A 117,624-nucleotide genomic window follows, 5' to 3' on the forward strand; every position below is an offset into this window, starting at 1 on the left:
ACAACATACCACCTTTTTGTACTCCTTTCCCAATTTGGAAAGAGTCTGTTATTCCATATCTGGTTCTATTACTTCTTGTCCTGCACCCAGGTTTCTCAAGAGATGGATAAGGGGGTCCGGTACTCCCATCTCTAAGAATTTTCCACATTTTGTTGTGAGCCACATAGTCAAAGGCTTTAGCATAGTCAATGAAGCAGATGTGTTTTTGTGTGTGTGTGTGTGGGGGGGCATTCCCTTTGCTATTTCTATGATCCAATGGATATTACCAATTTGATCTCTGGTTCATCTGCTTTCTCTAAATCCAGCTTGGACATCTGGAAGTTCTTGGTTCACATACTGATGAAGCCTGCTGCTGCTGCTGCTGCTAAGTCACTTCAGTCGTTTCTGACTCTGTGTGACCCCATAGACAGCAGCCCACCAGGCTCCCCCGTCCCTGGGATTCTCCAGGCAAGAACACTGGAGTGGGTTGCCATTTCCTTCTCCAATGCATGACAGTGAAAGGTGAAAGTGAAGTCGCTCAGTCGTGTCCAACCCTCAGGGACCCCATGGACTGCAGCCTTCCAGGCTCCTCCGTCCATGGGATTTTCCAGGCAAGAGTACTGGAGTGGGTTGTGTTGAAGCCTAGCTTGAAGTATTTTGAGCATTATCTTGCTAGCATGTGAAATGAGTGAAGTTGTGCCATAGTTTGAACATTCTTTGGCATTGCCTTTCTTTGGAATTGGAATGAAAACTGACATTTTCCAGTCCTGTGGCCACTGCTGAGTTTTCCAAATTTGCTGAAATATTGGAATCTCTTTAAAAAACTAATAATAGAGTTGCCATATTATTCAGCAACTCCACTCCTGGGCATATATCTGAAAAAAACTCTAATTTGAAAAGATACATGCACCCCAATATTCATAACAGCACTTTTTACAGTAGCCAAGACTTGGAAGTAACCTAAATGTCCATCAGCAGATGAATGGATAAAGAGGATATATATAATATTCCTATATATAGATAGGAATATTATTTGGCCATAAAAAAGAATAAAATTAATGCCATTTGCAGCAGCACAGGTGAACCTAGAGATTATCCTACTAAGCAAAGTAAGTCAGAAAGAGAAAGGCAAATATCATGTGCTATCACTTATATGTGGAATCTAAAATATACAAGTGAATTTATTTACAAAACAGATACAGACTCACAGACATAGAAAACAGTCTTACGGTTACCAATGGGGGAAAGGGGAGCAGGGAGGGACAAATTAGGAGTTGGGAATTAGCAGATACACACTAACATCTATACAACAAGGTCCTACTGTATAACACAGGGAACTATATTCAATATCTTATAGTAAATCATAATGAAAAAGAATATTAAAAAGGATATATGTATATATATGTATAACTGAATCACTTTGCTCTATACTAGAAACTAACACATTGTAAATCAACTATACTTCAATTAAAAAGCAAAATCAGTTCAGTCCCTCAGTCGTGTCTGACTCTTTGCAACCCTGTGAATCACAGCACGCCAGGCCTCCCTGTCCATCACCAACTCCCGGAGTTCACTCAAACTCATGTCCAATCCGGAGAAGGCGATGGCACCCCACTCCAGTCCTCTTGCCTGGAGAATTCCAGGGACGGCGGAGCCTGGTAGGCTGCAGTCCATGGGGTCGCACAGAGTCAGACACGACTGAAGCGACTTAGCAGCAGCAGCAGCAGCAGCATGTCCAATCAAGCAATAATTTGGGCAGCACTGAATGCCAATATTCAGCGAGATTAGAGCGTTTAGAGCCCTGGTATCTTCAGGATATAATGGGAAAAGTTTGGGGGTTATTTCAAGTTTAAGTACTGTGCAGGCATTCAAGGCAGTTTCCCTGGTTTACTTCACCTCTCCTAACTCCTTACCCTTATCTGAAGTATAGGATTAAACAGGTAACCGAATAAGTGTTAAGTTTAAAGGAAATACAATTTAGAGTACCACTTGTCTACATTAATTTTATAAATATTAATTTTCTTTACCCTCCATATCATGTTTCATAGGGGAAACATCTGTTATTAATTCACATAATCCCCATACTCAATTCTCTTGACCCTAGGGGTAGGATTTCATTGCTTTAATCATCACCATCATCATTACCATCAGCATCAGCATCACCAAGAGCAGTTGTCCTATGGGGAATTTTAAATGACCTGTCCTTTGATAACCCTGTATGCGAGACAGCAAAAGAGACACAGATGTATAGAACAGTCTTTTGGACTCCATGGAATAGGGCGAGGGTGGGATGGTTTGGGAGAATGGCATTGAAACTTGTATATTATCATATGTGAAACAGATCGCCAGTCCAGGTTCGATGCATGATACAGGGTGCTCGGGGCTGGTGCACTGGGATGACCCAGAGGGATGGGATGGGGAGGGAAGTGAGAGGGGGGTTCAGGATGGGGAACACGTGTACACCCGTGGTGGATTCATGTCAATGTATGGCAAAACCAATACAAGTTGTATAGTAATAAGCCTCCAAAAAAATAAATAAAGTGAAAAAAAATGACCTGTCCTTAACTCCTGGTGGTCTATCACCTACATAAGCGGTCACTGTGTATATGCAGTGTTTGTCAATTTTCTTTCATTATCAGGAGCCTTTTTTTTGCCTAATCACCTCTAACCCGACTCCCCAGCAGAATGTGAAATTTTTAATACTCCAGATGTAGTTGATCTGTTTGTGTACTGTGGCCGTGGTCCTTTGGAGGTTCACAGACCATTGTGGGTTTTGTTTTGTTTTATGGTCTGCACCACATGGTTTGTGGGATTTTAGTTCCCTGACTAGGGATGAAACCCAGGCCCTCATCAGTAAGAGTGCAAAGTCCTAACCACTGGACTTCCAAGGAATCCCCTCACAAGTCATTGCAATATCTAGGAAATCTGACCCTCAAGAACCCATCTTTGATCCCTTGGGCATGGTGTCATCTGTTGAGAATGCATGGTATATTGTGATTAAGGCAAAAGCTGGAATCCCATTCCTCCTACATCCATCCCACAATCCACATTCAAAAAATGTCATGATCAGATACCAGGCCTCGATGGACCATCCATGGATCCACTCAAAGCATTGATATGGAGCCATGCTCAAGTCCCTACACTTGGAGGGACCTGTAGACCTCCAACCTCATCCCTCTCTGGGAGAAATCTCACTTCCTTCTCTATTACCTGAGATGTCCATTCTCCCAACTAGGTAGCCTGCCAGACTCCTCCATCAAAGGGATTATTCAAGCAAGAATACTGGAGTGGGTTGCCATGGCCTCCTCCAGGGGATCTTCCTGACCCAGGGATCAAACCTGCATCTCCTGTGTCTCTTGCAGTGAAGTTGGATTCATTACTGGCTGAGTCACCGGGGAAGCCCAGTCATTTCCATAAGTTTTCACAAAGGACAGAAGAAACACTGGCTTCAGACAACTTCTGCTTCCTGCTCTGTTAGAAATCTCCCATGTAGCAGGGGGCAGGAGCCCAAGGCCTGGTTTCCTGCTGCAGGGAGGGTAAACACAGGGAGAGCAAAGATTAACCAATTCGGAAGTACATGTCCTGATACCTTTGCTAAAGCTCTGCCGCCAGCAACCAAAGGTGCCCAGGCTGCCAGGTCCCAATCCTGGCTCTGGCAATTTGCATGGGGAGCAACTTCTTTTTTTGGGGGGAGCAACTTCTTGTCCATTTTTCTCTGTGCTCAGGAGCACATGCTTGGGAGTCACACACACCCACAAAGAGATGATAATGACACCTCACTAGTGAGGATGTTGTGATATGAAACCCATTCACTAACATGAAGAAGCTAGATCTGGGCCCCTCTAAACAATCTGCCGCATAAATAGGAGTAGCTCTTTCCTTTGTTGATTAGAGAACTTATGTGGTCCTGACCTGCCCCTTCAGTCAGGGTCCCTTACCCAGACTGCAGGTCAGAATCATCTTGGGGATCTTTTTCTAAACCCTCATATTAATTTCCCTTGTTGGTGGAAATAGGGCTTCATTCAGCTTATTCAGGCATAATGACATGGGCCTTAAGAAATACATATGCCCATTTGGCACCAATAGTGTATGGCATGGAGAAGGCAATGGCACCCCACTCCAGTACTCCTGCCTGGAAAATTCCATGGAGGAGGAGCCTGGTAGGCTGCAGTCCATGGGGTCACTAAGAGTCGAACACGACTGAGCAACTTCACTTTCACTTTTCACTTGCATGCATTGGAGAAGGAAATGGCAACCCACTCCAGTGTTCTTGCCTGGAGAATCCCAGGGACGGGGGAGCCTGATGGGCTGCCGTCTATGGGGTCGCACAGAGTCGGACTCGACTGAAGTGACTTAGCAGCAGCAGCAGTGTATGGCATTGTCCATTTCCCCTTCATTCTACCAGCATCAGTCATTAGCAGCTTTTGTCTTTACTCCCATATAGGATCTCTTCATTTTCCCCAGACAAATCCCAGTGGAAGAGTCACCTCAGAAGGTGTGTCCTTAAACTTACAGATTCACACGCTCCTTCGCTAGGGTTGCCAGATTTAGCAAGTAAACACACAGGATGCCCAGTTGTACTTGAACTTCAGATGAACAAAGAAATATTTCATGCAAAAAATCTACACTAAAAATATTTGTTGTTTATTTCGAATTCAAATTTAAATGGTTTAAGTATAATCCAGTAACCCTACAAATGGAGTGATCAGGAGGAGAACCAAGATGCTCTTGTCAACAGCACCAGCTGAGTCCCCAGCAGAAGCCAGCACCAATGCTCATCCACGTGAATGAGCTTTCTTGGATGTACTAGCCTAGTGGAGCCTCCAGCTGACAACAGCCGCAGATGAGACTCCACATGGAGCAGAAAACCACCCACAGTATCCTGAGAGATTAAAATATGGCTATTGTTTTGGTGGTGTTTGTCAAACAGAAATGGATATCTGAACCATATGGTTTTGGTGATTTCTCTTTTTCTCCAGTCTGTAACCATTGAATAAGACAGGGATTTGCTGATCTTTGAAGGTTTGGTAGGATTTCATAATTTTGGCTATAGCCTGTGTGTGGGTTTATATGTGGGGATAGGTTTTGAACATTTCCTCAATTCCTTTTTGGATGCCCACTATAAATTTTCATGATGTATGATTTTCATCATACTCTTGGAAGTTTAGAAATTCTTTTCAACCCCGTTGCCCAGACAAGTCTTTGCTGTTTGTGAAAGGAAGAAGAGGGTATTGCTACAAACTGCTCCCTGAGATGCATAGAAAGCCATATCCTCAGAAGACGGCATTGTGAGTACACAGTCAGAACAAGCAGTGTTTACCCATTTTGAGAAGAGTTTCCCAAAGACAGTGTCCTGAAACACTTTCTCCTGCTACCAGGATAGACTTGCAAGGAAGCCACTCTTCTCGAGTACACATAGGATGCCTTCACTAGAACACAGAGAGACATGCATTGCAGTCCTGGTCCTTTAGGACTGTTCTGGTATATCAGTGCAGGGTAGATAAGTCTGTGCAGTTCTGGGGTTCATGAATATGAAGCCCACTTGCCTTGTGTGAAATCTAAGGCACATTCGACACTATCAGCTTTATAAGGAACAAAGTTGATGTATTTTTCATATTTCCTAATTGGTTTAGAGTCAAGACGTGAAAGAGTGTATTTTCAGGGCCTCTTAACTCAACCATTTTGGAGCAAAATTGTAGGAATAGTTTGGGAGTCAGTGAGACAGAAAAGAGGAGAAGAGCTGTGGATTTGTTTGTAGATGGAGAAGGCGATGCCACCCCACTCCAGTACTCTTGCTTGGAAAATCTCAGGGATGGAGGAGCCTGGTTGGCTGCAGTCCATGGGGTCACGAAGAGTCGGACACGACTGAGCAACTTCACTTTGACTTTTTACTTTCATGCATTGGAGAAGGAAATGGCAACCCACTCCAGTGTTCTTGCCTGGAGAATCCCAGGGACGGGGGAGCCTGGTGGGCTGCCGTCTATGGGGTCACACAGAGTCGGACACGACCGAAGTGACTTAGCAGCCACTCCTGAGGGCAGAGCAAACATGTACTCTATAAGGGCAGCTTGCTTCAAGAGCTTTGATGGGAGAGGGCCTCCGCTGTGCAACTTGTTTGTTCATACAACCTCACTAATCAGGGAAATGATTCTGTAGGTAGAGGAGTGAATGTATGGAGAGGTCACATGGGTTTGGTCCCGCCTGTTCCTCTATGGTGAAAGAAAATATCAGGAATGGAGGATAAAAATTCCCCTAGAAAAACCAATGTGTGGTTTAAATGACTTAGTTTTCTGCCTAGTAAATGTTCCAGGTTTGCTTGCCTGAAATCGCTTTGAGATTTCCTCATTGACATTTTTCTGTATGTATCTACATCATTCAGTCACATGACCAGAGACAGGTTATTTCTTTGCAGATGGCTAACTGCTTAGCATGGACTGTGATAGTACACGTTCACCCTCAGAGGGAGGGTAACTAATCTCCCAGATCCCTAGGGTATTTCCCTGGGTCTCTCTGTTCTGATAATACGTCCCTGGTGGTGGTTTAGTCACTAAGTCATATCCGACTCTTGCGACCCCATTGTCTGTAGCCTGCCTTTGTCCATGGATTTATCCAAAGGCTCCTTTGTCCATGGATTTCCCATGCTAGAATACTGGAGTAGATTTCCATCTCCAGGGGATCTTCCTGACACAGGAATCGAGACCCTCCACCCCTCCCCTACATTGCAGGGTTACGCTGAAGCCCTGTACTGTCTCTTTAAGAAAGCGAAATAGAAGTCGCTCCGTCTTTTCCGATTCTTTGCGACCCCATGGACTGTAGCCTGCCAGGTTCCTCTGTCCATGGATTTCCCAGGCAAGAATACTGGAGTGGGTTGCTGTTTCCTTCTCCGGAGGATCTTCCCAACCTAGGGATCGAACCCAGGTCTCTCGCATTGCAGGCCGACTCTTTACCGTCTGAGCCACCAGGGAATCCCCTACCGCCTCTTCAGTTCAGTTAAGTCGCTCAGTCTTGTCCGACTGTTTGTGATCCCATGGGCCGCAGCATGCCAGGCCTCCCTGTCCAACACTATCTCCCGGAACTTGCTCAAACTCATGTCCATTGAGTCGGTGATGCCATCCAACCATCTCATTCTCTGTCCTCCCCTTCTCCTCCCGCCTCCAATCTTTCCCAGCATCAGGGTCTTTTCAAATGAGTCAGTTCTTCGCATCAGGTGGCCAAAGAATTGGAGCTTCAGCTTCAGCCTCAGTCCTTCCAATGAATATTCAGGAATGATTTCCTTTAGGATGGACTGGTTGGATCTCCTTGCAGTCCAAGGGACTCTCAAGAGTCTTCTCCAACACCACAGCTCAAAAGCATCAATTCTTCGGCGCTCAGTTTTTTTTATAGTCCAACTCTCACATACATACATGACTACTGAAAAAACCGTAACTAGACGGACAACCGCAACAGTCTCTTTAAAGCAAACGCAATTTCTAACCACAGGCACATATTTTGTCCCTCCAAACTGGACAGATTTTTGCTAGTTGCCGGGGTCCCAGTCTAGTGACTCTAATGAGTATGTTTTCTCGGTTGCAGCCTGAAGAGCTGAGGTGTTTTACTTTAAGCTAAAGACAAGAGGGTGCAGGGGCGTAGGAGGGTATTGGTATTTAAGGTGGTGGAGGATCTCCCTGCCCCTGGCGGTTACCATAGAAACGTGACGTCAGCAAGGCGACCTTGACGACTTTTTAATGGAGACAGAAGCGCCTGGCGAGGAGAGCAGGTTCGCCTTCAGTTGTTTGGAACTGAGTTGGGAGAGTGAGTTTCTGTGGTGGGCGCTGGACCGCCCTGGGGTATGGGGAAACAAAGGGATTCACACTCAAGTGGCCACTTTCCCACTTTGGGTCTCGCGGCCCCGCTGTCTCGTAGGTAAAGCACTGGGGTCCCGCCCGGCCCCAGTGAGTGCGGTGTCCTGCGCCAGGGGTGTCCTGGAGCCACTTTCCTCCTAAATGCAGGAGCGCGGGAGGTGAGACAGGTAGCAACTCTCTCTGAGCCTCAGCTTTCCGCTCTGTAACATGGGGATAAGAATGTTTTCCCCACAGGATCGCTGAGAGCGTTCAGTGATAACACATGAGTTATCCGATGGCCCTCTGGTTATTGTGGGATCATGGACGTCTTTATGAATTCTGGCCACTTTTTATTCCGTTTTCACTTTGTTGTCAAGGGATAGATGAGAAAAGGAGAAGAAAAAGTCCGTGGTGGGAAACTCGTTGTAACATCTGGTTGTTACGATCACTACCCGATGGTTTCAGTGCCATTGTCATAACCTAGCACGGTGCCTAGCACGTGCCCAGCATGGTGAGGGGCACACAGTTACACCAGTAAACCATGGTGACTGCTGGATGTGTCTCTCCCTGTGCAGCCCTCATGCTGAGCACCTTGCTCATATTAGGTGTCTGAAGGAGACAGCTTCTGAAGATCAGTTTCCTGGTGGCTGATGAAACTTCTACTGCAGGTTAAAGGCCAGCGGTCCTCCAGAGACCCCAGCATTTCACATCTTCAGTTGGTTATGACGCCTGACTCAAATGAGTTCATCCCTATGAAAAGTATGTTGTGGGATATCTCTGTAAGTTTCACAAACTAGCCTAAAAGTAGCTACTTTGATCTCATGAGAAAGAGTTGGAAAGTGGGAATACATTCCATCAGCTGCTACATGCTTTTCAGTCACCCTTGAGGCCCATCTGAGAGAATCCTTTTTTTCTTTTTTGTGCTTTAAAGCAATTGTTTGTCCAACCGGGAAGGCAGTTGGTCTTTAGCATTCATTTGTAGTAAATAGAGTTAAATAAATAAATATACATTATAAATAACAATAATCAGTGATTCCCTGTGTCTCTCATATCGGTATGCAAATATGCAGTAGTTAGGACTTTCTAACAATTTGACATTGAAATGTAGATTGTTCTCTGCTGCAAATAAGTTTTTTTCCTTTTTATAATGAAATGTTTTTTAAAAAAACAGACAATTTCCAAGTGCTAGTTTAAAATGTCAGCCATAGAATTTATTATTTAGAAACAAGCACTTTTACTTTAGAGTTTGTCCTAACACAATAATACTCAGCCACATTCCCTGAAATAACCAATTCCTGTTAAATATCATTATGATTTCCCTGGGATGTAATATTTTTATTTCTGTACTTCAGAAAGAAATGAACATTTAGTTTACCCTAATATTTGGGTATATTTTATTGCACATGATTATTTTGGTTATATGGAGCATGACCAATTTGATAAGATATAATGTGGATCTGTTAATACTACAAGAGCCTAATTGTAAGAATTTTTCACCTGATTTATTTAATTGCATCAGAATTATGAATATATAATATATTTCAAATATTTTATTGAGGTATGGTCAACATGCAATATACTGTGCATATTTAAAGTATATGGTCTAAGTTTTGATATATCTATGTACCTGTGAATCTAATACTACAGTCAAGATAATAAACATATCTATCATCTCAAAAAGCTTCCTTGTGCTCTTAGGTAACTGGCCCACCAAGCTCTCCTCTGCCTCTCTCCCTACTTCAACCTATCTCATTCATAGGCTTCCACTGACTTTTGTCACTATAGATTAGCTTTCCTTTCCTATAATGTGGAACTATCCCATTATTTGGATATATAACAATTTGTTCTGTCCATTCACCTGTTAGTGGATATTTAGGTTGTTTCCAATTTGGGGCTCTTGGAAATAAACCTTCTATGAACATTTGTATATAATTCTTTCCCAGGACATATATTTTCTCTTTCTATGTAAAAACTTATAAGAACAATGGCTGGGTCATATGGTAGTTGTAAAATTAAATATGTAAGAAACTGCTAAACTTTTTTCCTGAGTAGTCAGAGCATTTTTCATTGCCACCAGCAGTGTATGAGATATGAGAGTTCCATCCTCCACAACCTTGCCAGTATTTGGTATGGTCATTTTTAATTTTGGATTGGACTTTCACAGAAGGGTGGAGTGATTTCTCATAGTTTACATTTATATTTTCCTAATGACTAATGATGATGAGCATCTTTTCACGTGCTTGTTTGACAGGTGTAATCTTAGGTGAAGTATCTGTTCAAATATTTTGTCCACTTATTTATTGAAGTGTCTGTTTTTTACTGACTTCTGTGAGATTTTTAATTATGAATAACAGATCTGTGAATTACAAATATTTTCTCTCATTCACTCAAAGGCTTGTCTTTTTATTCTCTCAACAGTGTTCTTAGAAGAACATAAGTTTTAATTTTGTGGAAATTCAGTGCATTGATTTGTTCATTTATGGTTTTGAACTTGCTTTTGATGTCATATATAAGAAATCTTTACAAAACCTAAGGTCACAAGAATTTTCTACTGTAATTTTTCTAGAGTTTTAAAATAGTTTTAGCTTTAATGTTTACATCAGTCATTCTTTTTGAGTTAACTTTTGTATGTAGTGCATTATATGGATCAAAGTTCACACTCAAATGCCCAGTCATGTCCATCTCTTTGTGACCCCAGTGGACCATAGCCTGCCAGGCTCCTCTGTTCATGGGATTTCCCAGGCAAGAATACGGAGTGGGGTGCCAATTTCTCTCTCAGGGAATCTTCCCTACACAGGGATCTATCCCGCGTCTCTTGCATCTCCTGCATTGGCAGGTGGATTCTTCACCACTACTGCCACCTGGGAAGCCCCGTCGATCACAGTTTATGGTGCATATGGCTATCTACTTGTCCCAGTACCATTTGTTGAAAAGACTCCTTTTTCTGCTGAATTGCCTTTGTAGCTTTGTTGAAAATCAGTTGCCCATATATATGTGGGTCTATTTCTAGAATTTTAATTTTATTCCTTTGATATACATTCCTACCTTCATCCCAATACCACATTGCCTTGATGACTCTAGATTTATAAGTTTTGAAATAAGATAGTGCTTATACTCCAGCCTTTTGTTTTCAAAGTTGCTTTTTGTAGACTAAGCCCTTTGCATTTCAATTACTTTTTAGAATAATCTTGTCAATTTCTTTTTTAAAAAAATGAACACTTTGATTTTTATTGGGGTTGCAAGGAATCTATAGATCAGTTTCAGAAGAATAGACATCTTCACAATACTGAGTCCTCTGACCCAGGAGGATGATATATCCCTTGATTTATTTAGGTCCGCTTTAATTTTCTCAGCAATGTTTTATAGTGTTCAGAGTTTAGGCCTTGCACATTTGTGGACACAGATGTACAATATAGGTTATCTTTATGTAGATAATACTTTTTGATGATATTGTCATGGGAATATATTTTATTATAATTTCCAGGTATTATATTTTCACTGAATGTGTCAGTAGCTGACTATTGCTGGGACATCTTTTTGGTTGAAAGCACAAGTTACACTAGGATGGAAAAGATACTTGAGTTTTAATACCTGTATTAGTCAGAGTTCTCAAAGATAACCAATAGGATGTATATATAGAGAGATTTATTTTAAGGAGACATTAGTTTGTGGAGTCTGATGGGGGAAACTCAGGAAAGAGTTTTAGTTGAAGTCTGGAGGTAGTCTGCTGGTAAGTCAGGAGGAGCTGATGTTGTAGATGGAGTCCAAAGGAGGGAATTCCCTTGCAGTCCAGGGTTAGGACTCTGCACTTTCACTGCTGAGGGCCTACGTTCAATCCCTGGTCAGGGAACTAAAATCTCATGAGTCACGTGGCAGCATGGCCAAAAAGAAGAAGAAAAAAATCCAAAGGAACTTAATTGTGAACCCATGTGGGAAAGCAGTCTGTGGTTGCAGGTGGGAAGGGAGGACCAGTGTATTTTTTGAGTAATTACATTAACAGAGACACACCAGCTATGAGAGACCTCTGTATGAAGTGAAGTCACTCAGTCGTGTCCGACTCTTTGCGACCCTGTGGACTGTAGCTCACCAGGCTCCTCTGTCCATGGGATTCTCCAGACAAGAATACTGGAGTGGGTTGCCATTTCCTTCTCCAGGGGATCTTCCCAACCCAGGGATCGAACCCGGGTCTCCTGCATTGCAGGCAGATGCTTTATCCTCTGAGCCACCAGGGAATAGTACACTAATGTCAGATGTATAGGTCAGGATTTTTCCAAGGGTGGTCCACAGACAACTTCATCAAAACTGTTCAGGGGTGCCTGTTGAAACAGCCAATTTCTGGGCTCACCTTGGGTCTGCTGTATCTAAAACAGGGAGGTGGATTGGGAGGGTGTGTATGTGTTGAATAATTTCTCCTGTTGGTTGTGATATCATCCAAGTTGGCAAAGCACTGCTGTGGCTTTGCAAGAAGGTGGTTTTACAGTTTTTAATCCTTTAATGTATAATTTTGGTGTCAACTTCTCCCTCCTACAACTCAAATTTAAATATCTGCATTTGATCCTGGTAGGTAGAAAAGTCCGACAAAGGTCCATGTATTCCGATAGTCATGTATGGATGTGAGATGGCTGAGTGCTGAAGAATTGATGCTTTCGAACTGTGGTGCTGGATAAGACTCTTGAGAGTCCCTTGGACAGCAAAGAGATCAAACCAGTCAATCCTAAAGGAAAGTAACCCTGAATATTTATTGGAAAGACTGATGCTGAAGTTGAAGCTCCAATACTCTGGCCACCTGGTGCAAAGAGCTGATTCATTGAAAAAGACCCTGATGCTGGGAAAGACTGAGGTCAGGAGGAGAAAGAGGCGGCAGAGGATGAAAATGGTTGGATGGCATCGTCGACTCAATGGACATGAGTTTGAGCAAACTCTGGAGATGGTGAAGGACAAGGAAGCCTGGTGTGCTGCAGTCCGTGGGGTCGCAAAGAGTCAGACATGACGGAGCGACTGAACAACAACAACAAAGGTAAAAAAGGGAACAATTCTTTCTTTTCAGTAATACTTATTCAGCATTTTGTATGGGAGGGACTGCAGTTGTTTCCCAAGGCTGCCATGACAAAGTACCACAAGCTGGGTGGCTTAAACAATAGAAATATATCGTCTCACAGTTCTGGAGGCGAGAAGCCTGAAATCAATGTGTTAAAAGGGCCATGCACCCTCAGAAACCAGTTGGGGAATCTGTCTAAGCTTCTTCCTAGCTTCTGATGGCAATCTTTGCATTTCTTGGCTTGGCGCTGTATAACTCCAACCTCTGCTTGCATCATCATATGGTGTTATCCCTGTTCTTCTGTCTTCATGGGGCTGTCTTATAAGGACACTACTCACATTGTTTTAGGGACCACCCTACTCCAGTATGACCTCATCTTAACTAACTACATCTGCAGCAGCCATAGTTCCAGGTAAGGTTATGTTCACGGGCACTGGGAATTAAGACTTCAACATATCTTTTTGGGTTGACATTTCAACTCATCACATTCACTGAAACTAGTTTCTGGGGATGCGACACAGTGAATAAGAAAGGGCAGTATCCCTAGAGCTTTTACTCTAGTTTGAGAAACTGGCAATAAGCAAGGAAACAAATCAATAAGCTAGACTAATTTGTATGGGAATAAATGCTTGCAACAAAATAAAATCCATTAGTAGAAAATTACAAAGACAGGGATCGTTGTAGACACAGTTGTCAGTGAAGCTCTTTCTTAGGATGTGATATTCGAGTTGAGTCCAAATGACAAGCTTGATTACAGACAAATGGAAACTTTTTGTAAAAATATCAAAACTTGCATGTCCTTATGAAAATTGTACCATTTACTGAGCTGATATTGTGTGCCTCATGCCATTCTAAGTATTTGCATGTATTAATTAATTCTCAAAGCAACAACCCATGAGGTAAAGACAGTTCTTCTTAAAGGAGAAAACTGAGGCCCAGAGAGGTTCTTTCATTCTCCTGTAGTACAGAGAGAGCCAGCTATCCCAAGGTTTTTGCAGTTGAATTTTTAAAATTATGTAATTCCTCACCATTTATCCTTGTAGAAACCAAAACACAAGGCAATATTTTTTACTTTGAACTTCTTTCTTCTATGATCAGTTCTGTATAATTGCTGTTTTGCAGATGAGGCACTTGAGTGACTATGAGGTGAAGTAAAAAAGTGTTCAAATTCATACCATTTTATAAGTGGTAGAATGATGGCTTGGACGTGGTCTGTCTCTGGAGCCCACACTCCTCGCCATTATACTTAGGAAGAAGAAAGAGACATTTGTTGAACTATGTCAACCCCTGTTAGTTGTTGTTAGGTGAAAACTATATTTTGGTAGGCATTTTTGCATATACAGAGTGTATTTATTTAACAAAAATCTGAAGATAATGATTGTAAAAATTAGAAGATAATATTCATCACAGTTTCTATGCATTAGACAATGTGGTATTTTCCATCTTTCTCCTTTTGTTGTTCTTACAGATACGTGGTAGCAGCTCATGGTGGTTTTAAGCTTAATTTCTCTGAAATCTTGATCTCTTTTCAGCCAAATGTCCTTTTTAAAATCTCTATTTATTTACTTATCAAGCTGGATCTTTTTCCTGTGGAGTCTGCATTCTGGATTACACTTATTATGTCTCTATTGTGCTGTTGGTTCTATTCTTCTGGCTCATCCTATTTCCTTTAAATTGGTGATTACTATACATATAGAGGCTTGCTCAGATTCAGATTTGTGGAAAGAGTACCTGAGATGTGGTGGTATACTTATAGCCCTATATCAGGAGCCTCTTCCTTTCTGTCTTTCCTCCTCTGTCCTTGAGACTGATCACTGGGTCCAGGTGTTGTCTGATCCATCTATTATGACATTTCCCACCTGCCTTTTAACTCATGTTTTCTTAGCCTCTTAAGAAGACCTCGATCTATATTTCTTTAATGGTTGCAAATGGTAATATTTTAATTCTATAATTTCTTTTCCATTTATTAACTGGAATTCTTCTATAAGACAAACTTCCTCTCATCAACTATGAGGTTACACTGATGTCTGGTTGACACAGAAGAGAGGAATTAATGCTTAATTCTTTTGCAGTATTTCTACTTTCCCATATGGTGAGTTTTTTCTGTGGGATCCTCCAAAGGTGAAAATGGAGTTGTTGTTTTTTTTTCCTTTTAGAGTGTCATCATATGCTCTAGATGTTTATCATCATATGCTCTAGATGTTTATATACTTGATGTTTAATCCATTGCAGGTATTAACATTTTTGGTGTTCAAATTGTTCTATTTTTGGACTGTGAGAGCCTTTTGGTTGGCTTCTGAGTCTTTAGGGTGACTGTTGTCTCCTTGACATGTGTTCTAGTATGAGAGTTTGGTTCAGACTCATCTGCTACAATCCCCACTTAGTCCCGGAATCAGCCTTTTCTCCAAAGAATGCCAGTTCCTTTTAGTGTGAAATGTTTCTAATTCAATCTGAGCAAGTAGAGTTGCTCTTTACTACTGTGTTGGTCATTGTTTCTTGTCCTTTTTAGTACCTGGAGTCAGTAATTATGTATTGTATTTTTAATGAGAATATATATCATCTTCCATCCTGAGCTGCTGCTCTGTCATCTTATAGGTAATCACTTTTATGAATTTGAGTTTTAACTTTCAATTTTAAAAAATATAGTCAATTACAATACATATATTTATTTCTCCCCACATTGCAAGGTGGGTTCTTAACCACTGGACCACCAGAGAAGTCCATAACTCACAGTTAATAAAGAAATGTGATGTAGATTCAGGAGTAAGCAGGAAATGAAAACTACCGATATGTCCTTTCTTTCTCTTTATACACGTGTGATGGAGAAGGAAATGGCAGTCCGCTCCAGTTTTCTTGCCTGGAGCATTCCATGGACAAAGGAGCCAGCAGACTATAGTCCACGGGGTTGCAAAGAGTCAGACATGACTAAGCAACTATCACTCACACACTCACATACACACTACGAATTCTTTAAAGGGCACTGGGATCATACAATAGTTAATTTTTATAATCTTCTTTAAAGGAAACTTTGTTTCTATTTCTAAAAATTGTCTCTTCATTGGAAAAAATAACCCATGGAAAACAAGGAGAGATGCCTCTAAGTAGATGTGTGGGACTATATAGTGAGTCATCTAGGAAATGGCAAATTGACACCTGCCTCACAGATCTGTTGTGAGGAATAATGAACAAACCAATAGAAGATACCAGTTTTTCAATATTGTAAAAGTTCAACAAATATATGTATCATTTCTCCTGTGTTCTCCCCCAAGAAAAGAGATGACTTGAATAAGATGAGCTCATAGAGATCATTTGGATTTGAAGGAGCAGAAAGGAAATGTATATGTTATGAATGTTATGCCATGTATCTTCTCTTTCAAAGCTTCTATAGCTTCTGAAATGGACACACCCATTTTCTCAGTTTCTGTGCTGTAGGAGGCACTAAGGGAATCAGCAGATACTATTTTTAGTCACTTTTTATCCGTCATGTTCAAAGTCTTAAGAGTTGCCAGGTCTCACCTAGCTCTAAACAGTGTCTCAGTACCTTCTGAATATGAAACTTCTTCTCTTTGCCCAGGCCTAGTTTTCTATCCTTCATTCACACTGTTGCTCAGCTAGACTTGTACATCCAGAACCTAGGTAAAAGGTGACATGATTAGAGGTAGTCCCTGGTGGCTCAGAGGTTAAAGCGTCTGCCTGCAATGCAGGAGACCCGGGTTTGATCTCTGGATCGGAAAGATCCCCTGGAGAAGGAAATGGTAACCCACTCCAGTATTCTTGCCTGGAGAATCCCATGGACGGAGGAGCCTGGTAGGCTATAGTCCACGGGGTCGAAAGAGTCGGACACGACTGAGCAACTTCGCCTCACCTCACCTCCTGTGTTCAGACTAACATTCAGATCCCTCAGTTGGCTTGAGCATGTATCCCATTTTGAATTTTTTTTGAAATGCTGGGCTTTTGTATATTTTCCTTTTCTTTTATTATTTTTAGTTGCATAAGGAAGGTACATTTTTCTTTTCCTTTCCTTTTCTTCTCTTTTCCTTTTTTCTAGCGATGAGGTTGCGATTTTATTTTTAATATTTATGTATTTATTTATTTGGCTGTGTTGGGTCTCAGATGTGGCATGTGGGATCTTTATTATGACATGTGGGCTCTTCATTGCGGCTTCTCTCTAGTTGTGGCATGCAGGCTTAGTTGCCCCCACGGCATGTGGGATCTTAGTTTCCTGACCACGGATTAGACCCATGTCCTCTGCATTAGAAGGTGGATTCTTAACCACTGGGTCATCAGGGACATCCCAGGAAGGTACTTTAAAGTGTATTTCATTCTCACATGTTGATTGTGCCTGGGGACTTTGATTGAAACTGTGACTAAACTTTCCCCCTGAATCCTGCTGTTTAAGCATTCTCCCCTCGGTTTGCTGTGGGCCTGGGCAATATCATGCAGACCCTCACTTTTTCCTTTCCCTTGGAGCTCACTCCTTGGCTAACTGGTAGTTAAAACCATGGCTTGCTCTTAGCTCAAGGGGCTTTAACTGTGAGAGTACAGAAGGAAGCATCTTGTGAAGCTGCTTTCATCTCAAAACCTTTACTAAAATCCTGGGAAGTGTAGATGTCATTGGACTGCTGAATGTAAGCTTTATTTGAGAGACATGATTGCCATTCCTTTAGTCATTTCTAATTCTCTTGACATTGCCCAACTGGGAATGTCATGTGGTAGATTCAAAAATTAGTTCTGAGACCACCTGTTACCTAATTCCTATGGCTTAGGGATTCCCCATTTTGACACTGACCCACTTTCCTATGGGAAGGGCTAGGGATATTTATTCTTACTATATTTTGCACTTCCAAAACCAAGCACTTGTGTTGTAGATAAAACTGGGTAGACAACTCACGAAGGGAAAGAAAGTGATGAAAATTCTTAAAGATCTATTTCTTATGGATAAGAACTGTCTATATTTTTTTTTTCAGAAATTGTACTATGCCAGTATAATTATGCATTTTTAAGAATAGCAATGATGTAAAATTCTTCTTACGGTTTTATAAGCTACTTTTTAATGATAAACACCATATGTCAATTCAAGCCAATCAGTATAAGCTCACAGAATAATAAAAATGATCCTGTAATTTCTAATGATCCATTTCAGTAAGATGATAAGAATCATTCATATTTATTCCTGACCTCTTCACTACCTAACGCTGTTGTGCATGTTCAACCTACACTTAGTCTTTTCCTCCTCACCACAGCCTAGGAGGAGGAGATACTGTTGCCTGACTTTATGCTTTCTCTTTTTTTTTGGCTGCACCATGGGGCATGCGGATCCTTAGTTCCCAGACCAGGGATGAAACCTGCAAAATATGGAGTCTTAACCACTGGACCACTAGGGAAGCCCGTGTTGCTGGACTTCAACCATCAGGGGAGTGAGGCAGTGAGGGCAGGGCTAGCCAGTCACAAGACTAAGATGTCCCAGATTCTGTGTGGTCTCTGAGCCACACATGTAACCAGTATACACTACTGCTTCTCACCTGATAAGACCCTCAGCCTCACTGTTCATCAGGGCACAGCAAAACTATTCAAACTGAGGTATAACACCTTTTCCCCAGCTAAATATGTAGGAATTTAAAATATTGATAGTAAGTAGTATGGTTTGGAATTTGGGGAATTGTGTCCTGTTATCCTGTGGAATGGGCTCCCCACCATCTTATTCGCCCTTCCTGTGCCTCAGGGATGGTCCTGTTCTAAATTTATGGCTCTCTTGTAAGCAGAGCAGAGATTGCTTGTGTTTCTCAGTGATTTTTATTATTTTCTGTATTTACAAGAGTAACACAGGTTTATAGGTTAAAAAATGGAACATATAAATGGAAATAATGGAGAAGGAAATGGCAACCCACTCCAGTGTTCTTGGCTGGAGAATCCCAGGGATGGAGGAGCCTGGTGGGCTGCCATCTATGGGGTTGCACAGAGTCAGACACAACTGGAGTGACTTAGCAGCAGCAGCAAATGGAAATAAAATAAAAATACCCTAAATATAGCACTCAAAGATAATCCTTGCTAATGTTTTCATCTGGGTTATATGGTCCTCAAAGGTTTCAAATATGTGTATTCATGCATGTACAGATGCATTCATATGTTCTGTACAAAAGGTAAGACCTCATTTTAGATTTTTAATCTGCTTATATCACTGTAGTGGGTTGAATTATATTCCCCAACAAGATATGTCCAAGCCTTAATCCATATCTGTGAATGCAACCATATTTAGACGTATGGTCTGAGCGTATGCAATTGAGATGAGTTCATACTGAATTTAGGGTGGCCCCTAAAACCAATGACTGGTGTCCTTATGAGAAAAAGGACAGGGTGATTTCACACACACAAGGAAGAAGGCCATGTAAAGAAAGATGGAGGCGAAAAGGAGTCTGCTGCTCTAGTACAGCCCTGTCAACACCCTACTTTTGGACTCTGGTCTCCAGAAGTGAGAGAGGAAAAAAGTTCTGTTGTTTTAAGCCATGAATTTCATGTTTGTTTTTTTTTATTGCCAGTTCAGAAAAGTATAAAAGTTAATGTGCAGGAGCCATGTCATCTCAGGTTTAACCATTGACTTTCCCCATATTTTCCTCTTATTTCCACTTCAGAGTTAATGAGTAAGTGCTAATGGAATAGTATGGGTTTCAAGCTCAATATGTATTTACGATTAGTGTATGAATGAGTGATACAAAGAAATAGGAAACTAACACACTCAGTAAAAACATCCCTCAAATGTCACTGAATATGAATAAAAATCAGTGTAAACCCTATTTTTCACAAATTCCAGGATAGTAGTATCAATAAAGATAAGAGAAAACAAGATACAAAATTGGCTAAAATTGTATTTCTGCCAAGTCCTTTTTATATATCATATGCCAAGTCCTATTCATGTATCAGTTCTTCAGCACTCACAGCACCTCTATGAGGTAGATACAATTGTTTATACTCATTTTATTTTATTTTATTTGTTATACTCATTTTATAGATTAAAAAACTGTGGGACAGAAAAATAAGGATTTGGCCCAGGACTGCACAGTTAGGCAGCAGGTCAGCTTGGGTATGAACCCAGCACGTCCTGCTCCAGAGCCTGGGAAAACTGTTGAAGATTTGATATTAAGCAATAGGAGCAATGTGTACAAACATGCATATTTTATATGGTTATTAAAATAATTTTCAGCATGTTAAGATATTTATACAAAATATCTGAAGCTAGAGACAAAAAGGAGACTTGTGACCTTGGTGAGAGCATATTCATTGCAATTATGGGGACAGAAACTACAGTGTGGTAAGGTAAGGGGTCGGTAGGAAGAGAAACATATTAAAAACCGAATGCAGAAATGCTTTCTGGAGCTTTGATGTTGAAGGGTGGGGGAGAAAGGAGAAAAGAGAGAGAAAGAAGGCCTGTGATTGTATGGGGATGAGAGGTAAAAACAGATTAAAAAATATATTTTTTCACTTCTTAAAAGTATAAAGTTAATTTGCTGGGGCCATGTCACCTCAGAGTAACCACTGACTTTCCTCATATTTTCCTCTTATTTCCTCTTTAGAGTTAATATTTTGTTCAGTTCATATCAGTCACTTAGTCCTGTCTGACTCTTTGCGACCCCATTGGCTACACAGCACGCTAGGCTTCCATGTCCATCACCATCTCCCGGAACATGCTCAAACTCATGTCCATCGAGTCAGTAATGCCATCCAACCATCTCATCCTCTGTTGTCCCCTTCTCCTCCTGCCTTCAATCTTTCCCAGCAACAGGTCTTTTCAAATGAGTCACTTCTTTGCATCAGGTGGCCAAGGTATTGGAGCTTCAGCATCAGTCCTTCCAATGAATATTCAGGACTGATTTCCTTTAGGATTGACTGGTTGGATCTCCTTGCAGTCCAAGGGACTCTCAAGAATCTTCTCTAACACTACAGTTCAAAATTATCAATTCTTTGGTGCTCAGCTTTCTCTATAGTCCAACTCTCATATCCATACAAGACTACTGGGAAAACCATAGCTTTGACTACATGGACATTTGTCGGCAAAGTAATGTCTCTGTCTAGTTTTGTCATAGATTTTCTTCCAAGGAGCAAGTGTCTTTTGATTTCATGGCTGCAGTTACCATCTGCAGTGATTTTGGAGCCCAAGGAAATAGTCTGTCACTGTTTCCATTGTTTACCCATCTATTTGCAATGAAGTGGTGGGACCAGATGCCATGATCTTCATTTTTTGAGTGTTAAGCCAGCTTTTTCACTCTCTTCTTTCACTTTCATCAAGAGGCTCTTCAGTTCCTTTTCACTTTCTGCCATAAGGGTGGTGTCATCTGAATCTCTGAGGTTATTGATATTTTTCCCGGCAATCTTGATTCCAGCTTGTGCTTCATTTGGCCTGGCATTTCACATAATTTGTACTCTGCATATAAATTAAATAAGCAGGGTGACAATATACAACCTTGACGTTCTCCTTTCCTGATTTGGAACCAGTCTGTTGTTCCATGTCCAGTTCTAACTGGTGCTTCTTGACCTGCATACAGATTTCTCAGGAGGCAGGTAAGGTGATCTGGCATTCCCATCTCTCTAAGAATTTTCCACAGTTTGTTGTGATCCACACAGTCAAAGGCTTTGATGTAGTGAATAAAGCAGAAGTTGATGTTTTTCTGGAACTCTCTTGCTTTTTCTATGATCCAGCGGATGTTAGCAATCTGATCTCTGGGTCCTCTGCGTTTTCTAATTCCAGCTTGAACATCTGGAAATGCACAGTTCATGTACTGTTGAAGCCTGGCTTGGAGAATTTTGAGCATTATTTGCTAGTATGTGAGATGAGTGCAATTGTGCAGTAGTTTGAACATTCTTTGGCATTGCCTTTCTTTGGGATTGCAATGAAAACTGACCCTTTCCAGTTCTGTAACCACTGCTATGTTTTCCCAATTTGTTGGCATATTGAGTGTGACCCTTTAACAGCATCATCTTTTAGCATATGAAATAGTTCAACTGGAATTCCATCACCTCCACTAGCTTTGTTTGTAGTGATGCTTCCTAAGGCCCACTTGACTTCACATTCCAGGATGTCTGGCTCTAGGTGAGTGATTACACCATCGTGATTATCTGTGTTATGAAGATCTTTTTTGTATAGTTCTTCTGTATATTCTTGCCACCTCTTCTTAATATCTTCTACTTCTGTTAGGTCCATACTATTTCTGTCTTTTATTGAGCCCGTCTTTGCATGAAATGTTCCCTTGGTATCTCTAATTTTCTTGCAGAGATCTCTAGTCTTTCCCTTTCTATTGTTTCCCTCTGTTTCTTTGCATTGATTACTGAGGAAGGCTTTCTTATCTCTGCTTGGTATTCTTTGGAACTCTGGATTCAAATGGATATATCTTGCCTTTTCTCCTTTGCTTTTCATTTCTCTTCTTTTCTCAGCTATTCGTAAGGCCTCCTCAGACAATGATTTTGCCTTTTTGCATTTCTTATCCTTGGGGATGGTCTTGATCACTGCCTCCTGTACAGTGTCACTAACCTCCATCCATAGTTTTTTAGGTACTCTACCAGATCTAATCCCTTTAATCTGTTTTTCACTTCCACTGCTTTATTGACTATGCCAAAGCCTTTGTGTGGATCACAACAAACTGTGGAAAATTCTTAAAGAGATGAGAATACCAGACCACCTGACCTGCCTCCTGAGAAATCTGTATGGAGGTCAAGAAGCACCAGTTAGAACTGGACATGGAAGAACAGACTGGTTTCAAATCGGGAAAGGAGTACGTCAAGGCTGTATATTGTCACCCTGCTTATACTTATGTGCAGAGTACATCATGAGAAATGCTGGGCTGGATGAAGCACAAGCTGGAATCAAGATTGCCAGGAGTTATATCAATAACCTCAGATATGCAGATGACACTACACTTATGTCAGAAAGCCAAGAACTAAAGAACCTTTTGATGAAAGAGAGTGAAAAAGTTGGTTTAAAACTCAACATTCAGAAAACTAAGATCATGGCATATGGTCCCATCACTTCATGGCAAATAGATTGGGAAACAGTGCCAGATTTAATTTTGGGGGACTCCAAAGTCACTGCAGATGGTGACTGCAGCCATGAAATTAAAAGATGTTTGCTTCTTGGAAGAAAAGTTATGAACAACCTAGACAGCATATTAAAAAGCAGAGATATTACTTTGTCGACAAAGGTCCATCTAGTCAAAGCTATGGGTTTTCCAGTAGTCATGTATGCATGTGAGAGTTGGACTATAAAGAAAGCTGAGCGCTGAAGAATTGATGCTTTTGAACTGTGGTGTTGAAGAAGACTCTTGAGAGTCCCTTGGACAGCAAAGAGATCCAACCAGTCAATCCTAAAGGAAATCATTCCTGAATATTCATTGGAAGGACTGAACCTGAAGCTGAAACTCCAATACTTTAGCCACCTCATGTGAGGAGCTGACTCATTTGAAAAGCCCCTAATGCTGGGAAAGATTGAAGGCAGGAGGAGAAGGGGACAACAGAGGATGAGATGGTTGGATGGCATCATTGACTCAATAGACATGAGTGTGAGTAAACTCTGGGAGTTTTTGATGGACAGGGAGGCCTGGTGTACTGCAGTCCATGGAGTTGAAGAGAGTCCGACATGACTGACCAACTGAACTGACTGAACTGTATAATTGTAAGGGATTTTATTTAGTCCATACCTGAATGGTCTAGTGGTTTTCTCTATTTCAATTTAAGTCTGAATTTAGAAAGGTGTTAGAAAGTGTGTTAGAAAGTGTTCTAATTTAGAACCTTTTGAAATGTTGTCATATAGTGTTCTAATTTCAATCTTTTACACGTGGTTGACCAGTTTTCCCAGCACCACTTGTTAAAGAGATTGTCTTTTCCATTGTATATTTGCACCTCATTTGTCAAATATTAGGTGTCCATAGGTGCATGGATTTATCTCTGAGCTTTCTATAGTGTTCCATTGATCTATATTTCTGTCTTTGTGCCAGTACCATACTCTCTTGATGACTGTTGCTTTGTAGTATAGTCTGAAGTCAGGAAGGTTGATTACTCTAGTTCGATTTTTCTTTCTCAAGAATCCTTTGGCTATTCAAGTTTTGTTATGTTTCCATACTAATTGTGAAATTATTTGTTCTAGTTCTGTGAAGAATACCATTGGTAGCTTGATAGGGATTGCATTCAATCTGTAGATTGCTTGAGTAATATACTCATTTTAACTTTATTGATTTTTTTCAATCCATGAATATGGTACATTTTTACATCTATTTGTGTCATCTTTGATTTTTTCATCAGTGTTTTATATTTTTCTATATATAGGTCTTTTGTTTTTTTAGGTAAATTTATTTTTAAGTTTTTTATTCTTTTCATTGCAATGGTGAATGGAATTGTTTCCTTAATTTCTCTGTTTTTCATTGTTGCTGCTGCTGCTGCTGCTAAGTCATATCAGTTGTGTCCGACTCTGTGTGACCCCATAGACGGCAGCCCACCAGGCTCCCCCGTCCCTGGGATTCTCCAGGCAAGAACAGTGGAGTGGGTTGCCATTTCCTTCTCCAATGTATGAAGGTGAAAAGTGAAAGTGAAGTCAATCAGTCGTGTCCAACTCTTAGCGACCCCATGGACTGCAGCCTACTAGGCTCCTCCATCCATGAGATTTTCCAGGCAAGAGTACTGAAGTGGGGTGCCATTGCCTTCTCCTTTTCATTGTTAGTATATAGAAATGCAAAGGATTTCTGTCTATTAATTTTATATCCTTCAAATTTACTATATTCATTGATTAGCTCTAGTAATTTTCTGGTGGTATCTTTAAAGGGTTTTCTATGTAGAAGATCATGTCATCTGTAAACAGTGAGATGTTTACTTCTTTTCCAATCTGGATTCCTTTTATTTCTTTTTCTTCTCTAACTGCTGTGGTTAGGACTTCCAAAACTATGTTGAATAGTAGTGGTGAGAGTTGGCACCCTTGTCTCTTCCTGATTTTAGAGAAAATGCTTGCAATTTTTTGCCATTGAGAATAATATTTGCTGTGGGTTTGTCATATATGGCTTTTATTATGTTGGAGTATGTTCTTTCTGTGCCTGCTTTCTGGAGAGTATCTTTCAATTTATTAATATGGTATAGCACATTGATTGATTTGTGAATAGGGAAGAATCTTTGCATCCCTGGGATAAAGCCCACTTGGTCATGATGTGTAATCTTTGTAATATGTTGTTAGATTCTGTTTGCTAGAATTTTGTTGAGGATTTTTGCATGTATATTCATCAGTGATATTGCCCAGTAGGTTTTTTTTTTTTTTTTTTGGTGGCACATTTGTCTGGTTGTGGTATTAGGGTGATGGGGGCCTCATAGAATGAGTTTGGGAGTTTACCTTCCTCTGCAATTTTCTGGAAGAGTTTGATTAGGATAGGTGTTAGCTCTTCTCTAAAGTTTTGGTAGAATTCAGCTGTGAAGCCATCTGGCCCTGGGCTTATTTTTGTTGGAAGATTTTTGATTACAGTTTTGATTTCTGTGCTTGTGATGGGTCTGTTAAGATTTTCTATTTCTTCCTGGTTCAGTTTTGAAAGGGTACTCTTTTCTAAGAATTTGTCCATTTCTTCCAAGTTGTCCATTTTATTGGCATATAATTACTCATAGTATTCTCCTAAGATCTTTTGTTTTTCTGGGTTTTCTGTTGTGATTTCTCCATTTTGATTTCTAATTTTCTTGATTTGCTTCTTCTCCCTTTTTTCTTGATGAGTCTGGCTAATTGTTTGTCTATTTTATTTATCTTCTCAAAGAACCAGCTTTTAGTTTTGTTGATCTTTGCTCTAGTCTCTTTAATTTCTTTTTCATTCATTTCTGCTCTGATTTTTATGATTTCTTCCTTCTACTAACCTTGGGGTTCTTCTACTTTTCTTTTTCTCATTGCTTTAGGTGTAAATTTAGGTTGTTCATTTGATGTTTCTCTTGTTTCTTGAGGTAGGCTTGTATAGTTATGAACTTCCCTCTTAGCACTGCTTTTACTGAATCCCATAGGTTTTGGGTTGTCGTGTTTTCCTTTTCACTTGTTTCAATGCATATTTTGATTTCCTGTTTGGTTTCTTCCGTGATCTGTTGGCTATTCAGGAGGGTGTTGTTTACTCTCCATATATTTATGTTTTTTATAGTGTTTTTCCTGTAGGTGACATCTAATGTTACTTCATTGTTATCAGAAAAGATGCTTGAAATGATTTCAAGTTTTAAAAATTTGCCAAAGATAGATTTATGGCCCAGGGTGTGATCTTTCCTGGAGAATGTTCCATGTACACTTAAGAAAATCATGAAATCCATTGTTTGGGGGAGAAATGCCCTGTAGATATCAATTAGGTCTAACTGATTGATCTATCCATCAGTGTGAGTGGGGTATTAAAGTCCCCCACTATCATTGTGTTACTGTTAATTTTCCCTTTCATACTTGTGAGCATTTGACTTACATATTAAGGTGCTCCTGTGTTGGCTGCATATATATATGTAATTGTTATATCTTCTTCAATTGATTCTTTGGTCATTATGTAGTGTCCTTCTTTGTCTCTTATCACGGTCTTCATTTTAAAGTCTATTTTACCTGATATGGGTATTGCTACTCCTGCTTTCTTTTGGTCTTTATTTGTGTGAAATATCTTTTTCCAGCCATTCACTTTCAGTCTGTATGTGTCCCCTGTTTTGAGGTGGGTCTCTTGTAGGCAGCATATACAGGGGTCTTGTTTTTGTATCCATTCAGCCAGTCATTGTCTTTCAGTTGGGGTATTCAGCCCATTTACATTTAAGGTAATTATTGATAAGTATGATCCCATTACCATTTACTTTATTGTTTTGAGTTCGTTTTTATAAACCTTTTCTGTGTTTCCTGTCTACAGAAGATCCTTTAGCATTTGTTGAAGAGCTGGTTTGGTGGTGCTGAATTCTCTCAGCTTTTGCTTGTCTGTAAACTTTTTGATTTCTCCTTCATATTTGAATGGGATAGTTGCTGGGTAGAGGAATCTTGGTTGTAGACTTTCTCTTTCATCACTTTAAGTATGTCCTGCCATTCCCTTCTGGCCTGAAGAGTTTGTATTGAAAGATTAACTGTTATCCTTATGGGGATCCCCTTGTGTGTTATTTGTTGCTTTTCCCTTACTGGTTTTAATATTTGCTGTTTGTGTTTGATCTTTGTTAGTTTGATTAATATGTGTCTTGGGGTGTTTCACCTTGGGTTTATCCTGTTTGGCACTCTCTGGGTTTCTTGGACTTGGGTGGCTATTTCCTTCTCCATTTTAGGGAAGTTTTCAACTATTATCTCCTGAAATATTTTCTCATGCCCTTTCTTTTCATGTTCTTCTTATGGGACACCTATGATTTGAATGTTGGGGCATTTAACATTGTCCCAGAGTTCTCTGAGGTTGTCCTCATGACTTTTACTTCTTTTTTCTTTTTTCCTCTCTGCTTCACTTATTTCCACCATTGTATCTTCCACCTCACTTATCCTCTCTTCTGCCTCAGTTATTCTACTGTTGGTTTCCTCCAGAGTACTTTAAATCTCAGTTATTGCATTGTTTATTATTGATTGACTCTTCTTTTTTCCTTCTAGGTCCTTGTTAAACATTTCTTCTATCTTCTCAACCCTTGTCTCTAGTCTATTTTTCCATAACTCCATTTTGTTTTCAAGATTTTGAATCATCTTTACTGTCATTGTGAATTCTTTTTCAGGTAGACTCCGTATCTCCTCCTCTTCAGTTTGGTTTGGTGGTTTTTTCTCATGTTCCTTCACCTGCTGAATATTTCTCTGCCTTTTCATTTTGTTTAAATTGCTGGTTTGGGGTGCCCTTTCTGCAGGCTGGAAGTTCGTGGTCCTCTTAATTGTGGAGACTGCTATCTGTGGGTGGGGTTGGACCAGTGGCTTGTCAAGGTTTCCTGGTTGCAGGAACTTGTATTCTGTGTTCTGGTGGGTGGAGCTGGATCTTTTCTCTCTGGAGTGCAACGAAGTGTCCAGGAGTGAGTTTTGGGGTTTCTATGGGATGCATAGCTTTGGGCAGCCCATCTTTTAATGTTCAGTATTGTGTTCCTATTTTGCTGGAGAATTAGTGTAGTGTATCTTGCAATGGAACTTGTTGGCTCTTGAGTGGAACTTAGTTTCAGTGTAGATTTGGAGACTTCTGGGTGAGCTCTTGTCTTTACTTTCACAACCAGACACATCCACAACTGTGCATTGTTTCCACTTTGTCTCACTCTCTTCTTTCCTTCTGGACCTATTTCTCTGCTCTTCTCCAGTAGCATATTGGACACCTGCCAACCTAGGGACTTCATCTTTATTTTCTTAGGTCTTAGATCTACATTTCATGACTTATGGCATGCTTTACTTTTATTTTTAATATATTTAAATATGTTTAAATATAAGTTAATATTTAAGTATACTACACTTTGAGTTGTTTTTTCTATAAGTTGTGAGGTATGTGTTAGAGTCCATTTTTTTAGTTATGCAAACTGTACAAAAAAGATCTTCATGACCCAGATAATCATGATGCTGTGATCACTCATCTAGAGCCAGACATCCCAGAATGTGAAGTCAAGTGGGCCTTAGAAAGCATCACTACGAACAAAGCTAGTGGAGGGGATGGAATTCCAGTGGACCTATTTCAAATCCTGAAAGATGATGCTGTGAAAGTGCTGCACTCAATATGCCAGCAAATTTGGAAGACTCAGCAGTGGCCACAGGACTGGAAAAGGTCAGTTTTCATTCCAATCCCAAAGAAAGGCAATGCAAAAGAATGCTCAAACTACTGCACAATTGCACTCATCTCAGATGCTAGTAAAGTAATGCTCAAAATTCTCCAAGCCAGGCTTTAGCAATACATGAACCGTGAACTCCCTGATGTTCAAGCTGGTTTTAGAAAAGGCAGAGGAACCAGAGATCAAATTGCCAACATCTGCTGGATCATGGAAAAAGCAAGAGAGTTCCAGAAAAACATCTATTTCTGCTTTATTGACTATGCCAAAGCCTTTGACTGTGTGAATCACAATAAACTGTGAAAAATTCTGAAAGAGATGGGAACACTAGACCACCTGACCTGCCTCTTGAGAAACCTGTATGCAGGTCAGGAAGCAACATTTAGAACTGGACATGGAAGAACAGATTGGTTTCAAATAGGAAAAGGAGTATGTCAAGGCTGTATATTGTCACCCTGCTTATTTAACTTATATGCAGAGTACGAAACGCTGGACTGGAAGAAACACAAGCTGGAATCAAGATTGCCGGGAGAAATATCAATAACCTTAGATATGCAGATAACACCACCCTTATGGCAGAAAGTGAAGAGAAACTAAAAAGCCTCTTGATGAAAATGAAAGAGGAGAGTGAAAAAGTTGGCTTAAAGCTCAACATTCAGAAAAAGAAGATCATGGCATCTGGTCCCATCACTTCATGGGAAATAGATGGGGAAACAGTGGAAACAGTGTCAGACTTTATTTTTTGGGGCTCCAAAATCACTGCAGATGGTGATTGCAGCCATGAAATTAAAAGACGCTTACTCCTTGGAAGAAAAGTTATGACCAACCTAGAAAGCATATTCAAAAGCAGAGACATTACTTTGCCGACTAAGGTCCGTCTAGTCAAGGCTATGCTTTTTCCTGTGGTCATGTATGGATGTGAGAATTGGACTGTGAAGAAGGCTGAACACCAAAGAATTGATCCGTTTGAACTGTGGTGTTGGAGAAGACTCTTGAGAGTCCCTTGGACTGCAAGGAGATCCAACCAGTCCATTCTGAAGGAGAGCAGCCCTGGGGTTTCTTTAGAAGGAATGATGCTAAAGCTGAAACTCCAGTACTTTGACCACCTCATGTGAAGAGTTGACTCATTGGAAAAGACTCTGATGCTGGGAGGGATTGGGGGCAGGAGGAGGAGGGGACGACAGAGGATGGGATGGCTGGATGGCATCACTGACTCAATGGACGTGAGTCTGAGTGAACTCCGGGAGTTGGTGATGGACAGGGAGGCCTGGTATGCTGCGATTTTGGGGGTCTCAAAGAGTCGGACACGATTGAGCGACTGAACTGAACTGAATTTCCAGTTGTTTTGGTTTTATTTCTTCTTTTGCAATATACGTTTCTTGGGATTTTCTTCATAGACAATAATGTCATCCACAAAGATGAAAGAAATTTTTTTACTTTACAATTTGTGTGTCTTTTATTTCTACTCTTTTTACTTTGCCTTCTTGTACCAAATAAGATTTCCATTATGAAAATGGAACTTATGAAAATGGGGCGTTTATCTTTCTGTGTCATATCTTTTTGCCTTTTCATAGTGTTCATGGGATTCTCAAGGCAAGAATACTGAAGTGGTTTACCATTCCCTTCTCCAATGGACCACGTTTTGTCAGAACTTTCCACCATGACCCATCCATCTTGGATGGCCCTACACAGCATGGCTCATAATTTCATTGAATTAGACAAGACTGTGATCCTTGTGATTAGTTTGGTTAGTTTTCTGTGACTGGTTTTCATTCTATCTGCCCTCTGATGGATGAGGATAAGAGGATTGTGGAAGCCTCCTGATGGGCGGACTGGCTGTGGGGAAAACTGGGTCTTGCTCTAGTGGGTGGGGCCATGCTCAGTAAATCTTTAATCCAATTTTCTGTTGGTGGGTGGAGCTGTGTTCCCTTCCTGTAGTTTGGCCTGAGGCCCAACTGTGGTAGGGGTAATTGGGATAATGGTGATATCCTTTCAAAAGGACTTATGTGAATACCCTGTGGCTCTCAGGACTGTTGTAGTCAGTCTATTTATTAGGGCTTCTTTAATTTCTCTCAGCAAGGTTCTGCAGATTCAGATTACAGGGCATACACATCTATGGACATAGGTGTGCTACATAGATTATCTCTATATATTCATAGTTTACGATGCTATTATTGATGGCATTTTTTAAAATTGGGATAATAGTGCTTTACAATGTGTTAGTTTCTGCTGTAGAATGAAGTGTATCAGCTATCCATATATCTCCTCCCTCTTGGATCTCCCACACATTCATCTGGGCCACCACTTATCACCAAGCTGAGCTCCGTGTGCTATACAGCAGGTTCCTACTAGCTATCTGTTTTACACATGGTAATGTGTATGTGTCAATCCCAATCTCACAATTCATCCCACCCCTGTTTCTCCCTCCCCATATCCACATTTTCGTTCTCTATGCATGTCTGTTCATACCCTGCAAACAGGTTTATTGGTACCATTTTTCTTGATTCTACATGTATACTTTAATATACCATATTTGTTTTTCTCTTTCTAACTTACTTGACTCTGTATGACAAACTGTAGTTCTATCTACATCTCTACAAATGATTCAACTTTGTTACTTTACATGGCTGAGTAATATTCCATTGTATATATGTAGCACACCATCTTTATCCATTCATCCATTGATGGATATTTTAATTGCTTCCATGAATGGCACTGTTTTTTTTAATACAAACCCCATATATATTTTCACTGAACTGTCAGTAACCAGATGTTGCTGGGAAATCTTTTGGGTTGAAAGCACCACAGAATAGAATAGAAAAGATTCTTGATGCTTAATATGTGTATTATTTAGGTTCCCAGAGAAACAGAAACAATAGGATGTATTTTGAGAAATTGACTAATGAAATTGAATAGGCTTGGTGAGTCCAAAGTCTAATGTAGAAGGCCAACAGGCTGGAGGCTTAGGAAAGAGTTATAGTTGGAATCTGAAGGCAGCCTTCTAGCAAACCACAAAGAGCCCATGTTGTAGATGAAGTTCAAAGGCAGTCTGCTGGCAGAATTCCTTCTTGTTCAGAGAAGGTCAGCCTTTTGGTCTATCCGTACCTTCAACTGATTGGATGAGGCCCATCCACATTATGGAGGGCTAAGTGCTTTACCCAAATTCTACCTATTTAAATGTGATTCTCATTCAAAAACACTCTCACAGAAACATCTAGAATAATGTTTGATCAAATATCTGGGCACTATGGTCCCAGCAAGTTGATACATGAAATTACCATCACAATATTCATTTGCCTAGATGCTCATATCAGCTTTTAGATGTCATTGGCAATATACCAAAACAAAGGACAAAAATATCATAGAGATAATTCTACAGGTCATCTCCAGAAAATCATTCACTGAAATGAAATAGTTTTATAGCTTTAATGTTTGTGTGGTTAGGATTGAATTGTGAAGTTATCTCCATTATCCTCAAACAAATCTACTTTGATGAATTCCTGGGTTCTTGGGTGGTAAGAAAAAGTGGGAGAGAGCATTATGAATGTGGGTATCCACGTATCTAGGTGGGGATGTGTGTGTGTGTGTTTGTGTGTATTGGTGAAGTTGTGAGGAATATTTGTGTCAGGAATATTTGAGGTTAATTCCTGTGTGTTATGTCAGCCCTGCTCAGTTCCTAGCACATATTAGAAAACGTATCAAGATCGTTGCTATTTGTTTTATCACAGATTTCCTTGGTCAGCATGGTTACCATGGTGACTCAGTGACTGCTGTGGGATTTATTACAGACTGAAATCCATTTGTGATTCTTATCTGAATCTGTCATGACTATGTTAGTTGTTAAGTGCTGCTTTTATAATTTTGTCATTACTTCTAGATTTATTGATGTTAATTGACATTCAGATGTTGGGTTGAGCTTTCCCTTCTCCCTTATCATTTATTTATTTATTCATATATTTCTTTTATTAGTATGACTCATAGATTCTTATTTTTTCAAAGGGTTACCATCTGACAGAACTATTTATTTTTATGATCAAACTGTCACAAAATTGGCCTGTCAGCCCTACAAAGTTGTCTCTCTGTCCATTTTATGCCTTCCTAGGATTCTCTGAACATGTGCTTTGCTCTCTGAGTGTGAGTATATGCCAGTCTGCGGAAAGAAAGTGATGATGTTCACTTCAAGGCATTACTTTGAGCATATGAAGAGCAAATGAAGATAACCAACATGTGTGGCATCTAGTAACCTTTCAGCAATGTTAGTTCCCATTCCAACATTACCTCCTTGACTCTGTCAATGTGATGCCTCATTTCCATAATAGCATGTCTACTGGAGAGAATACTGGACATGTAACATAAGCAGGGATAAGGGCGCATGTTCATGATGTGAGAGCCTCAGTGTCACTGCTGTGTGTGGAGGGGGCTGTGTGATGGAGCTGGGGAAGAGGAAAAGCATCATTGCACAGCTTCCAGGGAAATGAGAGGGGGCAGGCAAACAGATCCTGAGCCCCTTCCCCTGATTTTCACGGGCTTTCCCTTCCTCTCATTTTCCTTTCTATTCCATGTGTTTATCTGCTTACTCTTCCCTACAGTGGAACCTTAGAGAAGGTATGGACTCTGAGCCTCAGAAACAAGATCCAGTAGAGAAGAGCCAAGTGTGATATTGAGTCTACTAGACATTTTCCTGGAGCAAAAGAAGAAAGTTGAATTACTCTTGCCTTTTCCTCCTGAGGGAGAAGCTACAAGTTAAACTCGGCTAACTGTGTGGTTAAACCAGTGAACCTGGTTTCAGTTCAGGGGGCTTTATTTGGAGGGGACAGAAAGAAGCATGTTGTGACTCACTTTTATCTCTTGACTTCACTAAAATTCTGGGAATTGGCAACATCATCTGAATGCTGGCTGGAAGGCTTATTTGAGAGACAGGCTTGCCCCTCCCCTGAGCCTCTGTCCTGTCCCTAAAGTTGCCCATGTGACAGTCCCAACTACCTTGGACCATGCTGTTACTCATTCCCTTGGCTTAGGGATGTTCCTCATTTTGCTGCTGAACAGTTTCCTTTGGGAAGGGCTAAAAATACTATTTTTTTCACTACCAAAAAAACCAAGACACTTTTGTTATAAATAAAAAATGAGAAATATAGAAGAGGAAAAAAAATTAGAGATTCTTACAGTGGATAAGCACTGTTATCATTTGAATACATTTTTGTAAATTTTATTATGCAATTGGTAAGTGTTTTTTTTTAATATAAGTATAGTTCATTTACTTTTTTTTTTTTTTGAGAGTTTTTTTTTTTTTTTTAATTTATTTATTGATTTTTAATTTTTACTTTACAATTCTGTATTGGTTTTGGCATAGATTGACATGAATCCACCACAGGTGTACATGCGTTCATTTACAGTATGTGAAGTAACTCAGACAAAGACAAATATTATATCATATTGATTATATGTGGAGTTTTAAAAAATAATATGGGAAAAAAAAATAATAATATGGGAGAGAAGAGGGTAGGATGAATTGAGAAAGTAGCATAGACATATATATATATATATATATACACACTATCAGGTGTAAGCCAGATAACTAGTGGGAAGCTCCTATATAACACAGAGAGCCCAGCCTGGTGCTCTGTGAGGACCTAGAAGGGTGAGATGGGTGGGAGGGAGGCTCGAGGGAGAGGATATATGTATAATTACAGCTGATTCACGTTGTTGTACAGCAGAAACCAGCACAACATTGTAGAACAATTATCCTCCAAGCAAAAAATAAAATGAATACAAATGAAAACTATAAAATGCTTTTTAATAGAAATATATTGTGAGGGTCAGTCTATGCCAATCAGTACAAATGCACATAATAAAAATGGCAGAGGTAACATTAATAGTCAATTTTTATATCATAATAGTGATAAGAATACCTAATATTATTGCTGATTTCCCCTCTGCCTATGCTATTGTAAGTGCTAAACCTGTACTTGTTCATTTAGTCCTCACCACAACCCACACGGAAGAGCTACTGTTGCCCAAATTTAAACAGCAAGGAAGTGAGACAGAGTGAGGGCAGGGCTCGCCAGTCACAAGACTAGGATGTGAACACATTCTGGATGGCTGCTGAGATCCACATCTAACCAGTGGACACTACTCCTTCTTATCTGATAAGACCTGCAAAGCATAATCAACCAAACTGATGTACAGTTGTTTTTCCCACTTCAATACACAGGAATTTAAAATAGTGAGAGTGACCACTATAGTTTGGAATTGGGTGGAATGTGTCCTGTTATAATCTAGAAAGGTTCCCCGATATCTCATCTCCCTTCCTGTGCCTCTAGGGCATTCCCATTCCAAAGGCTTTCCTATGTTTGAGCTAGGAACCTTCTTGCTCCGCTCCATTTTGTTTTCTTTTTATATAGGTACAAGAGCAATTGGTATTCATTTTAGGTAAAGACAGAGGACATAGAAAAGAGGTGAAAAAAGCATTACCCCAAAACATACCACCCAATTAAACTGTATTTTCCTCTATATGATATTCCTCCAGAATTTTCTAATTAATCTTTTTTAATAACCTAACAATCGATAGTTATTTAATTTTAATTGATTACTATTTATTTGGCTGCACTGGGTCTTAGTTGCAATACACGGGATCTTTGATCTTCATTGCAGCATGTGGGACCTTTAGTTCTGGCATGGGAACTCTTAGTTGTGGCATGTGCGATCTAGTTCCCTGACCAGGGGTGAAATCTGGGCACCCTGTATTGGCAGCATGCAGTCTTAGCCACTGGGCAGCAGGGAATTCCCCATAGATATTTATATTTTTGTGTGTTTAGTGTTAGTTGCTCAGTTGTGTCTGACTCTGAGATGCCATGGACAGTAGCCCACCAGGCTCCTCTCTCTATGGGATTCTCCAAGCAAGAATACTAGAGTGGGTTTCCATTCCCTTCTCCAGGGGATCTTCCTGACCCAGGGTTGAACCCAGCTCTTCTTCATTGCAGGCAGATTCTTTAGCAACTGAGCCACCAGGGGAGCCCCCATTTATGTGTATATTTGTATATTTATCTACAGTGGATAAGATCTCATCTACATGTACTTTGGGAACCTGCATACCTCATTGAAGTTGGTTAAGTGGGTCCCCCGAAAAGATGTGTCCAATCTTAACACCCTCATACAAGTTAATGTGACCTTAATAAAAAATAGTCTTGAGAGACTTGATTCAGTTAAGGATTGAAAGTGAAAAGTGAAGTGGCTCAGTCATGTTTGACTCTTTACGACCCCGTGGACTGTAACCCACGGAATTTTCCAGGCAAGAGTACTGGAGTGGGTTGCCATTTCCGGGCAGAGGCGTTACTTCTGAGCCACCAGGGAAGCCCCAGTTAAGGATACTGAGGTGAAATCGACAAAGGCTAGTGTTCTTATAGGACAAAGGAGGGGAGATTTCACACACACAGGGAAGAAAGTCATGTGAAGAGATACTGAAAGGCAGAGATTGCAGCTGTGCTGCCACAAACCAAGGGGCTCCAGAAGCCACTGGGCACTAGCAGCTGTAAGGATGGATGCTTCCCTGGAGCCTTTGGCAGGAACCTGGCCCTGCTGACACCTTGATCTCAGACTTCTGGTCTCTAGAACTATGAGAGCTTGTCTCTGAAGTTTCTGACGTTTTAAGCCATGAAGCTCATAATAATTTGTTATGGTGACCCAGTTGTGTCCCACTCTTGGCGATCCCTAGACTGTATCCTCTGTCAATAGGATTTTCCAGGCAAAAATACTAAAGTGGGTAACCATTCCCTTCTTCCAGGGGATTTTCCTGATGCAAGGATTGAAACCAAGTCTCCTGCATTGTAGGCAGATTCTTTACCACTTGAGCCATCAGGGAAGCCCCAAGGTGGCCCCAGGAGACTGTTATGAATGAACCATCAGCCTATATCCTATTTTTTATGCCTGTGGGGATAGTATTGCCAATAAAGACATATAAGAAGGAAGAAATATGGCTAAAACTTACTAATGTGCTAAGTACTTTTTATGTATCATCTCCATCAGTCCTTGTAGCACCCTATGAGGTAGATACTGTTGCTGTGCTCATCCCCATTTTATAGAAGAAACACTGAGTGACAGGGACATAAAGACTTGGCCCAGCACTGCACAGTTAGGGAGCAGGACAGCATCATACATCAAACTCCCACTGGCTATCTATTTTATATATGGATAATGTATATGTTTCAATGCTATTCTCTCTCTAAAAGGATTAGTTCTTTGAAAGATTACCAGTTAATATGAAAGAGCCATCTTGTCTCAGAAGTTTGTCTCATGGTATAACAGAGAGATACTTGCTTCCTTCATAAAGATTTGTATATTGTCATAGGAGAAAAAAATGAAAAATGACTTTTCACAGTGCCTTCTTTAGGACAAAGGCTCAGACAGCCCTTACTTCTTTCCCCAACACTTAAAGGGCCCTGAAGTCTGACCATGTGCTGTACCCTTTGGGCAGGTTTCCTCATTCATTCACCCATCAAGACAGCTTTGTGACAAAGGGACCATGAGTCCCAGTCACAGATGTCCAAGATCGTGGTGACAGAGCCTGGATCACCTCTATAGGTGTCAGGATGGGATGAGGTCCCATCCCTCATCCTCCCTGAGGACACAGAGCAGCCACCCTTTCAGAAGATGGGCTTTCAGGGCTGGAGAAATGGTCCCACACCTCTGCTGTTGTCCCACACTACTCACGCACCTACCCCATTGGGAGAGGAAGAAGACAGAGAAGATGAAATCCTGCCCCTTCTGCCAGCTGATCTCGGTGTCGGCCACATGCATTGGCTCATCCCTGAAGAGAGGGGTGGGGCTCGGGCAGAAGCTCAGGTATTGCCCTTGAGACAGGTGATCTGTAGGGAGGGCAAGTGATATGTGCAGAAGTGTTTTAAGGAATTGTATTTTATATTTCATGTCCTTTAATCCTAGCAGCTATTCAAGTTACCCATTATTATGACCATTATTCAGAACACAGTACTAACTTTGCATGCGCCTGTGCTAAATTGCTTCAGTCGTGTCTGATTCTTTGCGGCCCTATGAACTGTAGCCCTCATATGTCCATGGTATTCTCCACGCAAGAATAGTAGAGTGGGTTGCCATTTCTCTCCTCCAGGGAAATCTTCCCAAGCCAGGGATGGAACCCACGTCTCCCATGTCTCCTGCATTGCACGTGGATGCTTTACTGCTGAGCCACCAGATAAGCAAAAACAAGAATACTGGAGTGGGCTGCTATGCCTTCCTCCAGGACTGACTTTAGGGGATTTCAGTTCATCAGGAACACAGGTTTGTTTTCTTCCTGATCAGTAGCTAACTCTGGAATTTCAGGGTTTTTTTTTTCCATTTTGCCTTGAAGCCCATAGAGAAGTATAAATGGTTTTGTTAGCCTTTACTCACATAGTGATGGACATTTGGAAAGCTTCCTATATTTCCATTTTTCTTTTCTATTTCATGCAATGCTGCAGCAAATATCCTCTTACCAGCTTACTTTTGAATATGTAAAAATTTCCCTGCCATGTTCCGTGGGATGTGATTTCAATAGTTTAAATTCTCTCACAAGGTGTCAGAGTGTTCTCATTTCTTACCCACCTCTAAACTTTTGTTCATAATATTTACATTTATTTCTGATTGTGTTCTGTTTCCTTGACTTATGCTGAAGTTGAGCCTCCCCAACCTGCACCCGCAACACACAAGCCAGTTTTCAAATGTTTGTGAATTATATTTGTCAGATGATAGATAATGAAAGGATATTTAGATGCTTTCAGTAGCATTCCTTAAATTATTAGTGAGTTAGAACATATTTTTATGATTATTGGCCATTTTAATTTCTTCATCTGTGAACTATTTACACATTTTGTCCACTTTGGTATTTTGTCGTAAGAGCTCTACATGCATTCACTGATCCATGGACTTGTGATTTCAATGCATTTTTATTGGGTGAATATTATTTGCCAGACACTCCAGTGAAAATCCACGTCCTAGAAGATCTCTCTTCTGAGATCTAGATGCTTATATTTATTGAGAGTTTCCACCTGGAGAAAGAAAAGTATTAGTATCCATCTATACATGCATGATTGTCAAGTAAAACATACTCAATTCAAAACACTTATCTCTAAGCCCTGAATCACCACAAAGTAAAAAGGAGGCAGTGTTTTACATGAGGAGAGCACTGCCTCAGGATTAGCATTTCTGTGATGTCTACAGTTATGGTAGGGTATTATATATAGATATATAGATATACACACACACAGCTTTTATATATATATATACAAGCTGGGCTTCCCTGATGGCTCCCACGGTGAAGCGTCTGCCTGCAATGAGGGAGACCCGGGTTCAATTCCTGGGTCAGGAAGATCCTCTGGAGAAGGAAATGGCAATCCACTCCAGCACTCTTGCCTGGAAAATCCCATGGATGGAGGAGCCTGATAGGCTACTGTCCATGGGGTCGCAAAGAGTCGGACACGACTGAGTGACTTCACTTTCACTTTCATATATACACACATACACACATATAATTTTTAGATATTATATAATATTTCTGAGTGTGCCTTTTCTAATTTATAAAATGGAAACAATTTGTTCTGAGGAGCAAAAGAACAAAATATATCGAGTGTCATACACAGCATATTGTACATAGGACAATAGATATTAGTTCCCCTCCTATCCCATACCCATCTTTCCTTTATAGGAGCGTCACTTGACATAATCCAAATAGCATTACTCTATGATGACAATTGGAAATATTAAGCAGAAGAGAAATGTGTAAGTTTCCATTATGTATTAACTTCTGTGTTCTATCTCTTCGCTGGTGTAACTTGCCAGTTAGTTTAGGAAGAAGGAAACAATCACTGGACCAACTCCATATGGTTTGAGAAAGAAACCATCAAAACCATCACCCCACGTCACTTTATTGCATATACTTTCCCATTCCACTTTTTATCTTCTGTGTTAATTTCTCCAGAATAATATATGCAAGATTATCCAGAAAGAGGAGGTTTGCAAAGGAACATTGCAATAGGATACTGGCGCCAGGTACATCATCCACCTTTGGGTAAGTCATTTCCCCTGTGCTGGTTGTTTTTCATATAAAATCTGTGAGATATAGAGGTAAATGAGATCCCATATGGGAAAGAGCTTTTCCTTTGGAGACCTTAGTTGGGAAGGAAGAAGCGGTGATTTCCAAATAATCACTTTCCAATCTCCAGCTCCTATCACACTCTGTATCAGATGAACTCAATAAGTCCTCATGCTGTTTCATAATAGAATGACCACTTATGCATGGTCATAGGATGATTGGAACTTAAAACTTGCAAAAAGCAGGATCCTTGACCTCAGGAAATGATGAAGAACTCAGCTTTCCTGAATGTGTACTATTTCTAATCTCATGTATTTTGCACAACATTCCAGGGAGGTAGAGAATATGATTTCTACACCATTTTGTAGCTGGTTAAGTGATGATGTACAGAGATTAGGTAACCTGGCTGGGGGTCATCTTACTACTAAGAAAAGCAGAGACTAGTACCTTACATGTCCACACAGAGACTGCATGAGACTTAGCCACACATCAGGCCGAAATCAAGTAAATTTTGCTTTCCTGTTGACTTGTGTCACTTCTGTAATCTGTATCTTCATTTCTGATTTCAGGATGCTAGGTCTGCCTATATTTTTCCAAGTCGGTAAACCTGATTCGACCTCAATTTCCTATTCTGTAAAACCTGGGGAGTATTAAAAGAAAACAAGCAAAATTTTGGAGGTGATGGATACCTTTAGGACTTTGGTTTGGTGATTATTATGAGTTTATGCATACGTCCAAATTCAAGAATATATATATGTTAAACATGTATAATTTTTTGGCATATCAATTATACCTTGGTAAAGCTAAAACAAAGAAACAAGGGACTATGTTTAAACTATTATAGGTATTTTTGAAAGCAGAGTCCCCAGACAACCTATATGTCATAAGGAATATGCACTCTCTAGTAGAGGGACAATTCTGTTGAGGATTACTACTTGAAGGAGCAGTCCCCAAATACATACAGATAGGAAGTGCACAGACTCTCTAATGGACGCTGACTGATTGAGGACCCCACCAGCAGTATCAGAACGTGTAGGTTTCCCCTCATGCTCACCCACTGGAAATACTCCATAGTCCACAGTTTTACTTTCCAATGTGATGAATGGAAAATCTATTGCCATCACTTTTTTTTATTGCCATCATTTTTAACTGCATATCAAGGTTATTGAAAATAAATCTTTCCTCCTATACAAGACTGTCAGTCATAACTGTCATTTTTTTTTTTTTTACTGCAAATGAGTCTACTTACATAGGAAGCCTAACAATGTGTGACAGTCACATAAGCCTGCAGGTTCTCCTAATGCTACTGCCTGCTTGTAAGCTCCAGCTGTGTGTGCACGTGTGTGTGTGTGTGTGTGTGGACTCTGGGGGCTCCCAATGATAGTGTGTATCCCTGGAAAGAGGTTGAGAATATCTCTGATGTATGTGGAGTTCAGGATTAGAGAGGAGCTGGATCTGCTCATTCCCAAGTCTTTCTAAATGGCACACAGCTAGACCACAACGTGCTTCTGAGCAGACAGTAGTCTCTTTCCCCAGATGCAAGGCAAGCCTGTCTGCACTCACCTGCTCAGGTCAGGGAAAGACCGCTCTAGGACGTAAAGTGTGGCAGTCTGACTAACTCTGCTGCTGAGCTCTGAAATAGAGGGCTCCCATCTTGCAGCCTCAGTTGAAGAGTCCTGAGGAGTTATATCCTCTCAACCACCCACCACACAGGTTCAGTCATCTCCCTGAGGAGTTCCACACTCATGGATAAAGATCCTTAAATTCTTATCACATCTTTGACACACTGTATATCCATCTATTCTTCCATTCATATATTTGACAGGCATTAGGAAGAAACTCTACATCACTCTTTGGATAACTCTTAGGTGTCTCCAGAACGGAAACAAGGCAGTAAGGCACGGGAAGGCTGGTGTGGTACTTTGAGATGTTACATCTAAGAAGAGATGGATCCTTATTAAGATCTCAACCTGCTCAAGTGTTCTATAAATGGTGATTTTTTTACAACTTCATTTACTGCTGTGAGCCTCTGTCCACATCTCTAGTTATGGTCCTCTTGATGTATATTCTTCCCTTTGCACCAAAATTTTACAAAGAATTCTTGATACTCAACTCACATCTCCTTGCACCTGCCCTCTGACTCAATCTTCATCCCTTATCTAATGGGCTGTGTTCTCCCACACTTTTAAATTTACCATGACAGTGTCAATATTCACCTCTTTGTCACATTTATAGATCATGAGTCAAATGTAGACAAACAGATATTTCTCCAGGAGGTATGTCTGTCCCCAGGACAGAATTCATTTGCTGTATATAGACAAAGATTATATTGTCATGCTGCTGCTGCTGCTAAGTTGCTTCAGTCGTGTCCGACTCTGTGTGACCCCATAGACAGCAGCCCACAAGGCTCCCTTGTCCCTGGGATTCTCCATGCAAGAACACTGGAGTGGGTTGCCATTTCCTTCTCCAATGCATGAAAGTGAAAAGTGAAAGTGAAGTCGCTCAGTCGTATCTGACTCTTAGGGACCCCATGGACTGCAGCCTCCCAGGCTCCTCTGTCCATGGGATTTTCCAGGCAAGAGTGCTGGAGTGGGGTGCCATCGCCTTCTGCATAGTCACTTTACTTGTGTCCGACTCTGTGCGACCCCATAGACGGCAGCCCACCAGGCTCCCCCATCCCTGGGATTCTCCAGGCAGGAACACTGGAGTGGGTTTCCATTGTCATGCTATCAGTTACCAAAAAGCTCAAATTGTAAAATACCTTCCATAGAATCTGTCAGACAGTGTGAAGGCTGTGCCTTAGACAAGTGAACTGAAGTTGCTCAGTCGTGTCTGACTCTGCGACCCCCTGGACTGTACCCTACTGGGCTCTCTGTCCATGGAATTTTCCAGGCAAGAACACTGGAGTGGGTTGCCGTTTCCTTCTCCAGGGTATCTTCCCAACCCAGGGATTGAACCCAGGTCTCCTGCGTTGTAGGCAGACACTTTTACCATCTGAGCCACCAGGGAAATCTACACCTTCCCTTTTACATCCCATATTCTTGCTTCATTGAAAAGGATTTTGTAAAAAAATTTAAGGCATGTTAGTAATTTTTTATGGTCATTTAAATAAACTCTAATGTACCTGTTTTCATTTCTTTGTTAAAGATTTCCAAGTATGCAATGAAATCATCTAAAATTATGTCTCACACTTTGCCACAGTTAAATTTGTCACCTAAAGCATTGTCTGTTATACCACAATTAAGCAATATACTAGTTTTGAAATACCAATTTAATGGTGGTGATAAGTCTTTGGCAGGTTCCTGGCTCTTAAGTCAAAATACATGTACTGCATTACAGAAATCACATTTTTAGGATGTATCCATTCAGTAAAATAACACAAACCTTATATAAAAATATATACAAATCCATAATAATATAAATAAATGAATGAATAAAAAGAGGAAATAAATTTTCTTGATTAAACAATTCAAAATAATACAAATAGATACCTTCCCTCCATGAGGTGAACCTTCCCCCTTCTATCCCTGAAGGCAGGGCTGACTTAGTGATTCACTTATAAAGAATAGAGCGGGTGAACGGAAAACTGCTATTCTACAGTGGAGAAACTCAGCAAACAGCATCTTAACTCAGTGATGAAGGCCAACCTTCCCAATGATTCAGTGATGTCATGTAGGTACCATGTCCTCCCAGATATGATGTGATGAGAAGGGCACTTCAACTCTATGGTATTCCCCCCCACCCAAATCCACAACCACAGTCTAATCATGAGAAAAAAAAAACAAAATATGTCTGTACTTTTCAGGATTGTCAGAGTCATAAAAACAGTGTGACAGATCCTCAGACAGTTAAACAGAGAGTTCTTGCAACGGAGAGAAGACAGTCTCTTCAATAAATGGTGCATGGGAAAACTGGACAACTACAAACAAAAGAATAAAATTGGAGCATTCCCTAACATACAGAAAAATAAACTCAAAATAGACTAAAGACCTAAATGTAAGGCTGCATACTATATAACTCCTAGAGGAAATCATAGGCAGACCACCCTTGGGTATAAATTGCAGCAATGTTTTTTGTTTGTTTGTTTTTTGACCCATCTCCTAAAGTAAAAGAAATAAAGGCAAAACTAAACAAATTTGGCCTAATTAAACTTGAAAGGTTTTGCACAGCAAAGGGAACCACTGACAAAATGAAAAGACAACCTACTGAATGGGACAAAATGTTTGCAAATGATATGATTGATAAGGGATTAATATTCTGCTTACATAAACAGCTCATGCAAATCAACATAAAAAACAACCCCACACCAATGAAAAAGTGGGCATAAGAACTGAAGAGACATTTTTCCAAAGAAGAAATGCAAATGGCCAATAGGTGCATGAAAAGATGTTCAACATTGCTAATGATAAGAGAAATGCAAATCAAAACTACAGTGAGATATCACTTCACACCTGTCAGATGGCTATCATTAATGAAAGCCCCACAAATAACAAATGTTGGCTAGGACGGGGAGATTTACGAACCCTGGTACACTGTTGATGGGAGTGTAAACTGGTGCAGCCACTGTGGAAAACAGCATGGAGGTTTCTTAAAAACTACAATACAGAACTACTGCATGACCCAGCATTTCCCCTTCTGGGTATATAACCAAGACAAAAACACTAACGTGAAGAGATACATGTGCATTAATGTTCGTGGCATTATTTATAATTGCCAAGATATGGAAGCAACTTAAGTGTCTATCAACAGATGAATGGATAAAGAAGATGGATATATATATAGAGAGAAGATGTGGTACATATATATATATATATATATATATATAGAGAGAGAGAGAGAGAGAGAATGGCTACTACTCAGCCATAAGAAAGAATGAAATAATGCCTGCAACAAGCAACGAAGATGGATTGACTTGGAGGGTATTATGCTAAGTGAAATGTCAGAGACAGACAAATATTATATGATATCACATGTGTACTGTAAAAAATAAACTAGCAAATATAACAGAAATAGGCTCACAGATATAGAGAACAAACTCATGGCTAGCAGTGGGGGGTAGGAAGGAACAAAAGAGGGGTGGAGTAGGAGTGGGAGGTACAAACTACTGGATATAAGATAGACTCGAAGATGTACTGTACATCATGGGGAATATAGCCTATATTTCATAACTATAAATGGAAAGTAACCTTTTAAAATTGAATAAGACATTTAAATATTAACATATGAATAGAAATCATTGTTAATAATAGCCAAAAGTGGAAATAACCTAAATATCCACCAATTTGTGAATGAATAAATAAAACGTGGTATGTTACTTGGCAATAAAAAGGAATGACGTACTGATAAACGCTACAGCTTAGAGGAACCTTGAAAAATGTATGCCAAGTGAAAACCCGAATATGCAAAGGATCACGTATTATATGATTCCCTTTATATGAAGTGGCCAGAAAGAAGCCATCAGTATAGCCATACCAAAGCAATTCCCCGCTTTCCATCCAGACTTCTAGAAAGCTCTGTCTGGTGAGTTTGCCCCTCTGTCCCACTTTCCTATTCCCAAATATTTAAACTGCAGTTCAGGCTTTTGTCACAAGGTGGAACCAACATACCGCCATTACCAGACTTCTGTGTCAGTCAATGGCTCAGTCCTGTCTGACTCTTTGTGACCCCATGGACTGCAGCATGCAGAGATGGAACAAACCAGAACGTGGGGAGAGCTAACGAGTGGACAGAGTGTTCTGGTTAGGAATGTGACCCCAGGAGGCAGACAGGACCTCCCTGACAGATGGAGTCCATAGGACCTGAGGTCAGAGAGAAACTAAAGAGAGTGTTATGGTCTCCAGGGGGGGGTGGGGGACCCCTTGCCTGTGTGACATCTCTCTCTCCTTCTCTTCTTTTTCTTTTAAACAATTATTTTCATTTCCAGATTCTCAAGCTCTGCAGAGTTTTAGTACTCACTGAGAAATTAAACACTGTCATATCCCTTCCATAAAAATGGGAGGAAAAGCATCAGTATATACTAATGACTGACACAAAACATTTACTAGTTTATCACAAAAATGCATTTATGGTAGGAGTATCAGAAAGAGTAACTGAAAAATGAAAATTTACCTTAAAAAAGATGTTAGGAAAACTTTACACAGACAAATAAGTGACTATCTATGTAAATTCTAAATACATTACACTATTTTATATCCATTTTGGTTATGGACTACTCCAGGAAGACATAATTACAAAACTTTAATACAAGGAGTCCCTAAAATGTAAAGCAAAACAGGTCTTAAAAAATACTGGTTTCATGAAAAGAGAGATTTTAGTCTATTTTAGACAAATTTGGTGAGTTTCTAACTATACTTCATTTCAGCACAATTATCACTCAGGGGACAATAATTTATGAGAAAGGGGAAATTAAAGTTTAAATTACCTTCAGAATTCTACCCATTATCACTCAATTAATATTGAAGTATATGTCATCAAGTATGCAAAGATTACAGATTTTAGTTTTGTAATTTGCAGACAAAAAATGTAATAATGTATAAAATCATTGACAAACTTAAGCTAGAATTATTAGCTCTAGGACATTTTATTGTATTATTACCTTAAAAGGATGGCAAACTAGACATCAGCAGAAATGCTGTTAAAACTTGTTTTTTTTGCTCCAAGGTTTTCATATGAATGAAATAAAAGTTTAACAGTCTCTAAGTTAAATTTCACAAGTGAAATTGCTGTTCTCTGATTTAAATTTCAAAGATAAGACAGGGCAAAATCCAAGTATCATCTTTTCCATTTTTGTGCATAAACACAAATAAGAATCAGTATCAATACAAATGACAATGTTAGGAAACAACATGTTTAGTCACGTTCTACAACACAGGATACTACGACATAACTCTGCTACAGTAAATTCCCATTTTGTGTTTTGGAATAGCAGATTACATAGTATGGTGTGAAAGGCAGTAAAACGCACATGCTTTCTGTGTCATTTAGCAAAGAAAAGACAAGAAAGAATATATTGCCAAACTCCACCTGCTACTCCATCCTAGACCCAGTTGTCTATCATCCACTCAGTTCCAGTACTTCCAAATTCTCAATCTCACCCACTCAGTCTAAGCCAAGATTAACTCCTTTTGCACCAAGTCTCCTTTCTCTCAGCTAAGTCATCATTTTCCAGAAAAGTCTAATTTTTCTGACTCCACAATTTAACCCATTTGAAGTCAAAGAAAATGCTGTAATACTGAAAGCAATTAAACTAGAGATGGAAATTAGTGTTGTGGAAGATACATTTCAAATGCTCTGCAAATGTAATGAGAAAGTTGCAAGAAAACAGATTTTAAACTCTGCCTGGCTTCCTTAGTTACTTGGTATATTATGATGTTGCTCTGATTACTGCTGCTGCTGCTAAGTCGCTTCAGTCGTGTCTGACTCTGTGCGACCCCATAGACGGCAGCCCACCAGGCTCCCCCATCCCTGGGATTCTCCAGGCAAGAACACTGGAGTGGGTTGCCATTTCCTTCTCCAATGCATGAAGGTGAAAAGAAGTGAAGTCGCTCAGTAGTATCTGACTCTTAGCGACCCCATGGACTGTAGCCTACCAGGCTCCTCCATCCATGGGGTTTTCCAGGCAAGAGTACTGAAGTGGGGTGCCATTGCCTTCTCCGTGCTCTGAAAATGCCTTAACCTACTCCCAAGAAATCTTAATGTCCTAACTAGTAATCAGAGCAGGACAAAAAAGTGCTCAAAGGCACTAAAATATGCATCTTGAGGGGAAATGCACGGACATTAAGATTTCTTGGGAGTAGGTCAAGGCATTTTATATCCATAAGGACCGTCTTCTCTTGTGTTGTTGGAAGAGGGTGTTTGCTACGATCAGTGCATTTTCTTGGCAAAACTCTGTTAGTCTTTGCCCAGCTTCATTCCACATTCCAAGGCCAAATTTGCCTGTTACTCCAGGTGTGTCTTGACTTCCTACTTTTGCATTCCAGTCCTCTATAATGAAAAGGACATCTTTTGGGGGTGTTAGTTCTAAAAGGTCTTGTAGGTCTTCATAAAACCGTTCAACTTCAGTTTCTTCAGCATTACTGGTTGGGGCATAGACTTGGATAACTGTGATATTGAATGGTTTGCCTTGGAGACGAACAGAGATCATTCTGTCATTTTTGAGATTGCATCCAAGTACTGCATTTTGGACTCTTTTGTTGACCATGATGGCTACTCCATTTCTTCTGAGGGATTCCTGCCCGCAGTAGTAGATATAATGGTCATCTGAGTTAAATTCACCCATTCCAGTCCACTTTAGTTCGCTGATTCCTAGAATATTGACGTTCACCCTTGCCATCTCTTGTCTGACCACTTCCAATTTGCCTTGATTCACGGACCTGACTTTCCAGGTTCCTATGCAATATTGCTCTTTACAGCATCGGATCTTGCTTCTATGACCAGTCACATCCACAACTGGGTGTTGTTTTTGCTTTGGCTCCATCCCTTCCTTCTTTCTGGAGTTATTTCTCCACTGATCTCCAGTAGCATATTGGGCACCTAATGACCTGGGGAGTTCCTCTTTCAGTATCCTATCATTTTGCCTTTTCATACTGTTCATGGGGTTCTCAAGGCAAGAATACTGAAGTGGCTTGCCATTCCCTTCTCCAGTGGACCATGTTCTGTCAGACCTCTCCACCATGACCCGCCCGTCTTGGGTTGCCCCACAGGCATGGCTTGGTTTCATTGAGTTAGACAAGGCTGTGGTCCTAGTGTGATTAGATTGACTAGTTTTCTGTGAGTATGGTTTCAGTGTGTCTGCCCTCTGATGCCCTCTTGCAACACCTACCATCTTACTTGGGTTTCTCTTACCTTGGACGTGGGGGTATCTCTTCATGGCTGCTCCAGCAAAGCACAGCTGCTGCTCCTTACCTTGGATGAGGGGTATCTCCTTACTGCCACCGTTCCTGACCTTCAACATGGGATAGCTCCTCTAGGCCCTCCTGCACCTGCGCAGCCAAGAAAATGCACTGATCATAGCAAACACCCTCTTCCAACAACACAAGAGAAGACTCTACACATGGACATCACCAGATGGTCAACACCAAAATCAGATTGATTATATTCTTTGCAGCCAAAGATGGAGAAGCTCTATACAGTCAACAAAAACAAGACCAGGAGCTGACTGTGGCTCAGATCATGAACTCCTTACTACCAAATTCAGACTTAAATTCAAGAAAGTAGGGAAAACCGCTAGACCATTCAGGTATGACCTAAATAAAATCCCTTATGATTATACAGAGGAAGTGAGAAATAGATTAAAGGGCCTAGATCTGATAGATAGAGTGCCTGATGAACTATGGAATGAAGTTCATGACATTGTGCAGGAGACAGGGATCAAGACCATCCCCATGGAAAAGAAAAGCAAAAAAGCAAAATGGCTGTCTGGGGAGGCCTTACAAATAGCTGTGAAGAAAAGAGAGGTGAAAAGCAAAGGAGAAAAGGAAAGATATAAGCATCTGAATGCAGAGTTCCAAAGAATAGCAAGAAGAGATAAGAAAGCCTTCTTCAGCAATCAATGCAAAGAAATAGAGGAAAACAACAGATTGGGAAAGACTAGAGATCTCTTCAAGAAAATTAGAGATACTAAGGGAACATTTCATGCAAAGATGGGCTCAATAAAGGACAGAAATGGTATGGACCCAACAGAAGCAGAAGATATTAAGAAGAGGTGGCAGGAATACACGGAAGAACTGTACAAAGAAGATCTTCACGACCCAGATAGTCATGATGATGTGATCACTAATCTAGAACCAGACATCTTGGAATGTGAAGTCAAGTGGGCCTTAGAAAGCATCACTATGAACAAAGCTAGTGGAGGTGATGGAATTCCAGTTGAGCTGTTTCAAATCCTGAAAGATGATGCTGTAAAAGTGCTGCACTCAATATGCCAGCAAATTTGGAAAACTCAGCAGTGGCCACAGGACTGGAAAAGGTCAGTTTTCATTCCAATTCCAAAGAAAGGCAATGCCAAAGAATGTTCAAACTACCGCACAACTGCACTCATCTCACATGCTAGTAAAGTAATGCTCAAAATTCTCCAAGCCAGGCTTCAGCAATACATGAACCGTGAACTCCCTGACGTTCAAGCTGGTTTTAGAAAAGGCAGAGGAACCAGAGATCAAATTGCCAACATCTGCTGGATCATGGAAAAAGCAAGAGAGTTCCAGAAAAACATCTATTTCTGCTTTATTGACTATGCCAAAGCCTTTGACTGTGTGGATCACAATAAACTGTGGAAAATTCTGAAAGAGATGGGAATACCAGACCACCTGACCTGCCTCTTAAGAAATCTGTATGCAGGTCAGGAAGCAACAGTTAGAACTGGACATGGAAAAACAGACTGGTTCCAAATAGGAAAAGGAGTATGTCAAGGCTGTATATTGTCACCCTGCTTATTTAACATATATGCAGAGTACATCATGAGAAACACTGGGCTGGAAGAAGCACAGGCTGGAATCAAGATTGTTGGGAGAAATATGAATAACCTCAGATATGCAAATGACACCAGCCTTATGGCAGAAAGTGAAGAGGAGCTAAAAAGCCTCTTGATGAGAGTGAAAGAGGAGAGTGAAAAAGTTGGCTTAAAGCTCAACATTCAGAAAATGAAGTTCATGGCATCTGGTCCCATCACTTCATGGGAAATAGATGGGGAAACAGTAGAAACAGTGTCAGACTTTATTTTTGGGGGCTCCAAAGTCACTGCAGATGGTGACTGCAGACATGAAATTAAAAGACACTTACTCCTTGGAAGAAAAGTTATGACCAACCTAGATAGTATATTCAAAAGCAGAGACATTACTTTGCCGACTAAGGTCCGTCTAGTTAAGGCTATGGTTTTTCCTGTGGTCATGTATGGATGTGAGAGTTGGACTGTGAAGAAAGCTGAGCGCTGAAGAATTGATTCTTTTGAACTGTGGTGTTCGAGAAGACTCTTGAGAGTCCCTTGGACTGCAAGGAGATCCAACCAGTCCATTCTTAAGGAGATCAGCCCTGGGATTTCTTTGGAAGGAATGATGCTAAAAGCTGAAACTCCAGTACTTTGGCCACCTCATGAGAAGAGTTAACTCATTGGAAAAGACTCTGATGCTGGGAGGGATTGGGGGCAGGAGGAGAAGGGGACGACAGAGGATGAGATGGCTGGATGGCATCACGGACTCGATGGACGTGAGTTTGAGTGAAATCCGGGAGTTGGTGATGGACAGGGAGGCCTGGCGTGCTGCAATTCATGGGGTCACAAAGAGTCGGACACAACTGAGTGACTGAACTGAACTGAACTGAAGGACCATCAACTTAAACTTAGTCTATCACAGTTGTTAAAAAAAATGAAAGGAGTGGAACTCTTGCTTACAACTGGGTTTGGCAGAAACGCATCTGTATACTCTGCCTCTGTAATCATACAGGCCTTTAATTAGGGACAATGAGTCTGCCCATAGAGCAGCACTAATGAAAAATTTATAAAGAATCTATGATAGAGCTTCACAATCGAGCTTTACTAGGTTGTAAACACTCTTCTTCAGAGAAGGCAATGGCACCCCACTCCAGTACTCCTGCCTGGAAAATCCCATGGACGGAGGAGCCTGGTAGGCTGCAGTCCATGGGGTCGCTAAGAGTCAGACATGACTGAGCGACTTCACTGTCTCTTTTCACTTTCATGCATTGGAGAAGGAAATGGCAACCCACTCCAGTGTTCTTGCCTGGAGAATCCCAGGGTCGGGGGAGCCTGCTGGGCTGCTGTCTATGGGGTCACACAGAGTTGGACACGACTGAAGTGACTTAGCAGCAGCAGCAGCAGTAGCAGCAAACACTCTTCTTACCCAAGCATTACTTTGTGTATCTGTGAAACATCTGAAAAATACTTTTCTTTGACTTACCAGGCTGTAGGGAATGAGTCATTTTATGTACAAGGATCTATAGTAGAACTTGGTACTTTCTTGCATTAACTGAACAATGTTACAACTGGAACTTAAAAGAAGGTTGAAAATATTCACTTTTTGAGGCTCTGTGAGGTACTGGATGCTCTATTTCAGTTTGTTTTTTGAAGCTTCTCTCTTTGGCATTCTTCTGTCCATTTAGTAATTTGCCTGGAGGTGAAGACATAGCATGTAACTGATATTCATCTGGGGATCCTTTTAGCCAGGTTGGCCTCATTTGTTCTTGATTCACCTCTTTCTGAAGCTGCAATGCTATCCTGTTCTTCTTGTTTATATCTCTCAAAAAATAGACGTTCCAAATCTATCAGTTTTAGGGTGAAGTGGACTTGTTTACTCTTGGTCGGAGAAAGCTTTGAGGAACATTTTTCTTCTTTTTGTAGAATAGCATGGATCGCTGACTGCTTCAGACAAAGATTCCTGGTTTTTTGCTCTGGAGATATCCTTATTGGTGAGTAGGTTAGACTCCTCATTTTCTGTCACAACTGTGTTATTTTTCAGTGTCTGTGTCACATCTGAGACCATACATCCACTCTCTGTTTCGCCATAAGGCTTAACTGCAGTTTCTCCAGAAGAGGAAACTCCAGCTTTAGGTTCTTCATGACTGATGACACATAACTCTCTTTCACGACTGCTTTGTTTTGTTTTCACTTTTCCTTCAAGGTACCATCCTCCACCACTGGCACATAACTGAGGTCTAGGTGACTCCACTGAAGCTTCTGCATCTTGCTTTTGAACTTCAAGGCATATTTGAGGACAAAGTGCTGGCATATCTTCCTCCATTTCTGTGTCTTGCCATGTAGGGTTCTTCCTATCACCGCTGTCAGTGTCCTTGGACCTGGAGGTTTTCCTGTCTTCTTCTACAACTTCAGACTGTGACGCTGACTCAAGTTGAGAATTTGGTGACAAATACTTCTGAATACTGCCAGTGTTTTTTTGTTTGCTCTCCCTTTTCCTTTGCGACTCGGTTGTGACTGGATTAGATTTTTTGGAATACGAGCGGACAGCAGAGACACGTTCCTCACAGACATTGCCAATATTAAGGCTTAGCCTTCTTGCCAGCGCTTCATCACTTTTCAGTTGTTCTTCCATCTCTCTGTGCCTTTTTTCTGCCTGTCTCTTTTCCTCTTCTTCCTCTTCGGCCAGTAATCTCTGTATGTATTCTTCACTGGCTTTGTTTTCTTCCTCCTGAATGGCTCGTCGCTCTGCCTCCACCTTGCTTCTCTCCTCTTCATATTCTCTTAATTCCCCAGGTTGACTTAATAGATGAGCTGGCGTATAGTCATCAATGATTTCCTTTGATTGTTGCCCAGAGACTTTAACCTGGCATTCCTCGGGATAGTGGTTTTGAATTATCTCCCACAGTTCCATATTGACAAGGGAATTTCTTCGGGTGTGGTACCGAGTCCACGAAGAGATCCAGGGGTGACAGAAAGAACAGTGCAAATTTGCCTTCTCTACAGTCAATTTGAAGCATGCTTTACAGAGCGTGTGGTTGCGAGGAAGCGTCACAGGCTCACTGAGGATTTCCAGACAGATGTGGCACTGGCATTCCAACAAGGAAGGGATGCTGTCTTTGGGTACAGCCATTTTAATATGCTACTAAGCTATATTCAACATCAATACCAGAATTCCAGGATTGGGAGCATCGAATGTCTTTAAGTAAAAAGGTTCTGTGGGCCAGGTAAACAGTAGGACCCCAGAAGATGGTGTATTTGTCCGTGTTAAAGACAAGTATCCCAAAAGGAAGCAAACGAACCTTGACTGCTCCCAGGCACTGACAACTGTTGCACTACAGCAGTGGTGGGCGCAGGCCTCTCTAGTGAGGGAGAAGGCAGGCGCCAAGTTCCATTCCTCCCTGTTCCCAGGTGAGGCTTCTCCCTTAGTTCTGAGCAGCTAAGCCCGAGACCGCTGAGGTGCACAGGCCCCAGGCCACCACTCCACAAAGACCAAAGCTTCTTCCAGGATGCCGCCTCAGCAGAGGAACTTCAGTTTGACCTTTGCTGTGGGGTCGCGCCTGCGCACTTCTCAGGGCTCTGAGCCGACACTCCTCTCTCTTGTGCAGTGCAAGTCGCTCAGGTGTGTCTGACTCTTTGCGACGCCATGGACTACACAGTCCATGGAATTCTCCAGGCCAGAATACTGGAGTGGGTAGCCTTTCCCTTCTCCAGGGGATCTTCCCAACCCAGGGATCGAAGCCAGGTCTCCCGCATTGCAGGTGGATTTTTTACTAACAGGGCAGGAAAGCCTAATCTTGGGGGCGGTGCTGTAGCAATCTCAAAAGGGCTAGTGAGGTCACAACGCTTTCCCTCTCTCCTTTTTCTTTTAGGACACCAATCATTAGATGTAGAGTCTACCCTAAATACAGGATGATTTAATGTCAATTTCATGATTTTATGTAGTTTCATGCCACAGACCTTATTCCCCAAAATGGTCTCATCACAGGTTCAGGGGTTGCAGTTTGGACATGTCTTTTTCAGGACATATGTCAACCCACTATAGTGATAGGAGGGTTGGAAAACTAAAATGAGATGTTACCTTTTGTAGATCAGTATACAAACACATGCCTACATGTGTAAATATATAAATGCCTGCATAAGAAAGAATATAATATATTCTTGAACTGTGAAATGCAGATAAAAACATTCAGCAGGTGTTTTGGGGTTGTATGTTTCGGGAAAGGTTGCTTGTCCGCTCTTTTTTATATTATTTATTTTTTACCTAAAAGAGATGTCTGTTGTTCTTGCAAGTGTTAAAAACATAAAATGGCAGGGAAGCAAGTACATTCTTACTACATCCCCAGAAAAGCCTTTAGAACAGTAATATTTTTCAGGGACAGCAAGAGAGATGAGAGGTTGAGGAAGCCCCTTCCTCCATATAACAAGAAAATTCCCCTCCAATAACAACTAAAATGATGAATATCAGTGCTTTAAATTTCTTGTTATTAAATTGGAGGAAAATATTGGACCTGTTTGACATTTTAAATTTTTAAATGGAAGATAATTGCATTACAGTGTTGTGCTGGTTTCTGCCATACAACATTACAAATCAGTTGTAACTATGTATACGTATCCTCTCCTTCTCCACTCCCCTCCCCCCATCCTGCCCCTTTAGTTCATACAAAGCTCCAGTCTGGGTTCCCTGTGTTACATAGCAACTTCTCGCTAGCTGTCTCTTCTACACATGGTAGTGTGTGTGTGTGTGTGTGTGTGTGTGTGTAGTGCTACTTTTTCAATTTGTCTCACCCTCTCATTCCCCTGCTATATCCTCAAGTCTGTTCTCTATTCTGTTTCTCCACTCCTTCCCTGCAAATAGGTTCATCTGTGCCATTTGTCTAGATTTCATAGATATGCTTTAATTTACTATATTTGTTTTTCTCTGTCTGATTTACGTCACTCTGTATAACAGTTTCTAAGTTCATCCACCTCATTATGACTGACTCAAATTCGTTCCTTTTTATGGCTGAGTAATATTCCATTGTACATATATAGCACTACTTCTTTGTCCATTCATATGTATATGCACATCTAGGTTGTTTCTGTGACCTGGCTGTTGTAAATAGTGCTGCAGTAATCCTTAGGGTACATGTTTCTTTTTGAGTTGTATGTTTCTCAGGATATATGCCCAATAGTGGAACTGATGGGTCATATGATAGTTTTAGTCCTAGTTTTTTTTCGGGAATCTGCATACTGTTCCCCACAGTGGCTGTATCAATTTACATTCCCACCAAAAGTGCAAGAGGGTTCCCTTTTCTCCACATCTTCTCCAGCATTTATTGTTTATAGATTTTTTTGATAATAGCCATTCTGACTAGTATGTGGTGGTACCTCGTTGCAGTTTTGATGTACATTTCTCTAATAATGACCAGTGTTGAAGCATTGCATCATGTGTTTATTGACCATCTGTATGCCTTTGCAGAAGTGTCTGTTTATGTCTTCTGCCTATTTTTTTGATTGGGTTGTTTGTTTTTTTCATATTGAGCTGACTGAGCAGCTTACATGTTTTGGAGATTAATCCTTTGTCAGTTTTTTCATTTGCAATTGTTTTCTCCCATTCTGAGGGTTGTCTTTTCATTTTGTTTATAGTTTCCCTTGCTGTGCAAAAGCTTTTAAGTTTTATTAAATTGCATTTGTTAATTTTTTCTTTTATTTCCATTACTCTAGGAGGTGGGTCCAAGAGAATCTTGCTACGATTTTTGGCATATGTTTTCATTACAGAGTTTTGTAATTTCTGGCCTTACACTTAAGTCTTTAGTCCATTTTGAGTTTGTTTTTTGTGTATGGTTTTCCAAAGCGTTGTGTGACCTGATGACAGTGAGTATTATCAGGTGAGAGGTAGCAGTGGGCACTAGTTAGATGTGGGGCTCAGCAGGCACCTATAATCTGTTCACATCTTAGTCTTGTGACTGCTTAGCCCTGCCCTCAATGTGCCTCATTTCCCTGATGTTTAAAGTTGGGCAAGAGTAGCTCCTCCTCATAGACTATGGTGAGGGTTTAATGAGCAACAACGGGTTTAGTACTTAAAACTGTGTGGGGAACCAAGGGAGTCAGCAATAATAATTAACAATTCTTAGAATTATCATACCTAAATTGGCCATTGGTATTTCTATTCCCATTTTTATGATTACATGGGCCTATATCATGACTGTTTGTGATTCTATGGACTCTAGCCCACCAAGCTCCTCTGTCCATGGGATTCTCCAGGCAAGAACACTGAAATGGGTTGCCATGACCTCCCTGAAGTCATCTTCCTGACCCAGGGATCGAATCCCTGTCTCTTGGGTCTTCTGCACTGGCAGATGGGTTCTTTTACCACTAGCAGCACATAGGAAGCCCACATTGGTGTTGCTCCAAAGAAAGCAGTTGTATAAAATGATAAGTAGGCTATCACCTCATTACTATGGTCTAAGATGAACAGTTATATTTATATAGTAAAATGTCTCAAAAACAAATATATACTCAACCATTAGGAATTCTTCTCAATGAATAAGATGGTTTCAGGGATTTTGAATGATTTTTCCTAAATGCATTTTTCATTTTTTTCTACAAATTAAAGTGTCTTGGACAAGCCTTCTTAAGTGAATAATGCAAAAAAAAAAACAGAAGAGAACAATAGGATGGGAAAAACTAGAGACATCTTCAAGATAATTAAGATATGAAGGGAACATTTTATGCAAGGATGGGCACAATGAAAGACAGAAACAGCAAGGGCCTGACAAAAGCAAAAGAGATTTTTAAAGTGGCAAAAACACATAAGAACTATACAAAAAAGATAGTAGTGACCCAGAAGGCCACGATGGTGTGGCTACTCATCTAGAGCCAGACATCCTGCAGTGTGAAGTCAATTGGGCCTTAGGAAACATGATTATGAAAAGCCAGTGGAAGTGGTGGAATTCCAGCTGAGCTATTTAAATCCTAAAAGATGACACTGTTAGTGGGATGCAACATATCAGCAAATTTGGAAAACTCAGCAGTGGCCACAGGACTGGAAAAGTCAGTTTTCATTCCAATCCAAAAGAAGGGCAAGGCCAAAGAATGTTCAGACTACCATACAGTCGAGATAATTTCACATGCTAGTAAGGTCATGCTCAAAATCCATCAAGCTAGGGTTCATTAGTATGTGAACTGAGAACTTCCAGATGTACAAATGGATTTAGAAATTGCAGAGGAACCAGAGATCAAATTGCCAGCATCAATCGGGTCATAGAAAGAGCAAGGGGATTCCAGAAAAACACCTGTACTAAGTCACTTCAGCTGTGTCTGACTCTTTGCGACACTATGGACCATAGCCTGCCAGGCCCCTCTGTCCAAGGGATTCTCCAGCCAAGAATACTGGAGTGGATTGCCATGCCCTCCTCCAGGGGATCTTCCTGATCCAGGGATTGAACCTGTTTTGCTGATGTCTCCTGCACTGGCAGGCAGGTTCTTTACCACTACTGCCACCTGTTAGCATATGAAGTGAGCACAGTTGTACCATAGTTTCTACATTCTTTGGCATTGCCCTTCTTTGAGATTAGAATGAAAACTGAACTTAACCTATCCTGCGGCTACTGCTGAGTTTTCCAAATTTGCTGGCCTATTAAGTGCAGCACTTTAAGAGCATTCATCTTTACCTGGAATCCCATCACATCCACTGGCTGTGTTCTTTGTAATGCCTCTTAAGGCCCACTTGACTTCACATTCCAGGATGTCTGGGTCTAGGTGAATGACCACACCATCGTGATTATTCGGCATTAAGACCATTTTTGGACAGTTCTTATCTGTATTCCTAATATCTTCTGCTTCTGTTAGGCCCTTGCCATTTCTGTCCTTTATTGTGCCCATCTTTGCATGAAATGTTCCTTTGGTATCTCCAGTTTTCTTGAAGTGATCTCTAGTCTTTCCCATTCTATTGTTTTCCTCTATTGCTTTGCATTGTCCACTTAAGAAGGCTTTCTTATCTCTCCTTGCTATTCTTTGGAACTCTACATTTCCTTGTCTCTTTTGCCTTTCACTTCTATTTTTTCCTCAGCTATTTTTAAGGCCTACTCAGACAACCATTTTCCCTTTCTTTACCTTGGGGATGGTTTTAATCAGCATCTCCTGTAAAATGTCATGAACCTCCATCCATAGTTCTTCAGGCATTCTATCAGATCTAATCCCTTGAATCTATTCATCACTTCCACTGTATACCATAAAGGAATTGATTTAGATCATACCTGAACGGCATAGTTGTTTTCCCTACTTTCTTCAATTTAGTCCTGAATTTTCCATTAAAGAACTCATGATGTGAGCCACAGTCAGCTCCCGGTCTTGTTTTGCTGACTCTATAGAACTTCTCCCCCTTTGGCTGCAAAGAATACAATCAACCTGATTTTGGTATTGACCGTCTGGTGATGTCCATGTGTAGAGTCATCTCTTGTACTGTTGGAAGAGGGTGTTTTCCATGACTAGGGCATTCTCTTGGCAAAACTCTATTGGGCTTTGCTCAGCTTCATTTTGCACTCCAAGGCTGAACTTTCCTGGTACTCCAGGTATCTATTGACTTCCTCCTTTTGCACTCCAATCCCCTATGAAGAAATGGACATCTTTTTCATGTGTTATTCTAGAACTTCTCTGGGAATGCTTCAATATCATGAGAACTCACTCCATATAATTTGTAAGTACTTACTCCTGCCTTGTCAAGCAAGATTTAATGATTATTTTGTAATACTGTTTTTAACATTTTAAAAATTATAATTTGAAAATAATATGGCTCATTACATCTAAAACATTTGCTACCCTGGACAGAATAAAATGTGAGTACTGAAAGAAATTAGGATTCAGACATGTTCTGGAGGCTACAGGACTCAATGGGGAAATCTTTAGTGAAATATAGTTTACATGACTAAGCACATATTAAAAAGCAGTTTTCCCCTTTTATCTAGTTTCTCCTAACTTCTTATTGTTCTTGTTTTTGTTGTTCAGTTGCTAAGTCATGTTTGACTCTTTGTGACCCCAAGGACTGTAGCACACCAAGATTCCCTGTCCTTCACCATCTCATGAAGTTTGCTTAAATTCATGTCTGTTGAGTCAGTGAAATAATCCAACCATCTCATCCTCTGCTACCAATTTCTTTTGCCTTCAATCTTTTCCAGCATCAGGGTCTTTCCCAATGAGTCAGCTCTTCACATCAACTGGCCAAAGTATTGGATTTTCAGCTTCAGCATCAGTCCTTCCAAAGAATATTCAGGGTTGATTTCCCTTAAGATTGACTGGTTTGATCTCCTTGCTCTCCAAGGGACTCTCGGGAGTCTTCTCTAGCACCACAGTTCAAAGGCATCAATTCCTCAGGATTATATTCAGACTTAAACTAAAAAAAGAAGGGAAAACCATTAGACCATTCAGATATGACCTAAATCAAGTCCCTTCTAATAATACAATGAAAGTGACAAATAGATTCAAAGGATTAGACTAGCAGAATACCTAAAAAGTTAAAGACAAAGGTTAGTAACATTGTACAGAAGGCAGTGATCAAAACCTTCCCCAAGAAAAAGAAATGCAAAATGGTTGTCTGAGAAGGCCTTACAAATAGCTGAGAAAAGAAGAAAAGCAAAAAGCAAAGGAGAAAATGGAAGATATACCCATCTGAATGCAGAGTTCCAAAGAATAGCAAGGAGTGATTTTAAAAAAAAAGCCTTCTTAAGTGAACAATGCAAAGAAAAAGGAGGAAAACAATAGAATGGAAAAGACTAGAGAACTCTTCAAGGAAACTAGAGATACAAAGGGAGCATTCCATGCAAAGATGGGCACAATAAAGGACAAAAAATGGTTTGGAACTAACAGAAGCAGAATATATTAAGAATTGAAAAGAATGCACAACATAACTGCACAAAAAAGGTCTTAATGACCGAGATAACCACGATAGTGTGATCACTCACCAAGAGCCAGACATCCTGGGGTAAAGTCAAGTGGGTCTCAGGCAGCATTACTAGGAACACAGCTAGTGGAGGTGATGGAATTCCGGCTAAGATATTTCAAATCATAAAGAATGATGCTGTTAAAGTATTCCACTCAATATGCCAGCTAATTTGGAAAACTCAAAAATGACCACAGGACAGGAAAAGTTCAATTTTCCTTCCAATCCCAAAGACAGGCAATGCCAAAGAATGTTCAAATGACCACACAGCTGTGCTCATCTCACATGCTAGCAACATAATGTTCAAAATCTTAACAGCTGGGCTTCAAGTACATGAACTGAGAACTTCCAGAAGTGCAAAATGGATTTAGAAAAGGCAGAGGAACCAGAGATCAAATTGCCAACATCGACTGGATCATAAAAAAAGCAAGAGATTTCCTGAAAAACATCTATGTCTGCTTTACTGACTACACTGAAGTCTTTAACTGTGTTCAGTTCGGTTCAGTTCCGTTCAGTCGCCCAGTTGTGTCCAACTCTTTACGACCCCATGGACTGCAGCATGCCAGGCTTCCTGACAATCACCAACTCATGCAGCTTGCTCAAACTCATGTCCATCGAGTTGGTGATGCCATCCAACTATCTCATCCTCTGTCATCCCCTGCCTTCAGTCTTTGCCAGAATCAGGGTCTTTTCTAATGAGTCAGTTCTTCGCATCAGGTGGCCAAAGTATTGGAGCTTCAGCTTCAGCATCAGTCCTTCAAATGAATATTTGGGACGGATATCCTTTAGGATTGACTGGTTTGATCTCCTTGCAGTCCAAGGGACTCTCAAGAGTCTTCAACACCACAGTTGAAAAGCATCAATTCTTTGGTGCTCAGCTTACTTTATGATCCAACTCTCAAATCCATACATGACTATTGGAAAAACCATAGCTTTGACTATATGAACCATTGTCAGTAATGTCTCTGCTTTTTTATATGCTGTCTAGGTTTGTCATAGCTTTTTTTCTAAGGAGCAAGAGTCTTTGCATTTCATGGCTGCAGTCACCATTTGCAGTGATTTTGGAGCCCAAAAAGTAAAGTCTATCACTGTTTCTGTTGTTTCCCCATCTATTTGCCAGGAAGTGATGGCACTGGATGCCATGATCTTCATTTTTTGAATGTTGAGTTTTAAGGCAGATTTTTCACTTTCCTCTTTTGCTTTCATGAAGAGGATGTTTCCCCAGTCCTGTGGAAATTCTGTAATCAAATCCCACTGGCCTCCAAACTCAAATTCTGTGAGGGATCACAGTCCCTTTGCCTGATCCCCAGGTTGTGAAATCTGTTGTTGGTCCTAGAACTTTCTTAACAGTATGAGAATTTCTTTGGCATAATTGCTCTGCAGTTTGTGGGTCATCTGCTTGGTGGCTCGATGGTGGCAAACACTGGGTGACCCAGGTCTGCTGAAGCCAGAGCCCCTGTCTATGCAGCAGGCCACTGCTGATCCATGCCTCCACAGGAGACACTCATACACTCAAAGGCAGATCTGGCTCAGTCTCTGTGGGGCCCCCAGGACCTGGTGCACACAAGGTTTTGTTTGAGCCCTCCAAACTTCTCCAGTGGATATGGGGTTTGATTCTAAATGCAATTTTGCCCCTCCTACCATCTTGTTGGGGCTTCTCTTTTGCCTTTGGATGTGAGGTATCTTTGTGTGTGTGTGTGTGGGAACCAGCATTCTCCTGTTGATGGTTGTTCAGCAGCGAGTTGCAATTCTGGAGTTCTCACAGGAGAGGATGCACACGTCCTTCTATTCTGCCATATTGTTGTTCTCACAACAAACTGTGAAAATTTTTTTAAAGATATGGAAATGCCAGATCATCTTACCTGCCTCCTGAGAAACCTGTATGCAAGTCAAGAAGCAACAGTTAGAACCGGACATGAAACAACCAACTGGTTCAAAATTGGGAAAGGAATACCTCAAGGCTATATATTACCACCCTGATCATTTAACTTATATGCAGAGTACATCATGGAAATGCCAGACTAGATGAAGCTCATGGTGGAATCACAATTGCTGGAAGAAACATCAATAACTTCAGACATGCAGATGACATCACCCTAAGAGCAGAAAGCGAAGAGGTACTAAAGAACCTCTTGATGAAGGTGAAAGAGGAGACTGAAAAAGCTGGCTTAAAACTCAACATTCAAAAAACTAAGATCGTGGAATCTGGTCCCATCACTTCATGGCAAGTAGATGGGGAAAAAGTGGAAACAGTAAAAGACTTTGTTTTGGGGGACTCCAAAATCACTGTGGATTGTTACTTCACCCATGAAATTAATAGATGCTTGCTTCTTGGGAGAAAAGCTATGACAAACCTTGATAGTGTGTTAAAAAGCAGAGACATTATTTTGCCAACAAACGTTTATATAGTCAAAGCTATGGTTATTCCAGTAGTCATGTACAGATGAGAGAGTTGGACCATAAAGAAGGCTGAGCACTGAAGAATTGACACTTTTGAATTGTGGTTCTGGGGAAGACTCTTGAGAGTCCCTTTCACAGCCAGGCGATCAAGCCAGTCAATCCTAAAGGAAATCAACCTTGAATATTCACTGGAAGGACTGATACTGAGGCTGAAGCTCCAATACTTTGGCCACCTGATGCGAAGAGCTAACTCACTGGAAAAGACCTTGATGCTGGGAAAGATTGAGGGCAGGAGATAAGGATGACAGAGGATGAGATTGTTGGATCACATCACTGACTCAATGGACCTGAGTTTGAGCAAAGTCTGGGAGATAGTGAAGGACAGGGAAACCTGGCATGTTGCAGTCCATAGGTTGCAAAGAGGCAGACACGACTGAGTGACTAAACAACAGCAACATCACTTCCATAGTAAAGCAAGCCTGAGGCCATTTCTGCATTGCAGGATGGCTTTACTGGGGAATCCAAAGTGAAGGGAGGTCATCAAGCTATTTCTTTAATGTACTAGTCATTCTACTGCCCCTTAGTTTACCTTTTAGGTTGATATTGGGGTAGGAGACTGTGAATTTAACAGTCCCCGTTGAGCCCCCCAGAAGATAATCAGCACCAATCATCCATGTGAGTACCCTTTGATGTCCCAGCTGAATGACACCTCCAGATGACTGTGAGCCTGAGTGACAGACAATATGTAGAGGAAAAATCACTCAACTGAGCCAAGTCAACATACTGAATCCTGAGAGATAATAAATGACTATTATCTGGGGGAATTTATTAAGTAAAAATGAATATCCAAAACATACATTTCGGGTGTACTTTTTTCCTGTGGTCTGGAGTCATTGACTAGGATAGGGATTCACTGATTCTTGAAGGCTTGGTTCAGTTCAGTTCAGTTCAGTTCAGTCGCTCAGTCGTGTCCGACTCTTTGCGACCCTATGAATCACAGCACGCCAGGCCTCCCTGTCCATCAGCATCTCCCAGAGTTCACTCAAACTCACGTCCATCGAGTTGGTGATGCCATCCAGCCATCTCATCCTCTGTCACTTCATTATAGTTTTGGCTATAGATTGCATGCCGGTTTATATATGGGTATCAATCTCTGAATGTTTCCATTCCTTCTTGAAGGGATTTCCACAGGAAATTTTCATGATGCATGTTTTTCACCCTACTCTTGGGATTTAGAACCTAATTCCAATCTCCCTCCACAAGAGGAGCCTCCAGTGCAATTTCCTGTGTTAAGGATCTGAGAGATAGTTACTACAATTGGCTCCATGAACCCATGGAGCATCATATCCTCAAAAAGTTGCTTGGTGAGTATGCAGTCAGAACTAGGGGTATTTACTCACTTTGAGAAATAATTGTCAACGGTTGTTTCCTGAAACACTCTCTTGCTCCTGGGATGACCTTTGGCAAGGTCATCCTTGAACACATATAAACAAAGTTTTTTCACCAGCAGCAGATAGCTCTACATTGAAGCCTTTGGCCTTTGTGACTGTCTCATGAAGCACTTTAAAAAAAACGTACTTGCTGCAATTGAAACAGTTTTGTTTCGTTTTTTTTTTTGGCTACACTGGGTCTTCCTTGCTGTGTGCAGACTTTCTGTAGTTGCAGCAGGGGAGGGGGGACTACTCTCTAGTTGCAGTGCACAGTCTTCTCATTATGGTGGTTTCTCTTGTTGCAGAGCTCAGGCTCTAGGGCTCTCTGGTACATGGGCTCAGTAGTTGTGAAGACTGGGCTTTGTTGCCTGGTGGCATGTGGAATCTTCCCAGAGCAGGGATTGTACCTGTGTCTCCTGCATTGGCAGGAAGATTGGAAACTACTGGACCACCAGGGAAGTCCTCATGAAGCACTTTTAGTTGGTCGAGTCAGTATGATTCTGGGGTTCATTAAAAGGAAGCTCAATTGCCTACAAATCTGAGCCATTTTCCCCAATATCACCTTTATAAGTAATAGAATTGATGTTCTTTTTTTTTTTTTTTTCTTTTCTCATAGTTCTTGGGTCAGAGCCCAGATGTGGAGAAAGGGTGTATTTGGGGAACCCCTTAAAGACACAAACATTCTGTAACAGATCGTAGGACTAGTTGGGGAGCCATCAATACTCAGAGAAGGGAAGAAGAGCTGTGGACACAGCCCTGAGAACAAAGCAAACATGTGCTCCATAAGGGCAGCTTGCTTCAAGAGTTTTGAAGGGAGAGGGTCTGGGCTGTGTGTTCCTCCTTCCAAAGCCACTAATCAGATAAGTGATTCCCACAGTAGAGAAGTGAATTATAGAGAAGCTAGAAATGTTTTGGTCATAGATGTCCCTCCTCATGGAAGAAAGTATCAGGAATGGATAATAAGAATTTCCCAAACAGAAACCAATTGTATAGGAAATCGATCAGGTTTCTTTCTGCCTATTAAATGATTATATTATTCTAGGCCTGCCTCCCTGAAGCACCTCTGAATGTTTCTTTAAATGACATCTTTCCGAGTTCCTAGATTGTTCAATCATATGATTATAAGCATTCTCTGACCGTTCTACCACAGATGACGGCTGTTAGCCTTCTGAGGGGTAGCTCATCTCTAAGAACCCCAGGATACCTCTCTGGGGTAACTCTCCTCCTAGAGTTTGCCAGTTTCCCTGATCCCAGTCTAGTGCATCTAATTAGTACGCTTTTTCTGTTGGCAGCAAAGCTAATGTGCTCTGCTTTCACCGAAGTCCGGGGTGGTGAAGGAAGGTGAAAAGGCATTTCCGGATGTGGCGGACTAGCCTGCGTATCGCCGTTGCCATGGAAACCTGACGTAAATATGGTGACCGTGACGACTTTTCTGTGGAGGCGCGTAACCTGAGAGTACCACATGTTCAATCTTCAGGTGTTTGGGACTCTGCTGAGGGTGTGGGGACCGGCAGGTTGTGGGGGACTGGATCACCCTGGGGTGTGGGGAGACAAAGGGATCCGCATTAAAGCCGCCGCTTTCCCGCTTTGGGTCTCGGTGCCCCACTGTCTCGTAGGTAAAGCTCTGGGGTCCCGCTCTGGGGTCCCGCCCGGCCCCGTGAGTGTGGCATCCTGCTCCAGGGGTATCCTGGAGCCACTTTCCTCCTTAAGGCAGGAGCGCGGGAGGTGAGATAGGTAGCGACTCTCTCCGAGCCTCAGTTTTTCCCTCTGTAAAATGGGGATAAGATTGCTTTCCCTACAGGATCGCTGAGAACACTCATTGATAACACATGAGTAAGCCTATGGTCCTGTGGTTATTGTGGGATCATGAAGGTCTGTATGAAGTCAGGCCACTTCTTACTCCTTTTCAACTTTGTTGTTAAGGGATAGATGAGGAAAGGAGAAGAAAAAGGCCATGGTGGGAAGCTCATTGTAACATCTGGTTGTTACGATCACTACCCAGTTGTTTCAGTGTCGTTGTCAACTAACCCAGTGCCTAGCACGGTGCAGGGCACACAGTTACACCGGTAAACCGTCGTGATTGCTGGATGTGTCTTTCCTTGTGCAGCTCTCATGCAGATATGTGTGTGTGTGTGTGTGTAGGTTAGTTGCTTAGTCGTGTCCGACTCTTTGCAACCCCATAGACCGTAGCCCACCAGGCTCCTCTGTGCATGAGATTCTCCAGGCAAGAACACTGGAGTGGGTTGCCATTTCCTTCTCCAAAAGGAACTATAGAAAGAAAGAAAGTCCTGTCTGACTCTTTGCAAGCCCATTGACTGTAGCCTACCAGGCTCCCCCATCCATGGGATATTCCAGGCAAGAGTACTGGAGTGGGTTCCTCATGCTGATGGCCTTGCTCATATCAGGTGTCTGAAGGAGGCAGGTTCTGAGGACCTGTGTCCTGATGGCTGATGGAGCGTCTACTCCAGGTTCAAGGGTAGTGGTCCTCTGGAGACCCCAACACTTCACTTCGTGGAGGAATGTGACATCTGGCTCTAGTAAGTGCATAGATCTGGATGAAAGCATGTTATGAAATGGCTCCTGGGCTTCCCTGGTGATCCAGCAGTTAAGAATCAGCCTTGCAATGCAAGGGACAATGGTTTGATCCCTGGTATGGGAAGATCCCACATGCCATGGGGCACCTAGGCCCATGTTCCACAACTACTGAGCCTGAGCTATGGAGCCAAGGAGCCAAAATTATTGAACACATGTGCAGTAACTACTCAAGTCTGTGCACTCTACAGCCTGTGCTCTACAACAAGAGAAGCTACCACAATAAGAAGGCCATGCACTGCAACAAAGAGTAGCCCTAGTTCTCTGCAACTAGAGGAAGCCTGAGTGAAGCAATGAAGACCCAGCACAGCCAAAAATAAATCAATATTTTAAGGAAATCAAAAGAAATACTCCTGTGAGATTCTACCCTAAAAGTAGAGAAGGTACTTTGATCTCATGAGAGAGAGATTTAACAAGTGGAATGTCAATCCATTAGCAGCAAACTTGCTTTGTAGTAGTCCTGAGGCCCATTTCAGTTCAGTTCAGTTCAGTCCCTCAGTCATGTCCAACTCTTTGCGACCCCATGAACTGCAGCAAACCAGGCTTCCCTGTCCATCACTGTCTCCCAGAGTTTGCTCAAACTCATGTCCATCGAGTCAGTGATACCATCCAACCATCTCATCCTCTGTCATCCCCTTCTCCTCTTGTCTTCATTCTTTGCCAGCATCAGGGTCTTTTCTAATGAGTCCATTCTTCCCATCAGGTGGCAAAAGTATTGGAGCTTCAGCTTCAGCACCAGTCCTTCCAATGAATATTCAGGACTGATTTCCTTTAGGATGGACTGGTTTGACCTCCTTGCAGTCCAAGGGACTCTCAAGAGTCTTCTCCAACATCACAGTTTAAAAGCATAAATTCTTTGGCACTCAGCTTTCTTTATGGTCCAACTCTCACACCCATAGATGACTATTGGAAAAACCATAGCTTTGACAATAAGAACCTTTGTCAGCAAAGTAATGTCGCTTTTTAATATGCTGTCTAGGCTTGTCAAAGCTCTTCTTCCAAGGAACAAGCATCTTTTAATGTCATCTTTTAATGCCATAGTCACCATCTGCAGTGATTTTTGAACCCAAGAAAATAAAGTCTGTCACTGTTTCCATTCTTTCCCCATATATCTGCCATGAAGTGATGGAACTGGATGCCATGATCTTAGTATTTTGAATGTTGAGTTTTAGGGCAGATTTTTCACTGTTCTCTTTCATTTTCATCAAGAGGCTCCTTAGCTACTCTTCACTGTCTGCCATAAGGGTGGTGTCATCTGCATAACTGAGTTTATTGATATTTCTCCCAGCAATCTTCATTTCAGCTGGTGCTTCATCCAGCCTGGCATTTCGCATGATGTACACTGCATATGAATTCAATTAACAGGGTGACAATATAGAGCCTTGATGTACTCCTTTCCCAATTTGGAACCAGTCCATTGTTCCATGTCCAGTTCTAACTGTTGCTTCTTTACCTGCATACAGGTTTCTCAGGAGGCAAATAAGGTGGTCTGATATTCCCATCTCTTTAACAATTTTCCACAGTTTGTTGTGATCCACATAGTCAAAGGCTTTGGCATAGTCAATAAAGCTGAAGTAGGTGTTTTCCTGGAATTCTCTTGCTTTTTCTATGATCCACCAGATGTTGGCAATTTGATATCTGGTTCCTGTGCCTTTTCTAAATCCAGCTTGAACATCTTGAAATTCACGGTTCATGAACTGTTGAAGTCTGGCTTGGAGAATTTTGAGCATAACTTTGCTAGCATGTGAGATGAGTGCAATTGTGTGGTAGTTCTAACATCCTTTGACATTGCCCTTTTTTGTGATTGGAGGGAAAGCTGACCTTTTCCAGTCCTGTGGCCACTGCTGAGTTTTCCAAATTTGCTGGCATATTGAGTGCAGCACTTTTGCAGCATCGTCTTTTAGGATTTGAAACAGCTCTGCTGGAATTCCATTACCTCCACTAGCTTTGTCCATAGTGATGCTTCCTAAGGCCCACTTAACTTCACACTCTGGGATGTCTGGCTCTAGGTGAGTGATCACACCATCATGGTTATCTGAATCATTAAGATCTTTTTTGTACAGTTCCTCTGTGTATTCTTGCCACCTCTTCTTAATATCTTCTGCTTCTGTTAGGTCCATGCCTTTATTGTGTCCATCTTTGCATGAAATGTTCCCTTGGTATCTCTAATTTTCTTGAAGAGATCTCTAGTCTTTCCCATTCTATTGTTTTCCTCTATTTCTTTGCACTGATCACTGAAGAAGGCTTTCTTATCTCTCCTTGCTATTCTTTGGAACTCTGCATTCAGATGGATGTGTATTTCCTTTTCTCCTTTGCCTTTCGCTTCTCTTCTTTTCTCAGCAATTTGTAAGCCCTTCTCAGACAACCATTTTGCCTTTTTGCATTTCTTTATCTTGGGGATGGTTTTGATTACCACCTCCTATAAAATGTCACAAACCTCCATCCATAGTTCTTCAGGCACTCTATCAGATCTAATCCCTTGAATCTATTTGTCACTTCCACTATATAATCATAAGGGATTCCCATTTGTAAATTCATCCATTCCCATCCATTTTAGTTCACTGATTCCTAAACTGTCAATGTTCACTCTTCCCATCTCCTGTTTGACCACTTGCAATTAACCTTCATTCATGGACCTCATATTCTCAGTGCCTATACAATATTGTTTTTTCAGCATCAGACTTTACTTTCACCACCAGACACATCCAAAACAGGGCATTTTTTCTGCTTTGGCTCATCCTCTTCTTTTCTTCTGGAACTATTTTTCCAGTCTCCTCCAGTAGCATGTTGGGCACATACTGATTAGGGGAGTTCATCTTTCAGTGTCATATCTTTTTTCCTTTTCATACTGTTCATGGGGTTCTCAAGGCAAGAATACTGAAGTGGTTTGCCATTCCCTTCTCCAGTGGACCACGTTTTGTCAGAACTCTCCACCGTGACCTGAGGAGGCTCTACACGTCTTGAGGCTCTACACGGCATGGCTCATAGTTTCATTCAGTTAGACAAGGCTGTGATCCAAATGATCAGTTTGATTAGTTTTCTGTGATTGTGGTTTCTATATTGTCTTCCCTCTGATGGATGAGGATAATAGGCTTGTGAAAGCTCCCTGATGGGAGGGACTAGCTGGGTGGAATACTGGGTCTTCCTCTGCTGGGCAAAGCCATGCTCAGTAAATCTTTAATCCAATTTTCTGCTGCTGGGTGGGGCTGTGTTCCCTACCTGTAGTTTGTCCTGAGGCCAAGCTATGGTAGGGGTAATGGCTGTAATGGCAACCTCCTTCAAAAGGACTTATGCCAGCACACCACAGCTCCCAGGACTGTTGTAGTCCGTGCCCCTGACTGTGTGGCACACCACTGTCGACCCATGCCTCCACCAGAGACTCCAGACACTCACAGGCAAGTCTGCCTCAGTCTCTTGTGGGGTTACTGCTCCTTTCTCCTGGGTCCTGGTGCACACAAGGTTTTGTTGTGCCCTCCAAGATTCTGTTTCCCCAGTCTGAGGGAAGTTCCATAATCAAATCCCACTGGCCTTCAAAGTCAAATTCCCTGGGAGTTCTCAGTCCCTTTGCTGCATCCCCAGTTTGGGAAATCTGTTATGAGCCCTAGAACTGTTGCAACAGTGTGAGAACTTCTTTGGTATAATTTGTCTCCAGTTTATGGGTCATCTGCTCGGTGGCTCTATGGCTCTATAGTGGAGCTAATGATGACCTCCTTGAAGAGGACTCATGCCACACACTGCACCTCCCAGGTCTGCTGCAGCCAGAAACCCTGTCCCTGTGGCAGGCCACTACTGACCTGTGCCTCTGAAGGATAAAGAATGAATAATATGTGATCTTTTACTTTTTATCTGGGTAGGGCCCAGCCTCCTCTCAGTTGTTCTGCTGTTGATAGTTTGGAGTTTCTGTCCACAGGGAAGGAACTTAAATTGCTTTTCCTGGGTGGTGGGGGTCCATCTACCTCCTACCTCATGTCTATATCATGAAACTAACACTACAAAGGAGCCAATGAATTCCTCCTGCCTCTTTATAACCTCCCCACCCATCTGCCTCTGGCCTAAAACTTCCTCCCCTGGATCTTTTCCATTCCCAGGAAACCACTGGACTTCTGTCTCAATTAATTTCATTGTATATGATTTTATGTAAATAGAATTGTACAGAATGTACTTTTTTCTAGCTTCTTTCATTCAGCCTATTTCTAGATTTATTCATTTGTTGCCTTTATAGGTAATTTCTTTTTATTGCTGAATGGTATTCTGTTATATGGATATATCACAATTTGTTTTATCCATTCACCTGGTGATGGATATGAGATTGTTTCCAATATGAAGCTCTTTTAAATGACACCAGTATGAACATTTGTATTTAAGTCTTTAGATGGACACATGCTTTCTTCCTGTAGGGTAAATACTTAGGGGTTCAACGGCTGGAGCATATGGCAGATGTAAGATTGATATTGTGAGAAATTGCCAAACTGGTTCTGAAGTGGTTGTACCAGTTTTCATTCCAGTCAGCAGTGTATGAGGGTTCAATCCTCCATGCACAATACTGTCAGTGCTTAGTGTAGTCATTATTTTTAATTTTGGCCATTCACACAGGAGTGTAGTGATGTCTGATTGTAATTTTAATTTACATTTCCATATTGACTAATAATGTTGATCATCTTTTCATGTACCTATTTGCCATTTATGTAATTTCTTAGGTGAAGTGTTGGTTCAAATCAATCACATGCCAGAGAAGTGGCATGTGAAAACAGACTTGAAAAGTATAATGGAAATAGTAAACAGTTTGATGAGTCACTGAAATAAGAGTAGAAGAAAGAAAAAGAAAGAAAGAAAATTATAGGTTTTCCTCTGTAAAATGTAGTCAATGTGGACAAATACCCCTGGTGATCAGATCTAGAATTGTAGCTCTGAAAGTCTGAAGGCAGTAAGCAATGGAAAGGGAAGAGAGGGAGGAAAGTGTTTAAAATAACTGACTCACATTCTTCAAAAATGTTGAGTTCATCAAAGTCAAGAAAAAACTGAGGAGCTTTGCTAGACTGTGGAAAACTAAAGAGACATGACAATATAAGATTTTTTCCTGGATCCTTTTGCTAGGAAGGATATTGTTAAGACCACTGGTAAAACTTGAACAGGGTCTGAGGATTAGCTTGTAATATTATTAATGATAATTCCCTGATTTTGATGGTTTTCTTCTAGTTACACAGGAGAATATTCTTGTCTTTAAAACACACACTCTAAAGTATTTGGGAGCTATAGGGCATCAGCATTGTGTTGGCAACTTGCTCTCTTATGGTCCAGAGAAGGAGGTGGGGCAGAGGATCCTTTGTTTTATACCAGCAACTTTTCTGTAAGTTTGTGATTTTTTAACAAGGTGAAACAAAGAGCATGTATTGTTTTCATCAGAAACATGGGCTCCTATATAGATATGGGCTGAAAGGAACCCCTTTGGATTTTAAAACAATGATGCCATTGGTGACCTTGTTAAGAACAGATTGAGCTAAATGAAGAGGCCATCGATAAGGATGGGCTGAGGAATGACAGGGAGGTTGGAAAGTGGAGACTGTGAATATATTAATAGTTCCCTGCTATTTTGAAAAGTTTGTTGTTTGTGAAAATGAAAAGAGAGATGGGAGGATGTAGTTCAGGAATATTGATTTGTAGGGAAGGGTTTTTTGGGGGGTTTGGTATATTTGTTTATCTATTCATTGAAGAGAGAATCATAAACCAGTTTGTATTAATGTTGAAAATGTAAGGCCTAGTAAAGAAAATAGAGGGTTCAAGGCCTAAAAGTTGATGAAGATGATAAACAATGTTTAGTTTTTCTGATTCTTCTGCATTGCCAGGACAATGTGTAAACACTGAATTCAGCATTTACAGGTGCCTGGATGTGGAGAATTTTCTACAAAATGGTATTTCTATAAAGCTCTTCAAATAGTGTACATTATATATAAATTATACATACACCAACTACAGTAATGGATGTCTCCAGGGCTGTGGCAAAATATAGACATTATATGTATTTCTGTGTTGTTTGAATTTACCTTACATCCAAAATTTACTACTTATGTAGTTCAGTTCAGTTCAGTCGCTCAGTCGTGTCCGACTCTTTGCGACCCCATGAATCGCAGCACACTAGGCCTCCCTGTCCATCACCATCTCCCGGAGTTCACTCAGACTGATGTCCATCAAGTTGGTGATGCCATCCAGCCATCTCATCTTCGGTCGTCCCCTTCTCCTCCTGCCCCCAATCCCTCCCAGCATCAGAGTTTTTTCCAATGAGTCAGCTCTTCGCATGAGGTGGCCAAAGTACTGGAGCTTCAGCTTTAGCATCATTCCTTCCAAAGAAATCCCAGGGTTGATCTCCTTTAGAATGGACTGGTTGGATCTCCTTGCAGTCCAAGGGACTCTCAAGAGTCTTCTCCAACACCACAGTTCAAAAACATCAATTCTTTGGCGCTCAGCCTTCTTCACAGTCCAACTCTCACATCCATACATGACCACAGGAAAAACCATAGCCTTAACTAGACGGACCTTAGTCGGCAAAGTAATGTCTCTGCTTTTGAATATACTATCTAGGTTGGTCATAACTTTTCTTCCAAGGAGTAAGTGTCTTTTAATTGCATGGCTGCAGTCACCATCTGCAGTGATTTGGAGCCCAAAAAAGTAAAGTCTGACACTGTTTCTACTGTTTCCCTATCTATTTCCCATGAAGTGATGGGACCGGATGCCATGATCTTCCTTTTCTGAATGTTGAGCTTTAAGCCAACTTTTTCACTCTCCTCTTTCACTCTCATCAAGAGGCTTTTTAGCTCCTCTTCACTTTCTCCCATAAGGGTGGTGTCATCTGCATATCTGAGGTTATTGATATTTCTCCCGGCAATCTTGATTCCAGCCTGTGCTTCTTCCAGCCCAGTGTTTCTCATGATGTACTCTGCATATATGTTAAATAAGCAGGGTGACAATATACAGCCTTGACATACTCCTTTTCCTATTTGGAACCAGTCTGTTTTTCCATGTCCAGTTCTAACTGTTGCTTCCTGACCTGCATACAGATTTCTTAAGAGGCAGGTCAGGTGGTCTGGTATTCCCATCTCTTTCAGAATTTTCCACAGTTTATTGTGATCCACACAGTCAAAGGTTTTGGCATAGTCAATAAAGCAGAAATAGATGTTTTTTTTCTGGAACTCTCTTGCTTTTTCCATGATCCAGCAGATGTTGGCAATTTGATCTCTGGTTCCTCTGCCTTTTCTAAAACCAGCTTGAACGTCAGGGAGTTCACGGTTCGCGTATTGCTGAAGCCTGGCTTGGAGAATTTTGAGCATTACTTCACTAGCATGTGAGATGAGTGCAATTGTGAGGTAGTTTGCGCATTCTTTTGCATTGCCTTTCTTTGGAATTGGAATGAAAACTGACCTTTTCCAGTCCTGTGGCCACTGCTGAGTTTTCCAAATTTGCTGGCATATTGAGTGCAGCACTTTTACAGCATCATCTTTCAAGATTTGAAACAGCTATTAAAATAACATTTTAAAACAGGAGATTGGAATCTGGTCTTAAATTTATTTGCAAATTGTTGTTGTAATGAGAGATTTACTTTTCTGAAAATATGTCCATAATTAATCATGAATAGGGGAGGAAGCGAATTAGATACTATGTATACCATCATCCCAAATTTTACTGATCAGGTAGGATCTGTCTGTCATGAGGCTCAGAGACTGCATAGGTAATAGCAATGGAAGCACAGGGCTTTGTGCTGCATTTCACATCTAGAAAAGTCTGTTACATGAGTTTAAAGGAACCCTAGTCCTCTCATCCCTTCCTAATCTGTTCTTCTCAACCATGAGATTCAAGTTGCAATTTCAGTTCTTGTCACCAGCTGATGAAGACTTCTAATTTCTAAATTTTCTCAAAACAAAAACACTTTATTTTAGCAAGGAAAGAAAACCAAAGCAATAAACATTTTTGTTTGTTTACGTAGACTTTATTTTATAGATCAGCTTTAAGTTCAAGGAAAAATTGAGCAGTACAGAGTTCAGAGAGTTCCCATACACCCCATGCTCCTGCACACCCACACAATCCCCCCCCCCCCCTACTACCAATAGTCCACCTCAGAGTGGTATATTTGTTACAATCAATAAACCTACATACACTTTATCACCCAAAGTTCATATTTCACATTGTCAAAGCAATTAACATTTTAAAAATTAATTTTTACAAAGCAGATTCTAAAACTGGAAGTATAAAACAAGCCTTTATCTTGTATGCAATTAAGAAAAGGTTGGAAAGAAATATGATCACTGTCAAGGGCTGATCTCTCCAATATTGATATTCATTCCTCCTCTCACTATATATTTATGAGCAACTTTTATGTGCCAGGCACTGGCCACCTGAATTCAAACTCTTACTTCACACCTTTCTCTCTGTTCAGCCCGAAACTTGTCTAACAACCTCCTACTTAGTGGTTCTGTACTTTGCACCTACAAGATTCTACCCAGGTTTTCACATCAAATAAATTTATACAAACCCGAACCTGAGTCTCAAAAGGCAACTATCTGTGGGGGAGTCAGTATGCTAGCGTAGGGTGAGAAAAATCAGGGTTAGAATCCCAGTAATCCTCTTAACAAGCTATGTGACCTTAAAAAGTATTACAAAATACTCGCCCCACTCCTTAAGTAGTATAGTATTTTATGAATATATGTATGTATGTATATATGAGTTTCCAGGTGTTATGTGCCTAAGCATGAAGCATCTGAGTCTTAGGATATGAATAAGATTTACTTGAAATTATAAAACTATGTCCCTAAATGTTTCTACCTTTTTAAACTGCCACCAACAATGGGTAAAAATTCTCAGTTTATGTATCATAGAAACAAAAAATAAAACCAAAAAACAACCAACCCAGAACTTTGGTATTTCAGTTCAGTTCAGTTTAGTTGCTCAGGCTTGTCCAACTCTTTGCGACCCCATGAATCACAGCACGCCAGGCCTCCCTGTTCATCACCAACTCCTGGAGTTCACCCAAACTCATGTTAGAATTTTAAAATAAGTCTTTCTCAACTGATTACTCTGAAATATTGCTTTCTGTTGTTTTCACCTCCATTTCCCTAGTTACCAATACAGTTAACCACATTTCCTGATATTTATTGCTTTTATGCATTAAGAATATTAAACCTTCACTGCAATGGCTTCATTCTTTTGTTTTGTCCTTCTTGAGAAAATATTGCACACCAGGCAAGGCCAGTCAGAATCATGAGGGAAGGACATGAGTTTTGAGCTAAATCGTACAGGAGTAGGATTGTTGAGAGGAAGTGGAATACCTATATGGATATTCTTGACTATGCAAAGAACATGGAAGAGGAAATGTACCCAATGTGCTTGGGGTACACAGCCAGGAGACACTCTGCTATGGCTGAAGTACAGCCTACAAGGAGGGATGGAGCGTTGATGAGGAACTCTGACTCACTTTGTAGCATCCAAAAACTACTAAGTAGCCATCTTTAGCCCTTATAAAAACAAAGCAGAAAGGGATCTTACCAGTTACCTAGTCCAGCAACTTTAGTTCACAGAGAGAATAATCAGACTCAGAAAGAGTAAAATAGTCTCCTTCATTGTGTAAAAGCTTTTAAGTTTGATTAGGTCCCATTTGTTTATTTTTGCTTTTATTTCTATCATTCTGGGAGGTGGGTCGTAGAGGATCCTGCTGTGATTTATGTCAGAGACTGTTCTGCCTATGTTTCCACTAGGAGTTTTATAGTTTCTGGTCTTACATTTAGATCTTTAATCCATTTTGAGTTTATTTTTGTGTATGGTGTTAGAAAGTGCTCTAGTTTCATTCTTTTACAAGTGGTTGACCAGTTTTCCCAGCACCACTTGTTAAAGAGATTGTCTTTTCTCCACTGTATATTCTTGCCTCCTTTGTCAAAGATAAGGTGTCCATGGGTGCGTGGATTTATCTCTGGGCTTTCTATTTTGTTCCATTGATCTATATTCCCATCTTTGTGCCAGTACCATGGTGTCTTGATGACTGTGGCTTTGTAGTAGAGCCTGAAGTCAGGCAGGTTGATTCTTCCAGTTCCATTCTTCTTTCTCAAGATTGCTTTGGCTATTCGAGGTTTTTTGTATTTCCATACAAATTGTGAAGTCATTTGTTCTAGCTCTGTGAAAAATACCATTGATAACTTGATAGGGATTGCATTGAATCTAGATTGCTTTGGGTAGTATACTCATTTTCACTCTATTGATTCTTCTGATCCATGAACACGGTATTTCTGTGTGTTAATTTTATATCCTGCAACTTTACTCTGTTCATTGATTAGCTCTAGTAATTTTCTGGTGGAGTCTTTAGGGTTTTCTATGTAGAGGATCATGTCATCTGTAAACAGTGAGAATTTTATACAGAATGAAGTAAGCCAGAAAGAAAAATACCAATACAGTATACTAACACATATAATGGAATTTAGAAAGATGGTAACAATAGTCCTATATGCGAGACAACTAAAGAGACACAGATATATAGAAGTCTTTTGGACTCTGTGAGAGAAGGCGAGGTGGGGAATGATTTGAGAGAATAGCATGGAAACATGTATATTATCATATGTGAAACAGATCACCAGTCCAGATTCTATGCATGAGACAGGGTGCTCAGGGCTGGTGCACTGGGATTACCCAGAGGGATGGGATGGGGAGGGAGGTGGGAGAGGGGTTCAAGATGGGGAACACGTGTACACCCATGGCTGATTCATGTCAATGTATGGCAAAACCACTACAATATTGTGAAGTAATTAGCCTCCAATTAAAATAAACAAATTAAAAAAATTTTAACTGTTAAAAGTTAAGAAAAAGAAAAGAAAGAGTAAAATAGAACACGGCTACCACGCATGTAGTAGGTATTTGCTAGGATCCTATCCACATTTCATCCCAGACTTCTTACGTGAGCTCTAATCCTGTGTATCTATCAGAAATCTTCAATTGGAGGAAGATAAATATTAATACAAATCCCCTGGTAACCTGTACCACTCAACACAGATTTTCCTACCCAGAAAGCATAAACTCACTCATTCCTCATCCTTGCAAGGCCACCATATAGAAGAGAAGTTCAAGTGAGAGAGTGGTGAGACCATGGTCACTAGGGTCAGACAACCCTCACGGAGATGATCTTAGCCTTTTAACTGTGGGACCTGAAAATGATATTTAACTGCTCTGACATTCAGCCTTCCTCATTTTTAAAGTACCAATGTTGGGCACCTAGTGGGGCACTTCAGAAGATGCCATTTTGATTCCCACTTTGCCCCCTACATTCTTTTTTTTTTTACAAAACAAGAGACTTTATTAGGAAGGGGTGCCTGGGTGGAGAGCAGGAGGGTATCGGAACCTCCTGCCTCACCACCTATGCTCCCTACTTTCCCTGCTGTGAAAAAACTTCCTGAAGTAGCCCCTTCTAATTTCAATGGATCACTCTTGGACTCTGATTGTGTGATTGATTATCCCCATTCTCCCTTGAGCCAGCAATCTTTCTTCTAGACAAAAGGACATATGAAAGAATAAACAAACAGGTGAACTCATGAAAGATTTGAGAGCTGGAGGGGGTATATAACAGGAGGTGTTAGTGTGATTCTCAGTTGTTTCACCTGATTATCTGTGTGACAGGTAGTGATATCAACTGGGATGAGCAATGTATAATGGATCGCTTCTGGTGGGAACATGATGAACCATCTTGATTTTTCAATACCTTCGAATACCCAAGTGGGAATGTTAAGAATGTAGCAAGATCTTTAGATCAGAGGCTGACCTAGAGAGGGAAACGCAGGAGTCATATCTGAAGATATAAGTATAGGTGAGATGGCTGCCGAAGGAGAGAATGTGGAATGAGAGGGAAAGGTGGACAAAAATGGGCACCAAGGAACTCCCAACATATGAACTTCAAGAGTCTTCAGTGAGCACATGACAGAACCAGTATTAAGAGCCCAGGTGTTCATCTCCCAATTCAGCTGTGCTCTTTCCTTTACAAGATGCTACCCCTAGGATGAACCTCTTTAGAGTGGGCCCAGCCCTGGGTCTTTCTATCTAGGATAGCCCCAAAAGAAACCTGTGGAGTGGCTGTTTATGTGTTCTGTCCACTTTGGACAAGTAACTCCCCCACTTCACTAGACTTATCCCTCTTTTTGTAATGGCCTGCTTCCCTCTGCATATAACCCACTAGGATGTTTACTTTGCAAGCCACATCTTGCCTATTAGGGGAGAGGGGAGAATGTTAAGGATATTGTATTGTAACTTTATGCCAGAAATCCCTGATGTGGAGAATTGAACAAAGAAGTATACTTGTGTAATGAGAACTATACCTAATGCAGAGTCAGAAAACTTCCATTTCAGTCTCTGCAATTATGGCTGAAAAATAAGGGTGATGCTTTTGCAAAATCAACTGACCATTAATAACATGGATTCTCAATCTCAAAGTCTATGTGGTGTATTTCAAGTAGTAGAGCTCTGAGTTTTATATTCATTTTGTGGGCTGGTAATTTCTGGATAACTCCACAGTCTGGCTCATGGAGCAAGTGTGGTTGTATCTTGTGCTGATTTCCATGTGACTAGAAATAGGTTGTTGCACAAATGGGGATTTTAATGCTGCTAGGACGTATTCTATTTCATTATAATGTTTTATTATCATTTTTGGGCTTCCCTTGTGGCTCAGCTGGTAAAGAATCTGCCTGCAATGCCGAAGATCTGGGTTCAATCCCTGGGTTGGGAAGATCCCCTGGAGAAAGGAAAAGCTACCCACTCCAGTATTCTGGCCAGGAGAATTTCATGGACTGTATAGTTCATGGCGTCACAAACGGTCAGACATGACTGAGCAACTTTCACTTTCACTATCATTTTGGATCTTTTGTTATGTGCAGTTATTTTTTCACTCATCTTTTATCCTGATTTTTTTGAGAGACTTGAAGGAAGGAATGCTCCTGTAACCAGACATGGTAAGAGAATGAGGTAAAAGGGGAAAACATGTACTAGTAACCTTTAAAACTTAAGTAAATTTGTTTTGACTAGAAATTATTTTTTTAATTGAGAAGAACTCAAACAGTACCCAAATATTTACTATTCACAATGGTAACAAAACTTATTTTTTATATTTATCTATAATTTTTAACCTTTTAATAACTTTCAAACATATTTAGAAATATGAAATTCCCATAGCTATATTCCAGAAAGCATGCTTTTTAATCAAGTAAAATATATAAATTTATTTGTGACAAAGTATCAAACATTATAATTAACTGAGTATTCCACTTTAAAATTACTGAAAATCAAGCATAATCTTGTACTGCTTTCTTAGGTTAATTTTGAAAGATAACTGCATGCTGACATTATATTGTAGAGAGTTTAAAAACATACAGAGAGAAGACATCTCAAAAAATGGCAGAGTAATAAGAAATCCAGAGTCCATATCAAAAACTGTCAGAATAAACTTTTGCATCACACTGGAATCTAATTTTTAAATAACACAAACAACTACAGCAGTGTTGCTTTAGAAAAAATGCACGATGTGGGAGGTGTGAGTTAAGTTTTATCTGGGACAAAATGAGGGCTGCAGCTGGGGAGAGAGCATCCCAGATAGCTCTGAGAAACTGCTGCTCCAAGGAGGTGAGGGAGGAGCTAGGATATATAGGAGTTTTGCAACAAAGAGCAGGTAGCCAGGAACATCAAAAGACTGCTGATTAGAGAAACCAGATATGTCAAATTACAGAATTTAGTGCTTTTCTCTGTATGGGAAGATGCAAGAGTCTGGACTCACTGTAATCATTCTTTTGATGTGCACCTCAGCTATCTGGGGCCAGTATCCTGTGTTTTCAGATCTTGAGTTTCCTCAGGGGTCAGAGTAGGAAGTAGTTGCAGTCTGATGGCTTCTAAATGGAAGGTATTCTTTCCTCCCTGAGTTCCCTCAGGGCTCATTAGCTCACCTTCAGTGGTGGCTACAATTGCTGATGACTGTGACATCCTTTGTTTACTGATATGACAGGAAACATTCCATTCGTCAGCAACCAGGGAAAAACCTGTTGAAGAGAGAAGCTCCTGTATTGTAGTTAGAGTGCTGTGGTATTTTAAACTGCCGAGTAGTCATCCCCAACACCCCAGATCAGCTGGTGAAGGTTGCTAGTACCAGAAGGAGCATTATGGAGTTTATTCTCAGTAAATTGTGGCTCTGGATCTCAACTCATCTGGCAGAATGTTTATCTTTGTTTTGCCTGATTCGGAGCTTTCCCAAGGAGTAAAGTGGGTTTTGTTAAAAGCATTTAAAGGCTCAGATGTTTGCTCTAGCTGCCTGGGGCAAAGGACAAAACTCAGAATAAACAATAAATGTAATGAAAAAACTGGGAGGAAGGGGTTGTGAAAGGAGACACATGGGGGAATAAGTAAGGGCTTTTAAAAGTTCTCAAATATACAGGGGGATTAAGAAGGCCACACATATGCCCAGAATGGGAATGTGCTTTACAGGCCTGAGGAGACCCCAAGCTTTCACCTCTGGATGTCCTTCAGACTCTGAAAGAAAAGAAAGTGTTAGTCACTCAGTTGTGACTGACTTTTTGCGACCCCATGGACTGTAGCTCACCAAGCTCCTCTGTTCATGGGATTCTCCAGGCAAGAATACTGAAGTGAGTTGCCATTTCCTTCTCCAGGGGCTCTTCCCAACCCAGGGATCGAAACCAGGTCTTCCGCACTGCAGGCAGGTTCTTTACCATTTGAGCCACCCAGGGAAAGTCTGAAGTAGGAAGTAAAAGCTAAGAGAGTTGTAAATTGCCTGGCTAAACACTGAATGAGTTTCCCAGCAAGGACCAATCTGCAAAGACTTGGAAGAGTGTTTGTTCTTTTTTCTTCTTAACTTTCATTGACTCCAGGTATTTATATAAACTGTCCAAACACCAGCTGACCACTAAGTTTAGGCAACAGAGACTTCAGTGGACACACATGATAAAGGATAAAGACTTTACAAAAACAGTTTTGAAAAATCTCTAAACAAAAATTCAACTACAAATCACAATGGCCAGCAACAACAAATCTAGGGGAGAGAGAAGAATATGATTCCCAGAGGTAACACATAGTAATAGTCAAAATGTCCAGTTTCAACAGGAAAAAGATTATGAGGCATGCAAATAAAATATGGCTCATTCACAGGAAAAAAAGAATAGAAACTGTCCTTCAGAAGGGCTTCCCAGGTGGCGCTACTTGTAAAGAACTTGCCTGCCAATGCAGGTAGACATAAGAGATGTGGGTTCAATCCTTGGGTCAGGAAGATCCCCTGGAGGGGGGCATGACAACCCACTCCAGTATTCTGGCCTGGAGAATCCCATGGACAGAAGAGCCTTGTGGGCTACAGTTCATGGGGTCACAAAGAATTAGACATGACTGAAGCAACTTCAGAAAACTAAGATCATAGCATGTGGTCTCATCACTTCATGGGAAATAGATGGGGAAACAGTGGAAACAGTGTCAGACTTTACTTTTTTGGGCTCCAAAATCACTGCAGATGGTGACTGCAGCCATGAAATTAAAAGATGCTTACTCCTTGGAAGAAAAGTTATGACCAACCTAGATAGTATATTCAAAAGCAGAGACATTACTTTGCCAACAAAGGTCCATCTAGTCAAGGCTATGGTTTTCCAGTGGTCATGTATGGATGTGAGAGTTGGACTGTGAAGAAAGCTGAGCACCAAAGAATTGATGGTTTTGAACTGTGGTGTTGGAGAAGACTCTTGAGAGTCCCTTGGACTGCAAGGAGATCCAACCAGTCCATTCTGAAGGAGATCAGTCCTGGGTGTTCTTTGGAAGGAATGATGCTAAAGCTGAAACTCCAGTACTTTGGCCACCTCATGCGAAGAGCTGACTCATTGAAAAAGACTCTGATGTTGGGAGGGATGAGGGGCAGGAGGAAAAGGGGACGACAGAAGATGAGATGGCTGGATGGCATCACCGACTCGATGGACGTGAGTTTGAGTGAACTCCAGGAGATGGTGATGGACAGGGAGGCCTGGTGTGCTGTGATTAATGGTGTCACAAAGAGTCGGACACGACTGAGCGACTGAACTGAACTGAAGCAACTTAACATGCACATTACTCAGAAAGCCCAGAGATTGGACTTATTAGGCAAAAACTTTAAATCAGCTCTCTTTAATATGATCAAAATGGTAAAGGATAAAGAACTAAAATAAACCAGGAAAATGATGTCTCACCAAATAGGGACTATCAATAAACAGGAAAAAAAATGATAAATCGGAACCAACAGAAATCCTGAAGCTGAAAATACAGTAGCTGAAATGAAAAATTCAATATCAAGGTTCAACATCAAAAGTAAACAGGCAGAAGAAGGAATCAGGGAACTTTAAGCTAAGTCTATTACTCTGTCTGAGGAGCAGAAAGAAAAAGGAGAAAGAGAGAAGGAAGAAAGATTATTTGAAGAAATGATGGATAGAATTTTTAAAATTCAAGGAAAATCACAAACACACACATCCAAGCAGCTCAACAAACAAAGCAGGATACACTCACCAAAACACAGTGCCATCAAATTGTCATAGCCAAGGGGCTTCTCCAGTGGCTTATTGGTAAAGAATCTACCTGCAGCGCAGGCGACAAAGGAGACATGGATTCCATCCCTGGGTCAGGAAGATTCCCTGGAGGAGGGCACGGCAACACACTCCAGTATTCACACCTGGAGAATCCCATGGACAGAGGAGCCTGGCAGGCTATGATCCATAGGGTCACAGAGTCGGACGTGACTGAAGCAACTTAAGCACATGTTAATGATATAATGGTTGTCATTAAAAGAGTCCTTGTACAAGTGCACAAAGTGATATGTCTGGGATTTACTTCAAAGATAATCTCTAAGGGTGGAAAGTGGGTAAGGGGATATAGATTAAATAAGATTGACCATGAGTTGTCCTGATACATTTTCAGTTATGTACACTCAGTGATGAGTACATTGCCTTTCATTATACTGTTCTATTTTTGCATATGTTTGAAATTTTCCATAATAAAAGATAAAGTTAATGTAAACTATAAATAGAAGGAATTTTTAATCAAAAATAGGAACAAAACAAAACCATCTCCTTGACTCATTTCCTGTTCCCCACTCTCCCCCATGCATTTGTGTTCAGAGAAAATAAGAAAACGGTGGACAATCATGATAAGGAGAATATAACAGCTTGGGAGTGAAGTGGGTGGGACACGTTGCTCATCACAGATATTCTTGCATTAACTTTGTTTTTTAGAATACTGCATTAAAGTGTGATTATCTTCAGTGTTGAGGGGTTTAGCATCCCCTAAAATGCTGTACCTAAATCCCAGCAGGTGGAGGGGTGTATCTTGGGTGCAGAGGAGAGAGAAGGGAAGTCCTCAGAAGAGAAATGGGAATGGCTATCAGCCCTGGGAAAATATTGCCCTTAGGTGGCCGGCAGAGAAAGGCCCAGGAACACGTGAAGAAAGGAGGGTTCTGCGGCGGGCTCCTGGACAAGTGTCACAGGGCGGCGGGTGGTGGTGGTGAGGAGTGAGGGGCAACGGAAAGTGTGTGTGCACCACCAAGGGCTCTGCGAGACCCCGAGGGGCAGGAAGGGCGGGGCGAGGGCGTGGCTCTCCGCGGTGACACAAGCCCACGTAACCGGCCAGTGCCTCGTCTTGTTTGCACGCTTGCTCTCGCGTCAGACCCGGCGGTCGCCTCCTCGCCTCTTAGTACCTGCTCCGGGTGGCCCTGAGGGAGCGCGGGCCGGGGACGATCCCTAAGAGGAGAAGCGAGAGGAGCAGGTAAGGGACCCAGAGTGGGGTCCGCAAAGGTGGCGCCGGCGAGCGGACGCAGCCTGAGGACCTCTCCTCGGGAGTCCGTTGCCTCGGAGTGGAGACTGCAGCTCCAACGCCACTCCGCCCCCCCCCCCCCGCCCCCGACACCCGGCGTTTGGCCGCCGAAAGCGGCAGGTCTTCCTGGGGGCTTGGGCGGGGGACGGGCCGGGAGGCCTTAAGGCCGCAGGCCTTTGCTAACACCTGCTTCTCGCACCGTAGCGAGCTTTTCCCACACCCCTGCCCCGCCCCCGTTCTTCTCGGATTGTAAAATGTTGGTCGGCGCGGCGTGGGGGACTGGGAAGCGGGCGGTTGAGCGTGGGAGCGGGGCACACTGGGTGGGGGTGGCTGGGGGTAGGGGACCTGGGCCCGGGAAGGGGCCGAGCGCCCGGCTGCAGCAGCCCCCTGGCCCCACCCCGACCCTCTGCAGGTCTGCGAGTCGAAGTGTTGCGGCGGCGCACTTACAGCAAGAATCAGGAGGAGCAGGAGACAGCAAGGATAGGCCCAGGTCGGTGCGAGGGACCGTTGGGCAGTGGGAGGGCCGTGGGGGGAACGTGGGGAAAACCCTAAGACTCCAAATGCTACCTGCAACCCCGTCCTCCATTTTGGTGCCTGCAGAGACCTGGGCCTGGATCGGCAGGGAAAATGGGGGGTTTGGGGCGCGGGAGCGGGGGTAGTGCTCGGACTGGGGGCCCCCTAGAGGGCGTAGGAGGCCTCTCAGGTGGGAAAAGGAAAATTTGAAAAGCCTTTGACCACCAGGACTGGGAATCTTGAGAGGTGCGTAGTAGGGCCTCTGTCCTCGGTGCTGATCATTCCACCCAGAAAATAGCCCCTTGTTGCGTCTTTTGTCTCCTAGGAGCAATGGCGTCCAAAGAGGAACGAGCAATAGAAAGTTTCAACATGGTAGATGCCCAACAGGAAAACGAAGGAGGGGACCAGGCCCCTTTGAAGACTGGAGAGGAATCACGCGACTTGGGAGGGGGCCAAGTCCAGAAGTCTGGAGGAAATATCAGGCTGGGATGGGTTAGACGACTTGTCCCTAATTTTCGATGGGTTATACCCAACAGGCGCATCGATCACAATGAAGTGGGGAATAATGTAGAAAAGCATGTGGGGCAGATGGTAGAAATCAAGAGAAAGACTAAGAAGCAGCAGATGAGACATCATGTGCCCTACCAAACTCCTGAACCTGACAATCATTATGAGTTTTGCCTTATACCTTGACTGTTAAGAGTTTTCCTGAGGTTAATAATGTGGCCTCTGCTCTACATGCTTGTAGTTTTTGTGAGTTACTTTTTCTGTAAATCTTTTGGTGTTTCCACTTACCAGTTTCTAACTGAATACTATTTTGTCTCATTGTATAACTTTCTGTCAGCAGGGCAATTTCATTCAGTTATAAGAAAAAGTATTCTTTTCATAATATGAAATTAATAAAGCAGTTTTAAAAGCAATCTTCCTGGTACACACCTTGTTTTATGTTTTGTTAATGTTAGCTTTCCTCTTCTAGCTCCCTAGACACAAAATATCAACTGTCTTTGGTTATTTTTTGTCCTCAACCAACCAGGAAGGATCATATTCATAATTCAATATCTGATATACCTTTAAGAATGCATTGTTGTTGTTTAGTCGCTAAGTTGTGTCCAACTCTTTGTGAGCCCATAAACTGCAGCATGCCAGGTTTCCGTGTCCTTCACTATCTCCGAGTTTGCTCAAACTCATGTCCATTGAGTCGGTGATGCCATCCAACCATCTCATCCTCTGTCGTCCCCATCTCCTCCTGCCCTCAATCTTTCTCATCAGGGTCTTTTCCAGTGAGTTGGCTCTTTGCATCAGGTGGTCAAAGTATTGGAGCTTCAGCTTCAGCACCAGTCCTTCCAATGAATATTCAGGGTTGATTTTCTTTAGGATTGACTGGTTCGATCTCCTTGCATGTCCTACTGTTTTCAAGGAGTGTGAGTCTACCATCTTCATAAAAATACCTTAGTAGGGGAAGCTTTGTGAGAATGTGGGACCTCTGATTTCTATCCTTTAGAACAAGAGCGCTACTTAGTCTCTCAGTGACTGTGCGACCCTATGGACTGCAGCCTGACAGGCTCCTCTGCCCATGAGGATTCTCCAGACAAAACTATTGGAGTGGGTTGCCATGCCCTCCTCCAGGGGATCTTCCCAACCCAGGGACTGAACCCAGGTCTCCCACATTGCAGGCAGATTCTTTACAAGCTGAGCCACCAGGGAAGCCCAGAACCAGAGTAGGAACTCCAAATGATCCCGTTTTTAGTACGTTTTCCAGGTAATTCTAGTGTATATCACTAGAGGCCACTATTGTATGTGTGTATGTTGGAAAGTGAAGTGTTAGTCGCTTAGTCCTGTCTGACTCTGCAACCACATGGACTGTAGCTCACCAGGCTCCTCTGTCCATGGAATTGTCCAAGCAAGAATACTGGAGTGGGTTGCCATTTCCTTCTCGAGGGGATCTTCCCCCACTGCCCCGCCAAGGATCAAACCTGTGTCTCCTGTGTCTCCTGCATTGCAGGCAGATTCTTCACCGACTGAGCCACCAAGGAAGCTGTATGTATATTTCATGAACACATATGTGTATCATGTCACATTAAGTGTAAACGAAGTAAGTGTAATAACATGATGAATACTTCCTGAATTCACTGGGCAAAAGCATTAAAAAAGGAAAGTACAAGACCTTAAAGTAGACTGATTATAAAAAGGGTAGGGACAATGGCAGATGAGGGTACTGGAGTTGAGATGCCAAGTACCAAGGTTACCTTCTGCTGTACATTTTGGTGGGGGGGGTCTGACTTGGGGCTTTTTCTGTAGGACTTTGTCATCTGGAAATGGAGAATATTTGACTATTTTAACTGACAACAAGCTCAAGAAGACCAGACTCAGCAAGACTGAGGCTGTTTTTTTGTGTTTTGCTTTTTTGTCTTTCCAATGTAGAGTGGTTAATTTTTAGAATAGAGCAGAAAGAAATCTCAAATATCCTTCAATCCAGTGTTCTTCGTAGTGGGAATTATTGCAAATTACAGCTCTTTAAATCAGTTTTGTGGGTCACAACAAGCAATTTTTTAAAAAGAAATGCATCTGTTCATCACCCACAAGTAGTTTTAAGAATTATTACTTTGAAAAGCTTGTTTTAGTTTTACATATAAGAAATAATGTCACCTTATAAGATGTATTTCTAACATCTTAAACCAGCCCCTGGGGTCTCTGTAAACTGAAAGAAGCTGAAAACTCTTGAGTCTTTCACATAGGATACTTTCTCTCTCGTTTTCATTTTTGGAAGTTTCCTACATTCATCACAACTTGTTGAGTATAGCTTCATGGAAATAACCTATTGAGATCCTTTCTGATAGAGATCTGAAAAGGATGCCATTAGGCCAAATGTTTCCAAGTGAATGGTAGAATTTGGTCCAGAAGTAAATCAGTCAGGAGGACCAATTTCTGCAGAAAAGTTAGAGAAGAGCAGAGCCACTGGGGATGTGCCCCTCCAGCACTTCACATCCACTAGCAAGGCTAGTATCCAAAAAAAAAAAAAAAAGAAAAAGCCAACAGTAGAAACGGAGAAGTGGGAACATGAGCACGACTCAGTTTGGTGGTGTTAGCTTTAAAGATAGAGGACAGGGGCTCTGAGACAAGGAATGTGGGCAGGCTTGAGAGGCTCAAAAAGTAGAGAAATGTATTCTTCTCTGGAGTCTCAGTAATGAATGCAGCCCTGCTGACACCTTGAACAAAAAAATCAGTACCAAGGGTTGGCAAGGATGTGAAGAACTATAACCTTCAAGCATTGCTGGTGGAAAAGTGTAATCATGCACTTGCCGTGGAAAGCATTGTGGGGTTCCTCCTAAAAGTTCTATGTAGAGCTACCATTCGACCTAGCAATTCCACTTGTAGTTATATACTCAAGAGAATTGAAAACGTGTTCGCAAAACCTGTACACAAATATTTATAATAGCATTACAAGCATACCTCAGAGATATTGCAAGTTCAGTTCCAGAATAGCAATAAAGTGGATATCACAATAAAGCAAGTCACAATATTATGTTTATATTATACTGCACTTTATTAAGTGTGCAATAGCATTATGTCTAAAAAATACATATCTGAATATAAAAATACCTTATCAATAAAAATACCAAAACAATTACAATAGAAACATTAAAGATCATCAACCATGAATCACTGTAACAAATATAGTAACAATAAAAAGTTTGAAATATTGCAAAAATTACCAAGGTGTAACACAGAAACACAAAGTGAGCAAAAGCTCTTTCAAAAATGTCACCAATAGACTTTTTGCTCAAGGCAGGATTGCCACAAACTTTCTATTTGTAAAAATCACAATAAAACAAAGCACAATAAAATGAGGTCTGCCTCAAGGTATGAGGTATAATTTGTAGTATATAGCAAATCAAAAACTTAGGGGAGACTTCTGATTAAATTTTGCAAATTGACTACAAGATTTTTTGTCTTCCTTTATGAAATCTCACAAGAATTAAGTGAAAGTCGCTCAGTCATGTCAGACTCTTTGCAACCCCATGGGGTATACAGTCCATGGAATTCTCCAGACCAGAATACTGGAGTGGGTAGCCTTTCCCTTCTCCAGGGTATCTTCCCAACCCAAGGATTGAACCCATGTCTCCCATATTGTAGGTAGATTCTTTACCAGCTGAACCACAAGAAAAGCCCAAGTAAACTAATAATCCTTTCTTAACTTTCTACTTTGGAATAATTTTACATCTACAGAAGAGTTGCAAAGGTAGTAAGGAGAGTTCCTGTATACCTTTCATTTAGATTCCCCTAAGTTAACATATTTCACCTATTAAAATTAAGAAATTAACATTAGTTCAGTACTATTAACTAAGCTATACACATTATACAAATGTTAACAAGTTTTCCCCAAAGTCCTTCCCCCCGCCCCAAGGTTCAATCCAGGATACTGATTATATTTAGTCATCATGTCTCCTCGTTCTCCTACATTCTCTGACAGTTCCTTATTATTTTATTTTTTTAATAACCTTAACACTTTTTGAAGAGTACTTATCAGCTGTTTTGTAGGATGGCCCTCAATTTGGACTTGTCTGATGTTTTCCCATGATAACTGGGATTACTATGAGATTTGGGGAATAAGACCACAGAGTTGATAGCTCTTTTTATTATTCATATAAATTATATATCAACATGACTTATTGGTGGTGGTGTTTACTTTGATCCCTTAGCTAAGCTTTTCCTCTGTAAATTTCTATTTCTCCATTTCCATACTCTATTTCTTAGAAATCAGTCATCTAGTCCAGCTCATAGTCAATAGAATGGGGAGGTGGGTTAAGCTTCACCTCTTGGAGGAAGAAGTACCAAAGAATTTGTGAGTATAAAAATAAACACAATTATTAATTAAAATTTGGAGGTGAGATACTTTAAAACTATGCAAATATCTTGATTTTCCTTAAAGTTTTGCCCATTAGGTTTAACATTCATCAGTGGGTCTTACCTGCATCAAATTACTACTTTGGTGTTCTAATGGTGATTTTCTATGTCCCTTATATCACCTACATTTATTACTTGGAATTATTCTGTAAGTAAGTCTTACCTTATTTATTTAATCATTAATTTATATCAGTATTGCTGTTGTTGTTTAGTTGCTAAGTCATGTCCAGCTATGTTGTGACCCCATGGACTGTAGCCTGCCAGGCTCCTCTGTCCATGGGATGTCCCAGGCAAGAATAATGGAGTGAGTTGCCATTTCCTTCTCCAGGGGATCTTCCTGACCCAGGGACTGAACACACATCTCCTGCATTGCAGGCAGATTCCTTACCACTGAGCTACCTCGATGTTTTATTCTTTGTGATATAATCAAATAGCATCTGATTTTCTCAAATTGATCCAGTTTTGTCCTTTAGAAGCTCTTTGGTATTGGCTCATGTGCCTTTGACATGTCCAATGTGTTAGGCAGAATTTTAAAGATATTTCCCTCAAGATTCCTGTCCTTCAATAAAATACTAATCTTGATATTGCTGTAAGGAGATTTTTTCAGATATAATTTAACACTCAGTCAGTTGACTTTAAGGGTGGGAGATGATCCTGGATTATCCTGATCTGCTGAGTAAAATCACATGAGTTGTTAAAGCATAGAACCTTCTCTAGCTGGTGGCAGAAGAAGAAGGCAGAAAAGAAAAGAGAGGATGTCTAGGACATTCAAAGCAAGAGATTGATTCAATTTGTCATTGCTGGGTTTGTAAAATGGAGGTGACCAAGAGCCAAGAAATATAAGGAGTCTCTAGAAGCTGAAAAAAAAAAAAAACAACACCTCAGTCAACAGCCAGGAAGGAAACAGGGACTGCAGTCCTCTAACTGCATGGATTGAATTCAGCCAACAACCTGAATGAGTCCAGCACCAGGTTCCTTCTCAGAACCTTCAGATAGGAGTCCAAGCTTACTGCCACCCTGATTTCAGCATTCTGAGACCTTAAGCAAGGAATCCAGCTGAGCCCGCCTGGATTTCCATTTTAAGCCACTACTTTTGTGGTTATTTGTTACACAGCAAAGGAAAACAAATACATTTACACATTCTTTACAAAACACTTCTTTACCTTCTAGTACTACAAGACATTCCAGGTTCATCTTGTACTTTCCCTGCCCTGATCCTAGGATCAACTATTTCTTCAAGGAGTCCTGGTTCCTTTTATTAGAAAATGGTATTTAGAAACCAAGATCTGTGCCCTATGTGTGTTCATTGCTAATGGGGCAGCATTGTGTCTAGGCCCTCTCAGTGAACAGAACTAATTGTGTGCACGCACACACACACACACACACACACACACAGGAGTTCATATTGATGTCTCTGACACTAAATCCTTTCCTTTTTGCAACTTCTTTCTCTGACATGAGAAACTTGGCTTCCACTATCTACAACATATAATATAAACGTCTTTGTTTAACCTTCATATACATGCAATGTATGGCTATACATGTAATGAACTGCTATACTACACTCTGAAATGGATATACCAACTAGAATACAGTTAATTTTGTCTTTTGCTTTGCAGTACCCAGTCAAAGGGTTTCCCTGGTAGCTCAATGGTAAAGAATTCGCCTGCCAGTGCAGGACACGTTCAACTGCTGGGTTGGGACAATCCGGTGGAGAAGAAAATGGCAATTCTCTCCAGTATTCTAGCCTGGGAAATCCCATGGACAGAGGAGCCTGGCAGGTTACAGTCCATGGGGTTGCAAAAGAGTCAGACATGACTTAGTGACTAAACACTACTACCACCCCGTCAAACGTCGTTTCTTAAAGTTACTTAGGTCATCTCCATTATTCCCTATCCACTTCGAGGAAGTGATTTCGTACATTTTGCTATGGTATGAATGTTTGTGTCTCCCCAAAGTTAATCTGTTGAAATGTTAATGTGCAATGTGATTTTACTAGGAGATACTCAGTCATGAAGGCAGACTTTTCATGGATGGAGTTAGTGTCCTTATAAAAGAGACCCCAGAGAGCTCCCTAATCCTTTCCACCATGTTGAGGACACAGTGAGACTGGCAACCTACAACCCAGAAAACAATCTTCATTAAAATTTGACCATGCTGGCACCTTGATCTTTGACTTCCAACCTCCAGAAATGTGACAAATAAATGTCTGTTGCTTATAAGCTACCCAGCCTGTGGTGTTTTATTATAGCAGCCCAAATAGACTAAGACATGTGTAATTCAGTTAGATGTATCTGTACTCTTTCCTGTATTCTCCTGACAGTCTAGTTGATTTTTAAAACTTCCATGTAGAAGGCTTTCTCAACTTTGGTACTGTTGACATTTGTTGGATGTTTATCAATATTCCTAGTCTCCTACTAGGGTGCCAGTAGCACCAAATGCCCCAGTGTGAGAACAAAAAATGTCTGCAGATACTCCTAAATATCCCCTTATGGGCAAAATCACTTCCAGTTTAGAAGCACTAGCACAGGTAAAAGTCACTCTGTGGTGTATGGTTTTATGGGTTTGCATATGCATGTTAATCACCATAATAATGTACAGAAGAGTTCTACTACCCTAAAAATTCCTTTTTGCAGCCTGTTTGCTATCAAACACATCCATTACCCCCAATCCCTGTGACCCACTGACCTGATGTTTTTTTTTTTTTTTTTGTTTGGCCACACAGCTTGTGGCACCTTAGTTCCCCAACCAGGAATTGAACCCATGTCACAGCAGTGAAAGTGCTGAGTTAGGACCACTGGACCATCAGGGAATTCCTTTACTGATTTGATTTTACTTCCATAACTTTAACTTTTTTAGTACATCATATAAATGTAATCACACAATATGTAGCCCTTAGTATCTGACTATATTCAACTAGTATAATGCACTTAAATTTTACATGAATACATGTTGTTGCATGAAACAAAAGTGTATTTCTTGTTACTGCTGAGTAGTATTCCATTTTATATATGTGCCAATATTTATTTATATATTCAACTGTTGAAGAACATCTGGATTATTCCCAGATTTTGGAGACTATGAATAATGCTACTATGATTATTTATTTGCAGGTTTTTGTGTGAATATGAGCTTGAAATTCAGAGTCATATGGTAAATATATATTCAACTTTATATTAAACTGCCAATTTGTTTTACAACATAGCTGTATCATTTTGCATTCCCAAAAGCAACGCATGAGTTCTTTCACATTCTCACCACCATATGCAATTGTGGAGGGTAATAAAATTTTATCCATCCAATAAGTATACACTAGTATCTCATTGTGGTTTTAATATGGATTTCCTTAATGACTCTCAATATTGAGCATTTTTTCATTTATGTTTTTTTTCCATTTGGATATCTCCTTCAGTTAAGTCTCTTCAGGCATTTCATCAATTTTTAAGAATGGTGTTTGTTTATTTACTTGTCTGTTTTTGGCTGTGCTGGATCTTGGTTGCTGCACACAGGCTTTCCCTAGCTGCAGCGAGCAAGGGCTACTCTCTAGTTGTGGTGCATGGGCTTCTCAGTGCTGTGGCTTCTCTTGTTGCAGAGCCTGGGCTCCAGGGCGCTCAGACTTCAGTAGTCGCAGTATGTGTGCTCAATAATTGTGGTGAGTGGGCTTAGTTACCCCTTGGCATGTCAAATCTTCCCGGACCAGGGATCAAACCCATCTCCCCTGCATTGGCAGGTGAATTTTCAACAACTGAAACACCAGAGAAGTCCAGTTATATTGACAATTTTTTATTGAATTGTTTTCTCTTGCTGAGTTTTGAGAGTTCAAAAATATTTAGAATATAAGTATTCTGTAAGACATGTGATCTGCAAATACTTTCACACAGTATGGCTTGCCTTTTTACTCTCTTAACAGTGTCTTTCATAGACCAAAAGTTTTCATTTTGATAAAGTTCAATTTATCATTTTTTTACTAGTGTCATACTGATACATATTTTCTTGTGGTGTCATACCTGAAAACTCATTGCCAAAACCTGTATATCACAGATATTCTCCTATATTTTCTTCTGGAAGTTATGAAGATTTCCTTCTGTCTTTGTTGTTGTTTAGTTATTCAGTCCTGTCTGATTCTTTGTGACCCCATGGACTGCAGCACTCCAGGCTTCCCTGTCCTTCACCATCTCCTGGAGTTGGCTCAAACTTATGTCCATTGAGTCGGTGATGCCATCCAACCATCTCATCCTCTGCCGTTCCCTTCTCCTCCTGCCTTCAGTATTTCCCAGCATCGGGTTCTTTTCCAGGGAGTTGACTCTTTGCCTCAGGTGGCCAAATTATTGGAGCTTGAGCTTCAGCATTAGGACTTCCAATGAATATTTAGAGTTGATTTCCTTAAGGATTGACTGGTTTGATCTCCTGGCAGTCCAACGGATTCTCAAGAGTCTTCTCCAACACCACAGTTGGAAAGAATCAGTTCTTCAGTGCTCAGCCTTCTTTATGGTCCAACTCTCACATCTGTACATGACTACTGGAAAAAACATAGCTTTGACTATATGGAACTTTGTTGGCAAAGTAATGTCTCCAATTTTTAATGTGCTGTCTAGATTTGTCATAGCTAATGCAGGAGACCTGGGTTCGATCCCTGGGTTGTGAAGATACCCTGGAGAAGGGAAAGGCTACCCACTCCAGTATTCTGACCTGGAGAATTCCATGGACTGTATGCCCCATGGGGGTCTCAAAAAGTTAGTCATGACTGAGTGACTTTCACTTTCACTTTCTTCCAAGGAGCAAGCATCTTTTTAATTTCATGGCTGCAGTTACCATCTGCAGTGATTTTGGAGCCCAAGAAAATAAAGTCTGTCACTGTTTGCACTGTTTCCACATCTATTTGCCAAGAAATGATGGGACTAGATGCCATGATCTTAGTTTTTTGAGTGCTGAGCTTTAAGCCAGCTTTTCATTCTTCTTTCATCTTCATCAAGAGGCTCTTTAGTTTCTCTATGCTTTCTGCCATAATGGTGGTATCATCTGCATATCTGAGGTTGTTATTTCTCCTGGCAGTCTTGATTCTAGCTTGTGTTCCATCCAGCCTGGCATTTTGCATGATGTACTCTGCATATAAGTTAATAAGCAGGGTGACAATATACAGCCTTGACGTACTCCTTTCCCAATTCGGAATCAGTACATTATTCCATGTCTAGTTCTAACTGTTGCTTCTTCACCTGCAAACAGATTTCACAGGAGGTAGGTAAGGTGGTCTGGTATTCCCATCACTTTAAGAATTTTCTAAAGTTTGTTGTGATCCACACAATGAAGGCTTTAGCATAGTCAATGAAGCAGAAATAGATGTTTTTCTGGAATTCCTTTGGTTTTTCTATGATCCAACTGATGTTGGCAATTTGATCTCTGGTTCCTCTCTGCCTTTTCTAAATCCAGCTTGAATATCTGGAAGTTCTCAGTTCACATACTATTGCAGCCTAGCTTGATGGATTTTGAGTATTACTTTGTTAGCAAGTGAAATGAGTGCATTTGTGGGGTAGTTTGAACATTCTTTTACATTGCCTTTCTTTTCGATTAGAATGAAAACTGACCTTTTCGAATCCTGTGGCCACTGCTGAGTTTTACAAATTTGCTGGCATATTTAGTGCAGCACTTTCATAGCATCATCTTTTAGGATTTGAAATAGCTCAGGTGGAATCCCATTATCTCCACTAGCTTTGCTCGTAGTGATGCTTCCTAATGCCCACTTGACTTCACACTCCAGGATGAGTGATCTAACTCTAGGTGAGTGATCACACCATTGTGATTATCTGGGTCATTAAGAATCTTTTTTTGTACAGTTCTTCTGTGTATTCTTGCCACCTCTTCTTGATATCTTCTTCTTCTGTTAGGTCCATGCTATTTCTGTTCTTTATTGTGTCCATCTTTGCATGAAATATTCCCTTGGTATCTCTAATTTTCTTGACAAGAGCTCTAGTCTTTCCCATTCTGTTGTTTTCCTCTATTTATTTGCATTGATCACTGAGGAAGGCTTTCTTCTCTCTCCTTGCTATTCTTTAGAACTCTGCATTCAAATGGTTATATCTTTCCTCTTCTCCTGTGCCTTTCACTTCTCTTCTTTTTTCAGCTATTTTTAAGACCTCCTCAGACAACCATTTTGCCTTTTTGCATTTCTTTTTCTTCTCCATCCATAGTTCTTCAGGCTATGATAGACTCTGTCTATCAGATCTAATCCCTTGAATCTATTTCTCACTTCCACTGTAAAATCATAAGGGATTTGATTTAGGTCATACCTGAATGGTCTAGTGGTTTTCCCTACTTTCTTCAATTTAAGTCTGAATTTTGCAATAAAGAGTTCATGATCTGAGCCACAGTCAGCTTCTGGTCTTGTTTTTGCTGACTATATAGAGCTTTTTCATCTGCAGCTGCAAAGAATATAGTCAATCTGATTTCGGTGTTGACCATCTGGTGATGTCCATGTGTAGAGTCATCTTTAATGTTGTTGGAAGAGGGTGTTTGCTATGTACCAGTGCTTTCTCTTGCAAAACTCTGTTTGCCTTTGCCCTGCTTCATTTTGTAGTCCAAGACCAAACTTGCCTGTTACTCCTGGTATCTTGACTTCCTTCTTTTGCATTCCAGTCCCCTATGATGAAAAGGACATATTTTTATTGGTGTTAGTTCTAGAAGGTATTGTAGGTCTTCATAGAACCATTCACTTTCAGCTTCTTTGGCATTAGCAATTGGGGCATAGACTTGGATTACTGTGATACTGAATAGTTTGCCCTGGAAACAAATTGAGATCATTCTGTCATTTTTGAGATCCAACCCAATACTGCATTTTCAACTCTTTTGTTGACTATGAGGGCTACTCCATTTCTCCTAAGGGATTCTTGCCCACAGTCGTAGACATAATGGTCTGAATTAAATTTGCCCATTCCCATCCATTTTAGTTCACTGATTCCTAAACTGTTGACAGTTCCCTCTTGCCATCTCTTGTATGACCACTTCCAATTTACCTTGATTCATGGACCTCGCATTCCACGTTCCTATGCAATATTGTTCTTTACAGCATCGGACTTTACTTTCACCACCAAACACATCCACAACTGGGCCAATGCTTCCACTTTGGCTCAGCCTCTTCATTCCTTCTGGATTTATTTCTCCACTCTTCTCCAGTAGCATATTGGACACCTACCGATCTGGGGAGTTCATCTTTATTTTCTTATGTCTTGCATCTACATTTTATGATTTACATTATGTTTTCATTTATATTTAATTAATTTTTATATCTTTAAATGTAAATTACCATTTAAGTACATTACATTTTGAGTTACTTTTCTATAAGTTGTGAGGTATGTGCTGAAGTCCATATTTTAGTTATTCATGTCCAGTTATTTTGGTTTTATTTCTTCTTTTCCAATATAGGTTTCTTGGGGTTTTATTCATAGACAATAATTTCATCCACAAATATGGAAAAAAGTTATTTTACAATTTCTATGTCTTTTATTTTTTTATTTTTATTTTTGCTTTTTTCCTGTTTTACAGAATAAGCCTTCCATTATGATGTTGAATAAGAGTGCTGAGAGTGGATATCTTTGCTTTGTTCCCAGTCTTGAGAGAAAATATTTGGTCCCTCACCATTAAATATGTTAGCTGGAGGATTTTGTAGAAGCCTTTTATCAGGATATGGACGTTGACTTCTATTCACAATTTTAATCATTAATAGATATTGTATTTTGTCAAAAAATTTCTTGCATCTATGGCTATGCTCATGTGGTTTTTCTTCTTTGGGTTCTTAATGCAGTGGATTGTGTTGCTTGATTTTCAACTGTTGAATTCACCTTTCATTTTTGGGATAAACCCCACTTGGTTGCAGTAGATTATTCTTTCTCTATATTGAGAAATTTAATTTGGTGATATGAGATATTGGTCTTACATTTCTTTATTTGTAGTATATTTCTCTGGTTTGGTATCAGAGTAATGTAGCCTTTGCAAAATGAGTTGGAGTGTATTTTTTCCTTTTTGTATTAGTTTTCAATTGCTGTCATAAGAAATTGCCACAAATTTAGAGCTTTATACAATACAAATATATTACCTTATAATTATCTGGTTCATAGGCCTCATCTGCCAAAAATCAAGATGTCAGCAGAGCTGTATTCCTTTCTGGAGGTTCTAGGGGAATATCTGTTTCTTTCCTCAAAGACTGTTGGCAAAATTCAGTTCCTTGTGATTATAGGACTGAAATCCCCATTTTCTTATTGACTGTCAGCTAAAGGTCATTCCCAGCTTCCAGAAGCCAACTGTATATTTTGGCTCACGACTCTGTCTCCATCTTCAAAACCAGCAATGGCTGGTAAAGTGCTTGCCACATTTTCAATTTCTCTTTCTCCTTCTATCTCATCTCTCTGACCTAGATAGGAAATGTTCTCTGTGTTTAAAGATTAGATTTACCTCACATGGATAATGAGGGCAATCTCTTCATCTCAAGGTCCAAACTCTTAATCAAATCAGCAAAGTCCCTTTTGCCATGTAACATAACATATTAATAGGTTCCAGCGATTAGGGTGCAGATATTTGGAGAATCATCTTCCTGCCCGCAACATATTCTATTTTCTGAAAGTGAGTGTGTACTATTGGTGCTGTTTCTTCTTTAAATGTTTGGTAGAATTTGCCAGTGTAACCATCTAGGTGTAGAGTTTTGTTGTTGGGTGTTTTTAAACCATGAACTTGATTTCTTTAATAGTTGTAGGGCTAATGAGTTTATCTAGTTTATCTTGAGTGCTGTTCAATTTGGACAATATCTATTGATTTATGTTCCAATTAGCTATCTCTTTCCTCTGTTATCTCCCTATTTGCATTAAATCTATTGTGTCCGTTTTAAAATTTAGTTATTGCATTTTGCAGTTCTAAAACTTCCATTAGGTTCTTTTTTATATTTATTTCTTTGCTGATAATTTCCATTTTAATTAGTTTTTCAAGGGTGATGGCTCTTTTGAACACTTTTATAATAGTTGCTTAAAAGACTAGCAAATATTTACAGATAGCAACCTATCATTGGTGTCTGTTCATTGCCTTTCCCCATACTTTTGGAGATTTTCGTGGTTTCTGATACGCTGAGTGAGTTTGGTTAGTATTTTGGACATTGAATATAATGTTATGAAATGTTGGGTCTTGTTTACGTCCATCCATTTGAGAGCACTTCAGATTCTGGTATTCTTCACCAGGACATCTGCCATTTAATATTTCCTTTACAGAGAATTCAAATAGCTGCAACACACAATCTCTCTGGTTTTTCACAGCTCTGTTCAAGGCTGCAGAGTTAGAAAGTGTTTATTCTATGTTACTTGGGACCAGAACTGCACTGTATAAATCTTTATGTTTACTTTTAATTTGAAGAAAAATCACAAACTTATAGAACAATTGCAAAAGCTGTACCGAGAATTTTTTCCCTGAATTATTTGAGAGTAATGCCAGCCCGGGACCCCATTAACCCCATGGTACACAACATTTGAAGAGGGCCCTTATGATTTTCATCTACTACTATTATGTTACATGTATGGAAAAATGGAGATTATTCAGGTGGGGTTAATCCAATCACACAAGCTCTTTAAAAGGAGAAAGTTTTATATGGCCTTTGGCAGAAAGGGAAGTCAAAGAATTTGGAAGCATGATAAGGCTTGGATGCATCACTATTGCTGCTCTGAAGATGTCAGGAGCCAAATGCAAGGACAGAGAGAAACCTGTAGGAGTTGAGAGCAACCCTCTGTCAAAAGGCAGCAAGGAGATGGGGAAATAAGTCCTATCAGTACAAAATATTAATAACTGAGTTCTGCCACCAACCCAAATTAGCTTCTAAGGGGCTTCTTCCCCTGATCACCCAGATAAATAAGAGCACAGAACAGCTGACAACTTGATGTCAGCTTCATGAGACCTAGCCAGAGAACTAGCCAAGCCCTCCCAGACTACTGACCTACAGAACTGTGAGCTAATAAACAAGCATTGTTTTAAGCTGCAAAGCTCATGGTAACATATTACACAGCAATAGAAAATAAACGTAACCCCAAGCATCTTCAGTGCACACTTCCCACAAACAGACATTTTCCAGCACAACCAAAATACAATTATCAAAATAAGAAATTAACATTGATATATTACTATCATCTAAACTCAGATTCCAGTAGGTTTTTAGCAGTTATTCTAACAATGGCAAAAGGATCCAGTTCAGAATCACCAGTTGCATTTAGTTGTCATGTCTCTTCTCCTTCAGTATAAAATATGCCCTCAACTTTCTTTGGCTCTCACAACATTGTAGCTCAGTTATTTTTTACATTGCCCCTCCATTTGGCTTTGCTTAATATTTCTTAAGTGGATTCAGGTTATGCATATTTGGCAGGAATATCACGGAAGTGTAGCTGTTCTGTTTTCTATCTTATCAGGTTTCTAAAGAGCCTTTTCAGACTGACCTTTTTGTCCTTTTGGTATGCTCCCCTCCCGTCATTTTTTGAGCACTTTACTTTCTGGCACAGCAAAATGTTCCAGGCTCGTTGTATTCTTTATCTGCCCTGTCCATGTAATCAGTCATTTCTCCAAAGAGTCCTTGTTCTTTTTATTGGATAACAGTATTTAGAAGAGAAGATATGGACTCTAGTTGTGCTTATTGCTATTGGGGTGCTGGGCTCCCAAGCTCTCTGGGAGGACAAACTAGAGTGAATTAGAACTAGGGTGGAAAAAATTAGGCAATACTTGTATATGTATAGATACACACACAGACATAGGTACTCATTCATATATACACATACATTCACATATTTACATCTATATGGGGCATACCTCAATTTACTGTGATTTGAAGACACTGTATTTTTACAAACAAGGTTTGAGGCAGTCATGCATCAAGCAAGTCTATTGGCACTGTTTTTCTAACATTTGTTCACTTCATGTCTTTGTGTCACATTTTAGGAATTCTTTTAATGTTTCAAACTTTTTCATTATTATTATATTTATTATAGTGATTTGTGATCAGTAATCTTTGCTACTGTTACTACTATGTTACTACTGTTACTGTTAGTAACATAGTAGTAACATAGCTGTTTCTACTGTGACCCACTTAAGGCTGAAATGATAGTTCGTGTTTTTTAAGCAATAAAGTATTTGTAAATTAAGGTACATACTTTGTTTAGACATAATACTATTACATACTTAAGAGACTACAGTATAGTGTAAACATAACTTTTATATGCACTGGGAAACCAGTGTGATGAGTTTTATGCAATATTCCCTTTATTGTGGTGGTCTGGAACTAAGCCAAAAAACGTTTCCACAGTATGCCTGTATTCCTTGTCAGTATGTGTATCATAATGTATTGAACCAGTCCTTTCTACTCATGGATATTTGTGTTGTTTTCAAATTTGAATATTATCATTATTGTTCTAATTGACGTCTGTATACAAACCCTACTTCGTAAAGATTGTGCTTATATATTATTCCTACCCACAGCATATGATACTTCTATTTACTGACACCCAGACAAACACAGAATCTTATCAGCCTTTTTAATTTTTATGATTTGATTAGACAAACGAAGGATTTTTTTTGTTTTCATTTGTATTTTTTCTGTTGTTAGTTGAGTTTCCATTTGTTTATTGGCGCTTTCAGTTCAGTTCAGTTCAGTTCAGTCGCTCAGTCATGTCCGACTCTTTGCAACCCCATGAATCACAGCACGCCAGGCCTCCCTGTCCATCACCATCTCCCGGAGTTCATGTTTCCCTTATTCTGAATTTTCCATTCATATCCAAGTCCATTTTGCTATTGAGTTGTAAGAGTCACCCAAATATTATGAAAAACTCCATATCTGTAATACATGTTTTAAGTATTGCATAGCATTGTTTATATGTATTTTTAACATACTTTATGATATTATTTTGTTTTAAGGCATTTATAATATTTTTATCGAATTTTCTGGTTACAGTAATGCTTATAGCAGAAAAAGAAAAGAAAAAAATTTGAACAATGCTAATAGGAAAAACATCCAAACACTGGAGTGTGATAATAACTTTTCTAATCTCACATGCTAGTAAAGTAATGCTCAAAATTCTCCAAGCCAGGCTTCAGCAATACATGAACTGTGAACTCCCTGATGTTCAAGCTGGTTTTAGAAAAGGCAGAGGAACCAGAGATCAAATTGCCAACATCCGCTGGATCATGGAAAAAGCAAGAGAGTTCCAGAAAAACATCTATTTCTGCTTTATTGACTATGCCAAACCCTTTGACTGTGTGGATCACGATAAACTGGAAAATTCTGAAAGAGATGGGAATACCAGACCACCTAACCTGCCTCTTGAGAAATCTGTATTCAGGTCAGGAAGCAACAGTTAGAACTGGACATGGAGCAACAGACTGGTTCCAAATAGGAAAAGGAGTATGTCAAGGCTGTATATTGTCACCCTGCTTATTTAACTTATATGCATCATGAGAAACGCTGGACTGGAAGAAACAGAAGCTGGAATCAAGATTGCTGGGAGAAATATCAATAACCTCAGATATGCAGATGGCAGAAAGTGAAGAGGAGCTAAAAAGCCTCTTGATGAAAGTGAAAGAGGAGAGCAAAAAAGTTGGCTTAAAGCTCAACATTCAGAAAATGAAGATCATGGCATCCGGTCCCATCACTTCATGGCAAATAGTTTGGGAAACAGTGGAAACAGTGTCAGACTTCATTTTTTTGGGCTCCAAAATCACTGCAGATGGTGACTGCAGCCATGAAATTAGAAGACGCTTACTCCTTGGAAGAAAAGTTATGACCAACCTAGATAGCATATTCAAAAGTGGAGACATTACTTTGCTGACTAAGGTCTGTCTAGTCAAGGCTATGGTTTTTCCTGTGGTCATGTATGGATGTGAGAGTTGGACCGTGAAGAAGGCTGAGCTGAAGAAATGATACTTTTGAACTGTGGTGTTGGAGAAGACTCTTGAGAGTCCCTTGGACTGCAAGGAGATCCAACCAGTCCATTCTGAAGATCAGTCCTGGGATTTCTTTGGAAGGAATGATGCTGAAGCTGAAACTCCAGTACTTTGGCCACCTCATATGAAGAGTTGACTCATTGGAAAAGACTCTGATGCTGGGAGGGATTGGGGGCAGGAGGAGAAAGGGACGACCTAGGATGAGATGGCTGGATGGCATCACCGACTCGGTGGACATGAGTCTGAGTGAACTCCGGGAGATGGTGATGAACAGGGAGGCCTGGCATGCTGCGATTCATGGGGTTGCAAAGAGTCGGACACGACTGAGCAACTGAACTGAACTGAAAGTTAAAACCATTAAATTGACCCAGAGGCCATAGCAAAACATAGTTGTTAAGAATTGTAACTTTATTTTTTTTTACCTTCTTTAAAAAAAAAGAAACTTTTTATTTTGTATTGAGGTATAGCTGATTAATGGAGAAGGCAATGGCACCCCACTACAGTACTCTTGCCTGGAAAATCCCATGGACGAATGAGCCTGGTGGGCTGCAGTCCATGGGGTCGCGAAGAGGTGGACATGACTGGGCGACTTCACTTTCACTTTTCACTTTCATGCATTGGAGAAGGAAATGGCAACCCACTCCAGTGTTCCTGCCTGGAGAATCCCAGGGATGGGGGAGCATGGTGGGCTGCCATCTATGGGGTCGCATAGAGTCGGACACGACTGAAGTGACTTAGCAGCAGCAGCAGCATAGCTGATTAGCAGTGTTGTGATAGTTTCAGGTAAACAGACAACAGACTCAGCCGTATATTTACATGTATTCATTCTTCCCCCAATCCAGGCTGCCACATAACAATGAGCAGAGTTCAATGTGCTATACAGTAGGTCCTTGTTGGTTATCCATTTTAAATATAGCAGCATGTACATGTCCATCCCAAGCTCCCTAACTATGCCTTTCCTGCCCCCACTGGCAACCTTAAGTTTGAAGAACTTAAGATATAAGAAAATTGGGTACAATTCTTACCTTGCACAATTCACTTCACTTCTTTGTCCCTCAGATGCCCTGTCTGTAAAAAAGTAATTCTAATGTATTTCAAATACTTGTTGTTAAGATTAATTTCATTCATTCATTTATTTAACAAATGTATTGAATGGCTAGCAACTACTATGGTAGGTCAGTAGTTCTTAAAGTATAATGGCCAGAGCAGCAGCATCACCTAGTAACTTGTTAAAATTGCAAATTTCCACCCTTCACTCCAGACTAAATCAGAGCTCTGAAGGTAGGGCTCAACCATCTGTGTCTACAAGTCTGCCAAGTGATTATTATGTGCTCTAAGGTATGAAAAGCACTGCTTTAGGCATCAGGGTTGTAAGAAGTGCTCAATCAGGACAGACCTGAGAACCAATAAAAAGTCATTATATATTACCTTTCTGCCGGGAGCCGCCATGGGAGATCCCCCCCATGACAAGGTCATGTGGAAGAGGACTGTTAAGCAAGGCTTCAGAACTCAAGAGGCTCCCTAGGCTTTCTCGAGCATCTACCCCAAAACCAGAATCTGTCTGTTTTACTGTTTCACAACTTTCCCCAACTCCTCTGACATTAACAGGGGGCTAACCCTGACCACCTTTCTCTGGAGAAAATCAACTTAGGGCTCTAGCTAATAAGTCTCCTGGACATGAGAGGAACATTTCAAAGCAAACCCCCTCTATTAGCATTCTAGTTTGCTTGGCAGGTTATCCAGACTCTTGCAGCTATGCATACAATTATTTACAGCCTCCCAACTGTGAGAAGCATGAAAAGCCTAAACATAGAGCCTTTGAAAGAGTTAAAAGTTATTAGAGTAGTGCTAGTGTTAATGTAGGATTTCATTATTAGGCCCATGCTTGTTGCTAAGTTCCCATATCTCTTATCCACTGTGCACCTGGGAATGCATTAGTTAACATAGTGAGAATGCTAGAAAAACAAGTGTAGCCTTGAATTTAACCATATCAAACTTTTGAGCTAATTGGGTCTTTCTTATAACTCATTGCACCTTTGCTCTGTGGAAAACGTAACTCTGTTTGGCATTTTCTGAGGCTGACATAGATTAGAAATATAAAGAAAAAACACTTTGAGGGAAAACAAGTTTTCTGGTTGAGCAGCCTTTATCAAAAGAGGGTCCTAAAATGTTCACAGGCCTCCAAGGCCAGAAGATATTGTACACAACATCTTTTGTAAAAAAGGTATGCAAAAAAATCATGGTTTCGACAAGAGCAATACTGCTGGAATGTTGGGCTGACTCTGTATGACCTTGCATCTTTCATTTCCCTCTACGTACAAAAAGGTATATAAGTACTGTTTAAAAATAAAGCTATGGATCTTGCTCATCAATGCAGCTTGATCTCCTCGTGTCAATCATTTTCCTCCTCTTACTCTCTTTTTCTGGCTAGTTCCCATCTGGAGTACAGAGATCCGCCGTGTCTACTTATTTGCCTGGGTATCTAAGACCTGAACGGGAAGGCGCCCTGCGCCTTCACTCCCTTGGGAGACCGGGAGGGCACCTGTGGCCTCACGTAGACGGTGCAAGTCTCTTGTCTTGAGACTTTATTGATTTTCTGTATAAACCAAGGAACTCCAGCCTCTTTTCTTTTCTCCTCTAGTTTCTTATCTACAACATTCTTGTCTCTCTCTCTCTCTCAATCAATCGCCGACACCGTTTCTCCTTCGGGTTTCCCTGGATCCTGCGGAGGCTGGACCCCAGCACCTTTCTCTATGCTTTTCTAAGTGGGAATTTTCCAAGCACATTTGTAACTGTTCCACCAAACAGGATGAACTTCTGGGAAGGGAGATGGAGGGAACAAGTGGAAAGAGTGACAGATTTTATTTTCTTGGGCTCCAAAATCTCTGCTGATGGTGACTGCAGCCATGAAATTAAGACACTGGATCCTTGGAAGGAAAACCATGACCAACCTAGACAGCATATTAAAAAGCAGAGACATCACTTTGCCGACAAAAGTCCATCTAGTCAAAGCTATGGTTTTTCCAGTAGTCATTTATGGATGTAGAGAGTTGGAACATAAAGAGGGCTGAGCGCCGAAGAATTGATGCTTTTGAACTGTGGTGCTGGAGAATGGGATTGCTGGATCATACATTAATTTTATTTTTAGCTTTCTGAGGAATCTCGATATCGTTTTCCACAGTGGATGCACCAACTTACGTTCCCACCATCAGTGTAGGAGGGTTCCTTTTTCTCCAAGAAAGGGCCATCATTAAAAAAATGTAAAAATAACAAATGCTGGAGAGAGTGTGGAGAAAAGGGAACTCTCCTACACTGATGGTGGGAGTATAAGTTGGTGCAGTCACTGTGGAAAACTATATGAATGTTCCTCAGAAAACTAAAAATAGACTTAACATATGATCCAGCAATCCCACTATTGGGCATGTATCCAGAAAAAGCTGTAATTAAAAAAAATACATGCATCCTTATGTTCATAGCAGCACTATTCACAGTAGCCAAGACATGGTAACAACCTCAATGTCCATTGACAGGTGAATGGGCAAAGATGTGGTACATAGGTACAATGAAATATTATCCAGCCATTAGAAAGAATAAAATAATGACAGTTGCAGCAACATGGATACAACTAGAGATTATCAGACTAAGTGAAGTAAGTCAGAAAAAGAAAAACAAATACCATATGATATCACTTATATATGCAATCTAAAATATGACACAAATGACCCTATCTATGGAGCAGAAACAGAATCAGGGACATAGAGAATAAACTGGTGGTTGCCAAGGGGGATGATGGGAGACTGTTGGATTAGGAGTTTGGGATTAGCAGATGCAGACTGGTATATATAGAATGGATAAACAACAAGGTCCTACTGTATAGCACAGGGAACTGTACTCAATATCCTGTATTAAATCATAATGGAAAATAATATGAAAAAGAATATATACATATGTATAACTGAGTCACTTTGCCATATAGCAGTACAGTTTATTACAGTTAAGTAGTTAATTAGTACAGTTAATTACAATTAACTCATTGTAATTCAACTATACTTCAATAAAAATAAAACCAGTAACATCAGAATTTTAAAAATAAGATAAGCACAGTTATAACTAGAGAATGCAACCAAAAATAAAGTGAAAGTTGCTCAGTCATGTCCGACTCTTTGCAACCCCATGGACTATACAGTCCATGGAATTCTCCAGGCCAGAATACTGGAATGGGTAGCTGATACCCCATGCCCAAGGTAAGAGAAACCCAAGTAAGATGGTAGGTGTTGCAAGAGGGCATCAGAAGGCAGACACACTGAAACCATACTCACAGAAAACTAGTCAATCTAATCACACTAGGACCACAGCCTTGTCTAACTCAATAAAACTAAGCCATGCCTGTGGGGTAACCCAAGACGGGCGGGTCATGGTGGAGAGGTCTGACAGAATGTGGTCCACTGGAGAAGGGAATGGCAAGCCACTTCAGTATTCTTGCCTTGAGAACCCCATGAACAGTAGGAAAAGGCAAAATGATAGGATACTGAAAGAGGAACTCCCCAGGTCATTAGGTGCCCAATATGCTACTGGAGATCAGTGGAGAAATAACTCCAGAAAGAATGAAGGGATGGAGCCAAAGCAAAAACAATACCCAGTTGTGGAAGAATTGATGCTTTTGAACTGTGGTGTTGGAGAAGACTCTTGAGAGTCCCTTGGACTGCAAGGAGATCCAACCAGTCCATTCTGAAGGAGATCAACCCTGGGATTTCTTTGGAAGGAATGATGCTAAAGCTGAAGCTCCAGTACTTTGGCCACCTCATGCGAAGAGGTGACTCATTGGAAAAGACTCTGATGCTGGGAGGGATTGGGGGCAGGAGGAGAAGGGGACAACAGAGGATGAGATGGCTGGATGGCATCATGGACTCGATGGACATGAGTTTGAGTGAACTCCGGGAGTTGGTGATGGACAGGGAGGCCTGGCGTGCTGTGATTCATGGGGTCACAAAGAGTCGGACACGACTGAGCGACTGAACTGAACTGAACTGAACTGAACATTGCACCAGCTTACTTTAGAAACTTCAGAAAGAACCAAGGGATTTGAAAAACATTTCAAGTTTATGTTCCTTCAAAGAGGTAATGTAGTAACTTTGTAACCATAATTCACTTCTATGTAAATGGTCAGGAAGGAGAGAACAACCTTAATAGAGAGTGTGGCGTCATTGTCACAGTCATTAAGTAACTATTAAAGTAGAAAAAGATTTTTCTGCCATCTCACATCCTCAACAAGCTGTATTTTTACCTGTTTGTTCCCAATGTATGTGTGCTGTGCTAAGTCGCTTCAGTCATGTCCAAGTCTTTGAGAACTCATGGACTATAGCTCACCAGACTCCTCTCTCCATGGGATTCTCCAGGCATGAATACTGGAGTGGGTTGCCATGCCTTCCTCCAAGGGATCTTCCAGACCCAGGAATTAAACCCACACTTCTTTATGACTCCTGAATCGGCAGGTGGGTTCTTTACCACTAGCGCCACCTGGATATACCTGTATGCAATACACATACACACATACAGCAGTCCAGATGGATGCATTCTTGATTAAAAGTGCAGGCCTTGTAGAGGAATCGGGTGGGGAAAGAGGTGGGAGGAAGTTCAGGATTGGGGGGGACACATGTATACCAATGGCCAATTCATGTTGATGCATGGCAAAAACCATCACAATATTGTAACTATCTTCCAATTAAAATAAATAAATAAAAATTTTTAAAAGTGCAGGCCTTGGCATCAAACCTCATATAATCCCTTACATTGCTAAACTGAGCTGGATAATCTAATGCAACTCTCGAGGTTCGGCTCATCTTCACCTTAAAAACATAAAGTACACAAGAATAGCTTGTGTACTATAAAGCATGTATAAACCATGCTTATATATGTGGCTCTTGAAAACTACTATCTGTGAAATATTTAATGTACCAGGTACATTGACTGGATATTCACCTCTAATCCTCAACAATATCCTTTGAAATACATTGTTTGTTATTGTATAATTTTACAGACAGGGTAACTTAGGTATATAGTTTTTTAAATTCACCGAGTCACACAGCTTTTAAGTGAAGAGTTGAATTTGAATCCAGATCTGTTTGACACCACCACTTATGGTCATAGCCAATAAGTTATATTGTAGGCCCCTGAAATACTGGTGTCCCTTACAGTTCTTTTGGGCTCCCCAGGTGGCTCAGTGATAAAGAATCTGTCTGCCAATGCAGGAGACATGAGTTTGATCCTTGGGTCAGGAAGATGCCCCTGGAGAAGAAAATGACAACCAATTCCAATATCCTCACCTGGAAAATCCCATGGACAGAGAAGCCTGGTGGGCTACAGTCCATGGGGTTGCACAAGAGTCGAACATGAGTGAGTGACTAAACAACAACAGTTATTTCATGGACCTTTTTTGTTATTCTCTAAATGTTATTAGTTGCCTATTGTTACTGTAACAAATTACCACAAACTTAGTGACTTAAAATTACAGCAGTGTATTCTCTTAAAGTCCTGGAGATCAGAACTCCAGATTCTCGGTTTTATAGGACTAAACTAAAGGTGTTGGCAGGACTGGGTTCCTTCTGAAGGCTCCAGCTTTTGTAGGCTGCCAGATGTCTTTGGCTTGTAGTTGCACCTCTATACTTTCTGTTTCCATATTCTAAAGTCAACTCTCCCTGTGCCTCCCTTTACAAGGACACTTGCAATTACATCTTAGGGGCCACCTGAATAATACAGGATTATCTCCCCAAGATTTTTTAAAAAACTTTTTATTTTATATTGGAGTATAGTTGATTACAGCTTCCCAGGTGGCATTAGTGGTAAAGAACTCGCCTACCAACGCAGGAGGCATAAGAGATGCGGGTTCAATCCCTGAGTCAGGAAGATCCCTGGAGGAAAGCATGGCAACCCACTCAAGCATTCTTGCCTAGATAATCCCATGGACAGAGGAACTTCGCAGGCTACAGTCCATAGGGCCGCAAAGAGTCAGACACAACTGAAGCAACTTGGCATGCACACACATAGTTGATTAACAATGTTGTGATAGTTTCAGGTGTACAGCAAAGTGATTCAGCTATACATAAATATGTATCTATTATTTTTCAAATTCTTTTCCCATTTAGGTTATTACTTAATCACATCAGCCAAGTCCATTTTACCATTTAAGGTGAAATTCATGTTTCATCAATTTCAAATGTTTCAGGGATTTAAGACCTAGATACCATTGAGGAACGTTGTTCAGTGTACAACAATGTTCAAACAATCTTATGATTTTTACTTTCACATAAGCATTTACTCCTAAAGCTGTTTCTCTAGCCTATATCTCTCTTTTGAGCTCCACATTATTTTATCTAGTTTACTTTACTTTTGGATTTTCCACCTAAATGTCCTACCCTAAACTAAGTGTTTTCTCAGTTCTTCTCTCTCCACAGCCAAATCTCTCTCTGGGGTCTATAGCTAAATTAATGGCATCAGGATCCAACCAGTTCTCCATGCTAGACTTTCTCTTAGTGTCTCCCCCAGGCAATCAGTCACCAACACCTGCAGCTTATTCTCCTTTAAATCAATGTAACTGCCTCCTTTCTGTCCTCCTGTTGACAAAAAATTAGCCAGTCCATCTAAGGAAGGAATGGAAATTTTTATCTGAGCCAAATTGAGGATTATAACTCAGGAACAGCCTCTCAGAAAGCTTTGAGAACTGTTCACTGTTAAGAGGTCAAGGTGCGGTTATACATGTTTTTGAGACAGAGGGCTATAATTACATGACATATTATTGACAGCTTACACAAATCAGATCTAAGTGTACAAAGTCAGTAGTGGGTCATGTGTTGTCATGGCCCTTTATTAGACCAAGAAGGAATGTTATCCTTCAAGGAGCTATCTTGTTGGTTCTAGAAGAATGTTGCTCTTTATGGACTTGCAGGTATTTCTGTCAATGGGGATGTTTGGGCAATCCATAATGTAGATACACAAGGCACAGCAGTAGGGAGGGAGGAGGCCAAAAGGCAAAAAAAAAATTATGTTTAAATTTTTTTTGTCTTCCCATAGAATACAAATTTTATTTCATACTCCCCAGCTGAAGAATTGCCCCATCCCATAATAGGATGGTTCCAGAATTCCATATATACAGGAAGATGTCACATTAAATAATCCTTAAAACAACCCTATGAAGTCAGCATATTCTTGGGAACTTCTCAATCTGCTTTTGCAGAATTCTCAAAGGCAAGAAGAACCTAACATGTAGAGAACATTTTCATGTATTCTCATGGCAACTTTTAGCTGTCATTGGAGATGCGCCACATTTGTGTAATGTTTAGAAGATTGGAGTAAAAGCAAAATGTGGCTCTTGCTAGGCAACTTTATGTCCTGAGAAACTACTATACTATAGCTCTGGCGTATTTGTAGTCTGAATCTTTGGGCCTTGTGTAAATACAGTTATGTTACTCTTGCTTTGGATTCTTTTGCTCTACTCTTGTCCTTGCTACATCCTCATATCCTATTACTCCATTCTGAGCATCCCTACATTTCCTTCCACTCACTCTGAATACTTGCTCTGGGGTTCTGACCACTGCTTTCCTCCTGTACTGGATGAGGGTTTAATGGAACAGGGCTAACCTTGATCCCTGTGACTCTCTCTCTTTTCGATACTTTCATTGCTGGCAAAGCAGCTCACATGGTCTTTCCACATCAAGATCTGATATAATACTATAAGTTTTTCTTATTCAACTACATTCTTCTTTTTGTCTTAAGCCTACAGATGCTCCTAGTCTACTTTAACTGGATCTGTAAATGTTCTCAAGTCCCTAGCTCTCTTCCTCTTACAGCAGTGTGATCATATCCATGGTGTAGAGATATCGCTATTTTAACTCTCACAAAAAGTTTTGGTGACATGTGGTGGTCTGTCCCAACAAGTTGACTTATGGAATGATTTCTTATACTATTGCAGAAGCAGAGTTCAGCCTGATATCCCTGTCTTTGTGTTCCCCTAAAGTTGTTGTGTCTCAGCTGGTAAAGAATCTGCCTGCAATGTGGGAGACCTGGGTTCAATATCTGGGTTGGGAAGATGCCCTGGAGAAGAGAAAGGCTATTCTGGCCTAGAGAAATCCATGGAGTGTATAGTCCATGGGGTCTTTGGGGTCCACGTATCTCTTATAATTAGTGTTTATGGCTTTCCTGGTGGCTCAGAGCATAAAGCATCTGCCTGCAATGCACGAGACCCTGGTTTGATCCCTGGGTCGGGAAGATCCCCTGGAGAAAGGAATGGCAACCCACTCCAGTATTCTTGCCTGGAGAATCCCATGGACAGAGGAGCCTGGTGGGCTACAGTCCACGGGGTCGCAAAGAGTTGGACACGACTGAGCGACTTCACACATACAAAGTTGTTTGTATAACCAGTCACACCTGTGGACAAAGAATGTCTCCTGTCACTTCAATAAACAAAGAATGTTGCTGCCAACAAGCCCTGTGCAGCCACTTCTCAACAGTGCACCCTGAGGGGAATTCAGGATGGAAAAGGATAACAAGATATAGGCCCTAGATAATTAAGATTTGTATCTGCGGAATAATTTCTACGAGCCCAGATTCTTACATCTTCCCATACATAAGAAAGCACTAAAATCACTAACTTGAAATGTCTGAATTTGTTTTGTCTTGTCTTGTTGCAATTAGCAGTAATGTTTTGATGTTTGACTACATGTTTTATTTTTCAGCAAAATCTCCTATATATCTTGGCTCCTCTCTTACCTCTTCAGAACAGTTCCTCAGAACTATCTGAGAGGCTAGCTCTTTGGTCTATCGTCCTCAGTAAGGTCTCTGAATAAAACTCACAACTTTTAAGTTGCTTTTCTTTAATCGACATACCTCATGCTTAAAGATAACTGAATTCGTCAATCTTGATTCTAGATTCTCATTCTGCCACCTTTTCTTCTGGAGGACTGACAAGATATCTCTTCTCCCCCCACCCCCCAACCACTACCAAGAACGTTTTTTGTGTGACTGTGCCACATGACATGCAGGATCTTAGTTCCTTGATCAGGGAAATCCATGCCCCCTGCAGTGGAAACATGGAGTCTTAACCACTGAACCACCAGGAAAGCTCCACCGTCAACTTCTTATTTTAAAAAATTCAAACCTATAAAATATTTCAAGAATAATACAGTGAATGCCCCTAATACTCTTAATCCTTCACCTAGATTAGACTCACCAATTAATATTTTGCTAACTACCATCTCTTTCTCAAGAGAGAGAAATATAGATATACATATTTTCTTTCTCTTTCTTGAGAGAGAAATATATATTTTTTCTTTCTTTTTTTCAACACTGAACTATTAATATTCTAAGCTAATAGACTAAACTAGACTAAGTTAGACTAAGCTAACAGACTTTATAATACTTCAACATTTTGTCTCCTAACAACAAGGACAGTCTCCTAAACAACCACAATACAATGATCACATTCAGGAAATTTAGCATTGCTTTAATACTGTTATCTAAACTGTAGTCCTTATTCAAACATCACATTTAGTTGTGATGTATTCTAATTTCTTTTAATCGAGAACAGTTTTCTAGCCTTCTTTCAAGGCATTGACAGTTTCCCAGGTGGAGATAGTGGTAAAGAACTCCTCTACCAATATAGGGCACGTAAGAGAGACAGGTTTGATCCCTGGGTCGGGAAGATCTCCTGGAGAAGGTCATGGTAACCCACTCCAGTGTTCTTGCCTGGAGAATCCCAGGGACAGGGGAGCCTGGTGGGCTGCCGTCTATGGGGTTGCACAGAGTCGGACATGACTGAAGTGACTTAGCAGCAGCAGCAGCAACATCACCTGTGATCACTCACCTAGAGCCAGACATCCTGGAATGTGAAGTCAAGTGGGCCTTAGAAAGAATCACTATGAACAAAGCTAGTGGAGGTGATGGAATTCCAGTTGAGCTGTTTCAAATCCTAAAAGATGATGCTGTGAAAGTGCTGCACTCAATATGCCAGCAAATTTGGAAAACTCAGCAGTGGCCACAGGACTGGAAAACGTCAGTTTTCATTCCAAACCAAAGAAAGGCAATGCCAAAGAATGCTCATTACCCCACAGTTGCACTATCTCACATGCTAGTAAAGTAATGCTCAAAATTCTCCAAACCAGGGTTCAGTAATATGTGAACTGTGAACTTCCAGATGTTCAAGCTGGTTTTAGAAAAGGCAGAGGAACCAGAGATCAAATTGCCAACATCCACTGGATCATTGAAAAAGCAAGAGAGTTCCAGAAAAATATCTATTTATGCTTTATTGACTATGCCAAAGCCTTTGACTGTGTGGATCACAATAACTGTGGAAAATTCTGAAGGAGATGGGAATAGCAGACCACCTGATCTGCCTCTTGAGAAATCTGTATGCAGGCCAGGTAGCAACAGTTAGAACTGGACGTGGAACAACAGACTGGTTCCAAATAGGAAAAGAAGTACGTCAAGGCTGTATATTGTCACCCTGCTTATTTAACTTATATGCAGAGTACACCATGAGAAACGCTGGGCTGGAGGAAGCACAAGCTGGAATCAAGATTGCTGGGAGAAATATCAATAACCTCAGATATGCAGATGACACCAGCCTTATGGCAGAAAGTGAGGAAGAACTAAAGAGCCTCTCGATGAAAGTGAAAGAGGAGAGTGAAAAAGTTGGCTTAAAGCTCAACATTCAGAAAACGAAGATCATGGCATCCGGTCCCATCACTTCATGGCAAATAGGTGGGGAAACAGTGGAAACAGTGGCTGACTTTATTTTTCTGGCCTCCAAAATCACTGCAGATGGTGATTGCAGCCATGAAATTAAAAGACGCTAGCTCCTTGGAAGAAAAGTTAAGACCAACCTAGACAGCATATTAAAAAGCAGAGACATTACTTTGTCAACAAAGGTCCGTTTAGTAAAGGCTATGTTTTTTCCAGTAGTCATGTAAGGATCTGAGAGTTGGACTGTAAAGAAAGCTGAGTGCTGAAGAATTGATGCTTTTGAACTGTGGTGTTGGAGAAGACTCTTGAGAGTCCCTTGCACTGCAAGGGGATCCAGCCAGTCCATCCTAAAGGAGATCAGTCCTGGGTGTTCATTGGAAGGACTGATGCTAAAGCTGAAACTCCAATACTTCGGCCACCTCATGCGAAGAGCTGACTCATTTGAAAAGACCCTGATGCTGGGAAAGATTGAGGGCAGGAGGAGAAGGGGACGACTGAGGATGAGATGGCTGGATGGCATCACTGACTCGATGGACGTGAGTCTGAGTGAACTCCGAGAGTTGGTGATGGATAGGGAGGCCTGGCGTGCTGCGGTTCATGGGGTTGCAAAGAGTCGGACACGACTGAGCAACTGATCTGAACTGAACTGATGATAATGATGATGACAATGATAATGACAACACATCATAATGATGATCAAAGGTCTAACATTGTCTGAAAGCCTATTATATGCCAGGAATTTCATCGTTTTCTGCATTTACTTCCCATGACAATCTTATGGGTTATACTCATTGTACAGATGAATGAACCAATCTGTCCTCACACTTATTATTAGAGGATTCAAAACTAGCCAGTAGTTTTTGACTATATTGTGTCCACCCATTCAGAGAGTAGATTTCCAAGGCTTGGCCACTGATCATTACAAGCCTTCACAATATGAGATATGTGTCCAACAGGAATCCACTGGGTATTCACTTAGTACTATCCCTTGATCATGATGGTGATGATGATGATAATTATAATAAAAGCAATGATGGTAATGGAGAGGAAACTTTATCTTTGATCCAAGAGTTTTATGTCTGGGGACCCCACGGGTCTCCAAGAAAAGATTTATGCAAGGTCACGTACTGTAAGAAGAGTCCAGATTGGAACCTGAGGTGGTGCTAGTGGTAAAGAATCCACCTGCCAATGCAGGAGATAGAAGAGACAAGAGTTGGATCCCTGGGTCGGGAAGATCCCCCGGAGGAGGGCATGGCAACCCACTTCAGTATTCTTGCTTAGATAATCTCATGGACAGAGGAGCCCGGCGGGCTGCAGTCCATAGGGTTGCAAAGAGTCAGACACAACTGAAGCAACTTAGCCGAGCACAGTACAGCAAGGTCATGTACTTAACCATTTTGCATTCCTAAAGCCAAATTCATCTTTACCTTATTGCCCAACCAGAAAAAGCAGTATTGACTTCTCAGATGACAGACCTAAAGAACAACAGTCACAATGGCATTGCTTCCTCCACCATCAATGCCTGCAAAAACATCTTCATGCCAGTTCATAACCTGACTACCCTGGTCCCCAAGTTGTGGGCTAGGACTATAGTGCACGGGGTTGTTTAAACAGGAGGCAACAATCTTTTTCTCCTGAGCAGTAGGGTCACGTGCCTTTGCAAGCTTCCTCCACCTGGGCTCTCCTCTGTCTCTGGATCTGGACCCATGCAGACGTCAGAAGCACTGCATCAGCCACACACAGAACTAAAGGCACTACAGCTCAGAGCTGCATGTGCTCAGCCGTGTCTGACTCTTTGCGACCCATGGAATGTAGCTCGCCAGGCTCCTCTGTCCATGGAATACTGGAGTGGGTTGCCATTCCCTTCTCCAAGGGATCTTCCTGACCCAAGGATTGAACCCAGGTCTCCTGCATTTCAGGTAGATTCTTTACCACTGAGCCACCAGGGAAGCCCCAAACAGGCGGACACAACAGAGGCCCTTCTGGAAGTCTGAGCAAGGTGGGTGGGAGAGGCATGAGGCAGATCTTGTTTAAGACCTATCCCCCTTGGCCAAAGATGATCAAAGCCAATGTTTTCAGTTACTGAATTTTGAAGTCTTTTTCCCTTTAAAAGTTCCCATCCTTAAGTAGGTATATTCCTATGTATCTTACTCTTTTTGCTCTGATGGTAAATGGGATTGATTCCTTAATCTCTTTCTGATCTTTTGTTGTTAATGTATGGGAATTCAAGAGATTTCTGTTATTAATTATGTATCCTGCAACTTTACCAGACTCATTGATGAGCTCTAGTCATTTCCTCGTAGCATCTTTAGGACTTTCTAGGTGTGTGTATGTCATCTGCAAACAGTGACAGTTTTACTTCTTTTCCAATTTGGATTACTTTTATTTCTTTTCCTTGTCTGATTGCCATGGCTAGGACTTCCAAAACTATGTTGAATAAAAGTGGAGAGAGTAGACATTCTTGTCTTGTTCCTGATCTTAGAGAAAATGCTTTCAGCTTTTCACCATTGAGTATGATGTAGGTTTGTTGTATACAGCCTTTATTATGCTGAGGTATGTACATATATACAATGGAATATTACTCCATTAAAAAGAATGAAATAATGCCATGCCGTTTGCAGCAACATGAATGGACTTGGAGATTATCATACTAAATGAAGTCAGTCAGACAGAGAAAGGCAAATATATGATATGGCTTATATGTGGAGTCTTAAAAAAATGATACAAATGAACTTATTTACACACAAAAAACAGATTCACAGACTTAGAGAACAGACTTTTTACCAGAGAAAAGATTTGGGGGAAGGGATAGATTAGGAATTTGGGATTGACATGTACACACAGCTATATTTCAAATAAAATGCTTTTCCATAAAAAAAAATAAAGTTTTTCAAACAGTTAAAAAAAAAAAAAGCTCCCATCAAGCCTCCTTGTGAAGGAAAAAGGGAAGAAAGGAAGTCTAGTGCTCTGACCTGTGATGGGGACAGTGATCCTTCAGGTACACATGTCCAGGACAGCCTGGCCATCAGTCTAGAAGAGTTTGGTACCTGCTGCAGGCTGGAGCAGAGAAGCCAATGTCAGACCATCCTGAAGAGGGGTGTGCCTCCTTGCTGGAGCCCTTCTACATCCTGCCCCAGTGCCACTCCTCAGTGCCAGGGGGCTGGATTCAACCAGTCTTATAATGCTGGCAAGTGAGTTCCTGGACCTTCATCTCACTCCAGCCAGAATCCAGCTTGACCAACAAGTTACTAACTGAAACTTCCACAGCCCACCTCCAGATAGTGAGTCTTAGGTGGGGCCCAGAAATCAG

General features: G+C 40.9%; 1 protein-coding gene and 1 pseudogene across 4 annotated transcripts; one reads left to right on the forward strand and one right to left on the reverse strand.

Moving 5' to 3' along the window:
* The first annotated feature begins 7,683 nt into the window (after window positions 1-7,683).
* Window positions 7,684-85,648, forward strand: BEX4 (brain expressed X-linked 4). Of its 4 annotated transcripts, XM_040265007.1 has the most exons (6): window positions 7,684-7,770; window positions 8,375-8,558; window positions 39,512-39,601; window positions 65,087-65,199; window positions 84,628-84,705; window positions 85,054-85,648. In XM_040265007.1, exon 6 carries the CDS (start codon window positions 85,059-85,061, stop codon window positions 85,419-85,421), a length of 363 nt encoding a protein of 120 aa, XP_040120941.1. In that variant the 5' UTR covers window positions 7,684-7,770; window positions 8,375-8,558; window positions 39,512-39,601; window positions 65,087-65,199; window positions 84,628-84,705; window positions 85,054-85,058; the 3' UTR covers window positions 85,422-85,648. The 4 variants fall into 4 exon arrangements, with proteins under 4 accessions (XP_040120941.1, XP_040120942.1, XP_040120939.1 ...); XM_040265005.1 differs by lacking the exons at window positions 7,684-7,770; window positions 8,375-8,558; window positions 39,512-39,601; window positions 65,087-65,199 and adding exons at window positions 65,231-65,292; window positions 79,315-79,351; XM_040265008.1 differs by lacking the exons at window positions 7,684-7,770; window positions 8,375-8,558; window positions 39,512-39,601; window positions 65,087-65,199 and adding an exon at window positions 65,230-65,292.
* Window positions 51,482-53,178, reverse strand: LOC120881348 (annotated as a pseudogene).
* Window positions 85,649-117,624: the final 31,976 nt, after the last annotated feature.

This window comes from Oryx dammah, unplaced genomic scaffold, assembly GCF_014754425.2.
Source record: "Oryx dammah isolate SB20612 unplaced genomic scaffold, SCBI_Odam_1.1 HiC_scaffold_23, whole genome shotgun sequence".
Lineage (NCBI taxonomy): Eukaryota > Metazoa > Chordata > Mammalia > Artiodactyla > Bovidae > Oryx > Oryx dammah.

What these genes read in the sequence shown, in the direction of transcription:
- BEX4 (XM_040265005.1), top strand. Translation starts at nt 65,257, where the DNA reads ATGTTCAATCTTCAGGTGTTTGGGACTCTGCTGAGG. An exon ending in TGCTCCTGTAACCAGACATG is followed by an intron (nt 79,352 to 84,627) that starts GTAAGAGAATGA and finishes GACCCTCTGCAG; the next exon opens with GTCTGCGAGTCGAAGTGTTG. An exon ending in GACAGCAAGGATAGGCCCAG is followed by an intron (nt 84,706 to 85,053) that starts GTCGGTGCGAGG and finishes TTTGTCTCCTAG; the next exon opens with GAGCAATGGCGTCCAAAGAG.